Source organism: Prionailurus viverrinus, chromosome A3 (genome assembly GCF_022837055.1).
Source record: "Prionailurus viverrinus isolate Anna chromosome A3, UM_Priviv_1.0, whole genome shotgun sequence".
Classification (NCBI taxonomy): Eukaryota; Metazoa; Chordata; class Mammalia; order Carnivora; family Felidae; genus Prionailurus; species Prionailurus viverrinus.
In genome coordinates, this window is record NC_062563.1 from 126,200,607 (window position 1) to 126,344,785 (window position 144,179).

At 43.7% G+C, this 144,179-nt stretch overlaps 1 protein-coding gene and 1 long non-coding RNA gene across 3 annotated transcripts; both read left to right on the forward strand.

The window, feature by feature from the left end:
* The first annotated feature begins 22,462 nt into the window (after nt 1-22,462).
* Nucleotides 22,463-29,682, forward strand: OSR1 (odd-skipped related transcription factor 1). Its single transcript, XM_047854158.1, has 3 exons — nt 22,463-22,769; nt 27,280-27,979; nt 28,754-29,682. Exons 2-3 carry the CDS (start codon nt 27,312-27,314, stop codon nt 28,887-28,889), a joined length of 804 nt encoding a protein of 267 aa, XP_047710114.1. The 5' UTR covers nt 22,463-22,769; nt 27,280-27,311; the 3' UTR covers nt 28,890-29,682.
* Nucleotides 29,683-32,933: 3,251 nt separating this feature from the next.
* On the forward strand, nt 32,934-101,016 carry LOC125162340 (uncharacterized). Of its 2 annotated transcripts, none has more exons than XR_007150997.1 (4): nt 32,934-34,197; nt 43,622-43,779; nt 98,699-98,913; nt 100,938-101,016. It is a non-coding gene; the product is annotated as an uncharacterized LOC125162340 (long non-coding RNA). The 2 variants fall into 2 exon arrangements; XR_007150998.1 differs by having other exon boundaries at nt 32,934-34,183.
* The last annotated feature ends 43,163 nt before the right edge of the window (nt 101,017-144,179 follow it).

Consider the following 144,179-nt stretch of genomic DNA (forward strand, 5'->3'; position numbering starts at 1 on the left):
TTCCCTTCCTTTTTTTTTTATCCTAATTCAGAACAGTTGCAATTTATGTTCAGTTGGGAAAACAAAAAAGAATTCACTAAATGAGAGAACATGGGTGTGAGCATACTCATGTTGCTTCTGCGATGGATATACAGAAGACCTCTGAGACTGCAGACAAATCATAGCTCTGGGTCTCCATCTCCTCACCTATAAAACAAGGGGTTTGGTTAAATGGCGTTGAAGGGCCCTTCCAACTGTAACATCTGCAAATTCCATGAAGCTGTATCTCTAGGGGCTTGGCCTCTGTTACCTTAGCCCTTGGCAACTGCTCAGAGGGGCCTCGGTGTACTGTTGAGACAATATCGGGTGACATGCTGTCCCTATCTAGACCCCGCCATTGCTCTGACCAGCTTTGATGGTGTGCCCCAACTTAGAAGTTGTCCCACGCCTGAGCTCTGCTCAGCATTTTTTTTTTACGAAGACTATTTGAGTGTTTCTGTTATACATCCTGGTTGCCATGCAAACTTGGCTCGCAGAAGCCTGAAACAAACCCCAAACACCTCCTTACATACTTGCTTTATGACATTTTATTTGAATGCCAATATAACAAGTTTATAGTAAATGGAGGATATGGCAGGAGACTAAAATAACACCATAGTCTTTGAACGCTCTAATCTGAGCTTAATAATTTTAAGATTTTTAGACATTTGTAACTCAACCTATGGGCATAATCTAGTAGTAATGGTACTTGGGTAAAGATGTTATGCATGGAGCTCAAAAAGATTGTACTGGATCAAATAACACAGTGGTTCCAAAGGAAACTAAATCTTTTTAAAACCCTCAAACATCAGTTTAAACTGTTAAGTTTAATTTTATTTTAAATTCATGTTAAAGTAATTGCATCAAGCTGGGATTAGGTACCGTCTCTGACTCTGCTCTACCGAGTTAACCATTTCACGCATTAGAAATATACATAAGTTATTTAAAAGGGGAGGAGATTCAAAGTAGGCTGGAGGCTTCTGTCGGCTGCGGTGTTGCATAAGCGATACCCCCAGGTGCTTCCCCAGCGTGGGACATCAGTCACCTATTTCTCCGTCTGTTGGAAAACAGAGCGTGCATCAGAGTGAATCGCTGAGTGGGGAGACCGCAAAACAGTTCTCAAGTCCTTGGACAAAGGGACATTTTAGCCAGTACCTTGGTCATTGTGAGTGTTCAAAGTTGGTTTGATGATGTTCTTGAGGCAATCATTCTTTGAGGGTGTGGCCTGATAGAGTAGAGAGAGCACTGGGCCGGGAGTCACCCAGACCAGGCTTGCAGGGCCTGCTCAGCCAGTCTCTAACATCCTAACTCTAGAAAGTATCTCTCTCTTAGTTTTAGTATTCCAAAACATAAAATTAGGGTGTTAATAAAATCTCAAGGGTCCTGTCAAAACCTGATGTTCTGAGCTTTTCCATTAAGCAAAACCCTTTGGAGGTGAGCGAGCCGCAGGGCAGCCATCCACAGGGAGCCTTGTAGAGTGGCTATTTCCCTTACTCCTTTTTGTTTTCCTGTGCCACCAGCTCAGCCACATCAGGGAGTGGCCAGGAAGTGCCCAAGTGCTCTGACTTGGGCAGTCTCTGGCTGCTGTGGGGCCAGTATCCATGCCATTAGGTGGGAAAAACAGGGAAACAAGGAAGGCCTATAATTCAGCTTTTTCTTGACAAACGGTCCTCCAGCTTCCCATCTTAGAGACAGGCACAGCACCCATAGGAAGGGCTAGGAGGCTAAGAGGAGGAGCTGCTGCTGAATTTGTTAGAGCCCGTGAGAGCAGACCAGCAAGAAGAGGGCTTATGCAGGCAACCCTCAGGTAGGACTCACCAAGGCCGGCTCTGAGCGGACAGAGTGCAGCCAACAGAGAGTGAGGCCAGGAATACAGGAGAGCAAATCAGGGCTGATGGCGAGGAATAGCCCAAGTCAGAAGAGAAGGGTACTTCCTGACCTGGTCATTTGGGACCAGAATCCCATTCTTTCCCATGCATCTACTTCTGTTGGTCCCATGGCATAATATAGACATGAGGGAGCTTGCAGAAGGGGGTCAGAACATGATGTTTATGCCTCAGGATCCCAAGTTCTGAGTAAGTGTCTACCTGTGCTGGACAGAGATCATTCCTTGGTAGCCAAGAAGAATTTCCACATAACTTCCTTTAGTGCTTATAAGCAGTGAATCACAGGAACTTACCCCCGAAACCCAGAGCACAGTGTATACACTGTATGTTAGCCAATTTGACAATAAATTGTATAAACAAATAAGAAAATAAAATAAAATAAAATAAAATAAAATAAAATAAAATAAAATAATAAAATAAAATAAAATAAAAATTTAGTGCCTACATGTGATCTTGGAGGCCCTTAGCCACTCTGAGACTTCTGCATCACATAGAATTCAAAATATTTGATTTTCTTTTTTAAACACAAACATAAGGATTTGAATTGGTAACTTTTTTCATTCTGTGGCCCTCAACTTAATTTTCCCAAATAACTTTTCTTCTGCTAAACATTGAGCAGAGTCACCTCTAGCGTGGCTTCAATGTTTTATTTTTTTGGATTTATAAAACCTAGAAGAAATGGAATAGAAGTCTGATCTCAATTTCCTTGTTATGAATGGGGATTTTAATATATAAATGCATCAACAACAAGATTTATAAATTTTTAAGATATATGATATTTCAACAAATGGCATATATTTCATATATCTATATAACTAAAGCTTTTTTGACAGGAAAAACATAAAATTATTAACATAGGGTTTGTTTAGATTTTTATAACCAAGTGTAATCACCTATTTAAGTTAAACTCTTATTCCTTTATTAAAATAGTTAATACTTATCCCACATATTATGTATTTGGATTTCTTTTGTGTGTGTGTGGACTCTGTTCTAAATTTAAACATAACTTGGGGCACCTGGGTGGCTCGATCAGTTAAGCGTCTGACTTAGGCTCAGGTCATGATCTCGCGGTCTGTGAGTTCGAGCCCCGCGTCGGGCTCTGTGCTGACAGCTCAGAGCCTGGAGCCTGCTTCCAATTCTGTATCTCCCCCTTTCTGCCCCTCCCTCACTCATGCTCTGTCTCTCTCTGTCTCTCAATAATAAATGAACGTTAAAAAAATTTTTTTAATTTAAACATAACTATTCAACTTTTACTGATAATAATAAGATATGATTTAGTAATACTGATAATATTGATAGAGTACATTTAAAAACTTTTTTTAATGTTTATTTATTTATGAGACAGAGAGAGAGCGAGTAGGAGAGGGGCAGAGAGAGGGACAGAGGGTCTGAAGTGGGCTCTGAGCTGACAGCAGCAAGCCCAATGTGGGGCTCAAACTCACGAACTGCCAGATCATGACCTGAGCCGAAGTTGGATGCTTAATTGATTAAGCCATCCAGGTGCCCCATATGCTTGGATTTCTTATGAGCTTGTTTGAATTTCTACTCACAGTGTAGGGATCCAGGCTTAGATAACACTGCTTTGTATTCCCTATAATGAGACACAAGACCACACTTAAACAAAGAATGATTATCTTTGCAATGGACTTGTAGATTTGATTAATTTTATTCCTTACTGTAGAAATTAGCTGTTTTAGGGTCTTTACGTATTTTATACATCCTCTATAGAATATAATTCTAGATTGTTCTAGAAGAAGGAGACTATTCCTCCTTAAAAAGCACAACAAATGTTTCAGGGAACAATGCCACCTGACACCTTGGCACTTTGTAAATTAAACAGCTGTTAGTAAGGTCAGCTTTGGGTGACTGGTGTGTGTCTGGGGGGAAGGGGAAAGTTCTCTGCCCTCAGAGAACTTTAAGTCCAATTAGGAAAATAAGAAGAAATCAAGAAACAGTTAAAAGTATGTTTGGGCTACATAACATCCCCAGAAGTAAACCGTGCCCCTGCAGAAGGGTGAGGGGGGATAATGCTTATTTCTCCAGGCCCTAAAAGGCCAGCTTTGCACCTTCTCTCATTTTCTTCCAACTATTAACATTTCCCAGGAAATAAGACAAATTAAGCAGGAAGTTATGATGGTTAATTTTATGTGTCAACTTGACTGGCCACAGGGTGCCCAGATATTTGGTCAAACATTATTGTGGGTATATCTGTGAGGATGTTTCTGAATGAGATTAAAATTTGAATTCTTAGGCTAGGTAAAGCAGATTGCCCTGCCCAATGTGGGTGGGTCTCAGCCGGTCAGTTGAAGAGCTGAACAGAACAGAAAGGTTGAGTAAAAAGAACCCCCAACACCCCCCCCCCCCCCCCCCCCCCCCGCCTCCTGTCTGACTGAGCTGGGACACTGGGTGGGCTTCTCCAGCCTTTGGACTTGAGCTGAAACACTGGCTCTTCTTGAGTCTGCAGCTTGCCAGCTTTCAGGTCGGAATGTAGACCATCTGTGTGTCACCCTGGTTCTCTGGCCTTTGGCCTCAGACTGAAACTAAACATCAGCTCCTGGGTCTCCAGCTCACCAACTGCAGATCTTGGGACTTCTCAGCCTCCATAATCATACGAGCCAATTCCTTATCCTGAAACTACATATACACAAACCTACATATGCATAATACATACATGTATTTATGTATATGTGTGCGTATCTTCTATTGGTTCTTTTCCTCCGCAGAACCCTAACACAGGGGTCTTATCCTTTAGTTTATCAATGTACAAAGCACATTTTAGGCAGCTGCCCAAAGAGAAAGAAAATTAGAGGGACAGAAGAGTATCTCTCATTGCAATTAGGCAACAAATTCCAGTGTGGACGGAGCCTTTCCAGTTTTTCCAGCTTTTCCAGCCTTCCCAGCTCTGATAGTTCCCTCATTCTTCCCTAAGCCCTTGCTGTCTCCAATTGTCATTGTGTAAAGAATGTGACCATTCCTGGGGGCTTGGGTCAGCTGCCATCTGCAGCCTCACCAAGTGCTGTTCGGACCTCCCTCGTTTTCTCCACCACGTGAAAGCGGCTGGAGGCTCTGCAATGAAGGCCTCTGACTGATTTTGAAAAGCACTGCTCCTGTTTCTCCCACCCCTTTGAGGCCACGTATGTCCCATTCTAGTGCAGTCCTCCCTTTACATTCCCTACCTCGCTTTCCCAAAACCTTATTGAAGGGCAGTGTTGTGGGGGTGCACACACCACCAAGTTCTCCTGGCCTCCCAACACCCTAGCAGACTCTCGTCTTCACTGACAAATCCTCCCAGCTGACAGCATCCTTCCTGGGGACCTTGGGTTCCTCAGGCCCTTAAAGGCTCACTTCTGGGGTTAGGGAGCCAGTGGCTCTCAGACAGTGGGACACAGCATCCAGGAGAGACACATTACATGCCGCAGGCACTGAGTTTGCACAGCAAGCCAGAAGTACTAGGATTTATGGAGAAACTGTCAGTTACAGAAGAGATGAGTCCCACCAGTTCAAAGAACTCACTTGGTCAACCGGGGTAAATCTAGGTTTGGAAAAGCCTGACGCTTGTCTGATTTGGGAAGCCCTCTTAAAAAAAGAAAAAGAAAAAGAATCCAAAATTACAAAAACAAAATTAGATATGAAAGTGATATTTATTTGGAATAAGAAAAAAGAAACAAAAATTACATGTTTTTAAAAAACTGACAAATACCAGGGCACCTGGGTGGCTCAGTTGGTTAAGCATCCGACTTCGGTTCAGGTCACGATCTCACCATTTGAGTTCAAGCCTTGCATGAGGCTCTGAGCCTGGAGCCTGCTTCAGAGTCTATGTCTTCCTCTCTCTCCTCCACTCCCCCACTTATGCTCTGTTTCCCTCTCAAAAATAAAGAAACCTTTAAAAAATTATAAAAAAAAACTGACAAATGCAACATGGATCACAAAATCCAGAAAAATAACAATTTTTAATAATTGCCTGATACATCTGCATAGTGGATTATCCCAACATTTTTGGCTACGTACTCTTTGATGACTTTTTCATATAAGAAAAATGTTGATAGAGAGAGAATAAAAAGATAACATAGTCTTTCTTCTAACATGATGGACCAAAATTTACTTTATACCATTTACAGTTTAGGCAACTTTATTTTAGTTTTATAGCTTGCTATTGGTAATACTGTAAATTTTTAAGGTTTAAGAAAACCTCCGTCAGTGTGTCTCATATAAGAGTTAAAAGTTGAAAAAAAAGTTCCCACAGACTAGCTTCTAGCTCCAATTATGTGGTTTGGTTTGTTTGTTTGCACTATCTCCATCTTTCTGGCGGGGGCCCCTTGGAACTCACGCATATGCTGTTAGCACCTCTCGTCTTCACCTTCATGGTACAGTAGCTGGTCATTCGGCAAAGTGGGCATAGGAAGCCACCCGTCCATGAGGGGAAGTGGCTGATAGAAAGTAAAAATGGAAAGAAACAGCAATCTTAACTAATCTGACTTAAATATCTTGCTTTTCAAAAATCTACAAAAACATGTGATGAGACTGTACATTGCTCGACTGCTGCCAAGACCGTGGAAAAGCCCCGGACAAATGAGGGGCCTGATGCTTCATCTTCGCCAGCTTCACAGCCAATCTCTCTCTCTGGGCAGTCCAGCGAGTGGTGGCCTCAGACCCTGCTCTCGGGCTTCTTAGGAGTTATTCCTTATTTGCAGTCTGCTTTCCTGAGTCAGATGTCACCTTGTCCAGGAAGACCCTCCTTGAATGCCCAAGACCAAGCTAGGTGCCCACCCTGTGTCCTCCAATAACACCTTGTGCAATAGCACCTCTTTTGTAATACCCGCCATGCTGCTTTGCCACGCCTGTCTGTCTCCCCCAGTCGACTAGAAACTTTAGTAAGGACAAGGATTATGCCTTCCTCACCACCATGTCTCTGGTGCCTTCCAGCGTCTGGTACTCAGTGAAATTTGTGAGCTATACACTGAATGAATGAAAGAATCAATGGTTTCCCTTGTTGTCCACCATACCAATGACCCATCTTTTGTTTTCAGACCCCCTTGTGGAATACTATGGCAGTGACTACTCATTCAACTCAAAGTTGACCTCCATCTCTGGAATTCATTCTTCCCAAATTTGTTTGACCCTTTGCAACCAGCCCCTGCCTCCTGCTGTCACCCCCTTCCTGTAGGCAGCCGGGGTTCATGAAATAAAAATATCTACAGCCCTTCCCTTCCGACGCCATCTTTTGCTCTCAGGCACTCTGTATTCTGCACACTATTTTCACGTGTGTGTCATAAAGATCCTTCCTGTAAATTTGGCAATGTAGCATGGCAGGGGTATTTTGTTCTGTATCACAGAAGAAAAGAAGCAGGAGGAGGAGGAAGAGAAGGAAGGGGAGAAGGAGAAGGATGAGGCAAAGAAAACAAGGGAGGACAAAGATGAAGGAAAAGTAGGAGGAGCAGGAGGAAGAAAGGATCAGGGGAGGAGGAAAGGAGGAGAGAAGAAGGAGGAGGAGGGAGGGGCGGAGAACTCAGAGCTATGAAAGGATCTAGCCAACGTCGCGAAGGGACCTAGAATCAGTACGTGAGCTTTATAAATCCCAGTCCAGGGCTCTTTGCACTACACTGTCTTTTTAAGATAATGCAATGGAATACCACACTGGGAACCACTTGTCTTCAGAGCTTTAAGAGAGAGTCCTAGAAGCCAAAATGGTAGATGAAGCTTTTTAGAGGAGATGGGATTTAAGTGGAGCCTTAAAGTTTGGATTCCCAGGGCAACAGGGACAGCAAACACTTGGGGACCATTAGAACCCCTGCTAGGCATTCCTGCCATCTGCACCCAGTACCTTTCCTTTCCAAGAGTAGGAACTCACAATCATATCAGCATAGCAAACTAGCCAGTGTGCAAAATTCACTTTGAGTGACCAGATGGCTAAACTGTGTGCAACTTGTCTTTGCACAGGAACAATGAGCCAGTAATGGGGACATTCCAGTTACTATGTGTGGCTATGGCAAGTATTGAGTGTGCAGGTTGCTCGTTGCCCTTGGCCCTTCCTTTCTTCTACACATCAGTGTACAGCAGTAGCCTGCCTGCATTTTGCAAAGGAAGATGGAGAAACACAATCTGCAAGGACAGTTGAGGCCCCCACAGGAACATAGAATTGCCTCGAAGTACAAGGGCTCATGAACAGTTTACATCCCCTTTGGAAATCCCCCTAAACTCTCTGCCTCACTAGTTTCCTGGTACAAGATCTAATAAATCTGTACACTCAGCTTAAACTTAGTGCCAGCCCTCATAATGGAACGATTACATGTGTTTTGTGTGTCAGAGACCTGACAGAAAGATTATCCGGCATAGTGAAGCAATCGTTGGGGTTTTGGCAGGGGAAGAAGGAGATAAATATGTGTCCAGGGGAGAAAAATGGCAGCTCATGGATTTGCCGCCTCAATGTCATTCAATCATTCAGCAAAAATGTATTAAGTTTAGGTCAACACACATTTATCAAGTGCTTCCTATGTGACAGGCATTGTGTTACGTCCTGTGAGCACAGAGGTGCGCAAGACACATCATTTATCCTTGGAGCTTGTGGAGAAGCCCATCAGAAGAGACAGACATGTAGGAGGTGATTTCAGTATAATGTGCTAAGTGCAATGACAGAGGTTGTAACAGGAATGATGGCAGTAGAGAGGACGTTACTCAGCTCAGCCTGGGGTATCGGAGGAAGCTTCAGCAGGGGTCTGGAGGGATGAGTTGGATGAAAGGGGAGGAGAGTCCCAAGCACAGGAAACGACTTGAACAAAAGTGCAGGAGTGCAAAATATCCTAGCACACATGTGAGTTTGGAAGGACAGAAGAGAGAGGGATGGACATAAAGGGACCAAGTAGAAGTGCATTGTTACTAGACCAGGAAGGAAAAGATTGATGAGGGCTGTAAGGAATTCAGTCTATCAGGAAACTTACCAACTGGCCAAACTGCAAGTCAAAGATGCATTTAGAGTTACGGCAATCTAAGACCACAGTATAAAAGATACCAAGCTCCTTAAGAAGTGGTAAAGTGCCAAAAGTAAGGTAGATAATTTCCTGGAAGAGGTTTGTAAGAGAACGAAGGATGTGCCTGGGGGAAGGGTTAAAGGAGGTATGATACTTGAGCAGAAGTGGATGATCTAGGGGCACCTGGGGGCTCAGTTGGTTAAACAGCCGACTCTTGGTTTCAGTTCAGGTCATGATCTCATGGTTTGTGGGTTCGAGCCCCAGGTTGGGCTCTGTACTGACAGCACAGAGCCCTGCTTGGGATTCTCTCTCTACCTCTCTCTGCCCTCCCCCCCCCCAAATAAGTAAATAAACTTTAAAAAAAATTAGGCTTTGTATGTAAAGCCTTCCAAAAGGGAGCCATTGCTTCCCTAGTAGATCAGGCTCAGAAGGGAGTATGAAGACAGCCACCAGGGGCCAATTTGTAGAATTATAAGAAAGAGAAGTTATGGGCAATGCTTCTGTAGCTCCAATTCTAAGCTGTGTCCAAGAAGCTCCCCCTTCTTTAACAATCAATGCCAGTGTCCTATTCCAAAGTAGAAAATATGAATATGGCTCTGGATCAAAGAGAAATGGTAGAAATCTATTTGGAGAGGCCTGATACACACAGTGCTCAAAGGGGCCTGTTAAAGGGGACAACTACATCTAAGGTGACCTTACAGTCTACACTGGAAACCAAGACAATGTTGCATGAGATAAATGCTGAACAAGACAAGATGCCAGGAAAACCAGTGTAAATCAGGAGAGTCTAGGCAAACGGGGGATATGTGGTCCCTGTATCAGTCAGAGTCCAGTTAGGAAAACCGTAACCATATTAGGCATTTCAACAGAGAGAATTTAGAAGAAAGAATGGGTTAAATGGGTGGAGAAGTCTAAGAAAGCCCAGTGGGAGTACTGCAGTAACACAACGGTAATAGGGGTGGGGAAACAAAGGCAGAGGTTGGGCTTATCGGAACCTAGAGGCTTGGAGAAGGGACCTTGCAGACCTGGGACTCAGCCCTCTGGGGAGGTAGCACTCCCTTACTGCTTCTAGAAGTCTAAGAACTCAGAAGAAATCCATGGACCAGGGGCTCAGCTCTCCCAGTCCCTGGGAAAGCACTGCCAGCTGGTGATGGCACCTGTCTAGGGCACAATGAGGCTGGAGTTTGGGAGTGCAGAAAGAAGCTGGAAACTGGAACCACCTGGGGAGGCTGAGTGAAGGGCAGTCCTAGGGCGGGACTGACAGAAACAGTGAGAAGACTGCTTCCAGTCTCCCCCTGAGTCCACCTATTCACAAAGTCTAACAGCTGGGCGGGGAAAATTATAGTTTGCAGGCTCCCAGCCCCAGCACCACAGAGCAGGGTGTAGAAAGGTGGGTTGGAAGCTGAGTGACATTGGTGTAATAACTGACACTGCGGCTCTGACTGTATTTGTAGCAGCAGGCTTGAAAAATGGTCCTGATTTTGAAGAGGGAATTCACCTAAATGACCACTCCATTCAAGAAGTGACAAAACCATGATCTGGTCCCTGCAGAAGAAGGAAATGACATCGATCAGTTATTCCCTGTGTGCCAAGAGCTTTATAGATGTTGGTTCATTAATCATAATAACCTCAAAGAACAGGTGTTCATCTTGTTTTACAGATAAAGTTTCAGGTGGTTAAGTAACTTGCCCAGACCAAGTAGCTAGTGAGAGGCAAGGTCAGGACCCGAAGCCCAGCCTTTCTGCCACTTCTTGGTCTTTCTGTGGTAGAAGGTGCTTCCTTGTAGGGCTGAGACCCAGGATCCTGGATGGAGGGACAGTGGCTGGACCACTCTTCCACCAGTGACCTCTTGACAGTTCGTGCCTAGGAGAACTTCTGTCCTTTGAGTTCTTATCTAGCCAGATTCTAGCATCACCAAAGGGATTTATTCCTGCCCAGCGCTGGCCTCAGTCCTGCCTGAAGGAGCCAGAACTTTGAATGAGCTCGCCACCTCTTGGAGGGAGTATCCTGCTGCAGCCACCCATAGATACATTGTGTGATGTCCAGAGAGTGTTTGTGTCTGTGTGTCTGTCCTTATGTTTGCATGTCTTATAAATTCAACCTTACTTAACAGGATGACATTCTTGAATAATAGGCTATTCAGCCAGAGAGCCAAAAATTGCAAAGGCAAGAGTTATTTTTTGGCTGAATCAAGTCTCCAGTCTTCACTGAAGATGGAAGCAAATTGTGCCTGCATTTTCTGGAAACGCTGACGCTGAGATGGGACCTTGTTGAGGAATTCACCAAAGCCCAAGGGAACAGAGAAGATAAATGCTACCAGGCGGCTACAACTTGAGCAAAATTCAAAAACAATAGAACATCAACTTGAGATCATAGCAGGCTATGGCGAGGGTGACAGAAAGCCAGGGAAATGACTTGGTGCCGAGACAAATGAGGACGTGGATAATGGGTGATGGCACTATAAACGCTGCTTTGAAGGGGAGCCCGAAGGGAAGGAGCACGGGCAGCTCTCTCTATCCAGGGACTCCAGCTCATCACCGAGGAAGAGGGAAATGCAGTCGTGGTTTGGCAGCCTGCCCGCCCAAATGCCCTGTTCCAGCCTTCCCCGTGGTTTCCCGGGGCAGCTTGGGAGGGCCAGGTATGGGTTTCTCCTGTCATGCCAGTGTTTTTGCAGAGAGGGCCTTGGGGTCTTTGGAAAGTGACTTAGCTGGAGCCACACGTCTGCCAGCATGGCAGCTGTTACCACTTATACCAGGAACATCTGGCCTGAAGATTGCAGTAAAAGTGACACTTGTCTACAGAGAAAAAATGTTGAAGTATACATTTTGGACATGAAGAAATAAGTAATGACATTTAATGTTTTCATAAAGCTGCTGCACCGAGCAGCAATCATCCAGAGCCCAGGCTCGGCCATCCATCGGTGCATCCACCCTGGGATGTCAATGCCTAACACAAGCTTTGTCCTCTGAAGATGGAGAACAAAGGGAGGCCCTTGTAAGACACCTCCCTTCCAGGCCTCCCTCACAACAATGGGGAGTAGGGAGAAAAATGTAAAGGGTACCCGCCAGATGTCACGAAACCCAGCTCCGAGTCACCGTCATGTTCCTGGGTACATCATATTTGGAGGTTCAGGTTTCTCATCTGTGAAATGGAGGTGTCAAAGATGATATGTTTAAGGCTTCTCCAAGAGTTTATACTCTGTGCTTTTTGGAATAGGCAAATTCCATCATTTCTATGCCAATCCTGTAGGTTAAACATGATTCTTTCCAGACCCTGCTCTTAACAGGCACATCTCCCTTGATGTGGTGATTCTTGCAACCCCTCCAACCTCAGAATAAGGGAGAGTCAAACGGGGCCAGCTGAAAGCCCTGGGCTCCTGGAGGAGAAAACACCTGGAAAGGGAGAGGATAGCGCCAGCACGCGCCCTGATGACCCTGTGCTGCCCTGCTGACACTCAGCATGGTGGGCCCCGGGCCGCTGCACCTCCACTTAGACATCTTCTGCATTTGAGTTTCAAGAGGGAGTTGAAAGAGAAGCTGAGCACACTTGCTGAAACTCGGTTCCTTTTTGTTGGCAGAGTGTTGATGAGGAAGATACGATGATTATACTGAGTTGGGCAGAGATTGAGATAACGTGCATATCTCAACGTGAGAAATGAACGTGCATATTTAAGAGCTTTGGGATTTGTGAGAGACGGACCTTTTGTGTAATTTTAACATGCCATCCCTAATTGTGGATTCCTTTGGAATTTCAAAACATTATCTGTGCCAAAATGACTCATCAACTATGCATTATTAATGTGTAGATATCACCAGTAATGCGTGTGTTACTGTGTAAGTTCATGTCTCACCAAAGAAGATCCTATGAACTCCTTTTTATTTTCTTGTCAACTAGGAGGTGGGAGGTAGAGGCAAGTACCTTTGCTCCCAAAATACCGTCAAGGTCCGCTATTATGTCTCATCTCCTGTCTCCTCAAGCAAGCTCCGAAGCCTGCCTTTCTTGTAGAGAGACTGTGCCCAGCTTAACAGCGGAAGCTCTGCTCAGGCACCCTAACCTCTGGAGACAGGACAGTGGCCACAGGAAGGGCCAGAGCCAGTTTGTTGGCGGGCTGGCCCACACTGCCTACTCTTGGGCCAGAGCAGGGTTTGTGGGTCTAAACATGTGGTATGGTGCTACCATTTTTCTAAGCTTGAGTCTGTGGCTCTTTGATTTAATTTGGTACATCCAGGAGCTTTTCCTCTCCATTCTAGAAGCAGAGATTAAATCCTGTGTCTGGGGCAAAGACAGCAAGCACAGAGCCTGGGGGTTGGGGTCTTGCTAAAATGCACCTTCCACGTTGGTAGTTTGGAGACAGGACTTGGGCTTATGCGTTTTTAGCAAGTTCACCAGGGATGCCGATGCCACCATCAGACCACAACTTTGAGGCCCAAGTGTGCTTCATTATGAACTCGGGCTTTGAAATCAGACATAACTGCTTTTAAGTCCTGGCTCCAGACTTATGCAGCTCTGAAACGTTGGGACTAATTAACAGAAAGTGAGAATATTGTTGTACCGACTTCTGGTTTGTTGTAGGGATTCAGGCAGGTGATGCGGGGTGTGGGGCCCACAAGCTCACGAGAGGAGAGGGCCCTGGGAAAACTGTGTCCAGCTGCACCCTCTGAGGCTTCATCCCGCTCCAGGACTGCACCAAGGAGCCTTGACCTCTTGCACTGGAAGGCTTCTGGACCTCACTTCTCTGTTAGCAAATCAAGAGTAACAGGAATGATGCCTCCTCCTGGAGGCCCCACACAGAGTTCCTTCTTCACTGAAGTTAGTCCAGTGGTGTTAGTGGTTGAAATCAAAGGTCCTTCCCATCAAACCAGGGGCCCTAGAGATACCTAACTTAAGGAAATTAATATAAACACTTTCTTTTTCTTCAAAAAAAATTTTTTAATGTTTATTCATTTTTGAGAGACAGAGCGTGAGTGGGGGAGGGGCAGAGAGAGAGGGAGACACAGAATCTGAAGCAGGCTTCAGGCTCCAGGCTCTGAGCTGTCAGCACAGAGCGTGACATGGGACTCGAACCCACGAACTGTGAGATCATGACCTGAGCCAAAGTCAGATGCTCAACCGACTGAGCCACCCAGACGCCCCCGAATATAAACATTTTCAACGAGATACGTATGTTACCTTACCGACACACATGATCAGTGATTAAAATTGCTAATGCTCATGTAGAACGATTCCCACGTTTTTTAAAATTAAGAGACACTTGAAGTGAGTTTTTAACCCCCCCTCCCCAAATTGCAAAGTACTGTCAAAGTGAAAGAAGAGCATTAAGAAAAAAAAAGCCCTATTGGCTATGACCTGATGTCCTGACCCCAAGTAACACAGGGAATAATGAACTATTGTAGTGTTTCCATTCAGCTGTCTAGACTGCTTCTGTGTGGAGAATAACCATCAGTCCTATTACAAAATCTGGAATGTGCAGGGTGAATGGCCAGACCAAGGATTCCCCACTCAGCCCACAGCACTTTCCTTCTCTGTGCAGCTTCTGGTAACACTCACAGAACAAACTATAGACTCTGCGTACCCAACTTTACAGGGTAGTTTTGCTTGTTGGTCGTCTGGGGCATCTGTATTCCCAAAGGAGCTCTCCTGCCAGAGTGACCTTTTCTCTGTGGGCTGAGATGAGTCTTTTTTTCCAAGACCCAGGCTGGCTCTCTCATGGGACAAATCCCACATGTGGGCAGTACAGAGCTTCCTACATCATACGAGTGTCAGGACCCAAGCACCTACCCCAAATCTCTCATCATCTACAGCATGTGTGAAGTGGAATCTTAAAATTGGGGAAGTGAGAATGTCTTTGTTAAATACCCAATACAGTTCTCTTCTCTTGCAAATAAAGAAGAGGGGGCTTACAAAAAGAAATGCCTACTCAAGTGTATAAGATACTTCAATGAAGAGCAGTTTGACTCTGGATAACTTTTCAATTCTTGGAATTCTCCTTAACAAGACCCATGTACCGTGGGCCAGAGTCATACTTTACCAATGGCCCTCAGTATATATCTGCTCAAAAGACCACCTACATCCAAATAATCTATGGAGCTTTTAAAAATGCAGATATTCAGGGCCCACTGCAGGTCTCCTAAACCAGAAACTCTGAGGATGGGACCCAGAAATCTGCGTTGTGTAAAGACTCTGGGACTGACTGTGCCACAGGATTGTGTAAAGCAGCTTCTTAACCCAATAGTGTGTTACCCGTGGGTTACCACTCCAGCAGGAATTAGCTGACTGGCCAGTTGCGAAACTGAGCTGTGGGATGTTCTCTTATCCTTCCTTTCCCCAGTGAGTGGGCTTTGTTTCAGGCTAAGACTCAGGTACTCAGAAGTGTCAAGCCTTCTGCTGTGGTGTTCCAGGCTCCCAGTCACCTTGCTGCCTATGCAGGACCCCAGGCATTGAGAACCAAGCTTTTTCCATTCATAGGGGCTTTTGGCAACTCCCCTTTGGATATCTTCTCAGAAAATTAGGAAAGAAACAGGCCCCACTAGAATACCTGACTTTTTTTTTTTTTAGATAAATCTCCTAAAATGTTTGTTACAGACCTAATTTTTGACAAGCCAAGTCATGACTCCTGAAAATTATTTATCTGGAATACACTGATAATAACACTCTAGTTTTAAATTTTCTCTCCACCTCTTTCTTGTTGACATGCGATATGCAAACTAACACCTAATATACCAAAGGAACCCAGCCATTAGTCATTCAGTGAAGTGAAAAATCACATGCTAATATCTTTCCCTTTTTTTATTTTGTATTTGCTCAAAGTGTTTCAGCAGATGCTGTTATCATCAGAGGAAAGGTTCCCACATAGGGAATTGGAGGCATGATCCACAAGGGGATTTGCCTGGAGCCATCTGGGAATAAAGGGAGCTATGGCAGGAGCTGGTATTGTCATCGTCCACACCAACTCCTGGCTAAGAGCGTGGAGGAAGGGTGCCTGGTCCTTGTGGTTGGCTAAAATAGGGAGTTTGGTTTCCTCCTCTGTGTAGATATGGCACTACACTGTCATGTGGCTCAGATCCACAAATACCACTTGTTCTCCTCCTATAAAGTCTGATTTGACAGAAATCAGAGAAACGGGGGTTCTTCTAGCAGAGGGCATGGCCCTCTCACAGTTTGCTTGTCACTGTGGATTTGGTCAAGGGACTAATGTCCTGGAACATTCTCAGTTCCAGTCTCCCACCCCACCGCCTCCCTGAAGTCGGGACTTGGGTTTCTGTCATAACAGGTGGAGGAGGATCGCCACTTTTTAGAGCTGCATCCAGATGCCTTTCAGGTTCCCAAAGGCAATCTCTTCTATCCCAGTTAGGCCACCATTTTGGGAAGCCAGCACGACTGCAGCATGATAGTCTGCACTCAGGAAGACCTCCTGCCTTGAACCCAAAAGAGGCATAAGCCCCTGATCTCCCAGTGAGTGTCCTCATTCATGAATCAAGGTGAGGCACCCCATAGCTTCACACCGCCTGGGGGAGAGCTGGTGGCCTTGGCAGTTCTTTGGAGTGTCTAAGTTGGGTCCCTTTCCTTTCTTCCCCTCACTGCAAGGTCAGGATAAGGAACTGGGAGACTCTACCTCTTACTGGAGCAAAGAGAGTGATGGGTCCTAGGTGAGCAGAGCCTTTTTCTAACCGTCTGGGGCAGCGTCAAGGGGTCCGTCTTTTCCTCGATCCCTAGCTTGTCATCTTTATATAGGTTCTCAAACATAAGGAAGGTGGCCAGAGGCCTGTGAGAGCAATGTAGCTGAAGCTCCCAAGGATCTCCTACACCCTACTTTCTTCTATAGGCAGAGGACAGACCAAACAGCATAATTAACAGATGTATTCTGAAGACTTCTCTCTTTCTGTCCCTATCTGAAAAGCTGGAGCTTTGATGGCAAGGAAGGAAAGCATCCAAGATGCATCTTTGTTGAACTCCTAAGACAGAAAGTAGTGGTTACCAGGGGCTGGGGGATGGAAGAATTGGGGACTTGCAACCAGTGTAAGTTCTGGAGAGCTAATACACAATATTGGGATTATAGTCAACAGTACTGCATTATAAACTTCAGCGTTGCTAAGAGACTAGATCTTAAGTGTTCTCATCACAAAAAAGCCATGGTAATTATGTAAAGTGATAGAAGTGTTAGGGCTATGGTGGCAATCATATTGCAGTCTGTGAATGTATCAAACAACAGCTCGTACACCTTAAAGTTACACGATGTTGTATGTCAATTACTTGTCAACAAAATTTTTTTAAGTTTATTTAGTTTGTGAGAAAGAGAGAGAGCATGAGCAAGGGAGGAGCAGAGACAGAGGGGGAGAGAGAGAATCCCAAGCAGGCTCCACACTGACAGTGTGGAGCTCCATGCAGGGCTTGAACTCACAAAACTGCAAGATCATGACCTGAGCAGAAACCAAGAGTCAGACGCTGAACTGACTGAGCCACCCAGTTGTCCCCCAAAATTAAAAAAAAAAAATTAAAAGATGCATCTTTGATGCCAAGGAAAAGAGAGGGTGTAGCTATAATATTCTGTGAGGGAATTCAGACGGAAAGGGAGAAACAAAGGAGCTGGAATCTAATGGCTTGGGAGGAAGGACAGGGGTCGCAAGCGTCATGGGTTTAAGGGAAACCGATTGACGAAGCAGACCCCCTCTCTTCATTCCTATGGTCTTCAGAAAGCCAGAAACAGAATGGAGGGATCCGGTACTGCCCAGCTCCCCACAGGGGCGGGAGGGGTGCAAGAACGGATCTCCTCTCCTCACCTCTCAGGCAACCTGGGAGCTACCTGCAAGGTAGAGTAACCCAGCTTTGACGAAGACTGCAGAAAAGGCTCACAGATCCTGGCTCATCGTTTTTCCCAGGACCAGAAACTAATGGTGGTAGATAGTTGCCAAGGATTTCGGATTACTTAAAAACAAAACAAAACAAAAACTCACAAATCTGGTTTTTGGAGCAGGGAAAACCAGAAACCCTGTGGAGAAAGGGAATCCCTCTTTTGTTTGTTCTTTGGAAGCATAAGAGTGTGCATAGTTTTAAACGAGTAAAGGCGAATTTCGTAACCCACAAAAGAAAATTAAAAGAGGAAGAAACCCACTGGTAGGTAAGATTCAATAAAGAGAATGGATTTGAGAGTTTTGGAGGCAAGGGCACCGGGAGATGCCAGTGCTCGCCAGCAGGTGGCGCGTTTTCTTTAGGATTGCTTCCTCGAATCTGCATAAAACTTCGCAGCCAGACAAGCTCTGAGTCCCTTCGCCGGAAATCGCTATGCAGATAATAACCCTCCAGTGTCTGGAAATGTTTAATTACCGCGAACGCGGATTCCTCCAGCGCCGACCGCCGCCGAAGTAGCCCGTTAAAGACGCAGCGCCGCGGGTATGGTAAGGTAATTCTATTCCGAAGTGTTTCACCCGGACTATACACAGTTCAGTTAACATAACTTTTCTTCGTCATCCTCAATTTGGTTAGACACTGCTTCGTTTCTAATACATTTATTTCCACCGTTGGATAAGAGAAAAAGTTCAGTAGTCTTAGAACATAGATTTGTTAACTGTCTAAAATAATTGACAACTCATACTTGTACAAAAAGTCGAAACTCACCACACCATTCAAACGCATTTTACACATGCTCCTCACAATACAAGGCATTATCATCATTTCATTTTAAAGATGATAGTATGCCCAGAACCCAAGCAATTTCACATGAATACCCGTGCTTCATACATGATCTTATAAACCACGGGTAGATCTGTGTCTATGTGCATTGTTACATTTGTTAAGGTGACAAATCGTTACAAAATACTAGGGTCTCATAAAGAACTTACGAAACGGGAACTGCCTGGAAACACAGCTCACTTTCCCTTTCAGTTTTGATACTGTAACTTGTCTGTCGCTGTCACAATAAACACCGGCTCTTGGGTTCAGCTGGGATCTATTCTCTTAAGACTCTGGAGTTGTTTGTACGTTATCAGAGCGTGTTATCTGTACAAGTGTGTGTGGATGTCGTGTTACCTACCTCCCCCGCTTAAAAACTTTCTCCCCGAAGCTGGATTTTGACCTGATTGATCGTAATGGTTCCAGAGGAACTATTGAGCTATTACAATCCATCATCTAAATGATTACAGAGGGATACCTAAATCTCCGGATTATTTGAAAGCTCTGTACATGCGTAAAGGGGGGTCAAATGAGCAGAGCCCCAATTGTCCACAAAGTAGTTACGGAAAAGATTGCATTGGAAGCAAAAACTCCGAAAGTGCTAAGTAAATTCCATGTTTAAAAAATGAGGTCATTTTTGTGTGGCTGGGGAGTAGGGAGAAGTGGGGTTCATTTTTTTTTTTTATCAAAAACACCCCAAAGCGATAGAGGCCATGTTCTAGTTAATTTTCTGGAAGCTGTTCAATTTTCACTCGGAAGACAGGCTGGGGCTCTTTCCTTCCCAGTAAGCAGATGTTCCCAGAGGAGCTGGGGTTGGGGCAGGGAGACCAGCAGGGGCTGTCACAACCCCCCCAATGTGCCCACAGAACGTGGCGGCGAGGGCTCGCTGGGGGACTGGGAGCAAGGCGGTCGGATGTCTCGGCAGGCAGCCGGGGGTTATTGATCCCTGCCGGACCCCACCTGCGGGGTGGGGTGTAACCGGGACCTGGAAGCCCGGGAGCTAGTTTGGGGACCTTTCCCCAAGGGTGCTCCGTTCCAGACAACACAGGGACTCCTTGGGCGCGGGCGGTTCCGCCCTGCAGGCGGTGGGTGAGAAAGAGAGCCAGAAGGAGCGGTGGCAAGAGTTTGCGCGGGTCTAGTCTCCGGCGGGAGCCGACAGTGAGCAGAGGCTGCAGCCGCGGGTGGCGGGGTGCTCTGGACGCCCTGGAACGGGATGCGAGGCCAGACAAAAGTTTCTGTCACCTGCGATGTGCTTTTGGGCCATAGGATGGTTGGGTTCTGGCTACTGAGGAAGTTTACTAAATTCGAAAAGTGATGTCCTTGCGAGTCCTAAATGAATCTGACTTCGCTAAAAAGTCACCTGGAAGCCCTTAGACGTCCTGGGTCCTTCCTTCTGCAATTCATTCAAGCTGGAATCCAGGCGCAGCACTGCGACTATGCTTTGGGCTGATCAGTTTCTCTTAAGTAGGTGGGGGAGGGGATGCGCCCCTGTTCCCCCTGGAAGGAGGGCAGTGGGGTTCCTAGCTTCCTGGGCTGCTTCTGCCTGCGGTGCTGAAAGGGAACCTGAACTTGGTTGGCTTGCAGTGCAGACCGAGGCCATAGCTTGTGGGTCACTCCCTTGGGAGCTCAGATTGGGGTGGAGGACTCTTGAGCCATTAACAAATCGTTAATTTCATTCCTGGGGTTTCTGGGGTTGTTCCTTGTCAAGTGAGACCTAGCAGGATCATCTTCCAAGGTGGGAATTTGAAACAGGCCCATCTTTGCCCCAGCTGTGCCAGGGTCCCACATCTCTCACCTTGTCTCATCCTGCCTTGCAGACTAGCTCCAGGAGACCCAGCCAGAGTCTGGGAGGCAAAGCCTGGGATGCTGGGCCATGAGGGGCTAGCTCCAACCTTACATCCTCATCTTGCCCTACACCCGCTAGATTCCAGGATTTGGCCTGAGTCCAAATCAGTTTTCCAGATAACCTGGAAAAAGTGGCGTTAAACAACCCAGTTTCATGGTCCTTTCTTTGGCATTCCTAAAGACTCTCCATGAGCTCTTTAGGGATCCTACTATCTAGAGATTTCTACAAGTCCTTGAAGCATGTTAGCCAAGGGCCCTGATTCATAAGAAATAGGGAAGTGGAAAGAGGGAGGAAACATAGTCACGCTGTGTGGAGTTCTGAGCAGGAGATGGGGTTGCACACCCCAGGAGGCTCCATCCCACCTGAATGTCCTTTTCTGAGAGGACACTTCCTAAGCAATCTGGACAGCCAGAGGGCCAAGTGTGGAGACCTCTCTTGGATTCTTTCATTGCTGCTAATGGAGGTTCTTGAGTTTTGTCTCCTAGGAGAGCCTGAGACTAGCACAAGGAAATTCCTTGACCCAGGTAGGAGCAAGCACAATCCAGGAATACCCTGCTGGACTCTCCTTCCAGGCCTTCCCCTGCTCTTGGTATTGCTGCCTTGGAATCTCAGGGAAGGGAGTGATCTAAGCTCCTTTCTTCTCCCAAGGATCCTCTCCCTGGCCAGAATATCACCTCATGCTGGCAGCTGCTAAGATTCCAACTGCAAACTTACATGGGTCCTTTGCTCCAGCACTAATCTGTGGCAGGGGATGAGTGCAATCCCTTGGGGCAAAAACTGCACCTCTCCCCCCCCCTTCTTCTTCCCCACCCACCTCAAAGTTACCTAGGGGCTGGAGGCCAGGTTCTGTCCTAAAGCCCTATGGATAAGACAAGGGTCTTCTTCAACTATGTCTTTTGGGGGGACATTTCCACTATCATTTCCCTGGGTCAGGGATTGACACCCTAAAAAGCAATAAGATTTTCAGAGGAAAGCTGGACTTGGCAGCAGCATTCCCTTCCCACAGACACAGTACCGATATGCTAGAGACCCACTGAGTCCAGGATCCAGCTCCCAGGGCTGGGTGAGTCACTCAGCAGCGACCTTGGTGCAAACACTGGGAGTGCAGTGGTGTCAGTCTAGACCCACCCAGGTCCTGGGAAACCATTGCCTCCTCCTGAACCCAGGGCCCAGTGTTCCAGAGAGGTGGCAGGGAGAGGTCAGGGCTGGGGTCAGCTGGAGGGCAGCTCCCGGAGGAGCCCATTAGTCAGTAAGGTAGGGATGCTGCTCTAAGGCGGAAGGAGTGAAGGCAGAATTTTTCGGAGCCAGAATCCTGACCTCTTGTAGGTCCCAAATGCCACCTGAACCAGTTCCTTGAGCTTAGAGGTCCTGGAGCTGACAATCTTTGCAGCTTGCTCTCCAAACTCCCCAAACCAATGAGTACCTGATTGGAGGGGTAGACTGTAAGTAAGAGTGGAATCCCAGAGGGTTTGGGACTCCAATAACTTTCTTGCCCTCCACCTCTGATCTCTCCACTGAACTCCATAAGCCAGAGTCTGGGGTCAGCCATAGGCATTCAGGTCTGGTTTACTGCCCTGGCAATGAGCCCTCTTGGACGTCCAGAAGCTATTGGATACCCAGGGCCAGCCGCCTCTGGGAAAGGATTCTGGAAGAAAGGGCGGCTCTGCCAGGGTCCGAAGGGCACTGGAGTCCAAGCCTCGGCGCAGGTATCCCGGGGTACCTCCCACCACCCCTGCACAGACTTGTGTCCCAGGTGAGCAGGAATAGGACCCCGAAGTGTGCAGTTTCAGCCTGCTCTCCTCTGCTTGAGGTTGTTTCCTTTAGCACTCCAGGGATGCCACCGTGAGCCTAACAATGCAAAAGGGGTCGCACAGGACCGAAAAGCAGGGGACGCAGGTCCGGGGAGGCCGTGGCAAAGCGACGCAGCTGCCAAAGCCGGCTGCCCGGGTCAGCAAAACTTTGTCTCTCAGTGCGCAGGCGCAGGGCATGGTTGGGGGACAGGCAAGGGAGGGGAGGAATCCTGAAGCAAGGGGAGGCGGGAGGGAGAAGGAGGGAGGGAGGGAGGAGGGTGGTGGATTAAAATAAGTAGGCGGCTCGGTGCTAAGGGATGAGTGAGTCGGAGCTCGGTCTCTCCCCAGCAAGTTCTCAGCCGCTCCCGGTTCAGACCCAACCAGGGAGCTGCGAGCGGGGCTCACTGTCCTCCGGGGGGCAGGGCTCCGGGCCAGTGGAGCGCTCCCGCGCGCCGGGCGCTCGGAGTCCCCGCAGCCGGAGAGGGGCCAGGACTCAAGAGCTCCGGGGGTGCCTGTGGAATCCAGCGCCTCTGGCTTCCCGGGTCCCCCGCAGCGGAGCCCCAGAGACTCCCTCAGCCCGGGACCGCCGCGGAACAAGGTAACTGCAGCCCCGGGCGCCCCTGCTCGGCGAGGGGAATGCGGGCAGCGCTCCCGGGTCCCCTGTCACAGCGCGGCGGGTGTCTCCTCTCTCCGTGTCCCAGAAGGAAGCTCCTCCTGCCAAACGGAGGCTGCAGGACCTTAGTGAAAGTGAGAGCAGCTGCAGCCCAGGGTGGTTGGGGGTGCTGGCTCAGGGACTTCCTGAGCGGGGTCTTTCGGCCTCTGACCTCCGGGGAAGGAGGGGGCGGGCCTCCAGCACTGGCCCTCGCGCTGCCAGGCTCCTAGGAATCCGCGGCGAGATGCCCGCGGACTTCGGGAGTCAGCCTGTGGGCCCCCCTCTAAGAAACCGAAGAAACTTCAGCGGGCAGAAACTTTCCCGAAACGCGCGCCTAGCGCAGTTTGACCTACTTTAGCTGACGAAGAAGGAAGAGAGAATGGATGGATGGCCACGGCCGCAGCCGACGGCGCCAGGGACAGGTGCATGCCCCAGCCGGGTCGCGCTTTTCGTGCAAGTTTGTTGTTTTGCGTAGTTGCGCTCGGGAATCCGGCCGGCTGGACCCGGAGCGCAGGGCCGCGTGCCTGACCCCGCCTCGCACTTCTGCTCTGACTTCGGGGTGTTCTCTATAGGATGATTGCTCTGTGTAGTCAGGGCCTGGGGAGTTAACCTGCGACTGTCTCGGTTCAGGGAAGAGTGCAGGGGTCGCGAGCACTCTTTCCCAATTGGAGACTCGCACGCCCAAGTAGCAGAAACGCTGTGGGTGCCGTGCATGTCTCCGGCTTGGGGCTTATAAGGCGAGGATTCGTTTCCTCCCCCTGACTGTCCCCTAACTCAGCCTTCTGGAGAGAAGGGGGAAGCCCGAGGAGAGAGGGAAAGAGGTGAGGGGCTGCCTTGCGGAACTACTTTCTTTCCCGAAATGTCTAGGTTCAGAAGAACGAAAACCCACATTCAGTCCTTTTTCAACAGCTCGAGCAGTAGCGGGATGGGCTCTCAGAGTGAAAAGTAGCTGCGAGGGTTTCTTTGTTGCCACAATTTGGTAAATTTCAACCGGGCTAAGAGCTGCGCGCTGGCTTTTGGGAAGAGAAACCACGTGCAAAGCAAGTTGGTCTCCCAGGCTCACGGCCTCCTAGAGAAGACAAGGGCTGACAGGGACAGGGGGCGACCAGTGGGTGGATATTTTATCCGAGGCTCCTCGAAGTAATTGCGGTTTCATTAAGACTGGGGAACAGACCGCTAAGGACGCAGCGGGCGTTTAAATGCCGCGGGACGGCCGCCTAGCCGAAGGGTTCGTTCGCTCTCGTTCGTTGGGAGAATTCAACAGAAGTATCTGGTGGTGGTTAGTCCTCCCACCAGGGGCCTGGACGCCTGTCACCACGCGTGTTGGGGATTCGATGTCAAGGATGATTTTCTGGGGCTGCTGCTGGGCTCCTTCAGGCGAAAGCTCGTGGAGCTCGCTCCGTCCTCATTAATGCAAGCAGTTAACTCGCTCACGCTCAATTAGCCCCGAATAAACCACTTTAATAGACTCTGCACACTTCATTAATGCCCGGCATAGGGCTGGCTGCAGACCTGGAATTGGCGCTCGACCACGCGAGGGAAGGAGCGCCTGCACTGCGCGGGGGACCCAGGACTGGAAGCGCGAATTGCTTTTGCTGCCTGTGGTCGGGATCTTTACCCGCGCCTCCCAGATCTCGAGGCTCAAGCTCCTTGCCAAGCGGATGCCTGGTCCGGGGAGAGGTGTTTGCCCTCGCGTTTAAAAATCTAAAACGTTCACACAAGGGCCCCCCGGGTCAGGACAACGGGACTCGGAGGGGCTGGGAGTTCGTTCATCCTCTCCGGCTGGAGAGGCGAGTGTGAGACTGTGTTTTTCTCTTAGTTGACCGCCTGAAACCGGATCGTGCATTTGGCCCATTCTTGGTACTAGTGTAAGGAGCCACGTTTCGAACGAATTTCGTCCCCGGGAAAGTCGTTGGCGAGAGCTTGGGGAGCCCTGGCCTCGGAACGCAGCAGAAAATAAGAAACTGGCCGTGCTGCTGAAGAAAATAAATTGAGTGTTGGGGGACACAAGATCGGGCAGATAGCCCGGAAAGGTTGGCTCCCAAGAGCAGTGATGGCTGCAAAAGTCCCCTCCCCCTATGGAGCCCCAGGTCTTCTGGGCTCCTGAGGGTAGGCAGGGTAGGCGAGGAGAGGCCAGGTTAGTACCCGACGTTGGTGGGTTCCCCACCGGGGCACAGGCAGGGCTCGGGCTCTTCTGCAGCCCAGAGTCGCACCGTCACCGCCGCTCTCTTGGCCGGCGATAGGCCGAGCACCTAGAGAAGCAAGCGGAGGTGCCGGTGGCCCCGGCGGCCCCGGGGAGCCGGAAATAAGGATCTGATTTCCAGCGCCAGGAGGGGAAAAAGAGGTGACAGCAAATCAAAGAGCGCTCACCTCACCTAATCACCTAAGTGTGGGCCAACATTTTAAGTTGGCGAGAGTCCTCTTTCTCCCTCCTCTCTCCTTCCCAACCCCAATCCGCCCCTGCTTTCTCTCTGCCCCAATTCGTATTTTGCTTCGCGGGGTGTTAGCGCTCTAGGATGATCTCGGCGCTCTGGGATCACCGGACCACCAGTGATCCAAGCCGCAGGGAAAACTGGTAGGGAGGCCCTCTGCTACTGAGGCACGGGTCCTCAGGCACCAGGCTGAATTAATTGCTGCCTTAACACTGGGTTTTTGCCGGGTTGCTAATGTAACCTGCAGTGGGAACATCTCTGCAGGCTTTCAGTGTTTTGCACCTTCCACCCCCTGCAGAACCTCTTTCTCCGCGGGCCTACTATTCAGCCAGTGACTTCTCTGACAGCTTCCAAGGGAAAGGGTTTCTGCATCGAGATTGTCCATACTCCTTCCTGAAAGGGCAGGGCTATCTCCCGTGAGAAGCTTTGCTGCAGTGAAATGCTGCCGAGTCCGACTGGGCCTTGTGGCCTTGGGCTGAGGGTAAGCCAGCCTAGGGGAACTGTCTGGGTGGTGTCAGCGTCCAGCAGTGGGAAGGAGCGGTACCGTGGCCTGCACAACCCAGGAAGGGGGGCTTACTGAAGGTTAGAGGAGCAATCTGAGGAAGAGAAGAGGGGGAATGGGGGTAAGGGAAAAGTGGGCAGCAGGGGATTGAGACAGGCAAAGAACCAAGCACCCTGTTCCCTTAGTGACTTCTCAAGTAGCCCTCAGCTCAGAGCTGAGAGAGTTCAGCACTTGAGCCTCGCAAGCCACCCCCCCCCCCACCATGTACTTTCTACTTTTCCTTCGCCATGTTTTTGCCTCCACTGGACAGACTGACTTAACAGTGGCTGGGAGGCTTGGAGATGAAAGGTCTCTCTGCAGAACCCAGACTTGTCCACGGAGGCTGGAGATCCTGACCAAGGAGGCCAGCAGATGCCAGACTGCTGGTCACTTCAGCTTCCTGGCCTTGCAGTTGGAGGGCACAGAGAGCATAGAAGCTGATTGTATTGGCCTCAATACTGTAGCCCATAGGCATACCCACCTGCCCAGGTGTCACTGCGCACACAAATATCCGAGAGCCCAGAGACACTGCACCCTGTTTGATGGAGTAGGGAGGGCACCTAAACCCCCTTGTATGTACCTGCAGATGTTTGACTGAATTAGTAAATGAAGGTGGGTATCATCACCTTCAAAGGCAATTAATTCCCAGGGGCTCAGGTAAGAAGTCAGCCCAAAAGTAGCCGCAGAGGGTGGTGTCAAGAGGGCTCATTAATAGTGAGGCAGAGAAGCAAATTTGAGGTCAAAGTTGAGAGCTTTGAGGAGAAAGATGACATGGCTTCTAGAAGCCAGACTGAAGATCAGCTAAGTAGAGCTAAATGCAGAGGAGCTGGGAGATGTACAGATCTGTGTGTGTTTGTATGTGTGCTGTCTCCCTGGAGGCCCTGCGTGGGTTCCATGCAATCCCATGTGTGCGTGTGTGTGTGCGCGCACACGCACACGTGAACATGTTCACGCCAGCATTTTGTTTAGCAGCACAACACTGATCATCTCAGTTTATCTTGCCACCTTGTTGTCATCTCTGCTTCAGAGCATGTGAATCTGTGTTTATCTGTCACTGTGCATTTCTGTTTATCTGCACACGAACATGTAAATGTGCTTCCAAGTTCCTGTTCTCTTCGCCGGAGAGTGAAATTCTGTGTTGACTCAGGCTTGCGTGGATGTAAATTTCCACACACCGGTCTCCCCCAGGTTGTGCCTCCACTGTAGGCCCTCATTTAAGTTGGTTGCATTGCGTAGGATTTGTTTCCTGCTGGTTTCTGTAGCAAGTTGTGTGTCTCTGCCATGGCCATTTGGAGGGAGCCCTTGCATCAGAGAAGGTTCTATTTTCTCTCTGAGGGCAGTGGGTTCCCTCAGTGGGGTCTCAGACTCCCAGCGTCTACCCTGGGGCACAGAGAGGGTGTGGCTGAGTTGGAATTCCTAAAGAGGGTGACCTACTCTGAACTTCTCTTTTTCTCTCCCTTCTTTTCTCTTCTTTTTTTTGCAGATTGCGATTGAGAACCCACTGCAGCTACCGCAATGGGCAGCAAAACCTTGCCAGCGCCAGTGCCCATTCATCCATCCCTGCAGCTCACCAACTACTCCTTCCTTCAGGCGGTGAATGGCCTGCCCACGGTGCCCTCGGACCACCTGCCTAATCTGTACGGTTTCAGCGCACTGCACGCTGTGCACCTGCACCAGTGGACGCTGGGCTACCCTGCCATGCACTTGCCGCGCTCCTCATTCTCCAAAGTCCCGGGCGCCGTGTCCAGCCTCGTGGACACACGCTTCCAGCTGCCCGCCTTTCCCTGGTTTCCTCACGTAATCCAGCCTAAGCCTGAGATCACCGTTGGAGGCAGTGGCCCCTCTGTGCTCAAGACCAAGCCACGCTTTGATTTTGCCAACCTGGCCTTAGCTGCCACGCAGGAAGATCCATCCAAGCTTGGCCGGGGGGAAGGTCCTGGCTCCCCCACTGGTGGGCTGGGTGCCCTCCTGGATGTAACCAAGCTGTCCCCCGAAAAGAAGCCCACGAGGGGACGCCTGCCTTCCAAGACCAAGAAGGAATTCGTCTGCAAGTTCTGTGGCCGCCACTTCACTAAGTCCTACAACCTCCTTATCCATGAGCGGACGCACACCGATGAGCGGCCCTACACGTGTGACATCTGCCACAAAGCCTTCCGGAGGCAAGACCACCTACGGGACCACAGGTACGGTGTGTGCCCCCCCCCCCAAAGCTGTCTGTCACTGTCCTCACCATCCTTCTCCCTAATGAGGTGGTTCTTGAGCCCCACTTCGGCTCTCCAGGCCTCCCAGTTTCTGGGAATTCTCTAACATCGCAAAGGAAGCCATACAAGGCTTAGGCATAGGTTCTTGGAGGATGGGTGGAGAGAGCTTGGGAAGAATAAGTCAGGTCTCCATGAGCTTCAGACAGGCATGCCAGCCTTCTCATCCCTTCCTTCACCTGTGCATCTGCAAGTGCTGTTCAGTCCAAGTTTCTGCGGTGACGGGCAGGGGGACCTGTGACTCATGTGACCGCCCAGCACTTGAAATGTGCAACTAGTGTGACTGCGAAATTAACTTTTTAGTTTTACTTACTTTTCATGTTAATAACCACATGTGGCTAGTGGCTGCCCGCTTGGACAGCACAGCTCCAGCAAATTGTCCTCCCTGCCCCTGGGTCCCCTCATTCACCTTTATTGTTAACCCAGACCTTATAAGGAGACAGTGCTTGCCCCTCCTGGGGAAGGCAGGGGTGGGCCTAGCTGGACCCGTTGACCTATCAGATAGATCAGATATTGCCTGCCAGTTTCCTTCACCTCCCTACTCTATTCACAAACTTAGAATTTTGCCCACTCCACGCTAGGCCCCCGCCCCCCACTTTCTTTTGAGGGCAAGCGCCTGGTTGCAGTGGGAGGGGATCTTAGATAACTGTTTATAACATTACATCATTTTGCAAAGATTAATTCTGTTTTTGCTTCCAGATACATTCACTCCAAAGAGAAGCCTTTCAAGTGTCAAGAGTGTGGGAAAGGATTCTGCCAGTCCAGGACTCTCGCTGTCCACAAGACGCTACACTCACAGGTGAAGGAGCTCAAAACCTCCAAGATCAAATGCTAAAAGAGCCTCCAGGTCACCAGGACCCTGGGTTACGATACCCCCTCCTCCAGAGGGACCAGAAGCCGAAGGCGACTCTGGCGGGCAGCGGGAGGGGCTCCCGGGACCTTCCCCTATCCCAGACTTGTCCCTTGGGTCCCGGGCGCACGCGGAACTCGAGAGCCCCGCCCGGAGCCGTGACCCCAGCCGCCAGGGCGGCTCCCCCAGGACGCGGCTAAAGTCTTGGCCAAAAGGCGGTACTCACGTGGCGGAAGGGAAACTGCATTTAAAAAAAGAACGAAAGCTCCGCGGAGCCGCAGCGGCGCCTCTCCCAGAAGTATTACTTTTTCTATTGTTATTTTATACGTTTACTTTATTATTTTTTTCTTTGACCATATAAGCTTGTAACTCTGCCTGCGGAGAGAGAGGGGAGAGGGAAGGAAGTTCTGTGCGTTTGCAGAGTCCACCCCCTCCTCCCGTCCCCATCCCCACCCCGGGAGCCTGCAAAAGTGTAATCCGTGTATCTGCTTCTGCCGCCGGGCCCTGGGACCGCGGGGCCAAGGAGCGCCCCCTCCCTGCTCCGCAGCCGGTCGGCCGTGGGCCCTCGGACTCGGATGGCGGGGCGGGGGCCTTGAGCCCTGCGGCTGCAGCGGGCCCGGCCTCCGGCTCCCCTGTTCCGCCGTCCCGTCACCACGAGAGAGCAGCCGGCTAGGAGCAGGGCATTGTATTGCGATTGGCACTTTATGCTGACCATCGGTAACGGACATTTATCACTGGAGTTTTTTAAAATATGAAATAAACGGTTATTTTACAGGCATTGCAGGATGGGTATTCTCCCTCCCAAACAGGACACTGGGAGGCTTCTTTCCTTAAGAGGAGCAGGATTCCCTGCCCGCTCCAACCTGCTCCGCTTCCGGAAACCCGGCCTTCTTGGGGTGATAGGGTTGAGATGGGTGGAGAAGCCTCCTCTCTCTCTGTGTTGGTCTACCCCGGCCACATGTTTATTTTCGTACTTTACTCCTCCACTTCGGTCTTTAGGGTCTCAGTGTCCCCACCCCTCACCTCCACGGGGCTGGTAGTTTACAAGGAAGCCCAGCCTGCAGCCACTTCTTCGGCCTTAAAAAAATCACAACGTCTCCGGGTGCCAGGGTCGCTTAAGATCCACTAAGGGAACAGAATGTCACCCACCTCTCCAACCAAAGACTTTCCTACTGGCCTCCAGCATCTGCTTTGGTGGTGGTGGTGGTGGTGGTGGTGGGGAGGTGCCTTCACGTATAGCCTCAGGACCAGTACTGTCCCCAGGGCCCCAATACCCCGCTGCAAATGCACAATCATCGCTGCTTCCCCAAAGCCCCAAAGCCCCAAACCTACAACCCTCCCTCCGTTAGGATCCCCCCGATACAATTCTCTGGCTGGGTCTCATCCCCTGCCCGGAGTACGGCTCCACGCCCAAAGATTCCCTACAGTTTTTAAAGCCTCGTCAGGAATGGCGGGGGCGGGCGCCCTGGGAGGCCCGGGAAGTTTAGGAGGGGAAATCTGAGTCCTCCCTCCACAAGTTGAACCTTCCCCGGGGCGTCTAGTTTTCCCACAATTAGAGGCCAGGCCGCCGGGGGCTCTCCTTCTTGGGGCGGGGCGGGGCTCCCCCAGCTCCAGTGTCCTGACCGCAGGGCGGCGCAGGCGGTAGCGCCCGCGGCCTTTCCCAAGCCGAGCGCTCGGCCTCTCGGGCTTCTGAGCCTGGAGCTCAGCGGCCGCGAAGAACGATGGGCCGAGCTTCCCTGCAACGGGGACCCAAGGTCCCAGCCTCCGGCAGAGCCCTGCGGCCTGAGAAAGGAAGCCCAGGCCATACGAGTTAAAACGCTCTAGACTTTCACTGAACCGACGTCACCTCCTCTGCGCATACCCGCCCCCGCCCCCCTTGCGGGCTTGAACTCCGCGGTTCCGGGGCCCAACGTGTCCCGGTGGCCTTGGCTGGGCCTGCGCTGAGAGCCCTGCCCTCCGCGTTCGGAGCCACGCTGCCCCCTGCTGGACAAGCCTGGAGGGGCGGATCAGGACTGGGGCACCTCAGTGCGTCCTGCTGAGGACTCGGCAGAACTTTCTGCCGCAGCCCCTGTCCACCACCCCTGTGGATATCTGGTCTTGCGCTCAAAAACTTCTTGATCGGTTCCACGGCCCACTGCGAATGAGGACCGTGAGCTGCCGGGTCTTGACCGGACTGAGGGATCTCCGCTAGTCCGGCAAGATCACAGCCCTTCTTCTGCAGCTTCATAAGGAGGCGACCCGGGACAAACCAGAGTCTGGATCCCAGAGAACTGTGATCTCTGGGCGCAGAGAGGGAGAAAGAGTTATTCAGTGGGTTTTGGACTTGGCTTTAGCCCAGCCAGTGCAGTCCGTAGTATGGTCTGCACTTGGCCATGGCTTACGTGAGGGTCCATGGCAGGCCCACATCGTTTCTGTCATTAGCCCCAGGAGGTCGGGAGACGTGGTTGTTCCAAGACGACAGTGACTGAGTACATACACCTGTCACAGAGAGCTTTGGGCACCCCTGAGGATCTGACGGAGCGCCTCGTTCAGTTCCTCTGCTCTTTCTGGGGTCCCATCTTTCCTGAGGATTTACTACTGCTGCGCCCCGCTCCGCCCCCGCCCAACGCACTCCACCCCAAGTTAGCCACCTCCCACTCCTCCACGACAAGAGCCTCTGCAGTTAGCCCCTCCCCAAAGACCTCCTGAAAGCTGTGAAATGGGGGAGGTTCGCAGGCGAGTTTTTCCATTCTGGCCCGTGCCACCTCTGGTAACCTGAATCCCCGTCCTTCCATCCTAGACCCTGCAACTGACTTTCGATAATATCAAGTGTAGAAGAATGGATTCCCAGCACAGGGTTTATAGAGAGGGGCTGGGAGTGGGGCAGGGTACTGCCCAAAGACCTCCACCACTCACAATGCCATTGCCTTGCCTTGCTCTACCATAGTTCTATCATCCTGATGGACCCAGAAGCCACTTCTCAGCATAGCTCGCTGTCTATACTGTGACAGTGATTGTTCATACGCTATGTAGTAACAGCACAGCAAATGGAAGGGCAAGTGGGAGGGCAATCTGGGGATTCTGGCCACAAGACATCACACAGGCTACCTTTCCTAGCAACGTGGTTGGGGGACAGTTTCCAGCTCCTACTCTGTGGGTCGCAAGAAAAGGCAAAGAGAATGCCGGAAATGCTTGGGTGGGTTTTATTGCCTACCCACTCTGCAAAGGGGACATTCCCCCCCCCCCCCCCCACTCCCGCTAAACGCCTAGAAGATCCCATCCTTCTCCGACCCCAGTCTTCAGACATTAAGCTTTTGTGGTCTCAGGTGCCCAGCTTTCGGGAGTGAAGGAGGCGAGAGGAGAGTTCAGCGGGAGTCCTTCCCTAAGCTGCTAGGCCATCTGTTTCTCTGAGGGGCAAGGGAGCGGGGCTACTCGGCTGGATCTCTTTGCTGAACAGGTAGAAGGCGCGAGAAACCCTTAAGGCAGCCTGGAGCTTCCAGGTGCTCTGGGAGGAGATCGGTACACCGTGGAGAAAGAAAAGCTCGCAGGGGTTTCTTCCCAAGAAGAGGTTCAGGTTCCACCTCCTTCTTCTGAAATGTAGCCAGGGGTCTGGGGCGTACAATGGGCCGTTTTTTCCTCAGACCTCTTGGCCGCGGGAGTCAGGGCTAGCATAGGGTTGTGGGGGAAAGAAGAAATGCGGTGGGCTGGTCTAGGGCTCCTAGATATAACCTCAGTTCCAAGAATGTGGGACCTGTGATAACATACCCAACACCACCCCTGGAATCTTGGTGTCTCGAGAGCTGGCTCAAAGGAATCCCATCCCACCTTCCATGGCACTAAGGCGCTGTAACGTCACATTTGCCTCTGGCAAGATACGCCCGGGCTCCGCCAGGTCTACCTATCTCATTTATGCAGTGTTATGACGTCACATGTGGGCTGTGATACTACGGCTCCCACATTTTTCGGCCCCGCCCTGCAAACCCTTCCAGAAACGCGCCGAGAATTCGTTCGTCTCCATCAACAGGATCCACAGACCCCAAGCGTTGGTCTGGGGTCCAACGCCCCGCAGCGTCCCCCTCTGGAATCTGGCGGCTTCGGATAAACCTCTCCGCTCGTAGCTTTCCAGTGCACCAGCTGCTGCGAGATATCCGCCCCGCCCACGTTACCCGGTCCTACCCCCGCCTCCACCACTGCGCACGCTCTGCGCGCAGGCGCAGAGTGAACTCTTCCCGCGGAACATTAGGCGCTGGAGCTCACGGTCCCGCGGCTGTGGCGGGCGGTGGCGGGCAGTCGCGGGCGGTCGCTGCCCACTTCCGTGTCCCGCTTTCAGGCTTAACGAACGTGGGGTACTACTGGCACAGCGGGCGCTTCCCGCTATGGGCGTTTGTGAGCACTAGAGATGCTGACGCCGAAGAGGGCAGCTCTGGGTTCATGCGAGCTGGAGGCCCTTGGAGTCCCTGTGGCACCCCGAATCCAGCACTGCCATGGTCCGACGGAGGTCCCTGGGATTCGAGCCGGCAGGGATGGTGCGGCCAGGCCCTGCACTAGATCCGGTGTGGCCCTAGTCCTTTCAAGCTGGGTCTTTGAGACAGAGGTCTTGGCTTCCAGATCAGCGGAGCTCTTGGAGGCACAAGCTTGGTCACCCACCCTACCCATTCGGCCTGGCTTTCTAGAGGGCCACTTCAAGAGCCAGAGTGATGGCTGGGTCCAGTTTTCTCATGTTTCAGATTAAAAAATTCACTATGGACTGAGATAGGAGGAAGGGGGCAAACCTCATGTCAGTGGCAGAGGAAGAATTAGAAGCTGTGTTTCCTTTGAGGCAAGGGGCCTGAAGACCCAGTCCTTAACATTTCCTGCCACTTACAAGCTTTGACCAAGTCCCTGCATGTCTCTGAGCCCGGCCTTTCTTCCTTTAATGGGGATAATACTCTTCCCACCTACCTCATTCAGTTGGTGTAGAGGTCAAAGTCATACATCTTTTCTCAATCATTTATTCACTACTCAAACCAAAACCGGGCCCTAATGTGTTGCAGAACAACTTTGGCATTTATGAAGCACCATGCAAAGCATTAGAAATGCTTCCCTCAGCATCCTGAAGCTCCCAAGCTGCCTTATTCCTAAGAGAATCTTCCCATCCTCACTCTCATCACCCAAAGATTCTGAAAAAGGATGGAGGAAGGATATCACCTGGACTGGTGGTCATGAAACTTCTAGAAAACTTGGAAGAAGCCTTCTTTAAACTGCATGGAGATGGATAAATCAGTTCACAGATTATTGTTGTATTTGGTTGAGAGAGGAAGGTGGGTGACAAAATGTAAGTGCCCTACCTACCATTCCTTTGTGGCATATACGTAGGAAGAAAGAGACAACTTGAGGCAGACTGAGGTGTGGGGCAGGGCAGGGGGCTGTATATGTGGTAGGTGTGACTGAATAGGTGGGAGGGGGTCTCTGACTTTACAAACACACCCAACTACAATCTTCTTTGGATTTTTGCTTTCTCTGATAGTTATACAATGCTATTACATGGACATATCTTCAGGAATGTTCCTTTTACCCAGTCACCTGAGCCCTGGCCCTCTGATACCAACCACTCTTGGCCATTTTTCTTAGCCAGTGCTAGTTCTAGCCCCAGCTATCAGAAAACAGAAGGGCTCAGAAAACTGGGATGGATGGGTGAATGGACTAGGTTTTGTTTCTTATTTCTAAACATGGAGATGGCTCTTAGCAGTTCAGCCATCTCTGGGAGGTATAGGCATAATTTATTTTCAATGTTTGGTTTGATTGGACTCCTGCTTGTGGGATAAGATAAGGAGTTTTGTCATAACAAGGCAGGGATGGGTTGCTTTTTGTCACTGGTAGGAGTGGGTAACACTGGAGACTGTAGGTAGATGGAACTTTACAGGGGCCATGGAAGAAAGCTAGAGGAGATGGGGCAGGAATGGCTAGATTCTTCACCTCTCAAAGAACCAGAGAGGGAAAACAAGCCTCCAGAGAATTTAGGCCTTGCTTTAAATAATGAGATTTACTTGGGGGGGTTGGTTCACTTCTTATTAACATGTGTCAAGAGCTGAACATTTTGTGCAGAATTCAGAATATTCTCAGTATCTCACAGCTTATATAACTAAGAACCAGAGCAGGTGTGGTGCTTAGGCTGTCCAGAACAGTCTCTATTATGGTGGTGTCATCGGGGAGACCAGCCAAGGCTGAACTATTTGAGCAGACCCATTCTTAAGGTGGGTGGCATGGCTCAAAAAGTTCTTGTTAACCGTTACATGGATCTGGGCACCATAGATGTAGCTTCTAAATCTTTTATCTTCTATGTTCCTTTTTATTTTTCAGTTTGTCTATTAATTCCTAACTTGGGTACTTTAGTGTGTTAAAAACTCCCACCACAATGGTAGAATGTTGTTGTTTGTTTGTTTTTTTTAGTTCATATATATATATATATATATATATATATATATATATATATATAAAACATATTCAGATTTGTCTCTCCTTGACAATTAGCGGGACCCATGGGAGCCTCCTCAGTGTGGCTGTGGGGACTGTGGCATTGGCTGGGGTTTTACCACTACGGGAAAAGTGGGAGGCATTGCTAGGGCTTCTCCAGGCAGGAAGCCAGGCAAGGTTTTGTCTCTGGCAAATGATGTTTTATTTTAATTATCATAAGTATGTATTTAACTGGGCCGGGGAGTATAGGGAGTGCTGGAGGAGGGCGCTGGGCTTTGATATGTTTCCTCAGCTTTCTCTCCCCCCCATATATTAATTTAAACACTTCAGTCCTATGGCACAATAGAAATTTATAGGGAACACTCAATTATCCACCACCTGAATTCCACAGTTAACATTTTACTATACTTTATCACATATCCTTCCACTCCGCCCCTCCAACTTTTTTAAAATGAAAATTTTATAAACATACAGAATAATTGTAAGAATGGACAGAGAACACTTTCATACTTTCCTTATAGAGTCAACAGCTGATCATGTTTTATTATATTTCTCTCTTGCTGTCTTTCTCCCTGAACCATTTGCAAGTTAGTTTCAGACTTCATTATATGTTAACCTTAAATAATTCAGCACACGTATTTTAGGAATAAGGGCGTTACTCTTTTACCATAACATTATTGTCAATAATAATTTTGCCTGGTGTCATCAAATGTCCCATCTACATTATAGTTTCCCCAAATTTTCCCACCTTTTGATTTTTTAAGGTTATTATTTTGAAAGAGAGTGAGAGCAGGGGAGGGGCAGAGAAAGAGGGGGACTGAGAGAATCCCAAGCAGGCTCTGTGCTGTCAGCACAGATACTGACTCGGGACTTGATCCCATGAACTGTGAGATCAAATCCTGAGCCAAAATTAAGAGTCAGGCTCTTAACCTCCTTAGCGACCCAGGCACCCCCCATTTTTTGAATTTTTAAAAATCAAAATCCAAAGTTTTTCACATTGCGTTTATGTCTTGTCCTCTTTTAACCTAGAACAGTTCTGGGTTTTTTTTTTTTTTTTTCAGTTTTTAAAAACAAATTAAAAAAATTTTATTTTTAGGTTTATTTACTTATTTTGAGAGAGAGCGAGAGCGAGAGAGAGAGCACGCACATGAGAGAGGAGAGGCAGAGAGAGAGAGGGAGAGAGAGAATCCCAAGCAGGCTCTGCACTGTCAGCGCAGAGCCCAATGTGGGCCTTGAACCCACAAACTGTGAGATCATGACCTGAGTTGAAATCAAGACTTGGATGCTTAACTGACTGATCCACCCAGGCACTCTGAGTTCTGTTTTTTTTTTTTTTTTTAACTTTTTAATTTGAATTACTTATAGATTTATAGGAAATTGCAATGATAGTACAGAGAAGGTCCATGTGTCCTTCACCATTTTCTTCCACAGTTACACCTTGCATGATGGTAATACAATATCATAACCAGAAAATTGATATTGGTACAATGTTTGCATTTAGTTTTATGCTATTTTCCCACAAAAATAGGAATAGGTAGATTCTTGTAACTACCACCATAATGAAGATACAGAACTGTATAATTACCACATTGATATCTACTGATATCAATGTTTTAGCAGTTTGAGTGAAACCTTAACTCCTCTGTGGACTGAATGTAACCCCCCAAAATCCCTGTGGTGAAATCCTAATCCCCAATGTGATGGTATTAGGAAATGGGGCTTTGGGAGGTAATTAATTAGGTCTTGAAGGTGGAGCTATCATGAATGGTATTAGTGTCTTTATAAGAAGCGTCTTGAGGAAACTTGCTTCCTCTCTCTCTGCTTCACACCATGTGGGGACACAGCAAGAAGCTGGCCATCTATAAACCAGGAAGATGACCTTCACCATACACTAGATCTGTTGGCACCTTGGTCTTGGACTCACAGAGAAAGAAATGCCTGTCCTTTAAGTCAGTGAGTCTGTGGTATTCTGTTACAGCAGCTTGAACTAAGATACCAACTTGTAAGCCCCTTTGTCCTCCTCCCTGTGCATGACATGATAGTCATAAATATTGCCTTTACATGCATTGAGATCCAAGTTAGACAATGCATTACTTTTTGCTTTGACCATCAAACAATTTAGACAACTCAAGAGGGAAAGTCTGTTGTATTTAGCTGTGTCTGTGCTTTTTCAATTTTTTTTTCTTCTTATATTTTTGTTTTCCATCTTTTACCATTTCTTTTCTTTTTGGAGAACTTTTTTAGCCATTATTTTAAGGTAGGTCTGGTGGTGAAAAATTCTATTAATTTTCCTTCATCTGAGAATGTCTTTATTTCTCCTTCATTTCTGAAGGATAATTTCACCAGGTACAGAATTCTGGGTTAACAGTCCTTTCTTTTCAGCACTTGAAAAATGTGTTGCTTCCTTCTGGCTTTCATGGTTTCTGATGAGAAATCTGTTGTCATTTGAATTGTTTTTCCTTTGCATGTAAGGTGTCATTTCTCTCTTGCTGCTTCCAAGGTGCTTTCTATGTCTTTAAAGTTTTTTAGTTTTTTTAAAGTTTTTAATTTTCAGAAATTGATTATGATGGTTCTTGGCATGGATTTCTTTGGGTTTATCCATTTTGGGGGTTTTCTCAGATTTTTAATTCTATAGGTTTGTATCTTTTTCCATGTTTGAAAAGGTTTTCAGCCATTATTTCTTTTCCATATTTGAAAAATGTTCAGCTGTTCAAAATACTGTTCAAAAATGTTCAGCTTCTCCAAATACTTTTTTCATCTTTACTGTTTTTCTCTATTTCATAGACTGCAATGACAAATGTTATAGTTCCCCAGGTTTTTGAGGTTCTCTTCACATTTTCACTCTGTTTTCTGTCTGTTGGTGAATCTGGGTCAATTCTATTGTTCTGTCTTCCAGTTCAGTGATTCTTTCCTGGGTCCCCTCCATTCTGATATTGAGGGTTTAAAAAATTCCAATGATTTTTTTTTTTAATTCTAAAATTTACATATGGGTTTTTTAAAGTTTATTTTTGAGAGAGAGAGAGAGAGAGAGAGAGAGAGAGAGAGAGAGAGAGAGAATGAGAATGAACCAGTGGGGTGGGGGCAGAGAGAGGGAGAGAGAGAATCCTAAGCAGGCTCCTTGCTGTCAGTGCAGAGCCCCACAAGGGCTCAGTCTCATAAACCGTGATATCATGACCTGAGCCAAAATCAAGAGTTGGATTCTTAACCCACTGAGCCACCCATAAAATTTACAAATGGTTTTTAAAAATATATATTCTGTTTCTTTCCTGAGACTTTTTAAGTTGTTGCAAGGGTTTGTAACTGCTCATTGAAGTATTTTTATGATGGCTGCTTTAAAATTCTCGTTGATAATTTCAACATCTGTGTGATCTTGATGTTGATGTGTGTTGATTATCTTTTCTCTTTCAAGTTGAGATTTTCCTGATTCTTGGTCTGACATGTAATTTCTGATCATACCCTTGAAATATTTGGTATTCTGTTATGAAACTCTTATTGAAATCTGTTTTGGTAAGTTTCCTCTGACTTGCCATACTGGTAGGGAAGGGGTGTCACTTTGTTACTACCATGTGGGGATGAATGTCCAGGACACCCACTTGGCCTCTCTTACCACCTTAGGAGGAGCGGGTGCCGTATTGCAACTTGGTAGAGGTGAGATTTCAGGCTCCCCACTGGCATTTACGCTAGGAGGGGAAAGGTCCTTTTTGTTGTTTCCACATAGCTTCTTCTGGGGGTACACAGAAAGCTTTTTACATCTGGGTGGTGGTGCAAGTTTGGCTGCCCACTCAGTCTTCTCAGACACACCTGGATGGGACATGGAGGAGCTTCCCTTTGCATGCAGGCAGACAGAAGTCCAGACTTCTCACCGTCTTTCCTGACTGGTAATCTGTGGCCTTCTGAATATCTTGTTGCAAAAGTGAACTGGTATTAGCCTTATGGAACTATCCACTACGTGACAAATTTCTGCACAAATTCCCATTTCCTGGGATCATTTCATTTATTGTTCCAAGGTGATCCGATCCGGGGTTGCCACTCTAATATATTGTGGTGTTTTTAATTTTGTAATACAAAATTCTCACTTTAGGTTTTGACATAACATGCTCTGGGGTGGTATTTTATTGTAAAGTTACAAAACTTTTGTCTACTCTCAAATGTTGGTATGTAGGGTCCCTGTGGATTAAAAAAAAAAGGAACAATCAATATTTTTAGATTAGCTATAACCTCTTGAATTTTGGCTCAGTAAAATTGAGTCTGTTATTTTGTTTATGAAAACAAAAAAAATCTAATGTATCTAGTGGCTGGGAGCATGGATTTCTTTTTTGCCCTACTCTCATGTCTGGTTTTCATGTTGTAATTTTTAATATAAATATGTCCATAGAATTGTAAGATTTGTTAAATTTTTGACAATGGAATTTCAAGAATCTGTCCAAATTTTCCTAAAATATTAGATTAGTTTCCTTTATTGTCAGAATATTTCCTAACCGGATAGGATTTTTTCCCTTCTCTTCTATAATTGTGCCTTACAGATTTCTTAGTGTTGAGTTGGTCAGGGAGAGGAATAATAATAATTATTATTTTTAAATGTTTGTTTATTTTGAGAGAGAGAGTGAGGAAGAACAAGCAGGGGAGGGGCAGAGAGAGAGAGAGAGAGAGAGAGAGAGAGAGAATCCCAAGAATTTGTGCTGACAGAGCAGAGCCTGATTCAGGGCTTGATCTCACAAACCTTGAGATTATGACCTGAGCCAAAATCCTGAGTTGGATGCTTAATGGATTGAGCCACCCAGGTACCCCAGGGAGAGAAATAATTATTTCCTTTATTTTTTTTTAACTTTTACTTATTATCAAGAGACAGAGAGGCATAGCACGAGCATGGGAGGGGCAGAGAGAGGTGGAGACATAAAATCTGAAGCAGGCTCCAGGCTCTGAGCGGTCAGCACAGAGCCCGACATGGGGCTCGAACTCAAAAACTGCAAGATAATGACCTGAGCCAAGGTTGGATGCTTAACTGACTGAGCCACCCAAGCACCCTGAGAAATAATTATTAAAGCAAAACCTTCTCTTCAGTTAATATTATTTATTAAGACCTGTAACTAGTTCCTGAGCACAGGCTAAGTGTGGACATCATGCAAACTGAGGGAAATGTGTGTTGTTACAGCATAATGTTTACTTCAGTAAGTCAGGGCAACTTAAATAGATAACCCAGATGAAAGGAACTGGGAAGCAGGAAATGTGTGTCTCAGCACACATTTTATTGCTGAACTTTGTTGGGTCGCCTTAGTCAAATCCTGCAACCTCTGAGGGCCTCAATTTCCTTACCTGTCAATGAGGATAAAAGTACTTATCTTTTCTGACTTGTACAGTTTTGGTTAGAGAAAATTTACATTTGTGCCATAAATATAGATAACATTGCTAAAGACTATCTACTTCTTTCTACTGAGCCTTAAAGTACCTGTACCTCCCAGCTTTTCAGTTTCTTTTGGTGTTTCAAAAATGTCTTTGAGCAAAGAGAATTTAAACAGTGCTTGGGGGGAAAAGTGCTTGGGATAGCTATAAAAATGTTTACAGACTTCATTGACAGGGTTGACTATGTCCCATTTTTGCTATGAGCGAGAAATCAAATTTATTTTTCTCTCCTGGATACTCTGATTCTTCTTTAGTTGCCAGACAGCTAGTTACGGCGCCCATGCAGATTCAGGCAGAAGCTTTGCATATGGGTTACAGAACTGTGTAGCAGACATATACAGATCAAAATAGCTGTAATTAGAAAATCAGCTTCACGTTTATGAAATATGAAGAAGCATGTGGATATTCTGACTTGCCCCAGAAGCACAATAAAAGTAAACCAACTGCCCTCGAAAGCAAGAACAACTACAAAAACACACATTTTGAAAAAAATGAACACAAAGATTTGAATAATAAATAGTTATCTCTAGAGAAACAAGGAAAACTCACTTCAAATTTCAGAGTGAAGTGTTCATAGTAGTTAGACCAAACCAAGCACATTGCTGTGTTAAAATGGGAATCTCTGCATAAGGCCCATCTGTAGGAGACCAGCAGCCCACAGGATCTCTCCTATCTTTGGACAGGTTTTCAGATGTGGCAAGAAACTAAAAAAGAATCCCTGTAAATTTTATCTATGTAATCTTCAGAATCTGAAATTAGGGAGTGAGCCAAAGCTAGGTATTACATGAACTTTATCTGTGGATATTTTTTTTTTTTTTTTAAATTTTTTTTTTTTTTTTTCAACGTTTATTCATTTCTGCGACAGAGAGAGACAGAGCATGAACGGGGGAGGGGCAGAGAGAGAGGGAGACACAGAATCGGAAACAGGCTCCAGGTTCTGAGCCATCAGCCCAGAGCTTGACGCGGGGCTCGAACTCCCGGACCGCGAGATCGTGACCTGGCTGAAGTCGGACGCCCAACCGACTGCGCCACCCAGGCACCCCTTATCTGTGGATATTAAGGTCACTTTACAACTGGCTGCAAAGCACATTTTTGGCAGAAAAAAGGTAAAGCAATGTTTAGAGTTTTCTTTGTGTGTGTTTACTACTGGCTTATTTCCCTGTCATATAAATCACTCTGAGCTGTACAGTAGGCATGGGCCAGAAGGGCATGGAGCATGAGTAGGGATCTGTTAGTGCAGCCTGAGGAGGCCAGGTGAAATCCATTCTGACTTTTCCAGCTTGTTGGTTTCATTGTTTTTACAATGGGTGATTGTCTTCAGCCTGCTTGGCTGGCTCCAGGTCCTTTGAGGTTTCCAGAAAATCCCCATGTGTATGCAGCCAGAAAGTTGGGGGCACAGTGGGCTTAATGTCTGGAGTGATGCTTGGTGCACACTTCCCCTGTCTGGCCTGGGGGGCATGCCTCTAAGTGATGAACAGGAATTGCCTTAATTGAACGTACTTCTGTGGGCAGGATGATTTCAGAGACATCTATGAGAGTCTACCTCCCTTTGAAAACAAACCTTGGACTGCTCCCCAGGGGTCTGGAATCCCTCATTTTCTCATGAGATCCCTTCCTTCCTCCTTCGTTAGTGAGAGCTGATATTTAGATGCAGACCTAGGAGATATTCTAGGAGAAAATATTTTATAGAGCTACCATTTATTGAGCCCTTACCATATGCAAAACACTGTTCTGAGAGATTGACATCCACAGATACTATTCTCATATTTTCAGATGAAGAGATGGAGGCCAAAAGAATACATTTGCACAAGGTAACAGAGTATGTCATAGAACATAATCATAATCAATTCCAGGTTCTTCAGACTCCAAAATTCATGCACTCACAAGACCCTTTACTGCTTCCCTGTATACAGCTGAGATTCACTGAGATCTCCAAAATTCTGATTGCCCTGCCCAGAAGGACAAACAGTGCTAGGCTTTAACCTCTCTGGGAATGGAGAGAGTAGGGAAGAGGGGTGGGCTGAGAAAGCTCTGGGCCTCCCAGGGGGTGCTGTGCACAGGCCAAGGAATGAGGAAGGCCTGGGTCCTAGCCTCCACCTCCAGGTACAAGGAAGAAGCCCTGCTCCTGCTCCATAGAGCGACCTGCCAAGGGTCTCATTTAGGATGGAGCCCCTTCTGGGAGAAAGAGGAGCAGGAGCGGTGGCTGAACTTCGCCTGCATGAGAGCTATTGTGCTTATTTTCCATCAGGAGAGGGTGTGGCTTGTTGGAAACAGTAGGGCGGCGTGTGTGATGTTCCTCTTCATTTCTGTTCATTTCACTGCAAGTTTGTGAGCCTGAATAACGTTGCAACACCTATGCTGGGCGTGTCATGGACTGATGGCAGAGTGGAGGGTGAGGCCTCAGTGGGGGATTTCTGGTCACTGTCCTGATGGGACTTGGTGAAGACTTTCAGCTAACCTTCAGAGGTCTATCTCACAGAAGAAGCACCAATGATCAGTGTGGCTTAAATACAGCTGGAGAAGAGGCACCCGGGTGGCTCAGTTGGTTAAGCGTCTGACTTCAACTCAGGTCACGATCTCACAGTTTGTGAGTTGCAGCCCCGCATCCGGGTCTGTGCTAACAGCTCGGAGCCTGGAGCCCGCTTCGGATTCTGTGTCTCCCTCTCCCTTTGCCCCTCTCCATATCACTCTCAGTCTTTCTCTCTTAAAAGTAAACATTAAAGAAAATTTAAAAAAAATACAGCTGGAGAAGGTGGTGAGAGTACCTTGCCTCCACAGTCTGGTCTGGCAGTCTCTCCCAGGTGCTTGTATGGAACCTCACTCTTGTACAGAAACCTCACTCATAGCACTTCTAACACTGGGTCACTATTGGTCATCTCTTCTAGATGGTAGGCTCCTTGAGGCCCCCAGCCGGTTCTGCTTGTCTCAGTAGTCTCTATGCCTTTTGCGGCTCCTGAGCCCGAGGACATATTCCCAGATGAGCGGGAAACTGAAGAGCCTTGGCCTGATTACAGGAGTGAGGAACACTTCATGACAAAAGGAGGTAACTAAGTTAACTGTTTCTGGGAAAAGTCTCCTTCTCATCACTTGAGAACCAAGTGTGTAAACTGAGGTAGAAAGAACTGTCCACTTCCAGAGTGATGGGGGCTGGCTGGAAGGGACTTTTGCAGAAGAAGGAATAGCAACTTTGCTCTGGACAAATCCTATGTTACTTTTTCAAAGAATAATCTGCTAGTGTGAAGACTGTGCCTTTTATTTCTATTTTGCCTTGTATTTAAATGAAACATTTAAAATGGAATCCCTGAAAATTTAGAAGGCAAATAAAATGATCCTGCTAATTTAATGAAGCCCAAGCTGTAAATGTAGGTTTTATGGAGTGTCAACCACTCACTGAGGAACCTGGTAACCAGAGGGGAAGGAGGGGGCAGAGCTGTGTTCTGACTCATCCCGAGAGGCCAGAACTTTTACTAGTTTTCTAGAGCACGCAGGGTCTCTGCAGAGGAGGGGGGCTCTGCTATTAAGGAATGATCCAGAAACCTGTGAATTTTTCCTTCCAATTGCCTTGTTTCTTTCTCCACGATGAGGCTGGAGGATGGCGTGACTGTCAGAAAACACTCATTCCCTTGGGTTGGTGAACGTCTCCCTCTGGTACTCTGTGCCAAGAGGTCTGTATTGAAGATGAGTCTGATTGCCTTTGTGGTATGCGGCCTATCTACAAAGCTAGTCAGAGTGCAGTGAAGGGAGGGCCAGTCTGTCCTCCTGGGCGTCCTTTCTGTAATCCGCTTGTCACAGCCACCTCTGAAGGCTGCTCGCCCTGACAGAGGGGATGTGATGGGCAGCCTGTCAAATAGATTGTGAGTGCATTAGCAGGATTAGCAGAGAAGGCTAATGTTGCAGCATTCCCCAAGTTCATTCACAGCATCTGCGACTGCGGAGGCACAGGCTTCAGAATTAATGTCACATTGGGGACTGTCCCTGAAGCGGTCAGAGACAACAGTCTCATTGTGTTTGCCTGTGTTCGTGTATTACTATTTCACAACAGAGCTTAATTTCAAATATTAGTATAAAGATGCTATAAAGATTCTTTCTTCCATCTTATTGATAAACTAGCTGAAATACTTTAGTTGCCTCTCAAAACCAGAAGCTTTGTTCTTGGCAGTTGTTGAAGTATTGCTGATTTTATTTCTGCTTGTTAAAATAATATACCCTCATTTAGGAAAAGTTGGATCAGAAAAATAGAAGGGAAAAATTTAAAATACTTAGTTCTTTCACAAGATATAACCTCTCATGCCATTTTGGTGTATTTTTATGCAGTGTTTTTTGGTTTGTTTGCTTTTTAAGTTTATTAATTTTAAGAGAGAGAGAGAGAGATCACAGGAGGGGCAGTGAGAGAGGGAGAGAGAATCCCAAGTAGGCTCTGTACTGTCAGCACAGAGCCCAACATGGGGCTCAATCTCACTAACCAGGAGATCATGACCTGAATCCATGATGAGTTGGACACTTAACCGACTGAGCCACCCAGGCATCCCCCTTCTATACATATCAATTAAAATTGTGCTTATATTGTATATTTAGTTTTGATTCCTTTATTTTATATTAACATTTTTTTAACTGTTTATTTAATTTTGAGAGAGAGAGATAGAGCACAAGTGGGGGAGGGGCAGAGAGAGAGGGAGACACAGAATCCGAAGCAGGCTCCAGGCTCTGAGTTGTCAGCATAGAGCCAATGCAGGGCTCGAACCCACAAACCATGAGATCATGACCTGAACTTAAGTCAGATGCTTACCGACTAAGCCACCCATGTACCCCTTGAGTCCTTTAAAAAAAAAATCCAAATACTATATCATAAACATTTGCCAGTTTTCTTGTACTTTTAGTGAAAATACCAATCAGATACTTGAAATACTTTGTGTGAATATATTTGCACTAGTTTTCTATTGATGTGTAACAAATTACCACAAACTCAGCAATTTAAAATAATACCCATGGGCATGTAGGTTAAGCATAAGACTCTTGATTTTGGCTCAGGTCATGATCCCACAGTTCGTGAGACCAAGTCCCGAGTCAGGCTCTGCGCTGATGGCCTGCAGCCTGCTTGGGATTCTCTCTCTCCCTCTCTTCTCTGCCCCTTTCCCACTTTGTGCACGTGTGCTCTCTCTCTCTCAAAATAAATAAATAAACATTTAAAAAGTGAATAAATAAAATAATACCCATGTATTAGCTCACAGTTCCATAGGTCAGAAGTCTGGCATGGCATGGTTAAGGTCTCTGGTCACATGTCAAAAGGCCAAAATCAAAGTATCAGCTGGGCTAAGTTCTCTGAAGACTCTAGGAAGACTTGTTCCAAGCTCATTTCTGTTGGCAGAATTCAGTTCCTCAAGGTCATAGGGCTGAAGTCCTCTTGTATTTGCTGGTTGTTAGCTGAGGACTGCTCTTAGCAGCTGGAGGCCACCTGTTTTCCTTGACATGCAAGCAAGGCCCCCTTGATCTGCAGGCAAGTAGTGGTGCATTGAATCCTTACTGTGTTTGTACTTTTTGGCTTCTGTGACCAGAGAAAACTCTTCCCTTTTAAAGGGCTCATAAGATTAGGCCATGCCTACCAGAAAAATCTCCTCATTTTAAAGATAACTATGTCATATAACATGATCTAATCAGGGTAGTAAACCATCATATTGATAGTCAGCAGGATTCTACAAGGCATGTGTACCAGGGTGGAGAAATCCTGGGGCCATCTTAGACTTCTACTTACCATAATATTGTAATTTATTTAACAGTTTCTTTGTTTTAAAAAGGGCTGGGTTTATGTCTAATTTTTTATTATTATAAGAGATGCTTTTGGATGAGCATCTAACCTCTGTTAATTTGATAGGTGAAGAATGATATTTTGTAATTTGCATCTTTATTTCTAATGAAATTCAACACCCAGCTTCTTGTGTTTATTAGCTATTTGTCTTCCTTTGTGAATTGTTTCTTTTCTTTTTTGGGTTTACTTTCTAATGGATATATAATGTTCTTTAATAGTAAGGACATTATAGGGGCACCTGGGTGGCTCAGTTGGTTAAGCGTCAGACTTTGGCTCAGGTCCTGTTCTCGAGATTTGTGAGTCTAGCCCTGGGATGAGCTCTGTGCTGACAGCTCAGAGCCTGGAGTCTCCTTCTCTCTCTGCCCCTCCCCCGTTCATGCTCTCTGTCTCAAAAATAAATAAACGTTTAAAAAAAATTAATAGTAAGGACATTATAACTCTTTGCTGATTTTGTTACAACTGTTTTATCTTTCTTTGTGTACTTTTTGATGTACAAAGGTTTTAACTTCCTATGTACGCAATTCCATTTTTATCTTCTGTTCCTGCCTTTGATGTCATATTTAGAAAATTTTTGCACCTCGAGATTTTAGAAATGTGTTGATTACATTTCTCTATTACTTTTATAGATGCATTATGTGTATTTAAACTTCAATGTACATGGGATTTATTTTGATATATAGTATGAGGCATGTTACGTATTTAAAAATTTCCCCCCAAATTTATTAACCAGTAGCCTAATATTTGATAAGTAACTCATCCTAACTGATTTCAAATGCCATTAACTTGACCTTTTTTTGCTGCCTTTTCATTCTGTTCAATTATTCAAATATTTTGCAGGCTGGTGCCATAGTGTGCCATTTTGATTACTGCATTTTGAAGTAAATTTAAATATATTGAAATGTAAATTACTCCTTGTTTTCTTTAGTTTCCAATATTTTATTGGCTCTTTTACCCTAATACTTTCACAAATTTCTGATGGAATTTTAATTTGAAGTGTATTGACTTCATAAAATTTACGTGGAAGAAATGATGGTTTTGAAATATATAACCTTCCCATTCTAGAAATACAGAATGTCTCTTCACTTATTAGATTTTTCCTTCCTGTTCCTCAGTAAAGTTTATTTTTATATTTTAATAAAATTTCATATTTACAGAAAATTTGCCGGAATATTACAAATAACAGTTTTCCTGAACCATTGGAAAGTAAGTTGCTGGAAGACTTCAGTATATAATTCTTCCACAGAAGGATTTTCTGTGCTACCATCAAAATCAAAATCAGGCCATTAACATCTGTCTATTACTGTCATGTCATCCAGAGATCTCACTCATGTTCCCCCAGGGTGCCCAGCTATGGTTTTTAAAGAAAAAGGGTCTGATCCAGAGTTGCGGGTTGTATTTGGTTGTCTTGCATCTTTTGTCTCTTTCACACTCAGTTTCTCAGTCTTTCCAGGACTTTCATGACTTTGCCACTTTTTAAGGTCATAGGCCAGTTACATGGTAAAACTTCCCCTATTTTGGGTTTGCCTAACGTATCTCCATGATTTGATTTGGAGAATGCATTCTTGGCAGGAGCATTACAAAAGGAATGCCGTTAATGCATCCTATGAGGAGGCACATTGACTTGTCCATTACTGGTGACTCAACTTTTGATCATTTGATGGGCTTGTGTCTGCCTAGCTTCACCACCCTAAACTTACCCTTTATCAGTTTGTAATTAATAAGTATTTTGTGGGGAGATACTTTGAGACCATAGTGTTGTTAAAGTATTTTAAATCTTGTTAGGTGCTACTGGAATTAGTGTTTATATCAGAGCCAATTTTGTCCCACGGCTGAGGGAAAAAAACCTTTCTTAGTGCTCTGCCTGACGCTCCATGAATTATGAGGTTTTCTGCTCTGCTGTGGCAACAGGAATTGTTTCCAGGTGTGTGTGAACTCTGGGGCTTGTGCTTGCTGATCCTTTCTGGTGGTTCTTTCCCCAGTCTTGGGTAGTTTCTGGACACCATGAGGATGTGAGGGAGACTCCCTAGATCTCTGGAGGAGTGCTCCTTCTGCAGCTCTTTCCTCGCTGGCACAGTTCCCTGGAAGCTCACTGGAGTTTCCCTCCGTTCCCCCACTCAGGAGAGCCTGGGCCCTGCCTGGACCCTTCCCCCCAGTTCCAAAGCCTGCACGCGCTCTTGGGCAACAGTAGGGCTCACCTCATTTGCTTCCCATCTCTGAGGAATCACTGTCCCTCATTGCCTGGTATCCTATGTCCCTGAACACCATTGTTTCATATATTTTGTCTGGCTTTTTAGTCTTTTCAGGCAGGGGCGTAAAAATGGTCCCTGTCACTCCAAACTGACTGGAAAAAAACCACTTATACATTTTGGATGAATCAAACTCATCATTTTTTCCCAAGCATTTATTAAAATGTAGACATGTTTCCCTCTGCTCTAGATGGCCCCGGGATGCCGAGAGTTTTTTAAATGTCACCTGTAAGTCTGTCTTCTCCATCCTCAGCTACTGCTCGCCTCTGCTATCAGCTCTATACCTACTCTCCAGTAGTTTATGTGTCAACTCAGCTGTAGGGCAGTTTCTCAGATAAGGGTCAGTAGGTTCTAAATGAGTCTTCAAAAATCTCTTCTAGGAATTAAAAATGTGAACTATGTCATAGGTATTTGACTGGGGCACTTTATTGCCTCTTTTCTGGTCCTTGGCCACAGTTACATAGTTGAGTCTCCTAAAGCATTGCTTTCTGGATAAATGAGACAGAACGCTACTTTGAACCTTTGTTTGGGAGTTCTTCTTGTTGATGAGTCCGGTGGGGGTAGCGCTATTGCACTTTTGCGGGATTGTAGACTAAGCTGTATTAGTTTTTTAGGGTTGCTATGACAAAGTACCATGAACCGAGTGGCTTAAAATAATAGAAATGCATTGTTTCCCAGTTCTGGAGGCTACAAGTCTGCGGTGAAGGTGTCAGCAGAGCCATGCTCCCTCTGAAACCTGTAGGAGAATTCTTGGCTGCCTCTTCTTAGCCTCTGGAGTTTGCCAGCAATCCTTGGGGTTCCTTGGTTATAGCTGCATAACTTCATTGTCTGCCTTTGTCATCATGTGGCCTTGTGCCTGTGTGTCTCTGTGTCTTCACATGGACATCTGCTTCTGCGGACACCAGTCATATTGGATTAGGGACCAACCTTACTCAAATATAGTCTCATTTGAATTCAACTAATTACATATCTAATAGCCCTATTTTCAAATAAGGACAAATTCTGAGGCATCTTGGGGATTAGGACTCTCGTATTTTTTTTAGGGGATGCAATTTAACATTTAACAATTGGTATAGAATATTCGGTGACTTTCTTAGTGGAAACTGAATGAGCAGCCAGAGTGGTAGGCCTTGAACCAAAAGCAGATGACACAGGTGTAATGATTTCAGCAAAGATGAGGAAAGCTGGCTGGGCTAGGGGTAGCATGCTAGCAGGAAGTCCTGTGCCAGGTTTGACTCCTAACTCCTGCAGATAGGAATGCAGCGACATCAGGATCCTGGTGTTAAGCCCATGTCTGGAATTTCCTGAGGTAAAATCCTTCACCCAAGCTTTGGCTAGTGGCTCCAAGTGTCAATGAGTGCTATAGACAAAGGGCAGATCTTATAACTGAAGCTTCTCTGACAGGTGGTCATGGTAGCAATGACCATGTATAATGATGGGAAATGTGCTTCCCTGTTTCTCAGTCTTTCTTAATTGTGAAGATAATTGCTTCTTCTGTGGATTTACATTTGCACAGATCTTTTTAGTTTGAAGAGTGATTTCACAGTTTACAGTCTCCCTTAATTTTCATATTAACTCTGTGCAGTTAAAGTTACTACTTCCTTTTAGGTATGGTGAAGTTAATATTATTATGAAATAACTGCCAACACAATGAAAAGTAGATATTATTTTTATTTTACAGATGAGGAAATTGAAGCTAAGGAAAGCTAAGTGACTTATCTAATGGCCTATGGTAAACTGTGGGACTGGGACCAGGACCCAGCTCTGTCCTTCCTAGTCTCATGCATTGTCCTCGACACTATGCTACCAAGCTGACCTCTAACTTGGATGTGCCTAGAGAATGTCAGCATTGGCATAGCACAGGAATGTGGAAGTCCTACTTTACAGAGTATTCTCTAGACTCGATGCTTACTAGCTGTGTGATCTTGGAACAACTCTGTTAATCTTCATTCATTTATATACTCAAATATTCCTTTTTTTTCCTTATAATTTCTTCCCCCTCCTCCCCAGGCTTATTGGGCTATGATTGACATCTTAGCCCCACCTAAGTTAAGGTGTACAAAGTGATTATTAGATGCATGTATATGTTGTAAAATGATTATCAGAAAAAGGTTAGTTAACACCTCCATCACCTCACATAATTACCATTTCCCCCCCCTATGGTGAGAACATTTAAGGTTTACTCACTTAGCAATATTCAAGTGTACAATACAGTATTGTTAACTATAGTCACCATGCTGTTATTAGCTCCCCAGAACTTACTCATCTTACAGCTAAAAGTTTGTACATTTAACCAACATCTCCCCATTTCTCCCACCCCCAGCTCCCAGGAGCTACCATTCTATTCTCTGTTTCTGTGAGTTTAGTTTTGGATTACATATGAAGTGATATCATACAGTATTTCTTTCTTATGCTTTATTTATTTATTTCACTTAGCATAATACTCTCAAATTTCACCTATGTTGTTGCAAGTGGCAAGATTTCCTTTTTTTAATGGCTAAATTATATATAATTCACATTTTCCTTGTCTATTTATCATCTGCTGATTATCATGTGGGTTTTTTCCATGTCTTGGCTATTGTGAACGATGCTGCAGCAAACATTAGAATGCAGCTGTCTCTTCAAGATAATTTCATTTCTTTCAGATATGAGTCCAGAGTGGGATTGCAGGATCATATGGCATTTCTATTTTTTAATTTTTTGAGGAAACTTCATACTGTTTTCCATAATGGTTGTACCAATTATATTCCCACCAACAGTGTCCATATCTCTCCCCAGTTTTAGGATTTTCTCAGCCATTCTTTCCTTCAAAAAGCTTTTGCCCTTTTCTCCCTATTTTCTCCTTCTGGGACTCCAGTAATGCATGGTCATTTCTTTTAATGGTATCCCATAGTCCATATGGCTTTCTTTTATCCTTTTCCTTCTTTTTGACTTGTTCTCCTCTTATTGGAAAAGTTAAAAAGATCTGTCTTCTACTTCACAGATTCTTTCTTCTATTTGATCCAGTTTGATACTGACACTTTCTCCTGAAATTTTTAAAAGTTTTTTTAAATGTTTATTTTTGAGAGAGAGAGAGAGAGAGAGAGAGAGAGAGAGAGAGAGACAGACTGTGAGTGGAGAAGGGACAGAGAGAGAGGGAGACACAGAATCTGAAGCAGGCTCCAGGCTCTGAGCTGTCAGCACAGAGCCTGATGCGGGGCTTGAACTCTTGAACTGGGAGATCATGACTTGAGCCAAAGCCAAATGCTTAACCAGCTGAGCCACCCAGGTGCCCCTTTCTCCTGAATTTTTAATTCTATTCATTGAATTCTTCAGTTCCAGAACTTGTTTTTAAAAATGATTTATATATCTGTAATAGACTCTTCATTTTATTATTGTTTTGCTGATTTTGGCAAACTGCTTTTCTGTGTTTTCTTGCAGCTCAATGAGTTTCTTTAAAATGACTATTTGTATTTTTTATTAGAGAAATTTCATTTTTTAAGGTTGATTATTAGAAACTATTATTTCTTTGATGGTTTTATGATTAATAATTTTTAAATTTTCCTTGAAGTTTGTGTTGCTGCATTTGCATTTAAAGAGACACTCACCTCCTCTAGTCTTTACTGACTGGCTTCAGGAAACACCTTCCATCATCCATGTTAGGGATTCTGAGCCTTTTTCATATATTTTCTATTGTATTTCTTCTCCACAGTTCTTGTCCCCTCTTACAAGGCGAATTCTTAAGATTGCATGCCTTCTTTTGATCCTGCAAAACCAGACTTGGGGCTGTCAGACTCCCATTTGCTTTCTCGAGGGCAGTGTTGAATGCTCAGACTGTGTGCTTTTTCACAGTGCTGCAGAGTTGGGCTGGCTTTCCACATGTGCTCACTAACTTTCTGCAAAGACTCAGTTTTGTTGTCATAGGGATTGTGCTCAGGGAGCTGGCCACAGGGTGGTAGGGTAGAGTATGGGAGAGGATGTGATGCATTTGGGGTGCCTGTGGACCAGTGGGAGGATGTGTAGGTGAGATAGTCCCACTGGCTCATTGGTGGACTTCCTGATGGGGTGTGCAACACGTTTAGTAGGATGTATGTCTTTTCAGTGCCCTCTAAGAGCCCTGACTGCTGTTATCCCAGACATTTCCTGCTCTGCATTCAGGCAGCACATCTCAGGATTCTAGGTGAAGTGGGAAGGAACTGGGTCTCTTTGATGGTGTTCCACACAGCTGGGGAAGCTGGGCACTCACTCAGATACTCTCACTTTCCCTTGTTGGAGAAATCACAGGCACTCAGATGTGCCACTTTGAGAGAGGGATGATGTGAGTATAATGAAACTGTTGCTTTTATCCTCTTCAATGCATCCAATTTCACTTTTTTTTTTGCTCCATCTGTATGCTAGAACTTTCCACTGGACTCCCAGACTTCCACAAAGGCATTTTACTTCATGGGTAATTAAATGAGTATTTTTGGACAGAAAGATGGTAGAAAACTATTAATTCCACCATGTTGATGATATCACTCTTCTCAGCCATTATTTCTTGAGTACTTATATGCTAGGCACTATTCTAGGCCATGGAATTGTTGCAACATATGATAAAGTCCTCATAGAATTTGTCTTTTGGAATTGCATCAATTTCATTATTTGTAAAGTGGAGGTAAAAAGTGAATATCCTCAATTAGGTTGTGAAGAGTAAATGCAGTCATTTGTATAATGAGCTTAGCTCAGTGCCAGGCATAACAGAATTTTCAATAAGTATCAGTTGATTATATGGAGATCAGACACAGTGGAAAGTGGGCTTAACTCTTGCCTGTTTTGGAACTGCAGTGCTCTGACATGGGGAGGGCATGCTGAATAATCTGGGTGGCAGGGGAAGATAGAAGTTTGGAGTCTTGGATGTCTTTTCAAGATACAGGATGGAAAAAAAAGATTTAGGATGGAAACACAAAGCTGGACTAGAGTGGTGTCATCAGGACAGTGGTAGGGCCCCCCAAAGGGCAAGGCCTGGAGGACATGTACTAAGTTCATCTACTTGGCCAACATATGCTTCTCTGCTCTTCCCACAACTGCAGTCAAAGGTAAAGAATTTCATACTGCAAAGCAAAGGATCAGTGAGGACCAAAAGCAATGTAACACAAGTTACATTGTGCAGAGCATATTGTTGTTTGAAATTTGGGTTTGCCTAAAATAGCTCACTGTATTAGAAGCCTGTCTTAAGTTCCTATACCTCAATATGTGGTATTAACTCTGGTAGAAAATATGCAACTGACCCAAAGACAACATAGTTTAAGAAATGTAATATTTTATTTGCATCACATTTTAGAAAGCTGTTTTTGTTGAGGAATGTGGTAATCGCTACTGGGCATTTTACTTTGCCTTAGGGACACAACTCCGAGAGCTGGAGTTTATACCGTAATTTGGCTAATCAGCTCAGAGTCAGCATCTGTACTCCTGTAAGTGGCATTTCATATTATGACAGGAAATCTTTACTGTTTTTCTATCATAAAGAAACATTACTAAACTTTATTGTATTATGTGCTCAAATTGGCTCACCACCTCTGATGAGCTGTAGAAGAAATGGAAACAGATAGTGAGTGAGTGGAGCAGGGATGCCTACATGATCAATCTTGCCTCCCACAAGGGTTACAGGTCTGAAGCATGCATTCCAGGACTGCAGATCAGGGCTCAGATATTTCTAGAGCTCCCTGAGATGGATAAAATGATTTCCCTGTTTCGGGTTGGTTGTGATACTTAAATGAGGTAATATGTGCAATAAACCTGACACACGAGAGGTATTCAGTAAAAACAGTTTACTCTCCTTTTTTATATCCTGTTTTATGAATTCAGTTTTCTTCCATATTTTTAAAAAGCAATTCAAAATAGACCAATTAGTTTCTTATTCCTAGCTGGAGGGTCTGGCACATAGAAGGTGATCAGTGGGAGTGTGTGGAGTGAGTTGTTTGTGGTGCTCAGTATAAAGGTGTTTCCTGTCCGAGTCCCTTGGTGGGTTGGAGATTCAGCACTATCTCCCAGCTCTTGAGTAGCACATACAGACAGGTTAGACTTAGCTGGCTAGGCTCTTTCTGGGTATGGCTTATGCCAGAGTTATTCACATTTCAATATTTGAGCCATTTAATGCACATACTCTGTGTTTCAATCCACCTTTTGAATACCTGGCCACATTCTATGTGGAACAGTATCAGAGTTTAGAAATTCAGAGAAGAATTAGACATATCCCCTAATCTTAGGAAGTCAGTAATTCAGTAGCAGAGAAAGTACTACACACACACACACACACACACACACGTATGCACTCAGTCATGCATACATATACATATATGCTTGTGTCTCTGTGTGTGCACCTGTGTGTATTTGGGGAGGTAGTGTCCTAAGGTAAAGGGCAACACTCAATGTGGGAGATACAAAGTTGTGAAAGTGTTGACCATGTTTTATGTGTAAAACTTAGGATCCATGGATAAGAACATGATAAGAGCATAACTCTATGGAGTTATGATAAAAACATAACTCTATGGAGTTATGATAAAAACATAACTCCATAGAAAGTCAAAGGAATGACACTTAAAATTGGGGTAGTTCCAGGATCAAGTCTGCCTCCTTAAGAGGTAATTCTTGAATAAGTTGACAGTCTAGTTAGAGAGTCATGGGCATATCCACAAGATAGGAGATGGTTCATAGAGGCAAGAGGAGGACCCAAAGAGAGATATGTCTGCTCAGAGCTATGGGAGATGAAGAAGGGGAGGGAGGGAGTTTGATGTCAGTGAGTAGCAAAGGATCTGGGAGAAGGGGGAATATTGAGTCTGGAAAGATGCTGGAAAAAGGCCTGGCCACAATCTTGTCTAAGTAGGGAGATCAAAGAGCCTTTCCTAGATTTAAGACAATGAGGCACACATCATTGGGGAGCCAGGTGCTTCTGTGGCCAAGGACTTTGCAGCTTGTCTGGCTGGCCCTCAGAAACATGGTTGAGAACAGACATGCGGGATTGATTAGAAAACTGCTATGCTTGGGAAAAAACTGTAGATTTCAGAAACATGAAAATGAAAACATGCAAGCATTTGTAAATGGAATGTGCCTATCGTTGTGGTTTATGTGCCCAGAGACCTTGTGAGTAACCTGTAGATATGGCTGGGGAAAACATGTCTTCAGAGCCCCTTTCCTTCTCCCTTGCACAATGGTGACTTTCCTTGGGTGACACCTGATGGTTGCTATATTTTCCTTTCTGATATAGGACCTTCTTCTCACTGATTATTATCAGGAAGTGACCTGGTGGCCCACTAAACTGGGGCTTCATTGGGCTGTTGAGAGGAAACCTTATTATGTGTGTATGTGGGGGTGGCGATGGTATTGCAAGTAGATCAAGGGCCCACTCTGAAGACTTATTAGTTGTTGACATTTGCAGTTACTTGATCTCTCTGGACCCAAGATTCTTCATCCATGAATGGAGATAATCTTGTAGGGTTCTTGAGAGGAATAAACATAATAACAAATGAAATAGATTAGTACAGTGCTTGGCACACATTAGGTATTCAATTAATCTCACCTGTTATTGCTATTTTTTTGAGGAGGTGGTGTGATATGGGTACACATTCTGAGTATAGTTAGAACATAAAATCTCTTGGGGGGGTGGTGCACATAAGCATACACATTGCTGTCCATAGTGCTGAACTATCATTGCATGGGGCATGGCTGTAGCTCCTAATGCTAGGCCACACTTGATGGCTACTCAGTCTCTCCCAGAAATTCTGAGCCAGAAGTGTATAATGAAGAGGTCAAGATGGTAGAGAGGAAGACTAATAGTGGCATTTGGATAAGTCACTGGAAATTCTTATGGAGAGAAAGAAACATTTTTGTTTCTCTTAGATATTTATATTACCAAAGGAAAAACTCCAAATTGACAGGGCTGAAAATGCAGCTACAGGATGTGTTATGTGATGGAGGGCTGTGCATGTGTTAATGTAAATAATGAGTTTGGATAGTCAGCAGAACTCTGGGGGCGGGGGCGGATAGAGCTTGTTTAAGAGTGGTATCATTGTCAGTTGGGTTAAGATAACATTTTAATAGATACTTAAACATTTTGGGTCAATAAAATATTTGTAATTTGTACAATGTCACAGAACAAATGAAAGTATTACTTATAGTGTGTGTGGTCAATTTCATATACTATTGAAAATCAAAACACACTTCTCAGTGTAGTAAGTATTTCTTGAGAATTGGAAGTTTTAAGGACAGATGTCTCTCACACATTCCTTTCATTGGGTATTCTGGTGATGATTCTGGGTATATTGTTGTCTGTGAGCCCTCATTCAGGCTCACAAAAGCACCATCTTACAAAGGCCCAAGCTGTTGGAGCAGCTTGGCTAGCCTACCTCCTAATGTCTACCCATCAGTGAATTCATCCTTCCTTCCTTCCATCATCTATCCATTCATCCACCAGCTAACCAATTGTCAAACATGTAATTATTGAGCATCTACTGCACTTTATATACTCTGGTGCTCTGTTGTGCATTTTGCACCAGTAGATTAGGTTGCCTAATCTACCTGTTATCATGACAAACCCTGACCTTGGACTCAGCCCCTCCAGGATCTGCTGGTGCTATATTTATTTCTTGTTCAACAACATTCATTAGGCACTTACTGTAAGCCAGATACTGCTCAAGTTAGTAGGGATACAGCAATGAATAGTGCTATCTAGTGTCTGGATTGCTAAGGTAGGCTTCTGATTGGTTCTTTTTGTGCCAAAGACCTCCTGCGGTTCATTGTCAATACAGCCAGAAGTCCTTTTAAACCTAGGTCATATCATGTTATTTCTCTGCTCATAGTCTCCCGACAGCTTCCAGTCTCACTTAGTGGAGGGTAGTAGTGAAGGCAATCACAGTTTGTATTCTCTTTTTATATTTTGAAGGCATTGGCCACAGGACTCACTGACAGATCAGACATTTGAGTATGACCAGAAGAAAGGAATCAGTAATATCTCCAAGGAATTTTTCCTTGGCAACTGGAAAGATAGAGTTACCAATTACTAAGTTGGAGGAGACTGACAGGAGCAGATTTGGATATGAAAAATTCTAAATCTTGTTTTGGATGTGACAATATTGATGTGCTTATTTGGCATTTAAATGAAGATACTGAACATGTAGTTGGATATAGAGTTCTGGAGTTCAGGATGGAGATATAAAGGACATTTAAAGCCACAAGTTTATATGAGATCGCTAGTATAGAGAAAAGGAAAGTTCTTGGGACTGAGTTCTGGGGCACTCATCATTTAGAATGTGGGAAGATGAGGAGAGCCTTGGGAAGGAGACTGAATAGGAAAGGATGAAGAATTTGGAAGTGAACCAAGTGAGCTGTGTCAAGGGGAAAATATATTTCAGTAAGGAAGGTGGGATGAGGGCTGAAAATTGATTTCTGGAAATCATAGGAGGTCTTGGTAAGAGCTATTTTGGTGGAATAATAGAATCAAAAGCCTGACTAAATCGTGTTCAAAAGAGAATAAGAAGAGAGGAAATGAGACAGAATAATGACAACTCTTTCAAGGTAACTTGAAATATTTCAAGGAATCTCATGATTTTCAAAGGGCTACACATGAATAAACCATGAATGGCTTTGTTACTGCTGTGCTGTTTTAACATTTCCAAATACTGCATTGGCCTAAAAGAGAAATGAACATCCAGGTGTGAGTATCTGGCAAAACTAGTTGGGAAGGTGTCGAGTCAGCCAAAGGCTACATCACCTATAGCTTCCCTAGAAGTAACTCAAGGCTTGTCATGCAGAGTCTCTTAATAACAGAACAGCCACAATAGTAGCAACAACTAATAATAGTATATTCGAGTTCTTACTGTGAAGCATTATACTGAATGTGTGTCATGGATTATCTTATTTAATGCTCACAACCCAGTGAGGTTGGTATCTCTGTTATTCCTATCTTACAGACTTAGTGGTTTATAGGCAGAGGTGTAGTCCTTTGAAATATTAGTGAGACTCTGATTTTTACTACTTTTTTGCATATAGGCATTATTTCAGGACCCTGCCAAAGAACAATGATGTGACACAACTTTTCAGAAGTGATGTAGGGAATAAGTAGAGGCTGTTTCCCCCAAGGGCTACTATGTGGATTGAGACCTCACTCTTCCTTCCTCCTTCACTTCTTACTCAGAGGTCTTGGGAATACAGATGTCATTTGTAATGGATGGTGCTAGGCAATTAATAGACAAAGCGTGCTATAATCAGGGGCTTTGTGTGGTTGTGGAAGAAGTCCACCCTTCTTACTGTGGTTCATCTCCTCTTTGACTCCCCTCCCTGACGGCCATGGCTCTCCTTGCCCCTTGTAGAGTGGAGGGCTTGCTTCATTCAGAAGGACGAAAAGTGCAAAGTGAGGTCACTGGTTCCTGCTAACTCTTAAGACCTTAACTTTCAGAAACATTTCAGAAATGTTTCCTAAACATTTACAAGAAACAAGAGGTATTTTGATAGGCTTATAAACTTTATTTAGTTTTAACAAATACTGAAGTTACTGGTTTACTATACCAATAGGAATTACATGTTGTGCTATAAAGTCAAAGGCAAAAATAGTTCAGATAGCTACGGCTCTAATTAAGACTCCAGCGCATGGTGGAGTGTGGGGAAAGTAACACTGCACAGTCTATGGTCTATTCTTTTCGAAACAGTTTAGCTACTCAAGTTCCATTTATTTAAAAGAACCGTTTATGGAAAAACTTAGAGAACATTGGATTCATTAACAACAATTGTAGGTTTCCGTGAGTAGCAGATTGATCCATTGAAAGGGCTGGATGAACAAATATGAATTGAGCATGACCTCCAGCAATTAGGGGTCTGTTCGAAACCTGTTAGTATTTTGTACAGTAGCTTTAATCTTTTTCTTCTTGGGTGGAATTAAGTGCTCATTTTTTCCTTTCTCTTCCTTACTACCCTTTTCTCTTTAGTTTATATGTACAAACACATACACACTCGTGCCATTTCATGTTGTATAACCACAGTATAATTTTCCCTTTGCTTGTATTTCCATGCATGTTTTAGTTTGCTTGTTTTTTCCAGAATTGATGATGATGATGGAGCATGGAAATATGTCTATAAGGTATTGTGTGTTTTTTCAACTTTGAAGTATCATTGACAAATAAAAGTGAATATATCTAAGGTGTACAATGTGATGATTTGATATACATACATACACACATACACACATTGTGAAATGATTACCCTCAAGCTAATTAACACACCCATGACATCACTTAGTTATCTTTTTTGTTGTTGTAAGGACACTTACAATTTACTCTCCTAGCAAATTTCAAGTATGCAGTAGCTATAGCTTCTATGCTGTATCCCCAGAACTTATTTAACTTCTTTGTTTAAAATTTTTTGTTTATTTATTTTTGAGTGAGAGAGAAAGACAGAGTACAAGCAGGGGAGGGCAGGGAGAGAGGGAGATACAGAATCTGAAGCAGGCTTCCGGCTCTGAGCTGTCAGCACAGAGCCCTATGTGGGGCTCAAACTCCTGAACCATGAGATCATGGCCTGAGCTGAAGTCAGATGCTTAACCAACTGAGCCTCTCAGGTGCCCCGAACTTACTCAACTTCTAACTGAGGTTTGTATGCTTTGACCAACACCTCTCTATTTTCCCTATCCCCCAGCCCTGGCAACAACTATTCTCTGGTTCTGAGTTTGACTTTTTAAAAATGTCACATATAAATGAGATCATACAGTATTTTCTTTCTGTGTTTGGTTTCTTTCACTTAGCACATTATCCTCTAGATTCAAACATGTTGTCACAAGTGGCAAGATTTCCTTATTTTTTATGCCTGAGTAATATTCTCTGTATGTATAATATATATGTATATGTATTGTGTTTTTTTTTTTTAAATTTTTTTTCAACATTTATTTATTTTTGGGACAGAGAGAGACAGAGCATGAACGGGGGAGGGGCAGAGAGAGAGGGAGACACAGAATCGGAAACAGGCTCCAGGCTCTGAGCCATCAGCCCAGAGCCCGACGCGGGGCTCGAACTCACGGACCGTGAGATCGTGACCTGAGCTGAAGTCGGACGCTTAACCGACTGCACCACCCAGGCGCCCCAATGTATTGTGTTTTTTTAAAACATATTTCCAAATGACTCAGACTTCACATCCCCTGCTAATCAGTAGGAACAATACCAGAATATAGCTAATATATTTAAGGAGAGTTTTCTATACTTATTTTCACTCTGAAAAGTGATTTTTGGAGATCAAAACAATTAAAAGTATCAAGGAAATAAATAAGCTCTGTGTGATGCTGGTTTTCCATTATGTAATTCTTGAGGACTTTTTCAGGAATTGTTAGGTGATTATGAAAATTATGAAATACTATTTTAGTACCATGTTTCCTCTTTCTTTCTCATCTTTTTCCTTCTCCTCCCCCTCCTCCTCCTCCTTATTATTATTATTATTATTATTATTATTATTATTATTATTACAACTTATTGTAGACACAGCTACCCCATCCTTTTAGGTTATTTAGTGACCCCTGACTGTAAAGGGTCTAAGATGAAAGCCTCTTCAGACTTGTAAACATCTTTGCTCTTTGAGCACAGAGTGTCACAAGTCTTTTTTGGCCCTTCATATTGGTCAAGCACATTTTGCAGTGCACTTCACAATGCTCTGAAGCCCCTTCAAGTAAGGCTTGACATTTTTTTGCGTGTATATCTACTCCCCCCAACTCCCATCGAGAACCTGGATTTGAATCTCATCTCTGCCTCTTATTAGGTATCTGACCTTGGGCAAATCACTTAATCTTTCTGAGAATTGGTTTCCTTATCTATAGAAACAGGCATCATGACTAGCTCATACATTCGTGCTGATTAAATTGAATAAGTTTGATGTAAGAAATGCTCACTATAAATTGTAAAGTTCTACTAAATATATGCATTATTCTAGTATCAGTAATAATAACTTAATTGGAAAAATATCCTCCTGTTGGGGACCAGAGTGTTCATGTGTCATAGCCTATTTTAAGTGATATGGTATAATTAGACCACAATTTATGTAACCATCTTCTAAATTGGGCAATTAAATTGTTTCAGACTACTTGGGCCTATAAATAACACTGCAGTTACTATACTTATGCATAAATTCTTTGTCTGCATTTCTGAATATCTCTTTGGAGTTTGGCTTCAGGAGGCCACTTTCTCATAGGGCTGCCATTGCTTTGGGCTTCTGCTCTGCTCTTTGGAGAGCTCTTTCCCCTTGCATTCTCTCTGGACCACAGAAGGACCTCCAGAAAGGCCCGAGTATGAGTGGGGTTGCAAGAGGATAGGCTTTGGGGTTGTTGGGTGGGTGGTGAAGCTGGACTGATAATGCCCCACTGCTCTGGGGCATCTTGGTGTAGGGAAAGGGTAGTCTCTGTTTGGGGACGGATGGCCAGAGAACAAGGAGAGGGAGGGCACATCAGGTCTCTGAGTGCATGTTCCTGCTTAGAGTCCCCATTGGGTCTCCAGGGCTCTCCCAGCTGGGCTTTATAAGATTACAATCAAATTCATGGCTCAATCTTTGCGACAGAGAGCAATTCTGTCTGCACTGTCCCGCTCAATGTTGTATCCAAAGTGAAGAGTGGGGGCAGCAACCCTCCAGGCTGTTAGCAGCTCTCCCTTTGAGTGAATGGCCTGTGAAATGTTAGAGAAGACCTGAAACCCTCCTCCCTGGGCGGATATCACCTTCTTCTTTTGGATTTTATAAAGAACCTGATCCTCTTTGCCTGAATGGAGCCAAATAAATGGGAGTCTCAGAGGAGGTTGATGGCTCCGCCATAGAAGTCCCACAGCGACGTCTGGTTTTGATGTATTGCTGATGGATACGATCATGCTTAGAGAGCGAGATCACTTTTGCCAGTTTGAAAGAAAGGTCATGTTTTTAATTTAACTTAATTTCCTACACCAAAGAGAATTTTCAATAGGATATTCGACTTTTGCACCTTTAATGAGACCAGATGCTCTGGGGCCTGCAGCAATGAAGAGAAAACAGATTTTCTAGTTTACACTTCTACTTTGTACATTTTCTAAATTGGGCATGTGCAGTTTCTTTAAGGATGCCATTCCTCATTGGTATTTCTCTCTTTCCTTCTCAGTTTTTCCTTTCTTTCTCCCTTTCTGTCTTTTACCCTTCCTTCCTTCCTTCCTTCCTTCCTTGCTTCCCTCCCTCCCTCCCTCCCTCCCTTCCTCCCTCATTCTTAGGATTATCTTTGAGCACATAACATGGGCTAAGCCCTGTGCTTAGAGCTTTACAAACTTATATTTAATTTCCATTTTACAGATTAAAAGAGACTCAGCAAGGTTAAGTAAGGAGTGTAGTATATATCCTGTAGTGGGATGGTAGGCTGAATAACATAGTCATTACAAACTTGGATGCTGAAACTATATCATCTGGGTACAAGTCCAGATTTAGTGATTTATTTGTGGAGTGACCTGGGAAAATTACTTAACCTTTGACTACTGGTCTATATTGATTGTATTAAAGTTACAAGTTTAATTTTGTTTCTAATGATGACAATTACATATATAAAAGAGCATATGTATTGTTTATAGACTAATAAAACAAATGCCTGGGTACCTTTCAGGCAGATTAGGAAGTAGAACATTTCCCATACTTTTGAAGCCTTCCATATGTCCCTCCCCTATTGACAATGCCATCCTCACTAAACCCCAGAGCTAACCATCATTTTGGATTTTGATTTTTTTAAATTTTTTTATTTTTCTATACATGCACTATATATGCATACACACCCAAACACCACATTCCTAAACAACATGTTGATTAGTGTTGATTGTTTTTGTACTTTATTAAACTGAGAAACACTGTGTGGTATTTTTCTTTGACTGGCTTTGTATACTTTTAACTTGTATTTGTGAAATTCAACTATATAGTTATAGTTTACCTCTTTTCAGTGCTAAATGGAATGCTACTTATTTTATTAGTTTTTAAATGATTGTTTATCTTTGAGAGAGAGGGAGCAGGGGTGGGGGAGAAAGAGAGGGAGACAGAGGATCTGAAGTGGGCTCTGCACTGACAGCAGAGAGCCCTACATGGGACTCAAACTCACAAACCATGAGATCATGAGCTGAGCCAAAGTCAGACGCTTAACTGACTGAGCCACCCAGGTGCCCCTGGAATGCTACTTTAACTCAGTTTATTTAGTCATTCTTTTCTCAGTGGACATTTGGGTCATTGAAGCTTTTGATATTACAGAGAAGTCTTTCATGCACATTATTAGTCTTTCTCCTGGGGCCCATCTGCTGAATTTTCTCTAGGGTATATACATCCAAGAATGGGAGGGTCATAGTTATGTGTGTTCAACTTTATGCCCAACTGCTTTCTAAATTTGTTGTAACCTATTTACTGCCTGATTCATAGAGTAGAGAGTTTCCATATTTTTACATCTTCACCAATACTTGGTATTGTCAAATTTTAAGTGTTTTGCCAGTATGGTGAATGTTAAATATATCTTATTATTGTTTTAACTGGCAACTTTCATTTCTAGTGAAATTGAACAACTTTATATATGTTTATAGTTATTTGAGTCCCCTCTTAGGTAAAGTTCCTGTTTGGTCCTCCCTGCCCGCCCCCCCCCCCCCCCCCCCGCCTTTTTAGGTCCATTTCTCCTCTTATAGTTTCATCTTCCCCCATGTATTAAATGGGAGCCTATTCTGGAAGCCCTCTAATGGGCTTTATAGTTGTATGCTCTGTGACTCAAAGTCTGATATTTTTATGTTGCTAACTCTCTGCTTTCACATGTTGGATTCCTTTCTTTAAAACATGCTTGGATGTCTTACGGATTGATGTCAGTTCATGGCCTTCTTAGGTCAAGGACCATACAGAAAAAGTCTTCCATAGAATAGCACAAGAGAATTTTGACTTTCATTGATTATTTTTAAATTCCTGTTGACAGTTAAAAGTAAGATCTCCTTTCTCCTCATTTCTATTCCTCAAATATTTGTAATTCAGACACATATTTTTGACTGGCCAGAATCCATAGTTTTCTGTCAAAGATACAATGGGAGTGCCTCTCTCTTCTCTTTTTCTGCTATTCCGTCCTGGTGGTAGAATCAAGAAAAAAATTTAAAGCCTAGGAGATATAAATTCTTCCTGTTTTTACAAAGAACATAGTTTATTTTTAGGATAATTTCTTACATGCTGCTTCATTGCTCTGTTTCTAACTCATGTTTTCCTTCAGGTCGATGGTTTCAAAAGCAACAACAAATCAAAACAAAATAAAATTCCCCCAAACCAATGAACCAACTAACCAATGGAAACCTAAACCTAAACCACCACAAAAGAGCGCCAGCACATATTATCAAATCTAATATTACCCTTTGATTTAGACCAGGAACTACACATGGGCAATTAAAATTTCTTGCACAGTTGTCAACAGTTCCTACCTCACCTTATCTTTTATCAGATTAGGGATCTCTGAACCAAACAGAAAAATGGGATGGCAGTAAGGTGGTGTAACAGGAGAGTACCCACTCATATTCTCCAAAAGCAACAATAATTTGGCAGCCATCAATGGGCAAAAGTGCCTTCGTGGGAACTTTGGGGTGTAGGTAGTATGTTGTGAAACCCCAGTAGAGTCTAAGACCAAAGGAGGCCATTCAGAGAGGGCAGCTACACACTCATGCTGAAGGCTTGCCAACCCTGGTCCTAGTTATAGTCATAGAAACAGCTCCATCCTTCTGTGGACTTAGTGACAGCCCTGTTTGTCCTTCATCCTGCTAAGGCCATCTGCTAGCACTATCTGCCAAGGGACCTGGGAAGATCCACACACCTGTATACCTTGGTAGCGGACCAGATGACCTGTCTTGGTTGTGGAACTTGAAGCAGCCCATGATCTGGCTCCAGACCCTCTCAGCCATGGTCTTAGATTGGTCTTGCCTACCCAGAGACCCAGCAAGAGATGTATTCCTGTATCCCTAGAGGCAGATCTGCAGACCTTGATTCTGACTATAGACCCTGAAGCAGCTCTGTGACTTGGTTTGAGCCACACCCTCCTGTGGTCTGGGGCCAGTCCTACCCCAGAGGATCTGTCCAGTGATGCAGTAGGAACCCTCTCAGGGACGTGGTAGGAACCATACCTTTCTTCATACCTGGTAACAGCCCCTGTCTGTGGACCCAACTGTAGATCCTGAAGTAGACCCTTGTCCCAGTGCCAACCCTACTGACAAAGGTCCTGGAGGCAGTCCTGTCTTCTTAGGGACCAGGCAGGATCCACGCCCCCCTGAGCTCCTGGTAACAGGTCTTTTAAAGCTGTAGACCCAGCAGCAGCCATGTGGTCTGGCTCCAAACCCACTCAGCTGCAAACCAGAGATAATCCCATCATCAAGAGATCTAACAGGAGATATTTACCTGCCAAAACCAGTCTGTAAAGACTGGAAGAGGTGTTCCCTTCTTCAAATGCCAAAGACACAATACAAGGCTATATAGATAATGAAAAATCAGGTAAACATGACTCCATAAAAGGAAATGAATAAAGCTTCAGTAACCTATCACAATGAAATAGAAATTTACAAATTGCCTGACAATTCAAAGTAATCATCTTTTTAAAAATTTTTTATTTTACATTTGAGAGATAGAGAGAGAAAGCAGGGGAGGAGCAGAGAGACAGAGACAGAATCTGAAGCAGGCTCAAGCCTCTAAAGCTGTCAACACAGAGCTGGTGCGGGGCTCGAACTCATGGAGCAGTGAGATTATGACCTGAGCCGAAGTTGGACGCAAATGCAAGAGAACACAGATGACCAAACACAATCAAGAAAACAATATATGAGCAACATAATAAATTTGATAAATATAAACCATAAAAAAGAACCATACAGAAATCCTGAAACTGAAGAATATATGATTGAACTGAAAAATTCAATATAGAACTTCAATAACAGACTTGGTCATGCAGAAGAATTAGCTAACTTGAAGATAGGTCATTTAAAATTAGCATGATGACTATAGTCAATATGATATTGCTATTTGAGATTTCCTGATAGTAGATCTTAAGTGTTCTCACCATCAAAAAAACATGGTTAACTATGTGAAGTGAGGGATGTGTTAATTAGCCTATTTGTGGTAATCATTTCACAGTGTATACATATGTAAAACATCACATTGGGGGCACCTGGGTGGCTCAGTCAGTTAAGCATCCGAGTTCGGCTCAGGTCACGATCTCACGTTTCGTGGGTTCGAGCCCTGTGTTGGGCTCTGTGCTGACAGCTTGGAGCCTGAAGCCTGCATCAGATTCAGTGTCTCCCTCTCTCTGCCCCTTTCCTGCTTGTGCTCTCTCTCTCTCTCAAAAAAAAAAAAAAATAGACATTAAAAAAAACCAACATCACATTGTACATCTTAAATATATACAATTTTTATTTGTCAGTTGTACCTTAATAAAGCAGGGGTAGGGGAGGAAAAATGTGTTGTAATGGGAAATCAGAAGGACTAAGTTTTGGCCACTTATTTAAGCATCCAACTTTGCCCTAATGTAAGAGGTTCAACTCAATATAAAATTGCCATGTGGCTATGATAAGAACTTTTGCATCATAGGTAGTGAGTAATGCCTGAGTAAGAGTGGCAGCGGTGGTTGTAGAAGACTCTTGAAAGCACATTGCCTTTGTGTAGTTTCTTCCCTGCATCACAGAGGTGTCTTGACTCTGCCTTCTACAGGCTTTAGAAAGAGCTCAGGATCAGGTAAGAAAATTGAGCCCAGTCTTCACAAGATTGGATTATTGAACTCTACCAAGGAGGCACATGAATATACTGAAGTAGCAGCACTTGGCTTTAATAGGGAGGTTATAAGAGATGGTTTAAATGGTTTTGGAACTGGTAGCCTTCATTTCCACAGGATTGACCAGGATAGACCTGGGATGGGTAGGGAGTATGTGTCAGCTTGTGGAAGACCATAAACTATAATGAAGAGCACACACATTTCTTTAACTTAATGGTTTAAAATGCCTGGGAATTCTGTAGAATCCTCTCAAGGCCCAATACACTTCTCAACTAGAAAAGCTGGCTTACCTGTCTCCTGTGCATTTTGATCTCAGGTAAAATATTATTTTAACAAAGGTTATTAGTCTCCAGAGAAACAGACACAATATAAAAACATATATATATATATACACACACCCACACACACACACACACACACATCCATCTGTACACACACAAACATATGCACATACATATATAGATACATACACAGATAAGTATGTACATATGTATTTGTATGTATATATGCATATGTGTTTATATGTATATATATTTGTACGTAAATAGATTTATTATAAGGAATTGGCTCAAGTGATTATGGAGACTAAGAAGTCCCAAGGTCGGGGCGCCTGGGTGGCGCAGTCGGTTAAGCGTCCGACTTCAGCCAGGTCACGATCTTGCAGTCTGTGAGTTCTAGCCCCGCATTGGGCTCTGGGCTGATGGCTCAGAGCCTGGAGCCTGCTTCCGATTCTGTGTCTCCCTCTCTCTCTGCCCCTCCCCCGTTCATGCTCTGTCTCTCTCTGTCCCAAAAATAAATAAAAAACGTTGAAAAAAAATTAAAAAAAAAAAAGAAGTCCCAAGGTCTTCAGTCAGTAAGTTGAATACCCAGGAGTCTGAGTCTAAAAGCATCAGAAGACACTGATAGCTCAGCTCAAGGACAGGCAGAGAGAGAATTCTCTTATGCTGATATATTGTTCTGTTCAGGCCCTCAACTGATCGGATTAGACCCATCCATGTCAGTGAGGTCAGTCTGCTTTACTATGTCTACCAATTCACATGTTCATCTCCTCCAGAAATATCCTTGTGGATAGGCCGTGAATGATGTTTAACCAAATACCTGGGCACGCTGTGGCCTAGTCAAGTAGACATATAAAGTTAACCGTCATATGGGTTGCAATATTTAAAACTCGGAAAAAGTGAAAATCCTTGGTTCATAGCATAGAAGGTGGTAGTGATGGTTGTGGGGGTGTTGTATAAATTGTGAGAGAGGCCTTGGCCAATTTTCCCAACTGTGCACAGTCCTACCCTCTGGTTGTTTATCCTCTAATTGTTGAGAGGTCTTTACATGACATCGTATATTAGCAATGTCTAAGTGTTTTAAGAAAATATCCTCATGCAATCTCTGTAACTTTCCAAGACTTTGTTGATTCCTCCCTTGGCTAGCTGTTGCTACTAGTCCCATGAATCCTTATCCACTTTCACCATTGAGTGCTGTGACCCTTTGCTACACTGCACTAGGCAGTCTGTCCTTCTTGCCTGTTTCCCCTGGTCCCCTGGAAAAGCCAAGTTGGATTGTTTTGGGTAATTTATTTGCCTAGAATTTGTTTTTGGTTTTGTCTGTATTCTAGATCATTGCTTCTGAAGGTTAATCCAGGATCACCTGCAGAACTTTTTAATACAGATTCCTTGGCCCTGTTCCCAGATAGTGGGTCTGGGGAGGGGATCATAGACTACATTTCTAACAAGATACCAAGTGATGCTATTGTTGCTTATTTGAGGACTTTAGTGCTGTTCTATATGGTACTCTCAAATATGTTCACATTTAGTATAGCTTTTTTATTTTCATCTTGTTTCAGCATAAATATTATTTGAATTATTTTTAACCATTGGTTATTTCTCACTAAGTTATTGGTTCTTTGAGGACCATCTCTTACACAGATTTGGATCCATCATAAGGTCAGTTCACCTCATGCTCAGGAAGTATATGTTGATTGAATAGAAAGGAAGAAAGAAATGCTCAGTTGGTGGAGGTCCACAGCCCTCAGGGCTCCGGGATCACCCCTCACACCCTTATGCCACATTTCATCCAAACACTGGAAATTGTGATCTCTCTCACTTCCTGCAGCAACTCACTGGCAGCCTTGAGACCACCCTGCCTCAGGCTGAGAAGTGAGAAATTCTGAAAGCAATCGAACACTGTAAATTTTCACAGCAGTTCAGCTGAAAGCTGTTGGGCACAGATGTTTCTGTAATTGTGATATGCTGGGAACATTCTCTGGGCTCTAAGCACAAGGGCCTCAGCCTCATTCTTCCACCTGGGTGCCTCAGTGGGCAAGTCTCCCTGTCTCGAGGCAGTAATGGGAACCAGGTGGCAGCATGTGTCTGTCTTAAAAGAGCTGAGCAAGATTCATGTCCCAGTTCCAGTTGCTCCTTCCCTCTTGCCCCAGCTCATGTCTCAGGGAGTTGGCTTTGGTGATGGTGGACCCAGTTCATTCCAAAGTGGGGTGATCCTCAGCCCCTCATTCAGGATGGGAATGGGATCTCATGTTTGCTGTTGGGTGGAGCCCTGGAGGCTTTCCAGCTGCTCCTAGATAGGCTGTAAGTAAAGAATCAGGAAAAGGTTTGGGTGGTGTGAAATAATGTGACTGTTCCAAATGACCACCATGTGATCAAGATTACTACCATCATTTCAAAGTCCACAGAAGGATTTTGGAACTTTTGACATATTCCTTCCAAACTGAATTTGCTTTCAGTGCATAGTATTCCTGCCTTTAGTGAGAGATAGCTCTCGTTTGCTTGAGGGTTCTTCCTGCTTGTGGAAACATGAAGAAGGCTATGAATAGCACAGGGGAAACATCTGTTGCTGTTTGAAAACTGACAAAAGTTCAATGAACTGGGAACATTTTTCATAAATGTTTCCAGTCAGGATAAATTTAACCTGTATGTACCGTAGCCAAAGGGGTAAGGAGGACAGAGGATGAAAGATATGGAACTATGGACATAGGAAGAAGAAAGAGTGTGTCATCAGACATTTTCTGGGAGTAGTTAGCACCCTTCCCTGGTGACTTAGTCTGAGTGACTGTCCTTGTGCGTACAACTGTCAGTGTTACTGCATAAGGAGTGTAACTGCATCATTTTTCCACAGGACATTTTCCTGACACAAGCTGTTGAAAGACCTATGTTTATAAACCCTGGTATAAACTTTATGTCTTAATTTTATCACTGAATTGTAACATCATCTCTACAACTGTTAAACAAAAGTTTACCCTAAACAGTATTCACAGGTTTTCTAAGAGCCAGGAGAGTATCTACTTCCAGTTTTAGCTTCTATGAAGGACATGTTCCCTGTTAAAATACAGTTGTATCTTTCTTCTTGGTTCCACTTATTCACCATGTAGTTATTTTTTAAAACATGATTTATTCAGCTTTTTGAATGTATAATCTTCATATGGGAAGAAGGAAAAAAAAAAAGATTCCAAGAAAGAATATTTGCTGTAACTCAGTGAGGTAGTTGTTAAGATAAACAACAACAACAACAAAATTAAAAGAAGCTTTCATTTAAAGAAAGTAGGAAAAAAAATCCACAAAACAAATGCTTATAAGTACTAAGAAAAGCTTCTTGGATCCCAAATCAGCCTAAGTATATTTAACATGGTTTTTCATCAGCAATAATCAACTATCACTTAAAAACATAAGAAGGTAACATTCATAAATCAATAAAAACTAAAGTATGCAGGCATTAGCTTACTCAAGAGTATACAAGATTTCTATAGAAAAACATTAAGTTCTATTAGAGTACATAGAAGATGATTTATTTAAATGGAGACACAATCCTTATTCTTGCATGGAATGAGTTAATATTATCAAGCTGTTTTCTGCCCCAATTAAATTACAAATCCGATGCAATTTCATTGAAAATTCCAATGGGATATTTTAAAGAACTTGATAAACATGTTTTTAAAAATAGAAGAAATAATGGAAGAAATATGGAAGAAATATGGAAGAAATAAGGTCCATGAATAGCTAAGTGAACTTTAAAAAAATAGAGAAAAGGGTATACTTATTTTACCAGATATTAAGACATGTTACAAAGACTGATATTTATGTAAAAAAAACAAATAATCCAATGAAATAGATTAGAGAACTCAGAGACAGACATGTATCTATATATTTATGTATCTATATTTATCTGAAACATCTGTATTTGAACATCTATATCATCTCTCTCTATATATGCATATCTATATCATGTATATTTATATGTATTGTATATGTATTCACCTATACATGTATTTATTACATCTAGAAACTTAATATTCCATAAAACAGTCACAACACGTGAAGGACAGGGGTGGGGACAGGAAGATAAATAGTTTAATAGTTGGATTTGGGAAAAAGGCCTCACAATTTTAAGAGAAATAAACGTGATAACATATAAAGGTGAAGTTCAGATGAATTAAAGACTTCAGCATGGAAGGAAATACTGTATGTTAATTGAAGAAAATATAAGATAATACTTTTAAGGCCTAGGAGGGAGGAAGAACTTCTTAAATGAAACCAATTAAAACATAGTGCACAAGGCAGAAAAGTTGATGGATTTGATCATGTAAAATTTAAGGACATCATGAATAAAGTTGATAACATTTTAATCACCAAGATAGCATTCTTATTATATAGACAAGATATTAACATCCAGGACATAAAAAGGACTCTTAAAAATGACTCAATATGTAAAAGAGGGAATCTCAGTGGAAAAATGGGCCAAGGATATGAATCACCAATTTAACAGAGAAAAGACCTCAAAGGCTAACAAGTAAATGAAGAAATTCAAGTTAAATGAAAACGAAACAGTAACGAGATATAAATTTATACTTGTTATTCTGGCTAAAATTATAAAATGTGATAATGCCAAGTGTTGGGGAGCGTAGGAATATGAAGTAACACTCATGTTCTGCGAGAGACATTGAGAAGAGCAGTCTGGCAGTGGTTGGCTAAGTTATATACACACATACTCTAATCTGGCACAGAAATGTGCATACAGGTCTCTAGGTGACTACATGAGGAATAGGCATTGTAGTGTTGCTTATGGGGGAAGATGTGGAAGGCAACCTAGTGTCCGTCACTGGGGGAATGGAGAGTTAAAATGTGGGGTTGCGTATGATGTGGTAGTATGCTGTAAGTTAGAAACGATGGACTAAATATTGGTGGACCTTAAAATGTAGTACAGAGTTAAAATGTAGAAAACAGAGCAAGATCCATAGCATGGTACCATGTGTGTATAAAACAATGCATATTTTACAAGAAAACATAAACAAGGGGATGTGCATTAAACACATGAGAATGATCCTCATGTGGGGGAAGGGTTAGGGTGAAGGTTAGCATTAGGGGTTAGGAGGTCAATGAGTCAGGAATGGGCATTAGGGGGAAAAATAATTAAAGGAGAACATGTGCACGCTAACGATGATAATGTGCCCTAGACTGGGAGGCATGGTTAATTTAAAACTTCAGATCTTAAAAAATGAAGGAAAAAGTAAAGGAGTCTCCATTGAAAAGTCACCAAGTCCTCTGCTTTTCTTTCTAAGTGGAATCAGGAAAACATTTTGGAGCAAATCGTATTCCTTTCAGAAATAGGAAATACATATTCCTTGTCACTTGAGTGACAACTCTAACATCTAACAACTCTTACATATAAATGTAAGGTCAACTCTTGTGGCTTCACCAAGTCAGCCCCTCCTAGCATCGGTAGATAGGGTTGCTGTGGGGTAATTTGTATAAGGGCAAAAATCCTCCTTCGGGAGGAAAGGATTGAAACTCTTAAGTTTTCTTTTTGGGGACAAGATTGGATTGAGGGTGTTTTGACTAAGTTTCCTCAAAACCATGTGTTCCCAGGGAGAACTCAGTAGAGTCTGATCTGTTGACCCAGGCTCAATGCCAGGGCGAGGAGACTGCCAGGTGCTACAGGGAGGAGAGGGGCAGGGCTGGATCTGGCATAGAGCTAGGCTAAGGCTAGGAGCTCCTCCCTTTATCTAGCCCCTTCTGTCACAGGGAACAATAGTTGAGCATGTGAGGGTCAAGCAAAGACCTTGGGAAGCCAAGCTCGGGACATCTTTGGCCAAGCCCAACTCTGGAGTAGGTGGAATGGTGCCTTTTGAAGAAACTATTGTTTGCATAGAGACCAGACAGGGTGTTATCACTGCTGTGCAGCAGGATGTATCTATTTTTGAAAGAAATCAGTGTGGCAAAGACAAAAGCCATGGCAGTCAAAGTCTGGGCTTTTAGTTGTGGACAAGTCTGATTCTCTGGTTCTCCATTTAGTTTGAAAGTTGAAGTAGCCCCTTTGGTCTGAATAAACATTGGACTCATCGACAATTCTAGGCAAAGGAAATCCAAAGTAAAAGAAACTGGATATGCTGATAGTTTGGATGGGATAGAGACTCAAATGGTCAATTTGAATGTTAAGAAGAAAAATGACAGTGTCTTAGTGAAATTGGTAATAATACCAGTTGCACAAGAAAATTCTGGTATCCATTATATACTAGGCATAATGCTAGAAAATGGGATGGATTCAAGATGACTAAGACATAACTTCTAGAAATCACAGCGAAATGATTTCATATAATCAATGGAGACTTCTTTGCTTTTTCCTTCTTCATTTTTTAATATCTAAAGTTTTAAATTAACCATGCTTCCACAGTTTAGAGCAGATTATCTTTGTCAGTGTATACACATTCTCCTTTAATTATTTCCCCCCCTGATGCCCATTTCTGACTCATTGATCTCCTAACCCCTAAAGCTAACCTTATAATAATGAACTCCTTGGAGGTTCATTCTGATCTTATTTATAAAGTGAGGATAAAGAATGGAGTGCATCAGTTGTTGACCTGGAGTGCACCCTCTATAAAGGTTAGCATGACCTTGAAGTCCTCTGTAAGATATCCTCTAGGCAAATCAAGTACACTTCAGATAGAGTGCAACCGTAATACCACAGTCAGTCATTTAATTGTATCTGTTGTGGAGCTCTGTGCTTGGTGTTCAGAGACGTCTGGGAAGGAGGTGTGGGCTTGCATCGTTTAGGTGTTGGTGTAGCACTGGGCCAAGGCACCTGTTGGAAGAGCATCTCTGACAGAATTATCTTAAACTTCTGGGAAAGAAAGGCTTCACCTTACAGGGACCTCTGTGGTTCTCTTTCTTTCTGGTCTGTTTATTCTTCCTTGCTTGTCATAACCATGTTTACATACCACCCAACCCTTCCCATTAAAAATGACAGAGATGATGGGGCCCTAATGAATCACTCTGTAGGCATCCAACTCACAATAATCAATTATACCTCTGTGTCACTAGAACAATGATCTCTGAGATCTTTACATAAGCTTGTTAAGAGATCCATTAGGAGGGAAAATGGACTCTCTCCTTCAGTATATTGTTCCAACAAGAAGCCACATGTCTACGAGGCCTTCACTCACAGGACTTGAAGCTTTGAGTCGCAGATTGGCAGTATGGGAGTAAAGATGGATTCAACAAATCCTGCCTGAGTTGAAGGGTGCTTCCTTCTGGCACATTGTGGGGAAGACTACAGTGTTTGGGGCTTTGCTTTCTTCCTCTCCTTGAAGAATCTACCTTTCATCTCATCTTGGTCCATCTCTAGTCAGGGATTGGACAGACCTGGCCCAGGTGGAGATAGACTAAGTGAGTCAGCTGGCTGTTGTGGTGGTAAATATCATAGGGCAAAAGAAAAATGAGGATCCCATTTAAAGAAGAAATCCCAATGGAGTTGAACACAGGAGGAATTTCTCTGGGATTCATATATGTGGATGGGGACAAGCAGCTACTTCAATTTGGGAAGACAGAGGAGAATATAGAACTTTGATTTTGAAAAGGGAGAGGTACCCAGAACTTTAACTGATGAAGTGTGTAAGTTCAGGGAGCAGGGTTAGGGTTGACACCTCCAAGTAGCATTGCCCTCACATGGCCCCTTTCTGTCTGGTCTGCTGTAGAGTCTGGCATGGGTGCCGAAATTTCTCCTTCTCTGCAGACTTTGGGTGGAGGGTAAATAGGGTGTATCTATCTGCAAAAATCTGCATTCACAGGAAATCACAGACAAGTGATCGCTGGGACAAAAGTATCCTCCCTTGGACTTGCCTGTGTTTATTGCTAACATCGTCTTTGTGGCCCTCAGCCTCTACATCCTCCAGTCTTCATTTGGAGTGGATTCTGTCCCCTGTATCAATCCCCATGGTGGCAGGCGGAACCAAGTGAGTTCCACCATCTCCTCCCTCTCCTCTCCACCTGATGAGGATCTTCTCTTGAGACCCTTCCACATCTGGATCAGGTTCTCCAGAGCTAACCACTGGGCCTCTGTGTCCCCTTGCTCAGATCAGGGTTACTCCATCCTTGTTCCTAGTTATTGGGCTAACTGGCCAGGCCCGTACATGTACCTATTGCATCTCATTTGATATTTATAACAATTCAGTTAAAGAACATTAATATCCCAGTTTTATGGATAAGAATACTCAGGCTCAGAAGTTGTAAATAATTTGCCCAAGGTCAAATAAATAACATATCTGGGGTTAAGTCTTGAACCTGTCAGATTCTACTTTTTTTTTTTTTTTTTTTTTTTTTTTTTTTTTTTTTTTTTTTGCTTCTCTCTACTTCCCTTTTAAGCTATTTGGTGGTATGGATTTAGGTAGTTTCTTTCTTTGTAACTTGAATTCTGGGGTTGTTCATCAATTCCCCACCAGAGGCCTCTTTGGCTCTTATGTCCACTCCACACAGAAAGAAAATTTTAAGACAGGCCAACTGGCCCATGCTTCCAGCCCATGCCAATCTGTGAAATCAAGTGGCAAATGTTAGTAGATGTTCTTGGCTGGGGATTTTTAAACTAAAGGATTCATTCTTTTAGTGATTATGCAATTGTTATTCAACACATTTACTCTTTCTTTTTGTTTTTTTTTTCAGATTTCAGAATAAAGCTTTTCTTACCATTGCTGGCTAACTGAAGATTATCTTCATTATAAAACAATTGGTTAAAGATTTCTATTGTCACTTGCAACAATTTGTTGCTGTGACCAGAATTTCTTTTTTCTTTTGAAATTATAGAACCAGGACAAAATACTGAAATAAATTGGAGGGAGAGGATGATAGAAAATTGCAGCTGTCATCCTCTACTTTAGATTTTTATCTTAATAAAATGAATTTCCTGTTCTTATCAGTTGTCTTTGTAATTAGTAAATGTACTAATTTCCTAATTACTGATTAAAACATCTGTGTGTTAGGATTGCATATATTTAAAGAGATCACCTACTCAAAATGTTTGCAAAACACTGCATTGTCCATTCCTCTGAAAGCCTTCACTTCTGCCTCGCTTCCACTGTCCCTGCCCTTGTAGACCCTCTGCCTTCTTGCTTGCACTCCAATCTTCATCGCTAGTTCTTGACCCCAGCAAGTGGGGATCTCTTAATTCCCTTCATGCTATTTTGAACCTTGCATGAGGTTTTCAGCTTTGTAGGTCCAAGCATCTGCCATTTTCTGGGGACAGGACTTAATTTTCCAGCCTAGCCCTGCAGAAGCAGCTTCTTCTGACGCTGATCCTGCAAATGATCCTGAGCTGGATCCCCTCTTGAGAGGTATGGACTAGTGTAACTCTGTTGATTGCTGAGAGGGCCAACTGGAAGCCTCAAAGATGGGTGCCTGAAGTTTATATTGTTCCTGTTCACACGTAGCAAGTCTGCACAAGTGCTGAGAAGCAGGCTTCCTGGCAATGGTACCTACCACTTATTGCCTAACCATTTTTTGGTCCATTTAAAACACGAAAGTTTGCACTCTTCAAATAAGGCAGTATTGGAGGAAACACGGAGTTCCTGACTCTATGCCATGCACTGTGCTAGGTGGTTCCTTGTGCATTTTCTCTTGTTTGCTTCTGGCTTGAACTAAGTGGCATAAACAAAACAAAGAACCCATTAGCGAGCACTTGTGAGATTGGGTTGGAGAAGTTTGCTTTTATAAGGGAAGAAGTAAAGGGAAGTATTTGCCACCAGGGCAGGGATTTATTTATTCTGCTAGTGATTCTCAGATTACACCTAAGGGCTCTGATGCCTTTGGAGAGCCCCGAAGGATTCTGTGTACATGGGTGGAATCATTGGCACTTTGAACAGAGCCAGGGGGATGATTTCTGAAAGTGTTCAGGGCACCGTCATTTGCCAAAGAACAAACAACATGAGAAGGCATGATCTCTGTTTTCCAAGGAGCTCACCAGCTCGCTTGGAAGAAAAGGCACAATAGTACTAGATAGCATATAGTCATGCCTGGCACAGACCATTGAGGCCCAGGAGAATGAATGGTTCCTGCAAGCTGGGGGCTGGGAAGTCACTCTGGATAGTGCGGCTGGTCTGGGCTGAGTTTGTTGGGGTACTTCTTTGTTTCCTCTGCTTTTTGCACATTTTTCATGTCTTGTGTATAGACCTTCTTTCCATAGAACTTTCTGTTCCTGTTACTTACAAGGAGAAGAGATTTACTCAGGTTACTTTAAGTAATGGGCATTGGGCATGGGGGATAGCATGAGGGTTTATTGTAAGGAATTGAGGGACCATAAAGGTAATGGATATCCATTCTGTGACTCGATTTCTTCTTCTTATGGGACTAATATTAATGCCCACGCATTGGGGTTTTTTTTTTTGTAAAAGGAATAAATAAGATAATCCATGAAGAGAATCCATGAATTACCTAGCTTAGTGGGTGGCACACAGAAGATCTTCAATACATGTAATTTCTATTATTATTGATAATTTCTGGTTTCTTGTAATTTTTACTTGCTGTTGGCTCCTGTGGTTCCAACTCTGAACTCCCCTCAATGACTCTGTCTTGACATCAGGACTTTCAAACTCCTTTCAATTTTACACGTTCTTGTCCATGCCTGAATATCTTCTCATTTCCAACATTGTTCTTAACAGAGACTCTGGTTGTCTCAGCTCACAGTTTTGGTTGGGTCATGTCACAGTGATTGGCATTTTGTTAGCAGGCTTCCGTTGAGTCTGTGCCCTCTTCTGGTACATTATCAGAGACTGTTGGCAGGAAAAAAAACCATACATACAAGGGAGTGTGGACATGGCATGTTGGGTGGGGTGGGGGTGGATTCTTGGTGTTGTGCTGTTAATCCTTCATAGCCTAACATATAGATATCTGCCCAGTTCAGATATGTGCACTATCTCTTACACTTAGTGTTGAGAGGACACATAGATGAGAAATACGTGGTCCTTGTGAGACCTCTTCATCAGTGAGTGTTTGGGAGTGGAGAAAACAAAGTGCCCAGAAGCTGTAACGTGCGTTAGCTTCTGAGAGCAGAGCAAGGGGACAGACTAATAGAGGTCAGTGGCGGGGCCTGAAGACTCGTGGATCAGGAACTGGCTCCTGGAAAAAGAGATTCTGGGCAAGGGCTTTGGGAGTCTTGCAGGCAAGTAGCAGCAACTCTGCCAGATTTTGTGCTAAATGGACTCATTATTTTTTACAATATGCAATTGAGGTAAGTACTCTCGCTGTCTAAATTACACCTATGAAAGAATGGATGCTCAGAAAAGTTAAGTGATCTGCCTTAGGCCACACAGTGCTAGTAAGTGGCAAAGGAGTGTTTCAAACCCAGGCATGAAGGTTTCCACAACAAGGGTGTGAAGGTTCCCACAAAAAGGGCACGAAGGGAAGGCACAGTTTAAGCTCATTCCACTAGGAAAGGCCCTTCAGTCCATTTTTCTGGAGACTGCTGAGGAATGCTTGGGAAGAGACTGGAAAGGTGAGTTGGAAAAGATTGTGGAGGGTCCTGAATACCGAGTAGATTGGGGTTGGGACCAGAGTCTCAGTGCCAGCCCTTGGCAGTGGGCCTTGCATGTTGTGGAAGTTCAGCAGACACCTTTTGAAGGGATGGGGAATTAACTGCCAGGACATTTTCTTGGCTGCCACCTTGGGCACCCTGGCCTTGTTCCTTAGTTTTGCACTCCCTCCTCCTCAGCCCCTGCTTCACATGGACATCTGAGTGGTCTTCCTAAACTCTAGTCCTCTTCATGTCACTCTTTGCTTCAAGTCTCCCAATGGCTGCCTAGAACTCTCAAAGAAAGTTCAAACTCTTCGTGCCTCATTAAATAACTTTCCAGTCTGTACTGATCCCACATCCTCGTTCCTTTGTTGGTGTCCCTGAAGCTGCCACATTGAACTGCGTACCCTTCCTTCAACAGGATATCTGTTTTCAAGACTCCATGTGATTGACAGGCTCTCCCCCATGTTCTGCCTAGAATGCCATGTTTTATTCACTAGTGTTGTTGGCTCAGTCCCTTTATGGGAATTAATTTGTTAGCCTCCACAACAACCTGTCAGACTCTCTAATTTACATTTACAAATGAGTAAACTGAGGTTCAGAGAGATTAAAATTCTTGTCCAGGGTCACAGAAACTAGTAGGATTAGAGGCAGGATTACAGCCCAGACAGCTTGATCCCAAGGCTTGTACTCCTTACACATAGGATGGTGATCCTGTGTGATCTCCCTGCTTTATTTTTTCAAGGGATGGGCTCTTTCTTATTCTACATGGCCCCGATCAGATGTCTCTTCTATGGTACTTTCCTTGATTTCTCTCTCAGCCCCAAGTCCCTCTGTCAGAGGAGTCACTCCACAGGATTCTGCTCAATTCTCTAACAGCATGTCTCACCTCTTCTATCAGGCTTTGTTTTCTAGAGCTCTGTTTTGTGCTGAATGTTTGTGTCCCTCCCAAATTCATATGTTGAAGCCCCAACCCTCAACATGACTATATTTGGGGATAGGGCTTTTATGGAAAAAAAGTTAAATGAGATCTTAAAGTTGGGGCCCTGATCCAGTAGGAGTAGTGTCCTTATCAGAAAAGACCAGAGAAGTCACTCCCTTTCTCGCTGCCACGTGAGGGCACGGTAAGTAGGCAGGCATCTACAAGACAGGGCGTGAGCTGTTATGACTGGGTTAAATTAACATTTGTCGAGTGGAGCACAGGGTGCTAAATAGTGGCCCTCAGTTCAACAACAGACCACAGGAGAAATTGAAAAAGAGGATTTTATTACTCTCAGGTCCTAAAGGAAGAAACTGGCATGCCTTGAGGGGTCACATGGGGATGTCAAGGCAGAGTGCAGAGATGGGGGGCCTGGGGCTCCTATCTTTATTAGGGTCTGTGAGTGGAGCACACTGTTTTCCAGGCTAGGGCTGGATTCGTCAATTCAAGCCAGAAGAACAGGGTATTGGTAAGCCCCACGGGATTCCTAGTTAAGGGGCACACGAGGCAAATAGACGCTGGGAGGCAGGGGGACTGTTGCTCACAAGGCTGTTAGGAAGTCCAATCAGGAACTCACGTTTGCTCATGACTCTGCTGCTGCAGCCTAGGACGTGAGGGGCTAGTGTCAGTGTAAGGTCCCCGCAGGCCACTTGGCCACACAAGATGGATGCTGAGGCAGTAACTCCATGGAGTGGCTTAGTTCATTTCTCGACAAGAGCCTTATCAGAAACTGGTCCTGTGGGATCTTGATCTGAGACTTCCTGCCTTCAAACTTGTGAGAAAATGCATTTCTGTTGTTCAAGCCACCCAGTCTATGGTATTTTGTTAGGGCAGCTCAAGCAGACAAATGGAAGCTCTTTTCTTCCAACTGGTTCTCCCATCTGGAATGTGAGCTACTGATTGGTGGAGATCCTTTCTGTCACTGGCCCTGAATTCCCAACCTCCAACTTGGAGCTTAATGCCTGGAAGCAGGGCATGTGAGAGGCTCAGGGGTTGTGGAATCATGCTTCAGGGTGCCCTCACCACCGCTATAAGCTGACCAGAGCACTCTCCCTGCTCCTGCCCATGTCACCTGTGCCCTGGGCCCCTGGCACTCCGAGGTGGGGCTGCCTCTTCTTCACAGAACTTCTACTGACTGCTGATTTACTAGCTTCTCACAGAGGGCTTGGCGGCCTGCTGTCTCCTCTGGCCCTCGTAAAGCAGCCCCTCCCCTTAGCCCAGTGCCAGCAGCCTCCCAGCCGACTGCCTGGGCAGAATTTATGACAAGGATTCATCAGATTAGGAGGCACGGACAGGGAAGTTCTTCCCCTATGTGCAGAATGCAGTCGGACGGCATTGCAGGCCCTTCTGCTTGCTGAGCAAACCCACGTGGTAAGCTTGGCATTATCTGACCTGAGTTGTTTGGAAATGTTTTGATTTGACAAGAAATAGTTTTTAAAATGTTCTGGAGCCAAATAGAAATTTAACTCTCCCAGGTCTGTTTGTGCTACCTCCTGCCCAGCTTTGGGAGTTTCCAGTGGTCTGCTCACAATGGTTTGCTCTTTGTCAGGACCCAAAGGCAGCCTCGGGCTTTAGCCCAACTTCCACTTCCTCCTCTAAGAATGGAATATTCACCCCAAATCCTGAAGGCCACTCATCTCCTCTCTATTTGTTAAGTGTCCATGAGAGGGAGCTCAGAGCTGCCCCCAGTCATTTTCATGGTTAGACTACTCTGCTTCATATAAAATTATTCAAAGTTTGAAAAACGTTGTGCCTTCCTCTTGCTTTTGCACCCCCTAGCCTTGTTCTGCCATCTTAGGCAGCAACTAAAAGAATACAAATCAGCTCCATCTTTTGCACAGTGGGTTCTCACCTATTTGTAGATAGCACTGTGTCTTATTCACCAAACATTTATCAAGAGGCTGCTCTTCTGGGCACAGTAGATGGAGAGATGAGTGCAAGGCAACAGGTGTGATTTCACAGTTGTGTTCCGTACAACTCCAGGGGGGTCCACTCCCATAGATGACAGCCTGTGCAGGCATATTCTGGATCTTGAGGCCCTCCCAGATTGCTCGGGGGGCTTCTGAGTCTTCTTAGCCTAGCTGAACCTCCTGGGCTCTCTTCGAACAATGTCCTCTTAGTGATGGCCCTGAGGTTGCTCACCATTCTGTTCTTCCTCCCCTGAATGTGTGCTTATCTGTCAGGGTCCCTCTGCAAGTGTGATCCTTTAGAGTGATTTAGGGCCTATCATCCTCAATCTGGACCTCAAACTTCTGTTAATGCAGCCGCCAGGAAGAGCCATTTGCTAAGATTTTGCGTTAGTGAGTTATTTTCTAGAGACCAACAAGACTTGGAGATTATTTGACTCAGATTAAGGGAAAGAGATACACACCCTTTGGCTACATGTGAAGTGGGTTTCTCTGCATCTAGCCTAACGTGCTATTTGGGATTATAATTATTCACTTTTATATTTGTCTCCTGTATTAGCTTCTTTATAGGAGGAGCTGAGTTTTATTTTTGTGCATCTTCTGAAACAGCAGAGTGTCGGGCCCTGGCGGTTACTTGGTAAATGTGAAATAAATGACATCTGCTATGTTCATGTCTCACCTAGGTATTGTAATGAAGAACACATGGCACTTACTCTTACAAGGACTTTGACAGGGTTTCTTATGATATAATCAGTGAGTGACTGGCAGATTTTGAGAGGTTGATTTTGGGGGAGGCAGTGCTTCTGAGTGGTGCTCACCATCCCGTGGACTTTGCTGTACCCCAGTGAAAGGCTGTGGCTTTACCAGCAGCACGAGGACCTTTTTTGATCTCAATAATGGCACACAACCAGGGAAGATGAACCTGCAGCCATTTCTGGAAACTCTCAATTTTTAGGGATCATTGGAAGCACTAAGAGGAAGAAGTTTTGTGGGGCTTGGCTTTCGGTTGAGCCCCAGTATTACCAGGGACACGATCATCAAGTTTTTGATTCTGTAAAGGTCTATGGGGCAAGATAAAAGTGTCACTGGACTCTCTTGGAGGTCACAAAGCCTTCAGCAGGTCACCTGCTCAAAGATACGTTCAAAGATAGGTGTTGGCACCTATTTAAAAAAATCAAACACATTCAAAACACCAGAGTTCAATAACCAGATAGAAAAGAACAAGGAGGGGGAGACTCTCCAGGGAAGGGAGGAAGGAGGGAGGGAGATAAGCTCTTGAGGGAAGGCAGGTGTCGGTTCTGCCTGTACACCCCCTTTAGGGAAGGCTGACCAGGTCACTGGGTTCACAAGTTCCTTCGTGATCTCTCAGTGTCAGCCATAAGCTGTGATAGCTCTCCCTCCTTCACTCCAGCTAATTCCTTTCCAGTGCCCCAGACAGTGGCAAATTTAGGCCTTGAATTTGGCACTCCTGACCCCTCGTCCTATAGTTTTCCATGGCAACACACATGGCTGCATTTTTCATTCACTCTCTGGTGCTTACATCGTGATTTTATCCAGCTCTGGTCAAATATTCCTAATCATTAGGCTGAAGGAAGGCTCCTGACTCCGCCCCACTTTAGATTAAGACAACAAGATGAAGCTACCTCAGTTTTTGGTATCCCTCCACACCTCTCACCTCCTGTGTCTCTGTTTTGTTCCAGAATGTCTATAACTCATCTTTGTGGTATTTTGTAAATTTAGCTTAGGGTCGAATTCATAATAATATTTGGAAGCTACCTTAATTTCATAATTAAAAATGAAGTGACTCATTCAACCTTCTCTTTCTCTCCCCACAAATAATCTGGCCGTAAAACAAATCTCTGCTATTAAGTGGTATTTATTTAATTGTGATTTGCTGTAGAGCTGTTTAAGAGGGGGTCATTAGGTTAAAATCATTGCGCTTGTCCTCTGAGCAGAGGATGTCTTGTGCTGACTTACGTTTGGGTGTGTTTTCTCTGACGCTGAGCTAACACAGCCGTGTTTACATTATGCACATTCTCTAGTTGCTGACATTTTTTTTGTTCCTCCAGAAAGAAAAAAGACACAGCACAGACTAATGACCCTATTTGATGTGATATATCAGGTCAAGCTGGACCAATGGGTGATATTTTCTACTTGCATTAACTACATTTTCTTCCCATCTTTCCAGTCTTCCTCACCCAAATCAGGTTGAAGAAGAAACTAGTAATTTTAGGTCGTCTAAATACTTTGTAGTTTATCCCGAGAGTCTCTGAGGTTGGATAGATCTTGAGGGACTAATAAATCAATGGGCTCCTTAGGCACAGACTCCAAAATACCAGCTGAGCTCTTGGTTGTCACCAAATGGAGAGGAGTTTGGAGACCCATGTAGAGCTTTCTTTTTGAAATTTTGAAATGAGGCAGTTTACATACAATACAAAAAGATGCTCAGGGTAGGGCAGGGCTCACCATAAAACCCCCTTTGGAAACTTTCCTCAAAAAGTTTTTCCAAAGTCCTTCATCTTCTTCCCATTCAGAGCCCTCTTGGCTTTGCATTTTCTAGGCAGATGTGAGAAATGTCACCACATTTCCAAAGAGGAACTGAACAAGACAGATGGGCTCTACCCCAGCAGGACACCTGGATGGCAGCCTTATCTAGAGCCAAAATGGGACCGCATGTGCCTGCCTGTTTATTTGTTCTCCTGTTTGGAGACTTTCCCTGATTAATTACTTTCTAGTAATTGAGGCTGCTAACTAATGTCTCATCTGATTAACCTGTAGTTTGGCTCTTGGTCCCAGAGGGTGGGCTGGCCATCCAACTGGGGAATGAAGGAGGTCATTGGCCAGGGGCCCCTGGGATGCCAGTTTTGGGTTCGTTTATTTGCTTTAAGTCTTGTTTGCTATTCCTGCTGCAGTGACTGGCGACAGCTCCCCCCCAAGTCCCATCCAATCTAATTGGTCTGCTGAAACAGCAGTGAGCACAAGATTTAAGAAATGTTTTCTTTGAAAACTTCTGGTCCGACAGACACTTTGAGATCATGTTTCACCCTGTTTCAATTGCAAACCATTCCCTGGGACTTTCAGGAGAAATATTGAAAGGGAGTCTTACAGGGGAGCTGCAGCTCTGTGGTTTGGGAGGGGGGCTGATGAGCTGGAGGGTGGAGGGGAGGCTGTGCTGAGGCAGCCCGGCATCTTCAGAATCTAGAGACCCTGCCAACGTTAACACATCCGAGGAGGTATTCAGTATCAAAGTCTCCAATATTTGGCTCCATAAACACGATACTGGTTGCAAAAACAAAGCTAAGGAGCTCATGCTGATTACTTCAATAAAAGCTGTTTAATTATGAACGTTTGGGAAATGAAGTTACCAACAGGACCAGGAGAGCTTTGGCGTCTAGTGTGCCTGCTCCCAGCATCCCACTGTTAAACTAGATTGTCCACTCAGCTGAAAAGTCTGACACTGAGCAGGGTACACCCTCAGCCCCACAGGATACTACTCACTTGCCAGTAACACACCCTCTTGTTGCAGTGGCAAATTTTGGGAACTGAGTAGTGCCAGAACTATCTGATGTTAGCAGTGCATTTTCAGACCATCCAAGGGTTACTTAGGGAGGTGGTCAAAACTCCTGGAAGACCTGCATTTGTTTCTAGGTAGCTGGCTGACTTTTCTTTTTTCCCCCAGAAGTCCAGGTTCTGGGATTAGGCAAAGTAGATATGAATTCTGAGTAGGGAACCCGTGGATCTCGTTGTGACAGCATGTTTTGGAATTCTCAAATGAGTTTTTCTTGATAATAGTTTAGGAAATATGATCTTATTAATGCTTCTGTATAATTCTCCTCTTTTTGTGTGGTTATAGCCAGTTATTTTATGTGTGATGGAATAGGTAGAATCATCCATGTAAAAGTTTAATGAACAGAAATCAGAGTTGAATCTGTGTATGTAAGGAAAGAAATATAAGGACATACACATTGTCAAGGAGTAAACTTTTTCCCATGAGTAACTTTCCCCCATAAATTGGTGATGACTTCTCAAAGAACCAAAAGTTTTTATATTTTAGTCATTTTTAAGGAAAATCTTTAAAACTTATTCATCAGCAGATATTGAATACAAATTAACATTCTTATATTCCAAATAACCATTGAGTAATTTATGTTTATTGCTCTGTGTGTGTGTGTGTGTGTGTGTGTGTGTGTGTGTGTACTTTGGGTCATGAGGATATTCTATGCTCTTATAATGACAGTATATTTTTGATTTTTATTTCCCTTTAACAATGCATAATAATTCTCTTCTTTTAGTGAATAAGATAAGGAATACGTCGGGAGGAAATTCTGAGTGTTTGGGGCAAAGTCCTTCCTTTAAGTTCATACCTGCCTGGAAGGTCTGGAACCAGGTGGCTGGTGAGATACGGTGAAGGGGAGGGGCCTGGGGTGTGTGGACAGAGGGAGGGGATTGAATAGGGATAACTCTAAAGTTGGGTTGGGGGTCCTGGAGTTAAACCTCAGGCTCTGGGGCATTCACCTGGAGAACATGTGCCAAAAACTTTTCTTTTTCCCAGCTTACATTCAAAAATTCAAGTTAAAGGGTAACTTTTTATGTGTGATATACAAAGTTAAAATAACACCTCAAATTCCTCTGTGTATGGATTTGTTTTGTCTCCAAATGGTCAGAGTTACTGAAAGAAACTTAGAAAGGTTATTTGAGGTTCATAAGACCCTCTGGGAAGAGCCCACTTAGTCAGACTAGCCACTGGGACTTTGAGAAAGACCAGTGTAGTGTTGTTACCTGACATTAGTGAGAAGGGGTTCTGACTGGTTCCCAGAAGCTTCCTGTGTTGTCATTAGCTGCAAATACCAGAATTTGTGGAGCAAGGAAAGGGGACCAGGCTGGGAATCAAGATGCCTAGCTCTCGGTCCAAGCTCTCTTGCTATTTGTGTGACCCTGGATAATTTATTTACGTTTTCTGAGTCTGGTTCTTTATTTATTTAATAAGCTAATAATACCAATGCCTTATCATCAAAACTGGAGATACAAACCAATGAGGTAATGGGTGTGAGCGAATTTTACAAAGATGACCAAATGCTATGCAAATTCAAGGGCTACTTAATTCTACATATTTTAGTAACATTTAAGTCCTTTCAGACTCCATTCATGCTACAATGCCTTAAAGCAACAATAATAGTCTTAGAGGTCATCTCATTCAGTGCTCTGATTTTACATATAGGAAACTTAAGGAGAGAGGCAGGGAGAGAGGGATTTGCCCACAAAGTGATGTGGCATGGTAGTGCCAGGGCTGAAGCTGGAGCTAGGAGATCAGACTCCCTTTGGAGGCTTTTTTGTCTGTTTTAAACAGTGTCTGTTATAGAGAAGGCTCATAGTCAGTGATGGTTGAGTTCAAATGAAACAGCTTCAGATGTTATGAAACAATGAAATCCAAGGGGAATCAGGTAAAGGTGTCAAATTAAGGCAATTGTGGGCTATCGTGACTTTCTTGACTTGGTTTGAAATCTACTGACTTTCCAGGTCCTTATCAGTTTGATCCCACAAAGGGAGCACACTCTTCCAGTTTCCTGTGTCTATCTTCTCAACTCACACATGACTGTGAGGTTTGGGAGCTGTCAGCACATAGGGCTTTGAGTGAGTAGCTGCTCACCTGGTCACCTCAGGCAGATCCATGCCTTGCCTCCCCAATGGGGAGAAGGGAGTGTGACCAAGAGCTGGCCAGCCTTTGAGGAAGGACCAGCTTTTAGGCAAGGGTGCTAGCTCAGGAGTATTCCAAGTACTTGGTATGTTTTTTTTCATAGTTGGGGTGGGGCTCTTGACTGCTCTCCCTTTCATCCCAGATTTAACTCTCCATAATGGACTTGTGGGGTAGCCCAGTCCCAGCCCAAGAGTCCCAGATTCAGGTATCACAGAGGCTACGCCATGAAATGTAATCACCAGTTGTTGGGCATTTGAGCTTTATGGGGGAGCTACTAGATATTTTGGATTTTTGATTCTTTGAATTTTATTTTATATTGAAACTTCTCCCCTGTCCCAAGTCAGTAGTACCTCAGGCAGGGAAGTCTGCTTAGGAAGTGGGAGGCTATGGCAATCTTCTCTGTTTTCCATCTGTGCTATTCTTCCTTCCCCAATACCTGCCCTAGTCTGCTGGGATCATCTAGGGGTTTGTGGGGGTGAGTTAGGGAGTGAGAAAGGTACTGCTTGATCGGCACTGTCATGATCCAGTAGTGTTGCCCTCTGGGTTTGGTGGAAGCTTGTTACTCACATTGAGTATCAACTATTGTTCCCTTAACACAGTTGCTGCCCCTTCAAATTGGCCACTTGCTACTCCAGATACCAATATCCAGCCTTTTTTGGGGGATTATCTTGCTACCCAGTTCCCATGAGGATTTCCTGGGCAGAACTTTTCACAACATGGTATATTCTGGTTATCTTTCTACAAGGTCCATATGGAACCCAAGGGAAACCTGAAACCCAGGCATTTCCCACAGAACCATCTTTCCTCCTTCTACATTCAGGGCAGATGGCCCTTCACTGCTTCTCTCTTGTGGGTTTCTCCAAGTTTGGAACCAACACCAGATTCTGGTCTTTAGACCCCAGATCAAACTCTTCAACCTATAATTCGAAAGCCCTCCCACCCCCCACCACCGGCCCCCAACAGGTAAAAGGGATGCATTCCCTTCTCTCACAGAGTGTGTGTGAGGGTGGTGGTAATGCTTAGTATTCTTGCCAAAAACATCCTTTCTTCAAGGTCTCTTCAACCTCAGAGTTTTCCAGAGTGGATGTTGGACTAAGGATTATACATATGGTTTCTGAAACATTTCCTTTGCAAATTCTGCATTGGTGGGCTATCATCTCATTTTATAATGTGTTATTTCAGAAGAATCCCATTTTAACTCCTGTTACCCTTCCATTTGAGGTACAGGCAAATCACATTGGAACCTGCCTTGTCTGCCTTGCAGGACAGAGGTAGATTTTAAAAGGCGTCATGGAAGGAAAGAGACTTTGCAAACTCTAACATCCTATAGAATTGCTTGGGCATTATTCTTAACATTATCCTTTTTAATGTAAATATTAGAAAATAGGCATGTACAAATAAATCATATTTCTGTCTTTTAGAATAAATTTTCTGAATCTTTAGTGGATACTGACTGGCATTTTTGGCCATTGAGGCAATTCATTAGCAAACAGTCATTTCCAAGATTAACTAGGTTCAAACCACGCATTTCTTTCTCTTTAAAATTTTCTCCTACTTTTATTAATGCCTGATTGTCTTCATGTCAATGGAATGGTGGTCTTTGGTTACCCATAGGAACAGATTAAGAGTAGCTCATCAAAGTCTTTGCTGTAAACTATTGGTACCCTACAAAGAGGCAATCTGTTTTTGCTGTTTGCAAAGGAATTCAAGACCTTTATGGTCACTAAGAACTAATAAAACCAATGAGCCATGTATATGAAAATGATCCCTGAGTCTAGTCTTCAACAAGCCAGTGTTTGCTAATCAGTTTGGGAAATAAATATGAGCAACCAGGGCTTTGGACTTGAGAGTGTGTAGTGTGTTGGTGAGTGGGATTTCTCCTGAAGTCATCTTGACATTCTGTATGGAAAATCATGAGCGTTTAAACAGGTTTGTCTTATATTTTCATATGCTAAACGACAATAAATAAACAAAAATAGGTAGAGAAAAATCAGAAAATTTAGTGTATGTTTCCAACCCCGAATTTTTAAAGTTTATAGAAGTTTTAATTTGTAACCAAAGGATGCCTCGTAGCACTGTGTGCTTTTTGCTTTTACCTTCCCCAGATGTGTAATCTCTTAGGATGTGTTCCTACCAGAATGAGAATGATGGTTTTTCCTGACCTTTTAAAATTGTAATTTCCAGATATAATGCCATATCTTTTATTTTGTTTTCTTGGCATGTAATAGCCCAAATTAGCTGGTCTTGTGTGTAAGTATATGTATATGTGTGTATGTATTGAGAGGAGGAGAGAGTAGGGGGACATGGGGGTTATGTTCAAAGGCTGGCACACAGGATTTATTATGTGTCCCCCAATACGGTTAAGTCTGACATTTAGTCTTTCAACAAATATTTATAGTCTTCCATGTTCCAGGAACCTTGGTCGTTTCTGGGGCTACACAGTTAATTAAACCCTGGTCCCTCAAGGTGCTTACATTGGAGTTGGATCTCTTTCACTGCTGGAAATGGAGCATAGGGCCTGAAAATTATTCACTATGATACACATTTATTCCTTATTTGGTACCCAAACAATGAGACAATCCTTGCTTAAGTAGTTTTTTTGAGAACTTTCATTTGAAAGTGCTTTTTCCATAAAGCATTCCTGTGTGTAGAGATCGTAGTTTTATGAGGAGTGGGAATTTTTCTTATGCAGATTTTCTTTATAAATGTGGAGTCACTGATGAAGTGGCAAGGGTGGGAGATTTAGAGGGTGGCAGGAAGATATACACATCTTTGGAAGTTGCCAAAATCAACACTAATAAGATATTCACTATCATAGTTTTCAGAGTGTGGATCTATAAAAGTATTGTGGTTATGTCTAGGACCAAGAGGCACTGATTTTTATTTTGCTATGATATTGCAGATTGTGCCATTGGCAACAGAACTTATCATACCATTCTTTTGGCAAGATAAACTAAGTCTGGTTCTACTTCATTCTGCGTTGGGTTGTCTATGGATCTGGGGTAGATTAACTCCGCTCATGGGTGTCTAGGGCCAATGAGACTTAGTTGCAGTTCTGATTCCCAATTTGACATCAATCACTTTCATACAAAAGAAAAGGAGATTCTTCTTTGGTTATGGTTGTCACATAATGCCTGGTGCCATAGCTAAATCATACGGTCATCAGAAGACATGGACAAAGAGGGTGTGAGGACTTGGTTGCTGTAGTCATCTCTCCCAAAGGTATATTCAGCATACTTACACGATGACTTAATCAGTCGAGTTGCCAACATTTTTGTGAAGTGAACCTTGGAAGCATCGCAGAATAATACCTACCCAAATGAAGCCCAGGTCCACTGGCGACTTCCATTGGCAAAGGTGAGCAAATCTGGCCCCGGGGCCTAACTCCGCCTTGACTATTCCAGAGATAAGGAACCCCAGGTCTCACACTGTCAGAGCTAGCTCACTCTTCAGTAGGATATGGTGCTAGTTCTTGATTCTCTCATCCTAGGTATCCTGTGTGAATTAGACCCCTTTATACGGAGGACAGAATGGGATCTGCCTAAGAAGCAGGCATCCAGCGTCTGCTTTTCCAAATGTTACTCAGGGTTGTGGACATGCCCTCAAGCATCATTCTTCTCAAGACCTCACAGCTTTTGCAGTTGTCTTGGGTTAAGAAAACGACATTACTCAGCCACAACCAGTTTCTTGCCAGGATCTCCCATAAAATGCATAATAAAGCTGGATTTTAAAGATGAAACATGTTTATGTGGTCTCTCATGTTGATGGAGTAGTCACTGAAGTTTCAATTTTTCCAGGAAGATAGGAGACAAGAGGGTGGTGGTCTAATGGTTGCTCTGAATTGAAATAGGCAGAAAGAGCTAACAGATCTAGATATAGTAGAGATTTGCAAAAGGATGCAGGTGGTTGGCACCGGAAGCAAGAATAGGAGACAGATGAGAAGTTGGTGTGGCATGTATTTCCAGTCAGTGCAGTTCTACAGTCCATGGCTGGCTGCCCTGGAGAAAAAGGCCGGAGAGTGGCTCATGGTAATGGAATACACATTGACTTAGCGTGGGCTAAGTTTTCTAGGGTTATAGTAGATGATGGACTCTTTTCAACCATGCCTCACTGATGACTTTCCTCATTTTCCCAAACTAAATCATATTCTTTGGACTAAAGACAGAGTAAAGGTCCCTAGCTCAGACCTTTCTATTATGAATTACTTTGCAGTTGTTCCTCTGTGACTATCAATTTTTATCATCTTCCAAAAAGTAGCAATCATGCCCACATCCTTCTCTGACCAGGCTGCATCCAAGGGTATCCTTTACTATCCTCCATCCTGGGCTTAATCCAAGACTATAGGCCACCTCCGTAGTGACATTACCTAAGAAGTCCATTTGCCACCTGGAAACCTCCTTACTAATTGGTGGTCCCATTGCCTAGAATCTCTGCACAGAAGGCAGAAAAGAACTGTAAGTGGTATCTCTGATTCTTGAGTAGGGTTTCTCAGAAGAAGCAAAAGCTCACAGTGACGCATTAATTCCCTTGTTCCCTGAGGCTTTGGGCCCATTCTTTCTGATCAGACCTCATAGTATCACTGCTATGAATTCACTGCCTTCTCTTCCCCATCTATCTTAACTGAGAGACCCATAAATCACAAACTTTCAGAATGGAGGGTTGTGGCCTCACAGACAAGCCCAATATGTCTCCCAAGCATCTATGCACATACTTATGCATGATGTCATCAGTCTGTACTCTTGAGGCATCCATGTCTAGGTGCCCCAACAAGAAACTCTGAAAGTGTCTTGTCACCCTGAGGACATATTTTGTCTTGAACCACTAAGTGCCCATGAATTTGTCTCTCTAGTACTGTTATGTTCACATGAGGTCCAATGGGCCACTTAGGTCCTCAGGTGAGACTCAGAAGGCAGTCCTAGGTGGGCAGGAAATCTCTGAAAAAGCATAGCTGAACCAGGGTGATTCATCCTTGCCCAGGAGATATGGCTCTGAGTACATACTCCAAGGATGATGGGAAGGGTGCGGTTATCTTACTATCAGGAGGCCTGGGTTTCTTGACTTTTATGTCCATGGTACTTTGTAATCTACCTGGGAGAATGAGAAGGGACCAGTGGATACTAGTCCACTCTTTTCCCCCTTCTGTCCTGACCTGCCCGTGATCTTCTTGGGCACATTATTTGGGAAGACTCGGGAAGGTGAAGTAGAAAGTCTGGCCTTACCGTTCAACTACAGCCCAGGGACCTCTTCATTCTGGTTTTGCCATCACTGTTGGCATGATTAAGACCCACAGAAGACTGCAAGAGGCCCAGTGTATAGTTTACACTTCATTTTTGGAAAGAATCTTTATTCATATATCAGGGAATGGCTCTCAGAGTGTGGTTGACTCATTAATTGTTCAATTGTTCCTTACTTTTTGAACAGACACTACCTGAAATACAGGCCAAGCTTCAGGAAAGAGATTGCCAAATTATAGGACAGTTTCTTTTTTGAACCAAGTTGTGCTGAGGAAAAGTACCATTCTTCCCTGTCTTCTACCCAGGCAGCTATGGGAGAGAAAGGGGACCCAGTTCTCTTGGGGTCTAGCCCAGCCTTACACATCCCAAAGCTAAGTTTATAGTGTACCCTGGATGGAGGGGTAGTCAAGAGAGCAGGCTGTGGCTTGTGTTAGTGCTATCTCTCTCTCTTTCTCTCTCTCTCTCTCTCACATACACACACACGCGTGCACACACACACACACACACACGGATACTTGGGGACTCCTGTTCCAATAACTGGACCCTTCCTCACTCTTGACTCAGCAGTTTTGGGAAAGTGCTTCCCCACTTCCAGGTGCTGCCCCCTTAGAATAGTACATTAGGAAGCAGAGAGATTTCTATCGGACATTTGATCTCAGGATTGGAGCTGCTTGTGTTCTGTGGAGACCACTCATAGCTCCATGTATGTAGATGTGGAGGACCAATCCATTGACCTCACTTATTAAGCACCTGCCTGTGCACAGAGCAGTGTGTGAAACACTGCAGGAAGTGCATAGGTGGACTGGAGTCCAGTGGATCAGTCTGGAAGAGAGACAAGTGAAACCACAACGCACGTGGAAAAGACAGGATGGATCAATGGGGACCACGGATTTCAGGGTAAAATTGAGGCTGGGGGTGGTAAAGTTACAGAATAAGAGAGGAGGGTACTGACTTCCTATGTGGACAAGTGGTGATGGGACATGGGGGTGCTGGGATTCTCACCTGAGATCCTCACAGGCACCTGGATTTTCCAGGGAGTGTGTTCACCTGAAGGCTGCCTTCCCTGCAGTGGCAGAAGAATGGATTTTTTAAAAAAATTTTTGTTGTAATGTTTATTTAAGGGGGAGGAGAGGGGTAAAGAAAGAGGGAGACACAGAATCTGAAGCAGGCTCCAGGCTCTGAGCTGTCAGCACATGGGGCTTGAACTCAGGAACCCTGAGGTCGTGACCTGAGCCAAAGTCCGATGCTTAACTCACTGAGCCACCCGGGCACCCCAAGAATGGCTTTTAAAATAAAGGTCCTTACAGAATCTCGGATGCCTGAGGCAAGCCACTCTGGTCTGCTTTCCCTGCATCACCCTTTCGGGTCTCTTCAGGGTTTTCTTTGACCATTTAAATGACAGAGGGGAATTTTTGCAGGGATGGTCATGGGGAGAATATTTTTAGAATGAAGGACATTAAAAAAAAATAAGACAATTACTGCAAGATTTTGAAATTTGACAAGCCGACATTTTCCATCCCCGTCATGAGACTTTGCCCAATTTCTTGGACCTTTAAATACCACAGATAAGCTTCGGTTTCTGGCTAGCACCGAAGGGGGCTCAAGCAGAGATCTGTGGAGGCTCAAAATGACACCTGTGCGGGGGCTGCCAATAATTCTGGCATTTGAGGCCCAGCTTCCCCTCTTTTACCCTAATTAACTGGATGCTAATCCTCTGCTAGTAGGATTTGGCTTCAGAACACCCAGTTGTAAATTCCAGCTTCAACCAGTTACTAGCTGTGTGACCTTAGGTAAGTGAGTTCATCCCTCTGAGCCTTTGTTTCCTCATTTGTAAAATCAGGATAAATACCATTCTAAACTCACCTGGTTTGGGCAGGATCATCTGTTTCGTTGCAGGGTGTTTCGGGCGCAGCGCAGTGAGTGACGCTGGGTACGGGAAGTGGGGCTTGCAGCTTCATCACAAGGCAGGTGACCAAAGCAATCATTCTAATACAATGTGAGAAATGCGATCACGTGTCAGAAGTGATTTCACAAGTGTATACGTGGGCAGGGTTCAGTGAAGACAGAGAGGAGGGCAGAGGAGATGGACCAGGAGGAGCCTAAACCAAGAGATGTTTGACCTGAGAATGGAAGGCCAGGGAGTCGTGGGTGGGCTTGGGAAGGGAAGTCTAGAGAGGTGACCCTGAACACAGGTATAGAAGTGTGGAGGCAACCCATGGGCTCATACTGCTGCATGACTGGGTGTGACCTGTGTGTGGTGTGTCCGAGGCAGGGGCTGGGTGACAGGGCAGGGTGGCGACCAGATTCTCATTGAGGGCAGAGGCACCACACTGTGGAGGTGACAGGTTTCTTCTCGGTGGCATCTCTCATGACTGGCTTTCTGAGGTAGGGCTGTTCTTACCCCCAGGCCCATTCCTCTGCCTGCTTTTCTTCAGAGCAGTTCTCACCAGCTGAAATTATTTATGTACCTTAAAATTTAACTTTTGGTGTAAATTGAATGTCTTCTTAATGACTGTATCCTTAGGGCTTATGCATATAGTTGCTGTAAAGTAGGAGCAATAAATATCTGTTCAGTGGATGAATGAACAGCAAGTGGTTATACTCGTATGAAGACCAAATTATTCACAGCCTATAGCACAGACTCTAAGAGATGCCCTAAGAGATGTGGTCAACACCCCTGAGTCTACTGAGGATGAGAAAGGAAGAGTTCACCTTCTTTGCTGTAACGTCTTCTCAGGTTGGGAAAGTGAACATGCTTCCCATGCATCTGAGAATGAGGAAATGAATTTCTATGCCTCTTCTTGTTTCTGCAAAGAAGGGAGGCAGAAAGAGACAGTGGTCGACTCAGAGAACCTCAAGATTAAAAAGAAGGGATACATCAGCTCCATGTTCCTGTCACAGGCCCAGAAGTCTTCGTGATCTTGGTGATAGGAGAGATGTCTGCTTTGAGCCCCTTGTAGACTCCAAGGCTTGACACCCCATTTGGTTACTCTGCCACACTGTAAAATGCCATGATGTGTCAAGTTAATTTGGCTTCCCAATCACATTTCTGCAATCATTCCCAGTAGCTGCTACTGTCTCTAAATGTTTCCTTTGAGAAGAGATTTACTAAAGAACGTGCAAGTTCATTTATGTTCTCTGGCTCCTCCTAAATTGCCTAGTTGTAATAGGTTATGAGAGGAAGCATTTGGCATCCTTACAACTCTTAGAGTTGGTTGCACATCCTCTTGTTGAGAGCACCAGAATCACACTGTACCTGCCTTTTGTAACAACCATATCTTAGTTTTTCCACTGAGTTTTACTCAAATGCTAGAGAAGCATTTTCTGTGGCTCTAATGACTCTTAAAGGCAGCTAGCAGAGCCTAGTATTGACTCTACCTCAGCCTGACCGAATAGCTGATGGCTTGTGGATCAGTCCCAGTAGAGCGTTTAACAAAGAGAGTTTATGTTCAGAGCAGGGGCAAGGTGAAGGAAAAGGACAGGGACCAGCCACCCAGTGGCCAGCAACCGTGGGAAGCCATGAGTCCTGAGGGGCAAGATGAGGGACCATGAATGGTTACCTGGGCTGTCCTCACAGGCTTTGAGGCTTTCCTCTGCCTGTGCCCTGCTCTGTGAATACTCAAGAAGAACAGAAAGTGTCTGTCCTATAGTTTAGGAAATGGTGCTGGAAAATGGACCACTTTTAAGTTCTGAAACTGTGTGAAGAGGTTGGGACAGGAGAGCCCGAGAGTCATGCCTAGTGAGTCAGGCTGGGGCAGGATTTATAAACTCTGCTGCCATGCCAGCATTTTTTTTTTGCCTGCAGTAACAGAATAAGAGCTAATAATTAGTGGGTATTTACCATGCACTAGTCCTTGTTTTAAGCAATTTGCATTATTAACTAATTTACTTTTTGGGAACATCCAATGAGGGACATACTACTTTTTCTCTGAGTTTAGAGATGAGGTCATGATCACAGAGTTAGGAAGTGTCCATGTTAGAGTTCACATCTCAGTGTTCTGTCTGCTCTGCCCAAGTTCTTGATCAGGGAGCCACAGTGCCTCTCTTTTGTAGTATTTCCACTGTTACATCTCTGAGGTCTAGTTTGTTTACTGAGGACCCTCCTATTCATGGCTGCCAATATTTCTGCCCACTTCAGAAACCCTCAGAGAGAGGGTTTGAGTTATCTGTGGCCGAGATTCTCTGTGTCATAGTAGTCTGCACCTAAAAGGGTGTAGCTTCAAAGCCAGTCTGCAGCTGGTCTATACAGGCTTTCACCGGCCCCTAAACTGGCCAGCTTAATGCAGTGTACAAATTGCGTGTCTGAACAGCCCAGTTCAAAGTGTTCTGGTGAGTGGCACAAGTGAAGCTTACTCAGTGTTCTTAGGTTTCCAAGAATCTTTCCATGAGTTTATAGGAAGAACATTATTTAGTTATTAAAGTTTTGAAAACAGTATGTAATAATTATAGAAAGTTTTTTCTTACACAATGTTTATACAAGGAAGAACATTAGTTATTATTAAAGTTTTGAAAACCATATGTGTAATAATTATACAAGTTTTTTCTTGTACAGTGTTGCAAGACCACAATATTATTATTTCCATTTTATTGCTGGAGAAACTGAGACTCAGGCCCATATTATAAAATGATATGGACATCAGTGGACTGCGAACCCTGAGGTCATTTTCTGGCTCTTCCTCCAACTAGATGTGTGACTTTGGGCATGCCTTCTCCCTCCCTCTCTCAATCACTCTCTTTCTCTCTCTCTCTGGGTCTCTGTCTTACCATTTATAACATTTGAGGCTGAATTTGATTTCTGAGTTCTTTTCCAGCTCTGAAATTCTATGACTTACTAAGATCAAAGCAAGTTGCATGTTAATTGATGTGTTTTATAGATGACATGGTTCAAAAAAGGATTCGAGGTGGCTTATAGGATTAAAAGGCACTTAAGTCAAGATGGTTAAAAATAACAACAGAATTGAAAATAATAAAACACGATGCAAAAGAGATGCTTCAAACACCAAGACTGAATGAGTCAGTCAGTATTATGTCTGGAGTCCCAGAATTCCAGGATGCTGCAGCTGAAATTAGCTGGAGAAATCATGGCTTTTCCACATACATCCCAGCCTCTTAAGCTTCTCCTCTGGAGCATTCTGCCAGTAAGAATATGTTATTTCTGAATGAAACCCTCTCGGAAATCTGTCTTTCTGACCCACAGGATCTGTGAGTCCAGAGCATCTTGGCTGTTAAGACATGAAGAGATTTGGCAGCTCAGCCAGGAGTGGATCCCAGGTCTCCTGATTTTTTCCCAGTGCTTTGTCCGTGGCTGCATGCCACCTCCTCTAATGACAGTGACTCTACCATATAGTAGACAGATGGAGATTTGTGGTTATACAGTCTTTCCATAAATAGCATCTCTCTGATTCTCTTAACCTCCTGAAGGTAGGCAGGAGAAGTGCTATTATTCCCATAGTATATCTGAGTGAACAGGCTCAGAAATGTTGCGAATTTTCCCGAAAGCACACTGCTAGTTAATGGAGAACTGCACCTGGAACCCGGTTCGTTGCCTCTGGAGTATTCAGTGCTTGCCTTATGCTATCTCCAGGGATCGGTGTTCTACGTTGATGTGCCAACAGTCCACTTCTCAGGAGGTTAAGTCAAAGCAGCTGGTCTGAGACAGCCTGACCCACACATGGCCCAGTGACTACCAGAGACAACCTTGGGAAGCGGAGTGTTGGTAGACTCCCTGGCATTGAACCTGTGACCCAGACACCCGGCCTTGAGTTTAAACTCTGTCATCTCAGACTAGTTTTTAGCACTGTGAGTATATAAAACTTCATGCTATGTATTGCACAGGTCTTGAGATTGAGACTGGTGATATTGAGGGAGAGCCAGAGTTTGAAGCAGGTTAAATCTCTCTGAGCACAGCAGGGGCTTTTCATCAGATTCAGCTGTGGGAAACCCTTGAACCGGACCACATTGCTACTGAACATGTCATCAATCAATCAACAATTATTTCTTGAGACAGCAATGTGAGAATTCAGTGAGATCACCTAAGTGACAAGTTAGGAAGGCAGCATGGCACAGAGAAAAGATGTGGGCTTTAGAGGCGTTCAGAAATAAGTTTGAGGGCTGGTCCTATTATTTATGAGCTGTATAAGCCTGACCAAATTACCTAATCTCACTAAGCCTCAGTTTATCCATCTACAGAATGGGAGGAAATACCTATTTCATCAGGCTTTGAAAAAGCACTTATTTTGGGGTACCCGGGTGGCTTAGTCAGTTAAGTGTCTGACTTCAGCTCAGGTTATGATCTCAAGGTTCATGGGTTCAAGCGCTGTGTCAGGTTCTGAGCTCTCAGCACTGGAGACTGGAGCCTGCTTCAGATTCTGTGTTTCCCTCTCTCTCTCTGTTCCTCCCCACTCATGCTCTCTCTCTCTCTCCATCTCTCAAAAATAAGTAAATTTTTTTAGACAGAAAAAGCACTGTTTCCTATTCATTTTCTCTCCTTTGTCTGATATTTAAACAATTATAAAATAATATGTCACTGATAGTTGTATATATCACTGATATATTGATATATCGATATTATATGTTGATAGTATATACCATTGATGTTTGTCAGTTAATTATTCCTATGTACTTGACATTGTACAAGATGATGGGAAGGATAAGGGATAACCCCCTTTCTCCTTACAGAGACAAGACTCATGCAACAAACAAGGCAGGATGTGGGGCAGGGGAGGTGATTGAGGGTTTCTGGGCTAAGCAAGAATTTCTTGGAAAAGACAGAGATGGGTCTTGTTGGGTGGATGAAAACATACAATAATGTGGGAGACAGGAGTTCCGGGTGAGAGAGATAGTAACAAGCAAAGTCTGGACATTTATAGCACATTTATAAAGGTCTGACCAGAGTGGACAGGACATAGAGGAAAATAATGGTAAACAATGCTCGTTGAGTGAGGCAGAAAGAGGAGTCTTTAAAAGTGGATTAACAAATTTAGACTCATTCCATGACCTGGTACAAAATGTGTTAAGCTTTTTCAGTAGAAGAGTGATAAGGTTGGGGGCTGGAACTATGTCTTATTTTTTGTATCAAATTTCCATAAAATTTTTAGCTGGATATTTAAAGATGCTCAGTAGTTATGTATAAAGTAATAAATAGGTAAGTTTATATAGAGGCGGTCTGGCAATGGTGTGTGTGATGTTGATACCCCTTCTGAATGTGGAATCTCACGCTAGATACCAAATGACTAAACTCAGCCAATGGAAGCAATTAATGAGGCCAAACTGGAGTTGGCTTTCCATGTTGATTCAGACTCACTGCAAATGACTCCATTTATTTCATTTAGATTCTTGACTTACACATTTTAAAATACAAGAGGTGTCCATGCTGTTTGGAAAAATACTAATACTGTAGAAAGTTCCCATTCACATTCTTCTCTCCTAGGCTTCTGCCACTTTTAAAGGCTTGTTGTATTTCCTTACCGACCATTTATAGGCCCAAAAATACATAGGTAACATCCACTAACATATATACATGTATATATGTTTTCCTTTTGATAAAATTTACTGAAGTATAATTTCCATAAAATAGAATGCACCAATTTTGTTTAGTGTTTTGTGAATTTTAACAAATATATACACCTCTGTCCTATCTAGTTTTCAAACATAAGAATGAGATCATGTTGCACGTACTATTCTGCAGCTGGTTTAGGCATTCAGTAATGTCATGGAATCTTTTTTTTTTTTTTTTTCATGACACTGACCTCTTTTTAAATTATTGTATACCTTATTGAATATAAGCTTGGATACCAGTAACTTATTGAACTATTTCCTTCTAGATGGACATTTAGAATCCCTACACATTTCTCAATTTAAATGGAGTAATGAAGATCCTTTTCTGCTTATCTTTGACATTTTGAAAGGTATTTTTTATAGATTATAGATTCCTAGAAATAGAATTGTTTGATCAAATTTTTTGAAATTAAAAAAAGATTATAACAATTTAAGCTCCCACTTAGAAGAAAATGCCCTCTTTCTAAAGTATTTTCTATCTGGAATGTTCAGACTTTATAAGATTTGCCAGTCTGATAGGTGAAAAGAGGTAAGATGTTGTTGCTTTAGTTTGCATTTCCCAAATTGCTGGAGAGGATGAACATTTTATGTTTATATTTATTTTCTATTTACATTTCTTCTGTGAATAAACTGTTCTTAAATTTGTCGATTTCTATCTGTTTTTTTCTTATTGATTTGTAGGCACTCTTTTTATATTATGTCTTTTTCCCTCTTACTAACCATTCAAGTTAACCTGTTAAGCAGTATCCTAGATACTAACATGCTTTACTATCACTTGGGTATCTTGTTTAAACAGAGAATCTGATTCAGTGGGTCAGGGGATGGGCCTGATAATCTACATTTCTAGCAAACTCCCAGGGGCTTCCAGTGCTACTGGCCCACAAATCATTCCCTGGGTAACAAAGTGTTAAGGTTTATGACTTTTATCTGGCAGAATTCCATCATGATCAAGAGACAATGTGTGTTAGATTTTTCTTTTGCTAAATAAAAGTACTAGGAATGATCTGGAGAAAGTAATCTGTGTGGAAAGAAGAAGCCAACTGTAGTTGTTGAAATGACTTCAGTCATAGTCTTTCTGGGGAGCTAGGGGGTGCTGGTGTGAGTTTTGAGTTAATCACCTCTACTTACCTTGAGCTTGCTAGGCTTTCAGTTTCCACCTTGAGATTTTTTTTTAAGTTTATTTATTTATTTTTGAGAGATAGAGAGAGAGGGAGAGAGAGCATGTGCAGGGGAGGGATAGAGAGAGGGAGAGAGAGAATCCCAAGCAGCCTTCCAGATGATGTCAACACAGAGCCTGATGCTGGTTGGGCTTGATCTCATGAACCATGAGATCATGACCTGAGCCGAAATCAATAGTTGGTTGCTTAACCCACTGAGCCACCTAGGTGCCCCTCCACCTTGAGAATTTTTAAAAATAAGACCGTAATCTCTGCTCTATTTCACAAAATTTTGTTGAAGATCAAAGGAGAATTATCAATATGCTTTGTGACCTGTAACAAGCTGGAACACAGCGGGTATTGTCCCTGTCCACACAAAGCCTCCAGGAGTCTGAACAGCAGGCCTGGAGCACATGAGCATCCAGTCTGGCCAATGTCTACAGTGAAGGCAGAGTGCTTGTCAAGTTTTTGTATCAGCCCTGAAATTCTTCCTCAAAGTTTGGACTGTCCTAAGTATATCTGAATCAATTTGGACTTCAATTTTATAGTAGGGAACCACTTAGGATTCCTTGGTATTTATCTGTGGCAAGTACCAGGTGTTGAACTCTGTTCATGGTTCTGGAACTAGGTCATCATAGTCCAGTTATGTGGATGACACACAGACACAGACATAGCCACACCATGAACCAAAATGTGATTTCTAAATTACCATGGTAATAACAAAATTGGTTCTCTAAAGTATGGATTATTAGAGTATGGTCTATGGAAGACAGTGGCTAGCTTTTTATCAAATATGTTTCCTTTTCTGGAACACACAGGCAGGTGATCTCGCTCAACTTTCTTTGCAGTCACGTGATTAATGAATTGTGAGTGGGAGTCATATTGTCATTCTGGGCTGCAGTTTTTAAGAAGTGTATTGAGCTATTCCAGTCTCTGATCTCCTGTATGCTGGCTGAACACAGAGGACTCTACTGTCCCAGCAGAGCACTGAGAATATGATGGAAAGATAGAGATCATGGGTCCCCAAATCTCATGTGGGACCAACCTGCCACCAATCTGTTTTGGACTTCAGGGGAACAGGTTATTTATGCTTATTGTGTTGAACACATTATATATTTTGGGGTGTGTTCATTATAGTAGTTAGAGTTACCTTTATTAGTCACTCTAATTTGCATAAATCACTGAGATACTTTGGGATACTTTTTAATTGATATCGGCATAAACATTGCAGTCCCTCCGAGTAATCTATTAAATGATTACATAGGACAGATGAGTAAAAGAGAAAAGGTAAATGTGATAACCTAATGAATGTGGTTGGAGTCTTTGAGAGGTGGAGCATTTAACCTATTGGGAAACTTCTAATTGTCCTTCATTTCAAAATATCAACTTTTTTGTGAATAACTGACTTGAAGCTCAGAAATCAGACAGTGAGAAAGTTAAATGCTCCATGTGGCTACCCTGTGCCCCATCTCCCTTTAATTCCTTTCTTGCTGCTCAGGCCTGGAACAAGATGGCTATTCTTTGGAGAGTGAAAAGCAAGTGAAAGTCTTGTAATGTTTCTGTTTGATGTTTTTGGCAGTGATGATGAAAATTCTAGACTGAAATGATATTGTATGAAGTCTGGACCAATTGCCTTGTTAAAGTCGAATGGATTTCCTCTCTTTTAGCTGTCTGGATCAATTCTTGGAGGAGTTAGTCAGAGAATTTGCTTTCTCAGTTGAAGCAACATATTGTACTGATAACACGTGAAAGTACAGTCTGATTGGACTCCCCAGGCCTTTCCAACTCACTGCTCATGTGAGCATTAGGAGGGCTTTTGCAAAATAAATAGAGCTTGCTGAGGTCTGTTAAGAAGGGTTCCAGATTCCATTGACCAAAAGTGGAATGTTTAATACTCCACAGTTAAAAAAGAAAAAAAAAAAAAAAAGAACCATGGAATTCTGAGTCCCACCTGTTAAATTATTTGTCCTTCTAATAGAAGCAGGAATGAAAGGCGTATGTTCAACATCATTTTGGACCCATTTTCTGTGGCGGGAAACCAAGGTAAACACATTTTTCCTGATGTAATTGTTGATATTAGTTCAGCTCATATGATGCAGGCTGTGTGAACCATTTCACTTGGACCTATCCTCGGCTGGAGTTGGACAATGCTAGTGGGAAAGCTTGGAGCCCACAGAGCCAGCAGTCTGGGGGCCCCAGAACTTTTAGGGAGCACCCAGGCTCTAACATTGCTGCTGTAAAGGTATCCTTTGGGTTCCTGGCCTCTGGTCTCATTTCTTTGCATGTATGCTTGGGAACGTTCACCTCATCTCCTCATTTGGGTTTGTTCTCATTTCTTAATTTCTTATTTGATTTGTACCAGAGAATTATCATTCCCCTTTTCTAATTTTTCATATATGTGTATATACATATGTATATATGTATTTTCATACATATACATATATATGTATTTATACATATATACATATATATGTATATATACATATATATGTATTTTATATAGGTGTATATATGTGTATGTATATACACATATATGAAAATACTATTATACATATTATAAATACTGGAGTTTCTTTTTCTTTAAATTCTCTCTTTTTATGTGTGGTTCTCTCTCTTCTCTCTGCCCCTCACCCTTGGCCAATCCCCGCCCTCATCTATGTTAACAACCCAGCACATTTTCCTTCCTGTTTCTGCACACTCTTGTATTTATGTGCAAACACAAATGTTCATATATATTTTCACTTTTTTGTGTCATTTTAAACAGTAGTTCCCAGGGGAGCATAGGGGTTTTGTTCTTAGGCTAGCCTCCCCAAACACATTTAGCCCACAATATAGTTGTTTCTTCATTTGTTTTTCCCACTAATATCCGCTTTGGGTAACTTCGTGTCAGGCCCTGTGCTCGGGATTATGGGCACCAAGATGAACTGAATACAGACTCAGATCTCAGGAAGTTACAAGAGTGTATGCTTAGTGCAATGAGAGACAAGGGGCATCTAGACCAGGCTGCAAGGTGTAGACCCAGTTAATACCACTGGGCTCATTGCTTCTCTGGAAAAACATGTTCCAAGTCCCATTTTGGGATTATTTAAAACCCACATGTATACCCCAGGCTCAGGATCGGCAGGGGCTTTGGCATGGAGGCAGGAGGAGTGGGACCGCTGCAGGGATGGGGGGCCCTGCCCAAGGGGTCCTGGACAACTGTGTGGTAAAGAGGTCAGATGGGTGACACTTCTGGATATGCATTGTTCACAAGTCTGTCTTTGTAAATGAGGCACCAGCAATGAGGATGCCTGTCTTGTATTGCTTACATAGTTATTTCCCATGTGAGACCTGGCCTTCAAGACTGTACATGCAGGGAGGGCAGACTGGTCTCTCACGTGCCTTGTGCTCTTCCTGTGGCACAGAACACAATGCTGATCATTAATTTAAATGCAGTGCTGGTGACCGAAAGAATAAAAATAATATAGTGACTGAACATTTGTACATGAAGCTACATCTCCAATGAACTTTTTAATATGTTTTAACATCCTGGTTTCTGATAACAGAAATGCCTGTATTTGTGCAGGACTTACAGTTCACAAAACATTGTCCCATACTTCATTGGGTCTTTACAATGAACTTCGGGGGCAGACATCTTTGTTAGTATCACAGTTTTGCATTAGTGCAGACATACCTGAAATTTAATTTTTTTTAAGTTTACTTATTTTTGAGAGAGAGCTAGTGGGAGAGGGGCAGAGAAAGAGAGGGAGAAAGAATCCCAAGCAGGCTCTGCACCATCAGCATGGAACCTGATGCGAGTCTTGAACTTACGAACCATGAGATCATGACCTGAGCCAAAATCAAGAATCAGATGCTCAACCAACTGAGCCATCCAGGTGCGGCTCCCCACCCACTTTTTTTATTTTGAAATTTAGGTTTTTAATTCTCCAGGAGAGTAGAGCTGTCATTGGGAAGACCCAGGAGTCAAGCTGTGACTTTCAAACTTACACAGGAGAGACCCAGAGAATAAGGTGGCTCTCACGGCCCTGAATTGGTGCAGGGCTCTTTAAACTTGTAGCCAAGTAAGCCTGTGTTCTTAGGGGAGCTAGCCTTCACTGCAGTTTGAGTCAACAGTCACAACTGTGGGTGATGAAGAGCACCCACTGGGGCTCCAGAAGGGCTGAGAAGGAACTTCCAGAAATACCACTGTTAACAAAGCCATCTGTTGGGTTAAATATTGCCTGCTTTGGTCTTTTGTTTAAACCAGACATGACTGTAGGAGAGGAAGACGTAAGTTTGAAGTCACCAATTAATATCACTGCAGTGTCAGTTGGGTTATCAATTGCTCAGGTTATGAATTATTTGAGTTATCAATTATTGGGAAAGAACTCTAAGGTGAAGTAAATTTGCCTTGTTTGTTCATTTTAGGAAAACTTTGGAGCTTATATGTGATTCAAGGAGTAGACCAGTGGGCCACACTGGGGTGGGGGGGTAGGACAGGGGGTGCTGGGGAGAACACAGAGATCCTCAGGTTGCTTCTAGATCCTTGTGCTCCTGGCCAGAAGACTTTGACTTCTATCTAGTCATGGACAACTGCTCCTCCAGGAATCTCTTAGACATTACATTTCCGAGGCTGTGCTGGGAGCAAATGAGGCAGAATAAGGGCTTCCTTCCTGATGACCTTCCTAAGTCAGAGGGGTGTATCAGGCAGGCAGGAGAGAGCAGGCAGCCAAGGCATGTTTTGGGAGAGAAAGAAGCTAGTCTGTGTGATGCGTGATTACTTTGGGGGAAGCAATCACAGGGCTCTTGATTTTAGAAATAGGACAGCGTCCTGTGCTGAAATGATGGACTCTGGGCATGGCAAGGTCAGCCCAGAGCCAGCGTGGGGGGCATATGTACCAGGTCAGGGGGTTAGCAGTGATCCTCAGCCCACTATGGACCCTACAGATACTCACAGCCTTTTTTTTTTTATGACTTGCACGAGAAACAGTCATCAGTGCAGAAGTTCAAAGCCATGATTCCCGTGCGTTCCTTAACATGATACAGGTGGGCTTTCATTGGAAACACCTTCTGCTCCCCCAGCTCAGTTCTCTTGAAAACAAACATCGGTGCCCTTTGCCCAAGTCGGAAGAGATGGCTGTGAAATCCCCGTGAACTTCCCGTGCATGCCACCTCTTCAATCAGGTCCTTCTGTAGGGGTGAGGACCCTCACATCCATCCATCCTAGAGCTCACCACGGGCAGCGTGGCAGAGTCCCGCGAACAGCATGCTTGCACATGGCTCCAGACGTAGCCACATTGGTGTGGGGTAAGGGGTCAGGGTCCCTCAGCTCAGGCCAAAGTGCAGCTACAACTGGGAGGTCTCCTGTCTTTGCTCAGAAAACACTCTTTGCAATCCAGGCTTTGAATTATTCCCTCCTTCCCTTTCATATTAAAACTGCTGTTCAGATGTGAGGGCTCAGCATAGAGCCTTGAAGACAATGAAAGAAACAAATCTGGAGCCTGACTCCTCACATATGAAAGCTAGGTCATTTGACTTTGTGCAAGTCGCTAAGCTGTTCTGCATTTTGGCTTCTTCCTCAGTGAAATGCAGGTCATAGTAGTGCTTACCTTCCAGGGCTCTTTTGAGGACTAAATAAATTGATGCGTATAAAGGACTAACTAAGAATGATCTCTGGCACTGATTAAACACTCAATGTTAGCTATTATTGTTAATAATAAAAATAATCAAACTGGATTTTTAATAGGCTTTATTTTTTTAAGTTTATTTATTTTGAGAAGGAGAGAGAGGAGAGAGAGAGAGAGAGAGAGAGGCAGAGAGAAAGAGAATCCCAACCAGGCCCCATGCTGTCAGCACAGAGCCCAATGCCAGGCTTGAACTCATGAACTGTGAGATGATGACCTGAGCCAAAATCAAGAGTCATCCGCTTAACTGACTGACTTAAATAAAAGCCCCTAGGCTTTATTTTTTTAGAGAAGTTTTAAGTTCACAGAAAAATTGAGGGGCAGGTACAGAGAGTTCCCATTCATGCATGCTCCCATCGTGCACAGTCTCCATTATTGACATCGTGAACACAGGGGTACTTCTGCTACAATTAATGAGCCCACATTGACAGGCCATTATTACCTGAAGTGAAGATTTTACATTAAGGTTCACTCTTGGCATTGTGCATTATGTGGATTTGGACAAATGTATAATGACATATATTTATCATTATAGAATCATACAGAGTAGTTTTACTGCCCTAAAAATCCTCTATGCTCCACCTATTCATCCATCCTTCCCCCAACCCCTAGCAACCATCTATCCTTCAGTTTATCCATAGTTTTCTGCTTTTTCCAGAATGCCATGCAGTTAGAATCATACAGTATGTAGCCTTTTCATATTGGCTTTTTTTTCACTTAGTAAATGCATTTAAGTTTCCTCCACGTCTTTTCATGGCTTGATAGCTCATTTCTTTTTATTGCTGACTGGTATCCCATTGTCTGGTTGTACCATAGAATATTTATCTACTCCCCTACTGAAGGACATCTTGGTTTCCTCCAAGTTTTGGCAATTATGAATAAAGCTGCTATACATATCTGTGTGCAGGTTTTTGTATAAAAGCCTTACTTTTTATGACATTAAACATATATGGAATTAACCTGTGCCATCTCAGAGTGTATAATATATTTACTTGGTATTCAACTCCTGACTCTTCCACAAATGTCTCATGTAGATTTCTGTGCCCAGGCTGGCGGTGATGTGATCTCTAGGATTCCCAGCTGTTGGCATGCCTTTCACTCAGAGGACACCTTGCCAATCATATCTCTCTCCTCTGCATTTGTGCCCTTAATGCCAACAGCTGGTTTGTTTGCTTGTTTGTTTGTTTGAGAGGGCACAAGTGAGCGAGGGGCAGAGAGAGAGAGAAGTGGGGCTCATTTGGGGCTTGTGTTTTATCTAAAGCAGGGCTCGTGCTCCTGAAGTGGGGCTTGAGTTCACCCGATGTGGGACTCAAGCTTATGAACTGTGAGATCATGACCTGAGCCAAAGTCAGATGCTTAACGACTGAGCCACCCAGGTGCCCCAACAGCTGGTTTAAAAGCTGGACATAGCTTGTCCCTAAGTCTTTACTGAGGTTTCTCATACTTTTCCCTAGCCTCAATTTTTAGAAAAGACCAACAAAACAAAACATCAGTTTTGTTTGCAATATAATGTTGCCGAGGAGTCACACAAGAGTTTCTGAAGCATAAAAGGAACATGCAATTGAAAAGGTGGTAGAATAGCTAAAGATATAAAGTAGGCAATGTTGATAGAAATTAAAAGGCCAAATTACTGAGTGAATAGAATTGCTAGAAATCTATGACAAAACCGGCATTTTAATCTTGACTATACACAGGTTTAAAGAATGTGGAGTGGTGATTGCAAACAAATTTGACAAATTTGCTTCAGATGACTCATTTCAAGAGGGAAGCTAAGCAAGAAGAACAGAAAAAAGTAGGACAAACTTGGAAAATACTTGGAAAGCAAAAGAAATAAAGGACAAACCTTATCACCCTAACCAAGCCTTTCATAAGTTATATAATACTGAATTAAAAAGCTGAAATTTTGAGAAATTGCCCACGATTCACCAAAATTTCCAAGAAGAGAAAAATGAGTGATAATATTTTCATTTTCTACCAATTTTCCTAATGAAATACTTGTTTTAAATTAAATTATAGTTACTCAATGGAGTAACAATGACATTAGGCCTTCTGAGTGTCAGTCCTTGTGAAAATGGCAGTGATTCCTTGTGCTCATGTGTGATGTGAGGCCAGCCTTACTCATTAGACTCCTACCAGCTGTCTCCTTTCCTTGATTTGAACTTGGGCAAGTCTCTTCCCCTTTCTGAGGGGAAGGATTTGAGCCACATGTTGTGTGAAAACCCTTGTAATCCTTACCTTTTCTGACTTCAAACAATACCATGCATTATTAATCCACAAAACTCTCACCCGAGATATACCTTTGTTGGTCATGTTGTCTTTGCTCATTTCTTCAGTGAAGGATCATTTTAATCATGAAACCACTAATGCCCAAGCCACCAAAAGTGACTGGATTCAGGGCAGGACTTCTGATTGTGAGCAAAAGAGGCAACCCTATAATTAAGGTACTAGAAATAACAGAACCTCTATCTCTGCACAAATCCTATAAACTCTAACTCCCATTACACACCATCAAGTTTGAGCTGCTTCATTCTCTTCCATGCCCAGCCTCCAGATTGCCATTTTCTGATTACCTACCTTCCAAGGCTGTCCTTAATATGTACTATAACCAATTTTTACCTACTAATAACAACTTACCAGTGTGTGTATGTGTGTCCTACCATCTCTACATATCTTTTTTTATGCAGTGAATTGTGTTTGTTCAGCTAGATCATCATTTCCATCTTGATGGTTTGACTTAGAAAAGCACAATATGCTTACTATCCATGGACTGACCCAATTTTTCCCTCTCTCAAAATATGGGCACATGGGTAACCATCGCTTATTTTTTTTTTCTTCTCTTAATGGTAGTATCTAGTGACATTTGCCTGTCATTTTATGTCACATGCCTGTGCCTGAGGAGAGGTGATAGGGGAGCTGAGGACTGGCCATAGATGTGATCAGTGGGGCGCTCATTTTTGCAAAGAAGGCATTGCACTTGCTTCTCTTGTACTGCATATTGAGTTGCTGTTTACTATTTATTTTACAAAAATTACTAGACTAGAGATTATTATCCCTATTGAACAGATGAGAGAACAGAGGCCAAGAGGGTTAAATTAACACGTCAAGGTCTCGTCTGAGTATCTGTGTATGTAGGCATGAGCCCACACAGAATAATTTGTCCTGAAGCACCCCTTTCTCAAGGAAGCCCTTCCTAATGTGATATATCCTGAAGGGCAGACTCCAGGCTAAAGTAACTTGATAGTAGATGGCAGTCTTCCAAGCTGTTGCTGGTTTCCCCAGGTCTCAAATTCCTTACTTGTGTGAATATTAAGGCAAATTGAGTGGGATATTGCAACACTGGGTTATCACTCACATGGTAACTTGCATGGGAAAATGTCTCCCCTGCACAGATTAATTAAGAGCCAATCCTCTGGAATTCTGTGCTTCGGAGTGAATTACGGGTGGTTTCTGTGAAGTTAAAGGGACGGAGACTGTTTTTTTCATTGCTAACTGGAAACTGTAGAGGAGTGTAAGTGGGCAGTACAGCTGCATTTGTAAAAATACAGGTTGTTTTTAATTAATGCCACATGATGCATCCAACCACAGCATTTTCCCCCGGTTCGATGATGTCTGTAGGCATTGTAGCCTAGAATTCTCCAAATTACTCCCATGTTGTGCTAGATTCAGCAATGATTGAGTATCATTTGCTAGGGGCAATTGGGATAATAGGAACCTCATCAGTCAGCTGAGGAGGTGTGGACAGCAGATTGGGGTAAAAAGGTGAAATCTGATCTGAGGCTGGTTCCGGAGCCAGTTATGTCCACCTGGCAATAACCAGGGAGTAAGAACTTACTCTTTGGAACTCAGCTAACTAGTTGTTATTGCTTGGTCAAAGGCAATTGCTTCTAACTTCATAGGTCCAGGCAGTGCTGGAGCCTAGACACAAGAGCGCCCTTTACACAGGCAAGGAGCCCACAGGCACCGTGAGGTTGCATCAGTTCTCCAAGGCATTATGACTCAAGATCTTGAACTTGTTGCCCTTGTTTCTAGGAAGACATCTCAGTTTCATGGTGATAGTTTGACATGAATTTAAAGTAGAAAATCATAGTTGATTTTGATGTCATTCAGAGGAAGCCCACTATGCATTGATCACTGAAAAGTAGGAGGTCAAAGGAAGAGGAAGAGTTCAGTAATCATTATACACAGTATAGCCTTACTGATTTGAGTCAGTGGGTAGGATTGGTCTGATTATAAAATATTTAATGAGAAGTGTATTTTAATAAAGTTAAGATGCATTCAGGGTTAGGTATGTATAATAAAAGTATATATATATATATATATTTATATATATATAAAGGATACTAGGTGAGTATAAAAAAGTCATTCTCAATGCTTTAAAAAATTTTTTAAGTAGGTAAAACATATGCCATGCTAGTTGCTTTACATTATTAATTTACTTTTCAAGTAGCTATGGCAAAGATAAAATCTAGCCTGGCTTCTGCACAAATTATCAGAGATTCTGATTAGGGGAATTTGGATCAGGTACAAAATGGTACATCAAGAAAGGAGGGTTTCGTTTGAGTGGGTCCAGACCTAGGGCTCTGGAATCAAGATAGGCTTATGAGATTTAACTTATAAATATTTAATGATATCTACTGTATGCTAAGCACAGAGTAAGGCTATGAGGGAGATATGAATGAAGCAACAGAAACTCTGCCTCATAGAGAATGTATGTAAGACATCTATGGTTAGTGTGCATAGTAACAATGGGAAATGAGGATGATTTGGTCAGCTTTGGATGATATACTGAGGGGGTAGTGAGGAGCCATAGAATGTTTTTGAGCAGGGGAATAACATGACCAGAGCTATGTTTTAAGAGCAGCCACATGTGGTAATTGAGGAGTTCAAGCACTGCTGCATAGTGTGAGTGAGGAGTGTGGTCCAAGAATTACAAACTATGACAGTTAACCAGATGAGAAGAAGAATCAAGATCTCAAAAGTGTTCTCTGAGACTTCCAGCCTGGAAGATGTGGCATGTTAATAGGGTCGGTCTGGTGTGGGAGGACTAGAGTTTTGGACAATGGTTTTAGACATTTGATTGTGAATTCTTGTGGATTATGCACCTGGAGATGTTGAATTGGTATCTGGTCTTGAGGTTAATGAAGCTGGATTTAAATTACAAAATTGAGAGTCACCTGCACAGAGGTAAGATCTGAATGTGGGGACTGGATAGAGGAAGAGATTATATAGAAGTGAAGAAATTAGGTCTAGATCTTGGGTAATGAATCCTGTGGTTAGGAAGCGGCACATGTGGTCTGTATATCCTCTGTGTCTCCAGCTCCAGAGAGGTGTCCTTGCTGAGGTGAGTGGGGATAAAGACGGGACAACTGTGTTTTCTTGTAAAGAATTACATCATTACACGATGCAGCCAATGACTAGATTTCTGCTATGCTGCGGATTATCTTTAAATTACAGTAGCAATGATCCTATTGGTCATTCTCAGTCTTAGCTTTCCTTTTCTTTGACTCTGTCATAAATGCACGTTTGGCTCCTGATTTACTGTTAGAAATTTCCTGTGTAGTTTGGGGTTGAGAGTTAGGGGGTCAGGTTTTGGGATTTAAAACCCAAACAAATGTTTCCCTGCCTTCCTACAGTACACTTAAATTAATTTAGGGGTCAGAGGATATCCTGTGAAAATATCAATAGCAACCTAGTCTTTTACTATGTGGACCCAAAGGGAAACACATTTGAACAGCATGAAGCTCATTCCAGAGGAGCCAAATTGCACTATTAAGAACATTAATGTACTCATCCCACAATTAATTTCTGAAGTAAATATTTGAAAAGATAAGCATGTCTAACTTTGCAGAAGAAGTTACAGAATATGAGATACAGTCCAGTAAAATGAAGAACCCAGATCAAGTATTGAAAAAAAAGTTACAGAGAGGGAGGGAGGCAAACCATAAGGGACTCTTAAGGACTGAGAACAAACTGAGGGTAAATGGGGGGTGGGGGAGAGGGGAAAGTGGGTGATGGGCAGGGAGAAGGGCACTTGTTGGGATGAGCACTGGGTGTTGTATGGAAACCAACTTGGCAATAAATTATATTAAAAAATAAAAAAATAAAATTCATTATCCAGCAAAAAAAAAAAAAAAAAAGAAACATCAACAAAATAAAGAAACTTTTACCGACAGCCAATCCAATTCAACTAATGTTTACTAAGTACCTATTAAGGGAAAGCATAAAGCATGATCAGGATGTGTATGAGTATTCTAAAAAGTCAGACATGATTTCTATTTTCAAGGAAAGTAGACACCAGTGTGTGAGCTTATATATAAAAATAACAACAGCAATGATAAAAATAAACTGACTATAATGCAAAGTAACATGAAATCTGTGATGAGCTGAGATTAATAAACATTGAATATGAGGAGGTGGTTCAATTAATTCTGACTAGAGGATCAGGAAATTTTCTCAGAAAATGTTGCATTTGAACTACAACTTTGAGGATAATTGTGAGCGTGGTAGTGGGTGGTTGTGGTGGTGATGATGATGGTGATGAAGCAAAAGGGGAAAGGGGAAGGAGAAGGAAGAGGAGGAGGAGGAGGAGGAGGAGAAGGGAGGGGGGTGGAGGGGAAGGGGAGGAGGAGGGGGAGGGGGACAGGAATGGGAAAGAGGGAGAAGGAGAAGAAGAAGAAGAAGAGGTAGAGGAGGATGGAGAAGGAGGAGGAGAGGGAGAAGAAGAGGAGAAAGAGGAGGAGGAAGAGAGAGCAGGTGCCAATCATTGAATACCTATGATTTGCCCAGCTCTGTATTATTTGCTAAACAGATTGTATGTTAGTGTCTTGATAGGTAAAGCAGAAGGGGAGGATTTCAGATGATACAGGAGCACGAGAAGAAACATTTTGTGTGTTGGCATGTGTAGAATAGAAAACCATTGTTGTGTTCAAGGTCCAGGGTACATGGAGAGTTGTAATATGAGATAGGATTAGGGAGGAATAGGGACCAGACTATTAAAGAGATCCAAATACCCTATGAATTACATGAGTAATACCTAGAGCTCTCTGGATACTTTTGTGGGAAGCTGATCCCATTAGGCGTTCCAGGACTGGCTTCTGGTGTATGCATCTGTCTTCCAAATCCCTGGAAGATGCTCTCTGGAATTTTACGTGAGGTTTATGAAGGAGAAACCTTGAACCTGGTCATTTGATGGCTCCAGGAAAGATGGACTTGGTGAGGGCCTAGCAGCCATCGTTAACAAAGGATGGCCAGTACATCACGGACATTGCAAGAAGTGGGTGGTGTTTTCTCAGAAGATGTAGTATTCTTTTCCACTTTAGTCCACAGGCTTCCTAAAGCATTTGGGATTTCTCTATTTTTAAATAGGAATTCCACATATGCCTGAAGTAACTTACAGGCACCTCAATGTTATGTTAACAAAGAATACCTTTTATTATTAAAAAAAAATGACTAACTTGCAGTCTATAACAGTGAAAAAGCAAGGTGTCTTCATGGGGAAAAATTCAGAGAATTCTGATAGCTCTGAAAGAGGCAGAGAAACAGAAAAATAATGACCTCAGGGAAGCATATTATATTTTTTTAAACAAGTTGAAATATCTTAGAGATATCAGTTGTGGCCTTTTTTCTTTAAAGTATGTGGTCATTTGGGGAATGAGGAGGGAACGCATGTGTGTGGCGGGAGGGTGTAATCAGCTTGATAAAGCTCACGATTTTAGTCCAGTTGGGCTGAGTCCAATTGAGATTAGGAAGGAACAGAAAGGTTTTCTGTAGAACAATTAGTGGGCTGTGAGGAATATTCAGTTCTGGTTTTTAGTTTTGGTAAATTTTCAACAAAATAATGAAATAATAATGACAAGCACAACAAAACCTTAGAAGACGCTTATCTGTGTTTTTACTAGCTTTTAGAGCCAGCAGATACTTGGGACTCACTTGTCTGGATAGTGATGCAAAGACCACTTCCTTTCAAATGTTTAATTCAGAATTCTTCTTGGTGGCCCTGAGCATTCTGGGAGTAGAGGTACATTCAGCTGCAGGGACCAGACCAGTTTCCTGAGTTTCCAGGCATCCTTGAGCTTTGGTTTTTAGTGAAAAACGTTATCTTAAAAATTCCAGAGATTTCTAGGCAAGCTGTTAACATGAGAACCGATGTTCAACTATTCCCTCTCAAATTCACCATGAAGCAATCAACAGAATATGCCAAAAAGGGAAAAGAAATCTTTATCGACATGAGTGAACAGAGAAGGGTGTCATTCACATGTCTTAGACACTTGGGGGATTTGTTAGAGGCAATGTCCATGGAACCAAATGTAGCCAGTATATGGTGGAGTGACCAAATAGTTGTGAAAATGTTGAAGTACATTTATATTGATTGGTAGATGGCCACTTCCTGGAGCATTTTGAGTGCTCTCATGCCGTTCTTGAGATCAGATGGTTTCCTCCTCTGCCAACACATCAGTCTCCCCACAATCCAGCAAATAACAGGAGAGTGCTTGGCACCATAGGGACATCTCCAGAATTTGGCTTCAGGGGCCATCATGATTGCCCAATCTGTATTACTTGTTGGATGGTTTGAATGTCAGCACTGTTGATTTGCCAACTGAGATGTTATTTGAGGGAGGTATTGTTGTCATTTAGTGTTTATATTCTCAAAACAGCATCTTCTTCTTTGTGGGAACAGCTTCTTCCTTATATTAAACGTAGTTCTGATGAGGATGACAAATAGCTCCCCGTTACCCCGGCTATAGTGATTGGTTCAGGGATGAATAGGTAACTCAAGTCAGGTAACTCAGATAATTTGTTTTTAACAGGAGCTGCCTCTCTTAGGTTACAAAATAGAGAATCTTGAAACTCTCCACAACTATGACCCTGGCACATGGGGGAGCTTGTGTAAGAGAAAAAATGTCCACAAGGGAACGTGAAGGTAGAGATTCTGAAGAAGTTCTCAGGATGTTGAGCCCCCAGGTCTAGTTGTTGATGAAGCTCCCAGTCTAGCCCATCCTCGCTGCTGTTTACTATCCCCTTGATAGAGTGTGATTTTGATTATTGTTACTTCCAACTGAAGAGTCTTGATTAAGACAGGAAATACTCCAGGTAAATGAGGACCTTGGCAGTGAGGCCCTCCTTGGAGAGGGAGTGTTGGTTTCCTATAAACAAGAGAAAGAGGCACTGAGCTGGCTTAGTTACTGGGGGAAGTGGTCATACCTATAAGACACCTGGCCAGGGGATCCTGGCTTTCCCCTCTGTGCTGAGATGAAGTTCCCAGTTGCCACTCAAGGATGACTCTTTCTGCTTCCTAACTCCATATGCTCAGGAGCTCAGGATGCTAGTTCTATGAATTGGTAATCCATTGTTGAGTTGGTTTTTTTCCTCCCCTGTTTTGTTTTCTTTAATCTGTATGGAGTTTTTTCTATTAAAGTTTCCACCAGGAAAGTACAGACCAGGTTCGCACAAATCCCAACTTCAATCCTACCTGACTGTGAGACAATGTTAGGTGACATTATCACACTTATTATATGCTAGTTACTGTAATATGCTTACATAGTTTCATTTAATCCAGGCAATAATTTTATGAGGGAGGTACTGGTTTTCTGGTCATTTTATACATGGAGAAACAGAGGAGAGAGAAGGTCACAGCACTAACATGTGGGAAAACATAATCCGAACCCAAGCAATCTGACTTTTGACTGTCTTGCTACACTGTGAATAAGGGACTAGACTGTGGTCCTGAGAGAGCCCTAAGATTCTAGAGCTTCGTTACCGCTACTCCATTCTAACCTCATTACCCACGACCCTCCTCATTCCAGTGTGACTCATATTTTTGGCCACTTCCCACTTTCAACCATGAAGTCTTGACTAAGGAGGAGGTAGGAGGAGACCCTGCGTGGGCTTCGTGGAGCAGTGGAGAAGTGAGCACCAGCTGCAAAGAAAAGAGGGGAGATTTCCTTCTGTGGGGTGACCAGACAGGGCAACACTGCAGACATTTGAGAGCCTTCTGCACGTCAGGAGGTGGCTGCCAGAGACCCTGACAAAGCACAACTGCTTGCTCTGGAATAACTTCACCATAAGAAAACAAGAACATTTGAGAAAGTACTTGATGAGAGTTCTTAAACTCAAAGCAGAGCAGGGGACATGCACTACCTCATTAAAGAAAGGTGAAAATCAAGGAGGGTGCTACTTAACCTCATCTGGATGAAGTACTTTATTAAAAAATCTTAAAATTATTTTTGCAACAGTGAATGGCTGACTTGATACCCTAGAAAATAATTAATGAAGAGACAAGAGCTTGAAAAAGTCTTGTGGAGCGCTAAGGAAAAATTAAAAAGAAAATGAGAGATTGCTGAAGAAATATCAGAAATAGACCTTGGAAACCAAACTATGCACAGTAAGAAATCCTGAAAGAGAAAACGGTAAAGATGTAGCAAGGATTAAAATAAATAAATAATAGAAGAAGCTCCCTGGCTGACAGAGATGGCAAGAAAATGGGGAATAAAAGTATAAAATAAGATGACAGAAACAAGAACAAATCTAACCGATTTATATGACAAGGGGAAAAGCCCCAATTAGATTGGTTTAAGTTAAATTGAATGTTGATAAGAGACCAGTCAAGGAAAATAACACGAAAGGATTAAAAATAAAATTATGAGCAATAATGTGTGAGGGAAATCAGAAATCAGGTGGCTGCACTGATATAAAGGAGAAAGTAAGACCAAAAGCATTTGGGGGCCCCCACAACGACATTCTATGTTGGTCTAAGAGTCAATTCATGATGAAAATTTGTGTTATGAATACATAGCATTCACATAGGTACTGCTAAAACTTAGAAATCTGAGGACAAATCGACAGTACAATTATGCTAGATGTCAACAGAGCACTATCAATATGTAATAGCTGAGGTAAGTAATAATAAAATCCTGAAAGAGGAGAGCATGATAAGAACCAAGAGGTCTGGGACAAATAACAAGGTTGAATTTCTTCATTATCGATCTCCTTTCTGTCCTTACAGATAAAGTTCCTTCTTTTCAAGTGTTCTTAGGACACTTATAACATTGAATTATTCCTCTTTTCTGCCACAAAGAGCATCTCAATAAAAAATACCTCCCAGGCCCCAAACAGAAAGTGTTCTGACCACAATGTCTGACCAAAAAGCTTTAACAAAAAATGACTAATAAAGCATCCAGTCATCAGACGAAGCCCTCTGTGAACTCCTAGCTTCTCTGTTCAGACCACCACAGCCCTGCCTTTGAGGACAGGCATTTTGTACTCTTGTGCTGTTAGAATTTTCACAATAAGGGAACAGCATGAAATGATATACCCCAGCGGGGAGTGAATAGAAAGTTACCGCAGGCAACTTTGAGTTAGTTTTTAGAAACAGAAATGTATGAAATGATTTTTAAAAAATAGAACTAAGGAGTTAAAAAGGTTCTTAAGACATCATTCTGTCCAACGATCTCCTCTTACAGAGGAGGGAATAGAGACCCAGAGAGGGGAAAGGATCTGTCCCAGGTCTTACAGCAAACAAAATCTGGCTGGTGCCTGAGTCTTCTGGTGGGTTCTCAGTTCTATGCCTTTGTCCTGCTCTACAAGTTTATCTGGAAGCAAGAATGGGGGCCCACATCACACATGGAGATCAAGGGCTCAGTTGCGGGTCAGAGTGACTACGGTGTGCTCATTTGCCTCTCAGAGAAGAGGCTGCTCCCAGGGGACTCCTTGGCGGCTAGGCTCTTTCTGTCTCGTGAGGAGAACCTGAGCAATGTGGTTGTTATTACCCAAATCATAGGCTCTCCACCTCTGCCAGGTAACCTGTGAAACACCTCTGACATCATTAAACGTTGGAGTCACTAAATGTAAACGTGTGCTGGGGTTGTTTTCTGGAACGCCCTTATGACCTCTTTTTGTCAAGGTTCATTTTGTTTTTTATTTTTCCCCGGGATCTGACTGTCTCTTCCTTTTCTCGCCTCTATTCCAGGCACCCGGGATGGCTTGCCCTCTTCCTCTTTGGAAGGCATTTCTCTTTTTTTCTTTTCTTTTTTTTTTAATGTTTATTTATTTAAAAAAAATTTTTTTTACATTTATTTATTTTTGAGAAACAGAGTGAGACAAAGCGTGAGCGGGGGAGGGGCAGAGAGAGAAGGAGGCACAGAATCTGAAGCAGGCTCCAGGCTCTGAGCAAGTGGTCAGCACAGAGCCTGATGCGGGGCTCGAACCCACAAACTGTGAGATCATGACCTGAGCCGAAGTCGGACGCTCAACCGACTGAGCCACCCAGGTGCCCCTAATGTTTATTTATTTTTGAGAGAGAGAGAGAGAGAGAGAGAGAGAGAGAGAGAGAGAGAGAGAGTCAGAGAGAGAGAGTCAGAGAGAGAGGAAGACACAGAATCTGAAGCAGGTTCCAGCTCTGAGCTGTAAGCACAGAGCCTGATGTGGGGCTCAAACCCATGAAAGGCGAGATCATGACTTAGCCAAAGTCAGACTTTCAACTGACTGAGCTACCCAGGCACCAGGCACCCCTGAAAGGGATTTCTAAGGCACACCCTGTGGGTAGCTGCTTTTCCATATCACCGGGTCACATTGTTTTCTCACTTGACCACCTGGGCTGTGGTTGCAAACCAGGTGGTGCAAACCAGGTTCCTAACAGAGGGGAGAAAGCAGAGATGTAAACGTTTTGCTAGCTTTTTCAAGACTGTTGAGCTCAGTGCTCCAGAGGAGACCTTGTTTCCAGCCATGAACTTGTGAACTGAGGATTTTATGAAATCCAATCCTCATTGTTATTATAGCATAATCCTTGTTCAGTTATCCACCCAATTTTTCTGTAACAGTTTTATTTCTCCCTTCCTTTCCCTGTCAGGGGCTCTGGGCATTGAGGCTTGGGATGCCCATCTCTTGATCCCCTTTTCCTGCTAATATTCGAGGGGCCAAAGCTGGGTGGTAACTGGCTCAGCCTTTGAACTCTATCATGGCTAGGTATGAGAACCACAGAGCCCCTCTGCAGTGAAGGTAAGGGGATGTGTTTTGAAATAATGTCCTCTCAACTAATCACATCTTAGTTTTGGTGCTTTCAGATGAATATTTTGTCTTGAAAGGAGAAGCAAAGGATTTGAGGACAAGAAGAGATTTTATTCATCTCTCACTCCAGACTTCCTGTTTCAATTTTCTATGACTACATAACAAATCACTCCAAAATGCAATGGCTAACCAACCACTGTCAGTTGTTTGTTCATGATTCTTCAGTGTGGGTGGGGCTTGCTGAAGAGGTCTCTTTCTATACCAGGTGGTTTGGGCTGGGAACCTTGGTTGCTTCCAGGTGGCCATTCTTCCTCCATGTGGTGTCTCGCCATTCACTCATCAGCCTGAGCATCTTTACATGGAGGCTGGCCTCCAAGAGACACAAGATGAAGCTGCCTGGCCTCCTAAGGTCTGGCCCAGAACTGGCTTCCACCTCATTGTTTGGGCCAAAGCAAGTCATAGGGCAGCCTGGCATTTAGAGGAGAGGAAGTGGACTCCACTTGGTGGGATGAATGGCATGAGCTGGGAGTGGGAGGGATATTTGGCATTGTCTTTGCAGACATCTTTGCACCACATTCCATGTTTTTCAAAGAGCTGCACTTGCACCCCTGGACCACTGTGTGACCTAGTGAATTGGTGGCATGTCTGGGAGCTCCTGAGTCCCAGGAGAAAGAACTCACTCTTCCTACTTTCGAGGAATGAATTGAAGTTCCCTCTTAGACTAATCTGAAAATAGTAGGAAGTGAGGGGGGAGCAATGATGGCAAGAAATTGGGGTGTGATGGGAATAGGACATGTATTTTGAGCTCTACCAACGACAGTGCAAATCTATCAAATCAGCCAAAATCATGTTTCTATTTGGACTTTGCATAAAACCCCCAAGGCTGTATGTTTGTTGAATGATTATTGATTACATAACCTCATGAACTCCGATTTTGATTTGAAAATGTGTGGGATTGGCAGAGGAAAAGTGAAGCACTGAGGCTTTTTCTGTCCCATACTGAAAGGCAATAATATGAACATGGTGCTTTAATGGAAAGAGTGGTAGTGACAGCACAGGGAATTCCTTGAGGAGACGCTCCTGGGGGCAGCACCCTCTGTGAATGCTCTGCCTTGGGAGGCCAGTCAGAATCCCTTGAGAAGGTGTTAAAGGCTTCTGGCCACTTCTCTTTTCTCTTTGTCCATTAAAATGAAGTGTAATAGGAAGTTGGTGAGGTTGGTTTGACAATGATATTTTGTGACATGTGTTACATTTTATGTACTTTTTCAAGCTGCTTGCTTCTAGTCCTAGAAAGAAAACGCTTAGCTTGGAGTAAGGAAGTGATATTGGGACCCTGACCCTGCTTATGGCTGAAGGCCTGGGGTCTCCCTGATTAGTCAGTCTGGGGATGAGCCTCTAGCTTGTGCAGTCTTCTTGGGCAGGAGCAATGCACTTTTGCAGGGATAAGAAGTAATTCTCTTTGATTGGATAAAACGGAGTTCAGGCCTCATTCCATCTATTACAGACACAATTGATTCCAAGACCTTGAAGACAATAGCTGGATGAGTTCCTTTGTCTAAATATTACTCAGTGCTATACCTTGAAGAGTTATTTAACATCAGGGCTTCATAAAATAAATACAAATATAAATATAATTTATTCATTTTATGTTAAAATTTTTTAATGTTTGTTTATTTTTGAGACAAAGACAGAGCGTGAACTAGGGAGGGGCAGAAAGAGAGGGAGACACAGAATCTCAAGCAGGCTCCAGGCTCTGAGCTGTGAGCACAGAGCCTGACAAGGGGCTCAAACTCATGAACTGTGATATCATGACCTGAGCTGAAGTCGGACGCTCAACCGACTGAGCCACCCAGGTGCCGCCGTTTATGTAAAATATTTAACAAAGGCCGTTTTGATTATTATTCATCATTTTATTGTCTCAATCTTTGGGTACCTGAATATCTGCTAGGAAACAATATTGGCAAAACTCTTGAACTGGTATGCCACAGCAAAAATGTTTTATAATGGCTTCCCTGTTGAAAAACTGCGGAGGTGGTCATGGTAAAGGAGGCAGATGAAATGATAATGACACATGTTGATGTTACTGTGCTGGTTTTATCATTTGTACTAGGTTCTTATTGCTGCTGTAACAGATTACCATTACCATCGTGGCTTGAAACAGCATAAGTTTATTCTCTTCTGCTTCTGGAGGTCAGAAGTCTAAAATGGGTCAGTGGGGCTGTGTTCCTTTGGAGGCCTAGAGAAGAATCCATTTCTTGGATTTTTCCAGCAGGTAGACGCTACCTGCATCCCCTGGTTTGCAGCCCCATGTCACTCTGGCAGCTGCTGCCATCATCGCCTCTGACTCTGACATACGCACTCTGCCTGTCTCCCTCTTGGAGGGACTCTTAGGCTTCTGTTAAACCCAGCTAGATAATCCAAGACAGTCTTCCCATCTAAATGTTCCTAATCATGTCTGCAAAGTCAGCTTCCTTTTGCTGTGTAAGGGACATAAATCTGTCTACCACACGACTGATTCTTGAAACATTCATATAATATTAGTTGCAAATGTCTACACAGTTTTGCTAAAACATGGTTCTTTAAGTAGGAAAAATGGCATCGGTATAATGGTGATTTTTAACAAAATGTTTTAATGTTTGAACAAAGGAGGGCAAGCTTGTTCTCAAGTAAAGAGAAAGCCTTTGTAATATATAAAGACCTTAAAAAAGAAGCTGAAAATCCTGCACAATAATGCTTTACTTTAGAGCAAGAAGTCACTGATATGATGACTTTAAATACCAGTACTCTTTCTTCTGTTTTAAACTCTGTGGGGAAGCTATCTGTGCAAATGGGGAAGCTGCAAATACATCCTCCCTAGTGTTAAAAAAATCAACTGATGAAAAGGATTTACACATTGGATCATATATTGCATTTTGGTGAAACTGATCTCTAATAGATGTAAATACCCTCCAGGATCTATGTCTCAAAGGCAGAAATTAAAGGAATTAAATTAGAAATTAAATTAAAGGAATTGAAGATGCGAAGGATAGAGAGGCTTTGATGCTGAGAGCAAATGCCAGTGGTGATTTAACTATTCTATTATTTGTATTACTAATTGTTACTATTTTTGTGAGTGTTCTGGTTAAAATTTCAGATGTTTTGAGTGGTCTGCCCTTAACCTGTTTTCCCCTAAGTCCTGCTGCTTTTAATGTGTGGTTTTATAAAATGTGAGGTTTATCAGGGACATATATATGACATTATAACAGAAATTACTTCATTTGAATTTCAAAGTCACGGTGAATTCCTCCCAAAGTAATAGACGGATACCATCTGAGCAAGAATTGCTAATTTTGTTTTTCCCGAAAAGCCCCATCAAAGGAGGACACTTGCCCCAAGCAGCATGGGAGAGCATTTGGGAAATGTGGGGAGATTTGGAAAAATTTAGGTATAGATAACATTTGAGCTAATTGTAAAGCACTGTGAACAGGCATTACTTGGGTAAGAAAAGATGGGAAGACGATCCAGAAGGAGGGTCAAACACTCAACAAATATTTGCTGTATTAGTTCAGAAATTTCTTAGGAAGCACAAGGTTGACTGTTTACACATAACCAAATGGCTTTGATGCCAGCCTCCTTGTCATATTCTGCTCAGCATCTTGTTGAAAGGAGGCATCAGAGATCACTAGGATGACAGCAGTTTTTTTTTCCTTGGGGGAAATTATGCACCAGGATTCTGACTCTGCTTGTGTTTCTCCAACCCCACCTGGCTGTCTGGCACTCACCTGCTAGGTGATCAGAATTGATTTAGAAAAAGCCACCTTCAACACAAATGAGGTTAAATCACTGGGGCCGTCTGCATAGACAAGCCCTGGCAAGGAATTTAGGCTCTTTCCATTTGTGTTAGAGCTGTTTCCTTTTAAGTTCAGAATGCTTTATGGATAAACAGAGAGAGAGAGAGAAAGGGAGAGAGAAGGAGAGAGGAGAGAGGGAGAGAAACTTGGATTCTGCTCACAATCCTTGGGATTGATTTGGGGCAAAGTTAGCATGAAGCCCTCTTTTTTTTATCCCTCTGGGGGATCAGCAGAGCAGGGCAGGAGAAGTGATGCGGGGCACACAGACCCCTGCACCTCCAGGTGAGAGCAGGCATTGCCGCAGCTCCTCCAGTCTGCCTTAGTTTTGAAAAGAGGAGGTAAGAGGGCAAGAGGAGGTGAACTTTTGCTATGCAGAGAGACAAGTCAGACAATGTGAGTTTTAATTGAAATCATATCCCGAGCATTTTACTTTTCAGAAGTTGTTAGCATGATCGAGGTTGCATTTTCTTGTGACTACTATTATTACTGTCACGCTGACTGCTCTGGGCAGGGGCTGAAGGTTACATGTGGGCTGGGAACGCTGGGCTGTGAGGGAGGGGCTGGCAGATGGAGCCCCAGCCCCGGAATGCTGCTCTGGAGCCAGCTTCTGGCCGCCTCGCCTCTGGCTGCGTGCTCGCTCTCTCTGGACACTGAGAGTTGTCTTCTAAGGCACATGGTGATGCTGTTGTTTGCCTTCTCTTCTCTCCTGCTCCGACCTCTTGGATCATCAATATGTTTCTCCCTTATGAGGAGCTAGACTGAGCCGGGCAGCCTGTGCATCACACACACGACTCACTCCACAACTTACTCTGCTGGGAGACCTTCTCTGCCAGAGATAGTGAATTCTCAAGGCTCTGCAGGGGCTGCATTCCAAGAAGAGGGGGTCATACCTTAACTAGACTCCCCAGTCTTATATGCATTTGAATCTCCTAGAGATCTTGCTAAAATGCAGGTGCTTTCTCAGTGGGTTTAGTAATCAGGTTTCAGATGCTGTATTTTTAACAAGCTCCCAGGTGATGCCAAGGCTGCTGGTCCCTGGGCCACACTTTGGTTAGGAGAAACTTGGATTACAGCTGGAAACCAGGTTAGCTGTGGCCTGCCTCTAAGCTGTGTACTTTTTTAAGAAAGAAAATCTAAGAAGAGTAAATGCTAAGGAACTCTATTTGCTGAGTGCCTGGACCTGGGGTACTGTGTGGGACAAAACCTGACAGAGTTGAGAAACATGGTGCCACTTCCTGCCCATGTGCAGTGGGCATGTGGAAGGACAAGACTCACACATGTGCAGAGATCAGTCCTATGTCATACTTTCTCGCTGCTGAAGTGCCAGACGAGGGAGTCTGGACTCTGAGTGCTCTGCTCTGGAGAGTGGCAGGCTGTCCGAGGGGCTTTGGAAATCTTGGCTCAAGGTGAGGTTTGTTCCAAGGTGAGGGTGGGTGACTCAAAAGGAAACTGTGAAACTGATACACATGTTTTGCCTCTTTCCCCAGGACTTACTACTCTCTTATGTCCTTGTCACTCTTGTTTTCCAGTGGTTGTTTGCTTGCTTGTTTATGTAGACTAAGTAGCCAAGGGGAGGGAAGGGACCTGCTCACGGTCATTTGGATGCTTGCTCAGCATCCAATGGCAGTGCATTGTGGGAAATGGCCTTTGGCCCAGAAATTCGTTCAGCCGCTGTCTCCCGAGGGCCCACTGTAGTTCAGGCCCAGTCGCTACAAGGTCCTGGGGACACCGACTTGGGGAAATACTGTCTTTATCCTTTGAGAGCTCAGGTTGGTGACAATTAGATAACATGGCAGCTCTACTTGTAGACAAATTTGTTTCTTGTGAAAAACATGGAGCCAAGGGATTTCTGTGAATGATTTATCTAACTCTTGCCATAGGCAGCAATAGAGTTTCTTCAAAACCAGTTCCAAAGGAAAACTGAACAAGTACTTCTCAATCGAGGCTGGTTTTGAGGTGTTCTGACAGACTCTCAAAAAGAAAAGAGTTCTCCAAAGTCTTCTTTCATTTCCTTGGGAGGTGGCTGTGGCCGTGTCAGTGTCACCTTCCAAGTGTCCCTGGTTTTGGGCTCAAGCTCAGGACCTTTGGGAACACCAGGTCTCTTTGATTTCTGAGCATCCAAATTATTTAGAAGCTTTGCAGTGAGTATGAGTACGTGGGAGGGGATTATTTTCTCATTTCAGGCATCCTTGTGGCCATGGGCATCCTGGAGATTATCCGGAAGAAGCCATCTCTGGCATTCTCTGAAGCACACGGGATCAGCACGAGTCGTTCTGCTCACTGAATTATATTTGGTGGGGAAGGATTTTGCTGTAACTGTCCCTGGAAGAAAAATCCTGTTTTGTCATACATTTCTCATAAATATTTTAGTGCTAAAATGACTTTGAATATAATTACTAAGAAGTTCAAGATGTTTAATGGGCTCTGTGGCAGTCAGGTTAAAATGCCTGTCACTTTGTCTCTCTAATGTGCACTGAACATTCCTGCCTGGAGTAAGAACTGTGAGTGTTATTTTTTTGGCTTGGATCTTGGCAGGTGTGTAACGTGACTCCTGATAGCAGGACAGCAGATTACATTCGGCTATAAAACCATTTCTAAGGCTCTTGGCACCCGAACTGTTATTGCATGTCTGCAGGTGTTTAGTAATTGGATTAATGCAGAGCCCAAGGAATGTCTGCTCCCCAGCTCGGAGAAACATTGAGGAAAGACAAATTCATTTCGGAGAGTGACCTGGAATGCACGATGACAGGCCTGCGCTCACACATGAAGCCAGATCTAAGCCTGCACGTTTAAAATGAACTGCTGTGAGCAATCACCTTCCATAGGAAAGTTTATCCAAAGCTAAATATAATAACAATGGCCTTGTGAGTCAGGCGGGAAGGAGCTTCAGCTTGGATTTTGATCTTCTTCCAAAAGCAACTTAGACAACTTGAGCTTAAGCCTTCCTATCATGCAGCTCATGAACCCCACAATCGTAGGTGTTTAATAATAATAATAATTTTTAAAAGACCTTGGTAAACAGAAGAGGACGATAAGCCTCCCAGTGGAAGTGCCGAGACCACAATGGTATCCTGGATCATCATACTCCTGCCAATTAATCCCCGCCTTGATTGTAGAGACAGTCTCGCTGTGTCACAGACCTCCTCAAATATGTTCAGAACGTGATGAGCTGTGTTCACACCTCACTGCAGCCATGGCCAGTGCATACAAGAAGTGGCTGCTTTTGGGGTAATTTTGTCATTCTGGCTAATTGAAACTTATTATACCCTCTGAGGGCTAGAAGCCAAACTCTCCAAGGCTCCCATCTGAGTAGATAAAACCTAATGGTTTGGCCTTATAAACCTAACCTCTTTCTCAGCTTTACAACTCAGAAGGGAGGCGGACCATTTGGAGAGAGTCCAAATAGAAGGAAGATAATGGTCAAAAGACGAGTTTTGTGAAGAAAGGCAAAAGACTTGATATTGCTTAGTTTAAATCCTAGAGGGGTAACTTGTAGTTCACAAATATTATTATGGTAGGCAATGACAAGAGGATGGGGAGGAGGAGGAAGACAAGAAGCCAGTCATGGCATGGAGAGCAGAAGTTCAAAGGGCTTGTAATGTAGAGGAAACGTGACATCTGAGAAATCTGTGTGTGGAGGAAGGGGCATGGCCCAATGAATGGCTATTCATTCATTCATTCATTCATTCATTCATTCATCCAAAAAAGTTTGCTGCTCACAGCCACGTGCCAGGCTCCAGTGCATGGGATTACCTTGTGATAACCATCTATTTTTGGCTTTCTGAGAGCTATAGTCTAGGAAGCACAGCATGTACTCATAACACGGGATCTGGTAGCAAAGATGGCCGTGAGCGCTCACAGGAACATTCCAGTCACCCAGGGTAGGAGCAGGGCAGGTGTGTCTGGGCAGGTGTTGTGTCCCTCTGGAGGCTACCAGGCGTCTTGGCTAGGTTGATGGGGCTCTCCCTGACACTCTAGCTGACTTTCTGGCTCTCAGTCAGAAAGATGTTTTATTGGGGAGGGAGGATACAGGTACACTTCCCATCTGGTTGGTTGGGTTGTAGGTTACTGGGAAGCAAGAGGCCTGGAAAGTACCTGTGGTCATCTCCACATGAAGGTCATCCATGATCTATGGGGCATGTGGGGGGAAGCAGAGCAGGGGCTGGGGAGTGAGTGCAGATGAAAGTGAAAGAGGTCTGTGAATAGGAAACAAACAGAAACGCATAGTAACAATAATAAAACTTTCAAATGAAAAGTGGCAGTGTTGAGGGGAGTGGGCAGCAGGGCCTGTTTGGGAGGCAGAGTGCTCAGAGCCTTCCTCACTTGGATGTCAGTGTGGTGGGCAGGGCAGGTGGGGCCTCCCAGGTGTGGAGGACTGAGGGACAGAGGGCTTGGGTGGGGGGAGGCAGTGCTACCGGACCAAGGAGGAGGGACTTCTGTGTGAATCCCTGCACGCAGGGGCCAGGGCAGGGGTGAATGGTCCTTAGTCGATCCCAGGATAACACTGAAGACAGTATTTTACATTTTTCCCTGGGCAGAAAGGAGCTTGGATAATCAAGATAAAGAGGGGCGCCTGGGTGGCTCAGTCAGTTAAGAGTCTAACTCTTGGTTTCTGCTTAGGTCATGATCTCATGATTTGTGAGTTCAGGCCCCCATACGCTCTCCACTGATGGTGTGGAGCCTGCTTGGGATTCTCTCTCTACCTCTCTCTCTGCCTTTCCCATCTCTCTCTCTCTCTCTCTCTCTCTCTCTCTCTCTCTCTCTCTCAAAATAAATCAATAAATAAATTTAAAAAAAAAGAGATAAAGACAAGCCACAAAGACTAATGAGACCAAAAAGCTTAATTTTAAAGGTTGAATGAAAATCTCCATTCAAAGGTTGAAAATGAAATTATGAAGCTGCTTCCTGAGTAACTGACTGAATGGCTTTTTGAAAAGTCATGTATCGCATAAACCTATAAGGTTAAACCTGAAAGGGTTCTTACAGACTCTAAGCTCAAGCCTGCTAGTTTTCACTGAGGGAACTGAGAGGGAATGGATCTAACCCCCAGCTACACAGCTGATCAGGCAGAGCAGGGATCACTGGCATCCAGGAGGTCTATGGGATGGGGATACACATGGAGGTGTGTGGGAAGGAAAAATAGCTTCTGTGTGTGTATTTACTATACCGAAAGTATTCAATCAATCCAAAAGCCGTAACTAAGTGCCAGCTCAGTGGAAGGCATTGTGAAAGATGGTGAAGTGCTTGCTTAAGAGCTTTCAATTCCTTTGAGAAGACTCTCTGACAGAGAGAATAATGAGTTCCTCAGGAATTCAGCTGATGGAGAGACCACTGTGGTGGGCATGGTCCAGGAGGGTTTTGGAGAGGAGCTCTGACAACACAAATCTGTGTGCACGTATGTGTGCGTGTGTGTGCATGTGTGTGTGCATATGTATGTGCGTGTGCGTGTGTGTGTGTGTTTGTGTGTGTAGGGGGTGAGGAGAAGAGGAGAGTGGAGTCCACAAGGGACTCAGAGGCTAGCTATTTGGAAAGCCATGGTATGACTTCTATCTGTGATGCATGAAGATTCATGACTGATTTTGATGTTCTATGGGATGTTTTCTCTATAAACACGTGGGGTCAGGCCCGAGAAAGCAGAGTGCAATAATACAAATTCCTTCAGCTAAAGTGGTGGGAAACCTGAGTTCTCACTCTCTGGTATGACTCACTTTTTGTTGGTCTCTTCAGTGAACTGGGGTGTCTTATCAGGTAGATATTTCTATTTCAGCCAGTTGTGATGGACTTGCCCAGGTAACATCTGGAGATCCTTTCAGCTCTGAGCCAGACTTGTTTTGTAAAGGGAGTCAGGGTGCCCACAAAGGGTTGGCAGTGCTCCCTGGTTCAGGAAGGGAAAGGGCCCTCATCAGACTCCTCTGCTCTTTGTCAACTTCTTCCTTCAGCACCGTCTTGCCCTGGAAGCCCCTGAAAGCAACGTCACTCTGCACTCAGAATCTTTCCTTGTTTACAAGATATGTGGGCACAGATGGAATTATTGCATCACAGGCCAATTTCTTCACCTCTTTTAAAAAAAATTTATCACGTAAAGCAGCATGCTGAAAGATCTCAATGCTACCGAAGATTGCAAAACCAAAGTGGAGATTCATCTGCTTTTGGAATTCTGTCCAAAGACCTTTCCATATACATTCCACCCCCTTTCACAGCCCACAGTGTGCCTGACGCTGACACCCAGAACAGCTTCATCACCTTTCTTAGGTCAGGGTTGGTCCTGACAAATAACTCTCCAGCAGGCCCTTCCCAAGGGAACTTTCCTCAGGTAAAACCCCGATGAGACATTCTGGGAGCAAACGGTCTCTGGCAAGAAGGAAACTGAACTCTGAATTGTCAACACTAACAAAACCCAAGAAAGCAGGTTATATGCCCAAACTAGACTAATAAATGTTTCCTGATTAGTAGAGGGCCCCACAGGTTATGTTTTAATAAGGAGACTGAATTGGATCACAATTAACATTACTTACGTATACAATCAATATAAATAGTTTTTTCATTAAATCAGACAGAAATTCTACTTTATCATCCTGTTTGCTTTGCTGATATTACCTAATCAAAACCCTTTTTATTCAAAGATGTGGAGTAGGTAAATTTTAATCCAGACATTCAATTATCCAAATCACTGACATTTTCCTGTTCTCAGAAAAATGCTCCAGGAACACAGGCTGCTTGTTCCCCTTCCTACCTTGGCTGGCAGAGAACTACAGGGTAAAACATAGAAAATTGGCAAAACTCCATTTTAAATCCATGTTAAAAACTGGGATCAGTCTTGCTTCTCTTTCTTCCTAAAATAGAAAGAAGAAATAAAAGAAGCCCTTCTTTATATAAAATTGGATCTTAGCATTCTCCAGAGGGGTGGTACCCCCTGGATTGCAGATGAAAAGGGCCAAGTTTTCCCAGCAAATAATCTGGGACAGGGGAGTGGAGGTGAATGGCCTTCTGTAACTGTAAGAAATCTCCCCAGCCACCTCCAAGGGAACAGAGGGAAGCATCTGGGGTCAGGGATCTGAGTCAGCAAGAAGCAGGGAGACAAGACAGAGAGAGGCTGGGCCATTGTGCTGCACATCCTCTCTTATATCCTGCCTGATCTGGGGCTCAGCAAAGCTCCCTAGATTTCTTTCTGTCTTCTCCAAATGCCAAGAACGAGTTGAAAGAGGAAACGCTGGGTAAGAAGATTGTGAAGAACTCCAAACTCAGAAGTGTTTATTGATTGAGTCATTCGTTTATCATTCAGAAATTGTTAAGTATCCACTGCTCATCAAGCCCAAGGTTGGAGGTAAAGAGGTAAATGATTCACAGTTGTGGCCTCCAAGAAGCCTTCAGCCTCAGGGCGCAAGAAGCTGCATCTCACCAAGAGTCTTGGAATTTTGTCTGCGTTTGTGTCCAGGCTTCCTTACTCATTGTTAACTTAGTGTATCAACCTTTTCCAATGGATAGGGAACACCAGCATCTTATAAGATGATGGAATGTGATATAACCTGCATAATCAAGATAATTGAAGTTAGGTAGAGACAAGCCTTAGGGCAGGGCCTCAGGTGTGGCAGGTAAGATGCCTAGGGCACAAACTCTGTGGACAGGTCACTCACAGGGTCACTCTAGTGCTGCCTAACACTGATGGGTTGACAGATGTCATACAGTCATTAAACTCTCTGAACTTCAGTTGCTTGTCTGTAAACCAGGGACATGCCTACCTCAGAGTTGCTGAAAAATTAATAATATAATATTTACAAAATTACATAAATATATGTTTTATCAAAAGCAATAACTGTTAATGACCTTTGTCATTAAGCACAATGACATTATTAACAAACACAACCAAAACGTTCTTTGTGGTAGATGCAACACATTATATTGGAAATGGACTACAGAAATCACAGGATCTGGTCCTCTGCTTTAAAAGAAACAATAGTTATGGGGCTCCTGGGTGGCTCAGTCAGTTAAGCATCCGACTTCAGCTCAGGTCATGATCTCGCAGTCATTGAGTTCGGGTCCTGCATGGAGCTCTGTGCTGACAGCTCAGAGTCTGGAGCCTACTTCAGATTCTGTGTCTCCCTCTCTCTCTGCTCCTCCCTCTCTCTCTCTCTCTCTCTCTCTCTCTCTCAAAGATGAATGTTAAAAAAATTAAAAAAAAAGCAATAGTTAAATATAGTTAAATATGATACAGTAGTTAAATATAGCAAGATTTTGAGCAATGGACTCAGAGAAACTTGGATTTTAATCCCAGCTCTGTCACCTATAAATATTTAAGCTAACCTCTAAAGTCTCCATTTCCTCATTTGTGAAAAGGGAATAATAATGGTGGACTCCTAGGGTTGTTACTGAGGATTCAGTGAGATAATGTGTGTAACACTCAGACTGCAGGTCCTTGGAGGGCTCTCCATAGATATAGATGTGAGCTGCTGTTGTGTGCAGGCTGAAATAAAACCAGTTCATGCTGGACCAGAATGTCCCCTGAGATACTTCACTTTTTCCAGTTCCCTTAGCTGAGCTCATCTTGCACAATCCTACATCACAAGGATGTTCTTCCTATGGGCTTGCTTTTAGGAATAATTATACTAAATATGGTTCCTTTCTTTCCTAAGTTTCTTCAGAGTTCTAGCTGTGGTGTGAGTGCCCAAAATTAAAGATTTGGACTTTTTCCTTAAAAATAAGAGTTAGGAATGACATTAATGGAATCAGGTTTTTTATCTTATTAATTTAGTGAGTTCACTATTCACCTTAAATATTGTTTTAAGTTGGTAATTTCAATATTTATTTTAAAACTCTATTGTGAAGCTAAAAGTAAAAAAGCTTTTTTTTTAACTTTCTCTGCTGCCTTTCTCTTGCTTCTAGTGCCAGAAGCTGGAGACATGAGCAGGGCTGGTGCACAGAGAAGATGTGGGGCTCTGAGAATCAGGCTTGGAAAAGAAGTGTTATCTAAGCCCAATGAGAAGGAGAAGGTTTGGACTAAGGGAAGGGCTATGTTCCAGGCTCCAGAAGGGGTCAGACCATACATCCATAGGTTTAGAAAAAAACCTAATGGCTCAGGAAAGGATGTGAGCCCATCTCTCAGCAAATATTTACTGAACACCCAGTGGCACCATCAAAACTGCAGGTAACATAGACACAATACATAGACCTTGACCTTAAGAAGACTCTGGCTGTTGTAAAGGCAACAGTATTTCACATAGGATAGAGGAGCTCACTTCTACGACTCAGGCATATGGAGATTCACAGGAGAAAATGGTTGTAGATCATCAGTTTGCCTTTTTCTGGCCATATTTCATTCTCTCATCCGTTATCTATCAGTTCCTGTTGGCTAGTGCCTAAACCAACTTCTGGCGTAGAACAGCCCTTAGGAAAAAAGCTGTGAATGGATGAATAGGTGAGTACATGGGTCCTTGCAGCATGTCATAGGATGGATTTTTCATGACACCCCCCCATACATTTGCGATAATTTCTTTGCATTTAAATTGCTGGGAAATAGATTCAACATTTTCTCAGGAATTTGTGATTGTTTATAGAGTTGAGGAACCCCAGGTTTAACTAGCCTTCATTTTTGATGGCAATTTCCAGATACACAAACCTGTAGTGCTCAGCAAAGTTGGAGTAACAGATACCCAGGAGCAGGTCTCCTGCTCATGCCCACCATTTATTACTGGAACCCCAACTTCCTCTTCCATCCACATCGTGGTTCAAAGATAGAGCCCATAAAAAACAAAACAAACAAAACAAAAAGCAAACAACATTTCTAGCCACTGATGGCACACAGAGTGCATCCCTTTTGACCTGGGGATAGTTCACAATTTCCCACTATTTCCTGTAAGACCTTAGGCAGGTCAAATATCACAAATCCTTCCATGCTAAAAGTTCTTTGGGAAGTGCCATTTACTTTCCCTGTTTCCCTCTGCTGCTTTGGAGAGCTATAGAACACTGGTGAAGGAGGCCATTAGAAAAAAGCTGGAGTATAAGGGCTTATTTTGGATATTCACAAATAGGACTGAGCCTCATCTCTCTTCCACTTGTCTTCTCACATTGCAAAGCTGCACAGGAGAGTGTGGCTCCCCTTTGACTCTCAGTCTCTGGTTCACTTACTGACACCCAGCAAATTCTGATACAATTTTTCTCATATCTTGATAGCATACAACCCAAAGTCTTCAGCTTTGGTCTCAATCATAAAATAAGGCAATCCTCACAAACTGCAAATCTGGGGTAGGGTTTGGGTTGGTTGGGGTTAGCAGGTAGCTACAGTACTAACAAGTCTAAGAGGAAATGGATAGAGATGAAGTCATTTGCCCAAGGTCACAAAAATAACAAGAGAAGCAGAGATTCAAACCCAGGCCCTCCTGACCTCCAAATCCATGCTCTGAAGCACTTTGCAATACTAGCAAGTGGAGAACATTCCTGAAGCCCAGTTATGAGAGAAGGGACCTCCCTGGGTGAGATGACATCACACATTAGTTAAACATCATTTCTTCATGACAGCAACTGGACTCCAAGAGTCCCCTGAAATGCTCCCATTGGCACACGGGACACAGAGTCACCTCCAGTCTCCATGAAGAAGGGTGTTAATGAAGCAATCCCACGTGGATTTGTCAGTCAACTTAGAATTAGAATACATAACAAAGATCTTGAAAATAAGAAATGCAAGTCCTTTGTTCCCACGGTTGTATTTTAAAATTTTATTCTAAGGATATAACCAGAAATGTACACAAAGTTGTACATACAGCATGCTCATTTCAGTGTTATTTATAATATAAAAAATAATAGAACTAAACCAATGGTCAAGAAGAAGTCCGAGTAAATTATGGAAGTAACTCTTAGCATCTGTTGTGGAAGAATATATACTGATGGGGGAAAGGTTTCTTGCAATGTTGCTAAGGGAAAGAACAGGTTACAGAACAGTATTTATTTTTATTTCTGAAAAGCATATTGATAGTCTAAAAGAAAGATTTGAGTAAATAAAACAGTGCCCAGAGTAGTGGGATTTGTTTACGTTTTCCTGCCTTTCCATTTTCTCCAATTTTTCTGTAATGAGCATGTGTTACTTTTGTAGTCAGGAAAAAAATGTCAAATAAATGTCATTTATCAAAGATACAAAGTCAGGGGTGCAGTTGAGTGTTGGGCTTTGGCTCACGGTTTGCAGGTTTGAGCCCCATATTGGGCTCTCTGCTGTCAGTGCAGAGCCTGCTTCACATCCTCTGTCCCCCTTTCTCTCTCACCTCCCCTGCTTGTGCTCTCTCTCTCTCTCAAAAATAAACAAACATTAAGGAGAAAAGATACAAAGCCAAATCCTGCCTTCTAGCATTTGGCTCAGGACACCCATGAATTATGCTGCTTGACACCCTCACTCTCATATGAGAGCTCTGGCCACATAGCTGTTGAAGAGACCCACTCCCTCAGTCCTCCTGAGGACTCAGGCAATCTGAGTGCCACTTCCCCTACAAGACCATGCACCTGGCCTGAGTTCATGCACCAGACCCATTCTTCCTGAAGAAAGTCCTTCCCCCGCCCAGTGCACTGCCTCGTGGAGAGGGATCTCTTGCCTGATGGGTTCTCATACCTGATGGGATGTGGTGATGGTCAGCACTGGCCTTTCCAGGGGAGTCCTGGGGACCTCATGCAGGAAGCTCCTGGCAGGCCAAAGCTTGCTTGAATTTGCACCGGGTAACACCCAGGCTGTGCTTTGCTGAATTTTCATGAATCAATAACAGGTGATCCTTCTGGAAGTAGGTAGGACTTAAATCACATGTTAATGACCACATACCTGGAGTGAGCTATTGGCCATATTCACTCCTCTACATCCTGCCTTGCTCAGGATATTAAAGGTAATTGGTTAGACAGGCTCAGTGTTGTAACCAGCAGGCTATGGGCTGAATGATTCTGAAAGGCACCTGAGTTTTGGCCTTTAGAAATGCTGTCATTTGGCTCTTAAATGACAAGTGCCACTCCTCCAGTCGAGCTCACTCTTGCCTGCTGGTGTCACCCAGCAGTTGCCCGGCCCCAGGAGCACTGGCTCAAGCGTGGGCTGGGTTTGCAGTCCAAATAGGAGCTGAGGAGAAGGGTGGGCACCCCAAGCAGGGAGAAGCTGGACAATGGCTGCTTTCACCATGCTGTGACTGGGGAAGGAAAAGTCTGGGATGGACCGAAGCCCAACTGCTTTTGCTCTTCTGAATGTGTGACCTGAACTTTACGAAGTGCCTCTGTGAGCGCTCAGAGGGCAACACTCAAAGCTCCACTGTGCACGTGTTCCCTTGGTTTCCTTGCCTTTCTTTTTCCTCTTTGAAATGAAAAATAAAGCCACCTGTCAAAGCTGGTGATATGTTCAGACCTGTAACCCACACAGATTCAGGAAGACTTCAAAGTGGAAACTCCTCGGATCAGATTTCATTTCACTGCAGATGGTAAATTTATGCCCCGAGCTCCCACCTTTGCTCTCACTTCTGTTCTTTAAGCTGCTGAAGAGAATACACAGTGGTGTTAGGTGCAGACTAATGAGTTAAATGCCACTTAGTCCTCAAACTTTACAGACTATCTGGATTTCAACAGAGATGAGCTGAGACTTAGCTTTTTTTTTTATAGACTCTGGGCCCTGAAAAGCATCTGCTGGCTAGAAGATAAAACACCCTTCGAGACTCCACCTTCTGGAGTGTCTGTCCACCTTCCTAGCACTTGGACTTATAACAATGGGGATAAAAATAGTGTGAACTCATAAGGTGGTTGTGAGCTAATTGAGTATTCATAAAAATATTGCCAGAGACAAGCTGTTATATATATGTGTGACCTGTTGTTACCTTGAGGAACTAGATATGGAGGGGGCTGGTAAAAGGAAGGTGAGTCTATATCCTGACAATTCATTCAGAACTATCTTTACCCATTATCTAGCATAAACTCTTCTGAGAGCTAAGAGGAGGAGCTGAGGCCCAGCTTAGCAAAAGGAGACAGTCATATGTACAGTGGATTTCTTCCTTGGCCATTTCTTCTGGAAAAGATCGACATGCCACCTCCTCAGAGAAGATCCACCCAATCTTTGCTCTGCTTGTTATCTCTGAAATTCTATAATGCAGGTATTCTGGGCCGTGGAATTTGGGCCGGTTATTGCACTGACTACAGAGCTGGTGTAGTTTTCACTCATCCTGTGAGGTTCTCTTTACTGTTACCTACATGGCTTCTTTGGTGTTGTACACATCTGTCAACCTCTGGTTTGTGTTCATTGTCTCAGCTAAGAGGCATTTATAAAGAAAAGAAGAGCCATGGCTTGGAAGACATACTTAGTTCATTCTGACGCATCTCCCCCATACTTTGGATGCTGCCTTCCAGGTAAGTAGAAGAGACCTAGAGAGAGCTTGTAGGGAAGAGTGATGACATGTATACTGCCGAGGTGAAACTCAGATTGTCTTCCAGCCCAGCTCCCTCTGGCAAGGGAGGGCCTGTTGTCTCATGTGGACAGAGCACACATTTGCTTTCTAGATCAGTGACAGCTGATCCAGTAGGAGATCATACTCCCCCATGGTCCAAAGGTGCTGCTTTGTGGGCTGCAAGGTTCAGGCAGAGGTCAGGCCTGTGTTCACTCTCAGGGCACAGGGCTCTTGGGTAGGACACTCAAGACACTTTGCCTCTTGCTCATGATCTGGTCCTGTCTGATCCCTTCCTCTGGAGGACAAAGGATCCAGATGGAGTCTGGTTTGATACTGAGTAGGTCACCATGGTCAGTTGGCTGCTGGTTAAGAAGTGTCCCTGGAATGAGCATTTCCAGGTTGCACTCAGACTAATTCAGGAGGTGTGAGGGAACACTTTAATTCCACATCCCAAGTGGACTTTAGGACTTTCTGCCCGCCTTCTTTTCTTCTTTCCATGTGGCACTTTCTACACAGATGAGAATCTTGTAAACCCCTTATTTTGACAATTGCCGTTACCACTGGACTTTCAGCCAAGAACAAGACCGTTCAACAGACATTCACAGACTACAGCTATGTCTGTGGTCTTGGTGAAACAGAGAGAAAATAGTTCCTGTCCTCAAGGAGCTCACAGCTCTGTGTGGCAGGCAGATGAGTGGAGAGAGAATTGCCAGGAGAACAGAGACCATGGCTGTGGAGGGATGCATGAGGCATGGCTGGAAGGCTGTGTTCCTGACGGGCTGCTTTGTGCACTCTCCCCCTGGGGTGGCTTCCCTTCTTGTGGGAGAGGAAGTTCCTGTAGGGACACTAATCTTCATCAGATGTAGAACATCTCCTCCTTTGAGGACTGATACTGATGTTGACCACAGTCTTCACACTTTCAGAGAGGCCTGGTGCCTCCACACAGAAGCTGAGCGTGGTTCTAAGTTTCTCAGAGCCATTTTTCTGGCATCATCACCTAACTGCTAAAGCTGTTCAGTTGCACCTATTACCTGGTTCACTTAAATGTCAGATAGTCCTGATTTCCTTTCTCCTAGACTCCCTACATTCTTATACTCATTCAGGCCCAACTTGGGTGAAGTCTTCATAGCCTACCCATCCATTCTCAATCCTTTCTTGAATTTCAGGTCCTCCCCATGCAGGGAGTCCCCACATGTACCCTGCATGTGGCAACTGCCGCTTACACCCCAGGTCTGTGTCTGGCATCAGGGTCTCATATTGCCATCACTTTAAAATGCCACTGAGGGGCGTTTGGGTGCCTCATCAGGTAAGCGTCTGACTCTTGATTTTGGCTCAAGTCAGGATCTTGCGGTTTGTAAGGTTGAGCTTTGCATCAGGCTTCATGCCAAGAGCGCATAACATGCTTGAGATTCTCTCTCTCCTTTCTCTCTCTTTCTCTCCCTCTGCTCTCTCTCTCTCTCTCAAAATAAATAAACATTTTTAAAAATGCTGCTGAAATTTTCAACACTTGTATCAGAGGTCTCTTGTAGATCGTTAACACTTTGGAACATAGATGCCCTCCCTCATGTATTTGGCTGTCCCTTACAAAGCCTAGAATACTGGGTCATTCATGGTAGTGGCTCAAGACGTTCCTGTTTCATAAGAATTTCATACCTTTGATTTTCAAGTCTGTCAATAAATACCACTTGACTGTATTGCTCTTCAAAATGAAAACAAACTTCTCATACACTTAAACACATGGTAATTAGAAAAGCTCCTGTTTGTTGAATATTGACTATGTGCCAGGCAAAAATGACTTGCACACATCATTTGACTTTAACCCTTATGATAACTTGCGAAGGAAGTGTTACGATACTTATATTAGAGGTGAGGAAAGTCTGGTGGAAGTTGTAAGAATCTGGATGGAAAAAGGAAGGTGAGTCTGTATGCCGACCATTCAATAATGGACTATAGGCATTGCGTCAGCACTCCCTGTCAGGTGAGCAGTGGGTTAGAAAGCCAGGGATGGTGTGTGAGAGGAGAGTTATTTGAGGACTGATTAGTTCCCTTCAGCTTCAGAATTATCTTGTTTTCCTTTGGCAGCATTAAGCTTTAGACAGAACTGACTTCAGATAAATTGATGACAAAAGGAGAGTCATTCAGACTTTTTTACTCATCATGTGACTCAGGTGCTCGGTATGGATTAAGCACAGCTGTGTTTTTAATAATCTAAGCCAGATTAAAGGGATCCATGTTTGAAACGTGTGTTTTATTTAACAATGTGTTACTTGTGGCACTTCAGACACACGTGGGTTTCTAAGTTTCTCTTGAGGAAGCTGCATGAATGTTCAGTGAGCTACAGCTTTCACAAGATCTGTCTCCTCCAAATCTTACAAAGAATAAGCTTTAGTAGCTCCCAAGTCCCTCAAATAAACGAACACTAATCAACTCACTCAGTTCAGTTCATTTAATTTTTAAAATAGCTCCATGCTATTTTACTTTTAAAATCTCAAGGGATTTCCTGAATAGATCATTACCACCAAGTTGGTACTGACTTGTGGAGGCCATAAAACAAATAAAGTCATTAAAAATAATTTGAACAAAAGGAGTAACTTGATATTATGCCATCTACATTTGGTTAAAATGACATTTTAAGGTTCTCTTTCATCTTACTAAACAGATCTCTAAAAGAAAAAAATGTGATTAATAATTATCCTCCATAAATCTTATGATAACTATTATAGTCTTTGGAGAATTATGAATCCACATCTGGAAAAAGTATTTTATATGCTACTGCCTGTAAAACAGCATGCCATGCATTTTACAAGTGCACGTTAGTAAGTAAAAATACGGTATGTTTTTTGTGTTCATCATTTTCCCCCTCCAAAAGAAGTGTAAGCCTAGTTTATTTCATTATAAAGAGTGCTAATAAAGTTTATATGATGCTTGTTTTCCTCCCTTACTTTGGTGCTGATGCAGTTTCCTTAGGTTATTGGAAATGAGCTTTCTATCAGAACTTAGGGAAGCCTTCATTATAAGCCAGGTCATTGGTGCCCTCAGAATCACCACATGGGCAGAAGCCAGCTGGTCCAAGGGGGTGGCAGAAACATCACAGGAGTGAGCTAAAGCCATAGAAGCCACAGACTTCACTTTTTTCCCCCCACTTTGGCTCTTGAATTTGATTTTTTTATACTATTTTAAATGCGCAGGTCTCATGAGCTAGTGATTCAAAATGCAAGATCGGCTCATTTTTGGAATTAGAAATTTGATTAAACTTAAACATTTGTTAAATAAAATGAGCAAAGTACTTTGAGAGCCAACAATGTCCCTTGGAAATAGAAAATGTTTTTTCGTTTCCAAGCAGCTGTTTGCAATAAGAAGTGGCTGGTGAGTGAAAGGGAAGGACGCCATTAAGTGAAGGTAACCCCTCCAGAGTTTTATGGAGCTCTGCAGTCATGTGAGCGCCATCAGTGATAAATATCACAATAGAGGTTGCAATGTGCCTGGTTTTATTTTCATGTGGATCCTTGAATACACTTTAATTCAAGTCACAGAATACATTTAATGACTGACCGTGGAAAACCACGATCTTAGTGTGCACAAAAGCAACTTTAGTGAAGAAAGATGTAGAAGTCTTCTTTCTAGAATAACCTACAATAACCCATAACAATAACACCTGTGCACCAAATTTTCTTTTGTTTGGATTTTGGAAAAGCAGCAGGCTAAACCCTACTAAAGTAGATACCAGGTTTTCGGTCTCTAGAGAGTTCTAATGCATTTATCTTTGGGGCCTCGTTTCTAAGCCTTGACCAGATTAAGGGCTTGAGATGCTGTGGGAATGGTGAGGGCCATAAAGTTCACTGTCCAACCCCCTTACCTCACAGAAGAGGAATCTGAACGGCTGAGTGGGAAAGGAACTTGTCCCAGTGCCATAACAAGCACAGATAGGACTAAGACCCATGTTCACTAGATTGGGGTCTCCCTGTTCCTAACTCCTCCAGTAGACTGACAAGCATCAAAAGTATTTCTAACTTAAAATGGGGGCATCTTGGCACATGAGGATTGCGGTTTCTGTTCCTTTCATCATATCATCAAAACACATCTCCCAGAGCCTCATTTATTCCATGGAAGCAACGATAGTGTCACACACAGTGTCATAAAAACACCACTTAATGACTGACAGACAAACAAAAGGTAATTTTAGTGCACTTAGGTCATGTAGAGAAATAGTTCTATTGTTTGAGGTTTCTAGACTTATTTCCACCAATAATTAGATGTGTGAGTTTGCATAATTCTCACAAGAACATACATTTAAATCTATTCAGCTTTAAAATCAGATCAGAAAAGGGGTGCCCGGGTGGCTCAGTTGGTTAAGCATCCAACTTCAACTCATGATCTCACAGTTCGTGGGTTCAAGCCCTGCTTGGAATTCTCACTCTCTCCTCTCTCTCTGCCTCTTCCCTGCTTGTGCTTTCTCTCCCCCAGGCCTCTCAAAAAAGAAAAAAAAAACTTATAAAAAATAAAGATCAGAAAAGATGATTGCAAAATTACCTTTTATGTATATGTTAAAGAATCATTCCAAGATTGGTTTCAGAGTTATAATGAATGACAAGATTTTCTAATATCTGTTCCAATTTCTATCTAATGCCTACAAGTGTGCCTGTATCAATTAGACCTTCCAGTATAACAAACCACCCCAAAACTTGGAGGCTTAAAACAATAGCCATCTATTTAACTGATGACCCTGTGAGTTGGTGATTTGGGCTGGGCTCATTCACATGCATCCAGGATGATTCTGCTTCTGGGGGTTAGCTGGCCACTGGTTGTTGGGGTAATGGAGGCATTTGGGCACATGGTTTCTCTTCTGTCGGCTAGCCTGGGCTTGTTCATTTGGTGGTTGGAGGTTATAAAAGGCAAAATAGAAGTAATCAAGGTCTCTTGAGGCCTAAACTGGGAACTGGAACACCATTATTTCCATATCATTCTGTGGCCAAGTCATAAGACCCAGAAGATTTATGGGAGAGGGGAAATAGTGTCTATCCTTCATTGGGAGGAGTTCTAAAGTCAAGGTTACATGGATACAGAGATGAATGGAGGATTTTAGCTATTTTTGCAGCCTACCATAGTGCCTAACTCTTATTATTTAGAACACTATGGCCTCCTTGAATCAGCGGTACTAAGACTTTTAGATTTCATGAACCAATACAAAAATGAAACAAAATAGTATAGGGAATACACATAAGTATTTTAAAAACTGGCAAATTTTGATTGTAATAAGTAACAACATTTAAAACAAAATGCCAATCATCCTCTATCCCATGATAGATATAATATCAAAGACTACATGAATCTATAACTCTAGGGGCATAACACTGAGGTTTGGTGCCCTGGTTTAATCTTACCTGAACAGCTGGTAGGAGGAATTGGCCCTCAGAGAATTTGTTTCTTCCTTCAGCATTGCAGTGACCAGCTGGGAATCCTTAATTAAAACATTTACGTGCCGAACTTGAATTTTCTCATCTGTAAAATGAGATAGTAGCAACCCTTTTTTCACTGTATTTTTGTGAGTATTAAATGAAATAACATATATAAAATTGACACTATGCCAGGCTCATAGTAACTGCTCAGTATAAGACAGTTGATTATTGGATGGTTGATTTGGTTTTAAAATATGTTATTGAGTTTTTACATACCCTCCTTCCTACCACTGGGTTGCATAGGAAACACAGCAGATTTCTTTTCATTTTAACTCCGATGGATTGTATTAGAAAAAGCACAACAATAAAATAGATATGAAACTGTAGCCACATTTCATGCAAACAGCTGTAATAGCATACCTCTTCACAGACATTCAGCTAACATCAGTACCTCCATAATTTAATCCTCACTCTGTGGATAGCACTTCCCTATAATGCATGTCTTATTTCAGGGTAAATGGTTTCCCAGGGCTTGTCTTCCCTAGGAAGTTTTGCAGGAATTGATTTACTAGTTTTTCTTTTGCCACCAGCTTTTGTGACCACTTACTAACCCAATAACTAATATGTAAAGAAACATTTCTTGAAGAAAAGACTCCTGTTTACTCCTTTGAGTATACTGATCTTTTTCTTAGAATTCTCTCAGCAAAATAGATGAAGAAACATAACAGAAGGGGTGCTTGGGTGGCTCACTCGTTTAAGCATACAACTCTTGGTTTCTGCTCAGGTCATGATCTCATGGTTCATGACTTCTAGCACCACATCAGGCTCTGCTTGGGATTCTTTCTCTCTCTCTCTCTCTCTCTCTGTTCCCCCCTGCTTGTGCTCGCTCTCTCTCTCTCTCTCAAAATAAAGTTAAAAAAAGAAACATAACAGAATGTGATGACCTTAGTTTATGTGACACCACTGTTGAAGGGAAGGGGTAGGGAATGGTTTTGTTTAATCCCTCCTACCAGCTGTTTTTGAAGCTATACCTTTTTTATTCATAATTTTCATTGAACAGTCCCTTAGCAGCTAT

What these genes read in the sequence shown, in the direction of transcription:
- OSR1 (XM_047854158.1), top strand. Translation starts at nt 27,312, where the DNA reads ATGGGCAGCAAAACCTTGCCAGCGCCAGTGCCCATTCATCCATCCCTG. An exon ending in GACCACCTACGGGACCACAG is followed by an intron (nt 27,980 to 28,753) that starts GTACGGTGTGTG and finishes TTTTGCTTCCAG; the next exon opens with ATACATTCACTCCAAAGAGA.